Raw genomic sequence first — 133,835 nt, forward strand, 5'->3', positions numbered from 1 at the left:
GGGCAGCTCCCCCTTCCCAGGGCTCCTGGGGATTCCCAGGGGTTTCACGCTGCATTCCCTGAGTTGCACCCACTTTCTCAGCAGCCTAAACCAACCAAGCTCCTTTCGAGGTTAATGGGGCTGCTATTTCCATGAGCAGAGGATCAGGCCAAGGACAAGGGATGCTCTTTGCCCAGGAAGAGGCCACCAAGGCCTCATCTCCCATCCCTTCCCTCTGCATTGGCCTGATGAAGAGGCAGATGCTAAAGCCCCAGCAGGGCCCCTGCACCGTCCCCAGCCCTCCCAGGGAATCAGGCCACGTTACGGACTCCCGCGGCTGGGAGCATCTGATTATTTTTATGGAAATTTGCTCCAAGTTCAGAAGTGGATCAATGACAATTTCTCAAGCCTGTTCCATTTTGAGAACCAAAATTGACTTCTGGAGAAACTGCTTGATTTTCCAGCTTTTCCCCACCAGAAAAACAGACTATTACATAGAGCAAGAGCGTTATAATTCAACCTCAAATAGGTTCTGGGCCTATTAGAGCCAAGTATAAATCTCACATAGGTTTCAAGAAAAACAGAACAAGTCTCTGCTTTCCTCTCCCTTGCCACCCTTTTATGCCAGGGAGAGGTGGGAGAAAATCCATTTGCCAATATTTAATATGCCATGCCAATGTAAATGACAGCAGCGAGCACAGCACCGGGGCGGCCCAGGCCGTTCATCTGGAGCGATGGAGTCGAGCAGCTCTCCTTTCGGGGCAGCTCTAGCCTTACGGATTGCCTTGTGTCTGCCCGCCCCTCCCAGGCCTCGCTTCCCTTTTTTTAAATTTAAAAATGCTTCTCACCTACAGGTCCCATTTCCCCCCCACGTCATCTGCTGAGCTCCGAGCTGCACTTTGGCCACATTAGCAGCAATTCACGCACTTTTCACGCTAGCCACCCTGCCCTTTCCCCCCAGCACTTGCCACAGTTACATCAAAGCCCAGAAATACCAGGCTGGAAACGTGTTTATTGGGCAGGAACCAGACTCACCTTTCAGTGTATTTTGCGGTCTGGCAAAGGTCCTGCTGCCTGTTCTGTGCTCCGGGAAAAGCAGCACAACCTTCTCCATCTCTTTTCCAAGAATTTCAGACTTCCTGCTCTTCTTCGTCTCTCCTTTCCTCTTTGCCTTTCCCAGGAGCAGGATCTGCCTACAGAAGAATCGAGAGGAACTCTGTGTGTTTTGGGTATCGTCCTGTTTAACAGATACTTACGTGACCTTCACTTCTTCCATGCTCCATCTCAGAGCTCGGGCTGTCTTGGTAGAGGCCAAGTGACCACGGGGCCCTTGGAGGCAGAGGGCACTGCCCCTGCAGCCTGTCATTAAACACGTCAAAAATACCCTGGGAGCATTGGAGGTAACAGGATTCACGCAAATTTCTGGCTTCAGGTTAGCGCAGTCAGTGCTTCCTGCAAGGCCCCCATAAAGAGGCTTTTAATTTCACCCTAACAGGGAGGTTATTGTATGTTAAATAAATACTAATTGATTATTTAATATATATGCATTGAGGGTTAACTGCTATGTAATGAGCTCCTCTCCATTAGCGGAGCTGCTAAACGTCAATTAATATGGGTTTTATAATCAATTGATATTTAACACGCCCTAACTTCCCTATTTAGACTTAATGGGTCAGCATTTTCAAAGTGGCCAATGCCAATAATTTCTTATAAATATATATATATTTGTTAGAAGATTTACAGCAGGCTGGAAAGTTATGAACCCACTAAGAGCTCGGAGCTGGATGCGGCAGGGCTGCCCTCGCTGACGCAGGGCCGCACAGGGCAGGGCCCCTCATTCCCAAGGGATGCGGGAGAGGGCAGCGGCTCCTCTTAGCTTGTGTGGGAAGCAGGAAGAGGTAGATGTGTTCAGCACAACCACGTCCTCTGCTTGCTCAGGGCACTGAGCAGTATTGGGCACACGGCCGGGTTTGGGGCTGATGCCATCCTGGATAAGCTGATTTTGCCAGTTGCAAAAACAGGGTACGCGATGCCCCCTTGGAACCACTGCAAGATGAACACTGGGGACAAGATCTTCAAGGATGACCAGGGGTTTTTGACACGCAGTTTCCACTTATTCCAATAAGCATCATGTCTCTAGATCTCCCAACTTCATTTTTAAGTGTCTGAGACTATTCCCTCTGCCTCTCCTCCCCAAACACACACACATAAATCACATCCAAGCTGCCTTTGATGTACACAAGGGAGAGAACAAGGAACTTCTTAGTAAGGGGAATGATCACAGCACGTTTTCTACCATTATCTAACACTATTTCTTCTCCAATTTCCTTGCTGGCAGCTCTCAGACACTTTTCACGATGGGGCAGAGCTTAGCTCAGCTCGCCAAAAATTCAGGCAGGGGGAACACAGAGAAGCGGAGGCGCTTTCCCTACCCAGGGGTTTCCTGCCCTGGGCACATCTCCTGCATCCCGCTGGGTCCCTGCACGACCTCGCAGGCTGCTCCAGGAGCCGAGCGCTCCCACCAAGCACCGCTGCATCCCGAGCCGCTAAAAACACCTCAATTAATAGAAATCCCAGCCTGGGCAAGGTCCTCATCTCCCACGCTTGCTTAGGAGGCTTTGAAGAATGCATAGGGGTGTTTTAAGCAATAAGAGACAACGTGCAGAATAGACAAACACCATGGAAATTCCTTCTCCTCCTGCACTCGAGCAGCACCGACACACTGGAGCTTAAAGCATCCTTGCAGCTTCGGGGCAGCATTACAGTGCAGATAATAGAGACGGAGAAAGAACAAAGAGGAGCGCGTGGCCAGACCACGGGCTCCGGTCTGCAGGCTGATTTATGTCATCTGAGGATCTGGCCCGGTTGGATCCAATTTTAACATCCTTGACAAATTCACTTTAACGGCAAACTGTCAAACGGGAACCTTTCCTCCTCCCCTCGCCCGTCCGTCTCGGGAGCCGTTCCCGGTGACAACGCTCTTCTCAAACAGTAATTGCCAGTATCATCCTATTAGCACTTAGTCTTCAGGCCTGAGGATTTCATTCCTTGTGATTTTCCTGTTGTCCAAATTCACGTCTATTAGTTTAAACACATTCACGTGCATTTGTTGTGTGGGGCTGTCCGTCTGGGGAGGAAAACGGTACTTAAACCTGAAAGGGCCATTGTATTATATATTAAAATAATCTTAAGGAAGCAAGAGAGCTAATTACTGGCAACGTGGAGTTATGACTTGCAGTGGGAGGTGGCTCTAGGGTCTACAGCAAACAGTCTAATTTCTCCTTATAAACATTTTAGACGGATGATGATTCTAATGAACTTAATAGCATCACTATCCAAGGACAGCATCAACTCATTGCCACCCCGTCTTCTGCAGAAATAGCTTCTCTTTAAACAGCGTGCCCCTGCTTTGAACGGTAATGGTTTTTAAAAGTGTCTTAGCACACAAAGGCAAAATCTTTTTTGAAACAGGGTGGAATTGGTTGGTGATTATCACTGAAAAGCTGGCAGCCACCAGCTAACCTTCTAACAATGAAATATGGGAATTTACCTTCATGCTTCAATGCTTGCTATTCAGCTGTCTACCAGGGTCTAAATCAATGATTCTACACCCTCCACTCAAGGTTTCTCTTTCAAATGCTGCAGATATGACCTTAAGTTCATCATCTAAACAATGCAGTTCACGTTTAATTTCATTAATCTAAGATCTTCCATAAAATTGCAATATGGCACCATACCTTTCAAGTACCTTCATTAAAATCCATGTTATTTCTAAATCCTATGAATATCTATGAGGTCATATGGTGTTTTATTAAAATGGATTTTTGAAAGGCTCAGCTCTTTTATCACCAATTGTCATAAGGTAGTTTACAATAAAAATTAAATATATATATATATGTATATATATCTCCTATCACTTAGCTGTCCCATCTCTGCAAGTTTCCACCTTTCCTAACTTTAACAGTTTTTTTTTTTCCAATGATTTTACTTTTGGAGGGAAGAGAAAGAAACTTATTAAACCCTCCTTGTTCATGTATTTTTGCTATTTACTATAGCTAGTGCACTTACCCTTTTGACATGTATCATGCCATTCAGATGCAAAGAACACTATCTCCAATATTCGCCCCCACATATCTTTATGATACCCTATTCTCAAATTGCACATTGGATTTTTTTTTTTTTTTTGCTATTTTTGGATAACAAACCAACACAAGCTTACTTCTCCACTGCATCCCTGTCCCCAGCTCTTGTCTATACGAGGTACTACGTGGTATTGCAATAACTCCTTGGAAGGCCAAATAGAAGCAGAAGCACCATAACAGGAGATGCCAAGAGCACAAAAGGGAGATTCTGCCCCAAACAGGCAACACGCTCAGCACTCCCCATCCCCGCGTTCAGGCGCTACTTAAAGCAGATTTTTTTCTTTATTGCTGCACACAGACACAACTTACACAGTAGAATTCTTACATAACCCAAGCATGTGTGCATAACAATAGCAATAATGCAAAACAAACAGATTAATCACCTTCCTAATAAGCATGTGCACATCCTGGCCACTCCACCCAATCCTGCAGAAGCTCCAGGAGCCCAGGAAAACGGCACTTTATCAAGCCCAGCACAGGTGGGACACATTCCCCAGCCCACGATGGACCAGCTCTGCCTCCTTAGGAGCATTTGCTCCACCCCTGCCTATAACAAAAACCAAATGTGCATTTGCAGTGATTGCAACCCCACCGAAACCCCCTTGCACAAGAAGCCACAGCAAGTTCCTTACAAGAAGAGCGTTTCACGAATCACCACGTGAACCAGGAGCCTCCTGCAGTCACTGAACGGCTTCCCTGGGCACACGCAGGACGCCTGACCTTATCCTGTAATTAATTGCAAGCGATGCTGCAATGGAGCAGCCATTGCTCCCTCCTTAATTAAACTTGCCACTTAAAAGCAAGTTCAACACGCGCTCTATTGATCCTGGCTGAAAAAAATCCCCCCTTGTTTTAGTGCTAAACAACAGTAAATCCCCAGCCAAATCCCATGCAAACACTCAGGTATTTAAATTTTTCACCCCAGTAAAGAGGACCCCAGTGGTGTTATCTGTGCCAGAGGGACAATAACACAGGGGATGCTGGGCCAAAGTATTAAGCAGTGAAGTCCTGGGCAGGGGAGGGTGTCCCGTGGTGCTGGCCTTGTGTCCGGAGGAGTCCCTGCCATCGTGGTAGCACCTTGGCAATGCTCCGTGGTGAATCCTGGTGGATGATTCCAGCCTCCCTGTCCCGTCCGGCCGCTCCGCGCTCGCGGCGTTGCTCCGAGGAAGCAATTACAGCACGTGGAGCGCGGAGCTAAAGACAGGTCGCCCAAATGAACTGAGGGAAAAGCGCAGGAGGAAACAAGGAAACGTCTTCATCACTTCTCAGGCTTCAAATTGGAAAAACAGGGATCAATACGGCAGAACTTCATTTACTGGTGTGAAAGACGAGCCGCCCGCAGACAGGCAGGAGTCACTTACTGCAAAGCAAACAGGCCAATTAGGGGCCGCAGGAAGCCCCGCGCGGGGCCGGCCGGTCCCCCGGCCTCGGTGCCATGGGGTGCTCCAGGGCCAGCCCGCTAAATCCACCCCAAAAGCGCCCTGCGGAAGCAGCTGAGTCCTTTTTCCATCCTTATTCCGCATCCCCGGAATCTCCGGGATGGATGGGGAGCATCCCCAGCGCTCCCCATCCATGCCCTTCTCCAAGAGCCCATCCCGCGGCTTCACCACGTTTATGCCAGGGAGTTTTCCTGCATAAATAGCACCGGGGCGGCTGCTCTGGGTGCAAACGCCATCGACAGAGGCAGCGCGGGGGCCGCGCGCTGCCGACGGGCGTTTGCAGAAGCAACGAGACGTTATTAGAGCAAATCCGGCATGAGGGGAAAAATATGTTTGTTTTGCACTTAATAGCAGCTACCACCCGTATCCGAGACCAAATATTAGTGAGGCAGCACGTTAGCGTCTTCCCCTCGCCACTCCAAACTAGTCCTTGTGTTACTGCACCATAGGAACGATGTCCTGAGGGCTCCTGGAAATGCAGGGCAGACGTCAAGCCTAAATCTCAAATCTAACTTTGAATTTCTATTTGTCTTCAAAAAAAAAAAAAAAAAAATCTTGTGGCCACAATCTCGGGATGCATTCGCAGAAAAGTGCTATGCATTGCAATTTTTCTCTCTTTTTTTCCCCCCTCTCCTGAAACATTGGTTGTATTTTCTCCCTTTATTTATTGGAGTGCTAAATGGATTATTTCAGTAATAAATCAGGCCCTTTCATTACATTTTTTAAGGTGTTGTCACTGTTATGAAGTACAGCGTGCCATCAAAATTAAGCTCAGATTGCATTACCACCTATTTTATAGATACAGAATTACGTGATGGATTTTTTTTCCAGCAGTCTAAGCACTTTGTGTCTTCCCCTCAAAGAGGCTCCCCCGGTTCACAGAAACCTCCCCCTGGAAGTCAGGAAAAGGCGCTGAGCTCGTCTCACAAGTGTCTCTCTGTTATTTCTGTGTTTTAGGATGGAGGAAAGAGATTTTTGGGTGGCCCAAATTGGCTCTCCAAGAAATCCTCAGCAAATCTGCAGCTGATCCCGCTCACTCCCTGGGCTATAAATCAGGAGCAATTCCTCTGCAGTCAGGGCTGTTACCTTGCAGCAAAAATCGGCCAAAATGGGACCAGGATCCGGGAACCTTTGGGTTTTGCTGCCTTTGCACCAGGGGCTGCTGAGCGCGATGCTGATGTCGGGGTCATTTCCAGCAGCTTCAGCTGTCCGGATGGTTCCTTTTTTTTCCCTTCCGAAGGGCAAGAAGCACCATTTGAACTCAATTTCCAAACAAATCTCCACCTGTGTATTTAAATTCCTACTTGGGTGTTTTATTACACAGTAATCAAATGGGAGATATTTGATGAATTCTACGAATTTCACTCTTGGAGCTGCCGTGTGTGAGCTTGGGCCAGTGATGCCAGAGCTTTCCAATGCCAGAAGTTTCCAGAGCTCTTTATGGAAAATGGAGGAGTGCCGTGCCCATGTCCCGGCCTGTGAGCTCGTATGGAAGCAGATTCCGGAAATCTCCCGGGAACGGTGTGGAAGGCACCGACAAAGCCAGAAGGAAAACTTCTCACCTGCTGAATGCTCCACGCGGAAGGAACATTTTCCATATCCGCACCCCATGCCTTTCCTTTAAACTCACAGTAACCGCTCGGTCAGGCTTTTAGAAACTAAAATCCCAGCAGGAATTGATAGAAGGTGGCACAACCAGTGCCCAACTTCCCAAGACTTGGCCTTGCCGGCTCTCTTTTCCCAAAGGACACCGGGAGCAATCCGGAGACATCGGTGACATTGCCCGTCGCCGGACACGCGTCCCTCGAAACTTCTCTGCTCATCAAAGACATCGCCCGGGCTGCTCAAGGAGTTAAATGTATTAAGCAATTTACAATTAATATAGAACTCATTCCAGAGATATCTGCTAGAGAGTACAACAGGGCAATTAACCCACTAATACACTAGGCTATTACATCGCTATGTCTCTTATTTTAGCCTGAGGTGATTTGAAACGCATTGGATTAAAGGATATTACAGGAGATAGCATGAAAAATAGCTTAATGTAATGAGCCATCCCGTGATGTCTGCTATTAAAGATGATTTGCAGTTGAAAACTACAACATACAGTAGTTCAGCCATTTAGAAACATGAGTATATTTAACCCTTTTCTAGCCCGCACCCCTCAGATAAATCAGTGCAAGAGTTTCTCCCTCTGCTCCCCGCCACTTCCAGCGCCTTTATCTGAGGATTATCAAATGCACCTGATTAAAGCACAATGGTATCTCTGGGAGATTGGTGCCTCCGGTTGATAGAAAGCCAGAAATCTGCTAATAACTTTTAAAAATAGATCCCCGGGAGAGCAAACAGGCTGCGGTGGAGGGAGGCCGTTTGACTGGCGACGCGTCTGTGCAATGGGAATGTGGAGCAAATTCCCGCGCTCGCCCGAGGCCCCGCGTGGCCGTTTCGATGGGAGCGCCGGATCCGTCACCGCGCGGCCCTCGGAGCAGCCGTGCCGGAGACCCGGAGCTCCGATAGATCCGCGCCGGCTTGTCCTTGCAGGGAGCCGCAGGGAAAAGCCCGGGTAAAATCGAGGCGTTCCGCTGCTATTTCTGCATTCTTCCTCCCTCATTGACACGAGAGAAAATCGCTGCTTTTGTGCTCTCCGGAGCGCGGGTTTTTGCGTCCGAGCGGGTAACATCCGCAGGCCCCAGGCCTGGGCTCTTCCTAGCGAGCCAGATTCCCGCAGCAGGTGATTCTTCCCTGCAAAACGTGGGATTGTTTTTTTCCTTAATGTCCCGCGTGAAAAAGTTCCTTCCCTCGAGGAGCAGCCAGGGCTGCGCTCCTGGCGCTGCATCCGATGGGAAAGGCTGATTCCCGCGCGGGACATCCCGGCGCGGCACCCACGGGTGCTGCGGCAGCGGGTGGCGCTGGGAGGCCGCGCGCCCGGCCCCGCACTCTCATCCAAGGACCTGTCACTGTCACTTGGCCGCTGGCCAGTGCCACGAGCAATGAGGGGGTCCCGCGCGCCGGGGCAGCCTGTCACCTCCGCTTGCCATCCGCGGGCGCGAGGGATGCGGGAGAAGGGAGCGGATGACCAGGGCTCGCTGACCTTTTCTGCTTCAATTTCGCTCCTCTCCCCTCCCTGGGAAGGTGGCAATCACGCTACGCAGAACTGACAAACTCATCTCGGCGTCACGCCGTCACGCGCACAATAGCCGTGTCACTCGGCATCACCGCGAGGCGCCGGTGACGGGATCGCGGCCCCGCGATGGCTCCAACGGGGCGGGAGCCGCGGGTTCCCGCGAAGCTCCGTGCGCTCCGGACGCCGGGATGCTGCAGGGACGGCAGGACACGCGGCCGGGAGCAGGGCCCGGCTCCCGTGTCCCTCCTAGGGACCCAAAGCAGCCCCAAAGCGCCCAGAGCAGGAGGGCGGCGCAGACAGGAGCGAGGGGACGGTCCGGCCCGGCAGGACGCGACATTCCCCGCGGGAACAACCTGCTGCCGTCGCTCCCAACACTGGGACACCGAGGCACAGAGGGGAACGGAGCGCGCTTCCTGCGGAAAACTCCCTTCTGGAGACCAGGAGCGATATTAGATGGGAACAGCCAGAAAAGAGATTTTTGCACTCCTATAAATCATTATTACTGGAATGTCCCCGAGGGGAGGAGGAGAATGAATCAGCTCCACGCACATGCATGTGGTGCCAAACTTTCAGATGCAGAGAGAAAAGAAAAGAAAAGAAAAGAAAAGAAAAGAAAAGAAAAGAAAAGAAAAGAAAAGAAAAGAAAAGAAAAGAAAAGAAAAAGAAAAAGAAAAAGAAAAAGAAAAAGAAAAAGAAAAAGAAAAAGAAAAAGAAAAAGAAAAAGAAAAAGAAAAAGAAAAAGAAAAAGAAAAAGAAAAAGAAAAAGAAGAAAAAGAAAAAGAAAAATGGAAAGAAAAATGGAAAGAAAAATGGAAAGAAAAATGGAAAGAAATGGAAGAATGAATAGAAAGGAATGAATGAACTTTGGAGGCAAATTGTAATTCGCTTCACCTACATCATGAATTGAATATGCCAAAAATAAGAAAGAAAAAAGAAAAAAAAAAGGGAGGAAGGAAAGAAGGGAAAAATATTCCGCCCAGCATGCAGATTACCATTTGAAAAGATGCTGTTGCTCTGTTTTTGTCCCTGGGTGATGAAAATGAAATTGTCTGATGTGTGCGCCGTGTTAGATTTACCTTTGCAGGGTTCACCCACAATCAGTGGAGAGGGGTCATGCCACAATATGTCATCTCCCAGCTCCATCACACCAGCTCCAATTTATACGAGGAGGTTTTCTGCATTTCAAAGGAACCCCCTGCGCGTGGCTCTTGTTACTGATCTGTATCGCGGCGCAGCCCAGGGAAGATTAGTTCTGCTGCAAGGGCAACCAGCCTTATTTGTTTATGATTATATTCTCCTTAAAGACGCGCTATTCCCTTTTTTTTTACATGTCTAATTTAAAGTGTGTATTAAAGGGTTTGGGGAGGGAGAGGATGTAAAAGGTGAGAGAATTTTGGCTCTCTCCCATATGAAAACCTAATAGTCTGAGTCTCCCATGCATCCTGCTCATTAAAAAAAAAAAAACTCCATTTAAATGCAAATTTGCGTTTTAGCTGGGGACTCCCCCAAAAGCCCCTCTCCGAAGCACGGGGGAATTGGGATTCGGGAAGCTAAAATGGCTGACGGCAGCGGAGCGCCCGCGGACCCGGCCGCGCGGAGAGCTGAGCCCAAACCCGGAGCGGCTGGAAAACCGCCGGGGGCGGCGGGGGACACGGGGACGCGGAAGGAGCCGGAGCCCCACGCGCTGCCCGGGGACGGAGCCGCCGGGAGCCGCGCTCAGCCCGGCCCTCGCGCCGGCCACGTGCCGCGTCGCCCGCGCAGCAGCAGCACAAACTGCCCGTTTGCCTTTATTTCCCCCCAAAGCTGGTGCCAAACCCGCTCACACACCCCCGTTGGAGTCCCCAGAGTGTCCACGGGCACCCGGTTGCCGGCACCGTGCACCCCGGACCCGGGCTCCGCGCGGCCGCCGCCGCTCCGGCCCCTTCCCATCCCAGCCCACGGAGCCCCCAGCACCCCAGGTGGAAGCAACTAAATGAACCGGCCCGTTAAGAGCCCTGGGAAAACATTTTTGGAGATGACACTACAGGCTTGTTTCAAAATTGGATTTTGCCAAGAGGAAATGCAGTTTATTGTAAAACACGCTCTCTTTTAATTCAATTATACAATCCCGGGCTTCAGAAGAGGGGATGCGTAAATCGGACCCATTTAATTTCCAAGTGTATTCACCCATCGCCTGGGGCAAGTTGTTTTAAATGAGGCGACTACCCCGGGCCAGGTGTGTGCCAGGCTGACGGTCACCTGCAGACACCATGGAAAAGCCCATCCGCAGCATCCAAAGGCACCGGGCGCCAAGGGACACCCTGCTCCGGAGCAGCGGGTGCTCCGAGCTCGCTGACACCCGCTACAAACCCACACCGATGCCTCCTCTCTGCTTCCCTTCTCCTATGAATGTCTCTACGTATATATATATTTATATATGTAGCTAATGGCTTCAACAGGTGCTGCCACCTCCTGCTGCGCCCTCGAATCCAACTGAGGAGCTGCTGAGTCCCCTTGTGCCCAAGGGCTCCGGCACCGAGTCCCCGGTGTCCCCAGCCGAGCGCGGCCGGGTCCCCGGTGTGACGAAAACAGCCGCTCTCAGCCCCGTCTGGCAAATAACCATTACAAGGGGCTGCTTCGAAGCTTTGCAGTAGCAAATCTCAGCACTTAACTAGTAATGCAATAAGTCCTATCAAGAGCCCGCTGAAAGGTGGAATAAATTGCGCGGGGAACAATGTGGGTGATGGATGCGCGCGGCCGGCGCTCCATAAACCTGCGCAATGGCAGCAAAAAAATGCACGCAGTCAATACAATAAAATCAGCACAAATATGGGCTGTGTAAGCAAATAAATCTAACAATCCAAATATTTTACTACACGCTCACATGTGGGGCATTTTTTCCCCCCAAGAAATCTTGGGTTAAGAAAAAAATAAGGTGTGGGGGGGACTGTTTTGCATCCTGGTGCATTGTAAAGGCATCGGCGGCTGTCTGCACAAATTACCATTCATCTAGGCGTTGTTGTGGAAATTTTCAAGGGATTTGCAGTAATTATATGACAAAATGCTTGCAAATCTCACTCATTGCTGAATAGAAACACACGGGTCAAAGATTGAACACTCTCAGCTTGGTAATTTGTAAATGTCAATCAGGCTGGGGGCCGCGGGAGGCGCTGAAAGCAGAGCGATGCCGTAGCAACCAGAAAAAGGCTTTTCAGCACAGATTATAAAAGGCCTGGGATAGTTTTACTTTCCAGCTTTTTTTTTTGCTTGCTTTTTTTTAAAAAAAAAAAAAAAAAGAAATAAAAACCCCACACTGATCACCTTGCAGCAGGAGGAGGAGGAGGAAACGAGGGGAGCGGTAGGAGGAGGGAAGTAGAGAAAGGAAGGAAAAACAGTTTAAATAAAACTGGCGAGATTAAATTAACTGATACATACATTCGCCGAGGTAGATCGTTTGCTCTGTAATAAATATGGACTCCTATCTTCCCCTCGCCAAGACAGCAAGGAAAGCAAAATAAAATTAAAAGATATAACAATAAAAATTATAAATGCATTGCGGTCCCGCCGACCAGGAGCTCGTGCCGAAGGCAGCCGCGGAGTTTGTTAGCGCGTTATCCAGCCGGATCGGGAACGGGAGGAGGGAGCCCAGGGCAGGGGCTGGGGCGCTCGCGCTGGGACTCTTCCTGCAGCGCTGGGGGAAAACGGATTAATAAAGCAAGAAAAAAGAAAATCACATTTTTGTTTTAAAATGGTGAGTTGGGGGGGTTCTGGGTGGATTCCCTTTTGTTTTTTCCTAGTTTTTTGTTTGGTTTAAAAGCCACACTATGGATTTTGCCCGTTTTTTAGCACAGCAAGGCCATGACGGGAAGGCTGCAGGGAAGACGGGGCAGCTCGGATGCGCTCCCATGGCCACTTCCCTCCTCCGGACCCTGATGAATCTGAGCAAAATTACAAAGTACCATAAAGCCACAAGTACCATAAAAAAGTATAATAAAACTGAGAAAAGCTATTAAGTTATAAATACAACCAACGCTCGCGGCTGAACCAGCCGTAAAGTCAAGTCATGGAAACCCTCCTGGATGGCTGGACGTCTCGGAGCTCGCAGGTCGCGCGTCCCCTCGGGTCCCCTCGCTCGGCACCGTCGATCCCGCGTGTCCCCTTGTGCATCACGGAGGCCGGGGACGTCACCGCCACATCCCCGAAACCCACGTTCCGGCATCCCGCGTGCGGAGCCGGAGCCGCGGCCACGCTGGCATCGCGGCTTCGCTCCCACCGCCACCAAACACCTTCGCTTTATTCACTCCAAAAGTCCTGTCCGCTATGAATATTCATGGCAATAATTAAAAACGCCATTCCCGGCCCATTATGTTTACTGTCTGCCACATAAAAACAAGCACCCTAATGATGACGGGTAATGGGGGGATTTAGTGCTATTTTGCTTATAAAAGTTCAGCTTCCCCTTTAAGCCCAGCCAATTTACTGAAAATAAGTAACCGCCATAAAAACACCCGTTGGGCCCTAAGTCAGAGGAACGTGCCTCGATATATATTTGCCTTCCGTCCTTCCTGAATTCCTCTCTTCGTTTTTGGCTGCAGCATTAGCGAGAAATCGGGGCGCGATTTTCCCTCCCTGCAGCAGGTGAGCAAAGAGGGACCGGGAATGGGAAAACAGCTCCCAAACCCTCGGCGTGATCCAGGGGCACCGGGAGCCGCGTGCACCCGAGCCAGAAAGCCGCTCACAGCTCGCCCTGGGGCCTTAACGGGAAATAAAAAGTTATCTGCTCATGGAATTGTTACCATCGTTTAACAGGAATGGAGGGTCTCCTCCAGGCATAGCCAGAAGGCGCTGTTAATTTAAACAAATAAATATACATATATACCTCTCCATTGGCTTGCTGCTTGCGCCTTCCCAACTCCTTGCACGCGTGAAGGCAGAGGCTAAGCAGGCAACCAAACAATGAAAAAGAGCAGAAAATGTCCCTAAAATACACTCCAAAGGGCAGGGGTGCCTCAAAAGCAGCATTTCCAGGCCCTAAAGTGCATCCTGCAGCCAAAACCGCATCCTCCGCCAGGAAGGGAGGAGAGGAAAGGCCTCCGCGCGCTTCCCGCTCCCTGCTCCCATGGCATCCACGTGCCCCGGCACGAGGAGCCGGGAACCGCAGCCTTGTGCCCGGCCCAGGGCTGCACCCGGTGCAAGATGGAGCAGGAGAAAATCCCGCCCTATCCAAGGTGCTGCTGCGCGACTTGGCTAAGCGGCGTGGAGCGCGTTAATCGCGGCGCGGAGCGCGGTTAATTGGGGAGGCCGGCGGGAAGCGGCCTCTTCATTAACATGGGTTATTTCACGTGGCCGCAGGTAACGATCCCGGCAGGGTCAGCGGGACGCGGCAGCCGCGCGCGCGCGCCCGCCGGCGTTTCCATGGCGACCCGCTCCCGGCGGCCGCGCCGACAAGGCCCCACGGAGAAAAACAGGTCCCGGCGCTTCCCGGCATCCGGCGGCGCCGCCGGAGCTTCCCGGCGGGAGAGCCCGGTCCTTGACCGAGTCCTTCGCCCAGCAGCGTCTCCCCGTTCTGTTTGACAAGCCGCAGTGTCCACGGTGAATAGGGAAGAGCAGATTGAAAACCCTACCTGATTTCGGCGGTGTCACGGGTTGTGCCGTTCCCAGGGCGCTCACGGTGTTCCTGCCGATCCCGGATCCGAGTCTCCGGAGGTGCCAGCGCCCTGGCTAAGCCGTGGGCTCCACGCGGGGACGATTCCATACAAACACACCGGGAAACCCGTGGCCGACGTCCCGGGCACCCCTCGCCGCCAGGCCCACGTAACTGATTAACACCTCATCGAGATTAATCAAGCAAGGGAAGCCAAAGAGGGTCCCTAATTAGTTGCCGATGATAACTATATTTGTCATCCTCTCCCAATTAGCCTACTGTACGTTTTGGAGTTTAATTGCACCTTGTTCTTCATTTAAATGTCACCACGTACATATATTCGCCCCATTCTTCAGTAAATTTGAGAAAAATTTGACATTAAATATAGATTATCTTTAGATTTTCATAATTAACACAACTGAACTGCCTCTGGCCTAAATATTTCTCCTTACGCTGTAAATCTGCCCTGTCCCTGGGAGCTGTAGGTCTCCGTGTTGGGTTTCCCACAGATCCCAACAAGCATCATCCGGATCCGCGTGCCCGACCGCTCCAAATCCATCACGTCCCCATGGCGCTGCCAGAGCAGCCGCCAGCTGCAAACATCTGGCCAGGCGACACCAGCAGCGATTGCCACCGGTCTTGGAAAGGACGGAGGGACACGAGGGCAGCCAGGACGGTCCTACCTGGCCCTGCGGAGGAGGCTCCTCGTGCTGCTGCTCCCTGCCCGCATCACTCAGCGCAATCCCGAAATCCCCCGCGCTCCGGGTCCAACACGGGAAACGACGTCTGGTTCCCACCAGGGCAGACTGCGGCTGAATGAGAGGGAAAGGAAGGAGATGGGAAAAGCGGGAGGGAAAAAAATAATAATAAAAAAAAATCAAGGAGCAGTCAAAAAGTGTATTAGAAGCAAATTTGGAAAAAAAAAATCAATGGTGTGTAATTAGCTTTGATTTTTCCTGGTGGTTTGTTCGGCTGGGGGTGACGCGCGGGAGGAGCGGAGGACGGAAGCGCGGGGACGGGCTGGCGCGTTCGGCCAGGGAAGCTCGCGAGGGGACGGGGCTCGCGCGGCCCCGGCAGCTCTGGGATGGGATGATGCTGCTCCAGGCCGGCAGGATGGGATAGGATTCCCTTGGGATGGAGATGGGATTCCCTCGGGATGGGGATGTTCCTGGCACATCCCTGGGCATTGGCGCCCTGTGGCAGCCCTTCATATCTGCAGTGACACCACAGCGCGCGGGATGTGGCCACCTCCAAAAATACATGGTTGTCTTTTTATGGTTTTGGAGGGGGATTAGGGTTTCATTTGTCCTTGCCTCTATCAGAGCTGCTTGTGTCCCGGCCAGAGGATGAGCCCGGGGCCCTTCTCTGGACACACAGTCATTCCACATGCAAACCCAGTCAAATGTGAAACCCTGGGCAAGGCGGCTACGGAGCAGGCCCAGCCGCGTGCCCAGGAGAACGGCCCCTTTCCTGCCCCTCACCACCTTGCCAAGGGCCCTTTCTGCACAGAGATGTCTCAACGCAACAAGCAGCGTTTTCCAGAGAAAACCTGAGGACACAGGCAGGGTCCGTAGGGAAATGGAATGGGAACATCCATACATGTCTCACTGAAAGCTCTCTGTGAAAGCACCAGCATCCACGTACACCAGGCACTACCCACCCCTTCCTACCCACACGGCCTTGCCGGAGGCATTTTTCCCTTTCATTCCCCCAGGGAAAAGGAAAAACATCCGATTGCATTAAAAGATAGAGGACATTATTTCCATTCGTGCCCCCCAAATTATACCTGCCGCACTCGTGTCCCGCAGCAGCGGAGCGGCGGCAGGAGGCGGCTCCGCACCGGGACGCTCCAGGTGCCGCGTGCAGGACACGGGATGCGGGAGCTGGCGCTGCCCGTGGGCGCCGGGGGCAGAGCGGAGCGGATCTCCCGCCGTGGGACGGGATCAGCACTAATTAAATGCTCAGTTGTCACGAGGAGACAATGTTTATCCCCCTAAAAACACCAGAGAGGCGCCTAAGTCCACGTCCCATTCTGCATCCCTGCTCCATGGGCACCCATTCCCATTGAGAGCCTTCCCGTGCGCTCCCTATAGCGCAAGTGAGCAGAGCAGCAGGGACCAAACACGCTGGAAAAGCAGGTGAAACTTCAGGGTGGAAAGTTTGTGCCAGGGAAAGAGCCTGGGCTCGCAGCACTGCCCATTTCTATAACCAGCACTCAGAAATAAATCCCTTGCCCTTGCATTCCTCGGTGATGGATCCTAAATACCTACAATATTTCTGCTGGTAAACAATCTCCAGGACTCATTTCTTAGAGCAGCAGCAGATGGTCAAGAGCATTTCCTGAAATTGAATATTATAATGAATTTAGGATCAGAAAAATTTACATAATAATCTGTTTTAGATTCTGATAGTGAAGAAACCTACACAGAAACTGCTTCTTTTCAGCTATCTGAATTAAAGTATAAATCTTCAAGTACTTTAATTATAAACAAACTCTTCTCTATTCCAGACCCACGAAAGAAATTGAAAAATTAACTGCCCAGGAAAGCTCAAGGCCACATGTGAGGCCTAACTCATCTCCAAGCTCTCCTGTCGTGACCCGCCAGGGAGCAGGTGGCCAAAGGGGCCCTCGGATGGACCCGGAATCACTGACGCCACCAGGGACGGAGCGGGACCCTGCGCGTCCCCCGGGCTGGCAGCAGAGCTGCCGGGATGAGAAGGGCCTCGGACCAGCAAAGGGCAGAAATTGGGACACCCAAAATGTCCCTTCCGACCCAGAGCACAGGGAGAAGCCTCCAGCTCGTGGGATGCAAGGGAATCTTGCACACGGATAGTGCGGCAGCCCGGAGAGCCACGGGCGGCCCATGCTCCGCAGCCGCAGCAAAGCGCCGGGAGCGGGAGCAGACGGATGCGGGATCGGGATCCTCCTCCCGCAGAGCCTGCTCCTCCGGGACGCTCGGCGCCCTTCCTTGCAGAAAAGCAAATATTTAGCCTAGATAAAAGCCTCCCAGAGCCTGTTCCCCAGGTAATACTAGTAACTAAAATAATCACATTCACTTTGCTGGTTTAATTTTATATTTCCATTCCTACCTTATCTTTTTTCTGCAAGCATCATTAAACCACACCATAACAAAAATACATGAACTGTTATTCTTTCAAGAGAAGCCATAAACCACCTCAAAGCTTTTCAAGTTTATTCTTATCTCGTACATCTTCCCCTGGTTCTTCTTTTTTTTTTTTTTCCTTCATGCATTTCAGAAAGGCAGTTTTCCCTAATGTTAAGAATAGTTGCATTGAAAATGAGATGCTGCCTCTGAAAAACCCCTCTGGAGGATTAAGTAAGTAAAATATAGCCAGAAAATAAACTGGAACCTCATTAAAATAATTTTGCAAAAAGAAATTCTACCTTACAATAGGTTTTCAATATCACTTAGAAAATTCTTGGAGTCATATATACACGTTCTTAATTCAGGACCTTCCATTAAAAAAGACATTACAGAGGAACCGAAAGGCCGTTTAACACCCTTGTTTGTATAAAAATGCATATTAGGCACCGATGTAATCTGAAGCAGGAGCTGGGGATGGGGCTGGGACGAGCTCTGCCCTGCTGGAAGGTGCGAACGAGGCCGAGGCCAAGCCCAAAGGGGCCTGGGGGAGCGCAGAGGCTCCCCCCTCGCTCCAGCCCTGGCAACGCTCGCCCGCGCAGGGAAGGCCGCTCATTTGATCCTTTATTTGCTCCTGCGAGGAGAAACGGGCAGCGACGGCTCCCACAGGTAAACAGCCATCGCAGTTGTTCTGAGGATTTGTGCAAAAATATAAATTTTTGCATTTTGCTGCGGGAAAGGGCTCACGACAAAGCCCGCCGGAGGGCTGGGGGCTCCTGCAGCAACGTCCAGAACCCTCCGCTCCTCCTGCACCACCTCCTTCCCAGAGACACCCTCAAAGACACCTCGAGAGAGCCCTGCACCCCCTCGCGGTGCCCAACCTGCCGCTTCCCACGCGATGGGGACCGGGAGCAGCGCCCGCGAACGCCCGGGCCAGACCTGCGGATCCTGGGAACAGACCCGCAGATCCTGGGACCAAACCCGCGGATCCCGGGACCTGACCCGCGGATCCCGGGACCTGACCTGTGGATCCTGGGACCTGACCTGTGGATCCTGGGACCTGACCCGTGGATCCCGGGACCTGACCTGCGGATCCTGGGACCTGACCCGTGGATCCCGGGACCTGACCTGTGGATCCTGGGACCTGACCCGTGGATCCCGGGACCTGACCTGTGGATCCTGGGACCTGACCCGCGGATCCTCTCGCCAACCAGCTGAGCCATCGCTTACTAAGCGCCCAAGAAGCTCTGCTGATGTGGCAGCTCCTGAAACAGGCCAGCGAGAAAGAGAAGACAAAAAGAAAACTGGCAGGTTTAACTTTGCACCGTTACATTTTGAAAGCACGTCAAGCTATTGATTACAAGCAAGTCAATTATTTTGCCCATATTTAAAGGCCTGTGGCAGGCAGACAAGCCCGAGGTGGCTGCCATGAGGGAAGGTGGCACCGCAGCTGCCTCCCCTGGGCCTGGGTGAGTGAGGAACAGCCCCGACGTTGGCCAGGGAGCCACATCCCAGCGCTCCGGCAGGACCGCGCCAAGCCGAGCGGCTCCAGAGCAGGAGGTGCAGTTAGATTAAATGTTGGGCACCGGGATGTGTCGGGTCTGGTGCCACGAGCTCCCCCAGCCCTGGCCCCCTCGCCAGGGAGCTCAGACTCTTACGGAACGTCGGCAGGAACCGGAGGCGCCGATAAAGCATCTCACAGCTGAGGGGCATCCCCATGCCCCTGCGCGCTCACAGGAGCTTCACCTGCAAAAAAAGGAGCCCAGGTGTCATCACTATCCCCAGGGAAACACGAAAACGGCCTCAGCCTCCTCAAACCTCCCTCCTTTGCAACTAGGCCTCCAGCGACGTTACCAACCCCGCAGCCGGAGCCCAAGGGGATTAAAACATCTTCCCTGGTAGCAAAATAACCTCCTGCCCTCCCTGCAGAACCCCACGGTGCCACGGCCAGGCTGGGCCGGCGCCAGAGCCCCGCGGTGCCGCGCGCAGCACCGCGAGGACCGGCCGCCACCGCGGCCGCCGAGCAGGTTTTATGGAGAATAAATATCACACTCCAATTTCATGGTAACTTAAGAGGGTTTACTGGCAAATACCATGGCTTTTACATGGTTCTACCAATTACAGCGCAATTACATGTAACCTAGATCTGGAGGACATACGGTTGAGATAAAATATTCCTCTCTATGTTAAAAAGAAAAAGGCAGTTAATAGAAAATACTTTTTTTTTTTTTAATTAAAAACTCCTCCTATTAGAATCCACCATATTCCTGTGTGACATTATTAAAACTCAACATCAATATCAAACCCAAAGCAAAACTGCCATTTCATTAACACATCAGTTGTGGGACGATCAATAAAAATTTACTTTAAACCGCGCCATATGTCGCTTCCAACAAAGTTTTATTATTCAGATTCGCCAGTTCGTACCTCAACCCCCGTGCAATTAAATCCCATTTAGCGGCAGTGACCTTTGGATTTGAACTTGTCATTCCTGCAGCTGGTTTGGAGTTTAACGGCACTTTTAAACAAGGAAGGCGAGCGCGCGGCCGGGAGCTCCGGCGGGAAGCTCCGGCAAGGCGCAGAGCAGGGAAAAGCAGGAAAAAAAGGAAACAAAACAGAGGAGCGCAGGCACATCTTAACATGTTGTAGCATATTTGTAAACATCGTTAATCACGGATTAGCAGATGGTAATGTTAATTGCACCTGTGGAAGTTACAAGACCTCAAGGTTGATTACATTTACGGAGGCGGCTCGTCCCGGCGGCCGCGCGCTGGGCTCAACGCGGGGACGTTACCAAAACTGTGCAAAAACAGCAACTTTCCAAGAGGCGGCTCCGCTCCGGGGTTCGGCTCAACACCGCTCCCTGCCCCAAACCCGTGCGGCCGGCTCTCCAGAAACCTCCCCAGGAGCAACTATGGATTTTTATGGAGTGGGAAGTGTGGGGCTGTGCTGGTAATCTGAGCCCAGGCCTGACCCAGGACAGGAGCTGAGCTTCGATTTCAACCCATTCGCATGGAAGTTGCCTCTGGGAGACGAGGAGCTGGGCGATCGCCCTCACCTGAGGATAAGGAGAGGGGCACATGGTGCCTCTTCCCACTAACAAGGACAAATATTTTGTCACTGCGCTCAGAGACACTTTGATTATTGAGAAATCATTTTGGAAGGGCAATCGCTAAACTTTAAAATCAATTCGGTAAATACGCCTCTGAAGGGAATCCATGGCAAGCAGCAGGGAGGGCAGAATTGAATTCCAAATTACACACACACACTTTATTCATATCTAAATATCAAAGCAACCGTATGTACAAACAGAAGTAATCAGGAAGCATGTTTTGATCTTGCTGATGTACACAAAAAAAAAGACAATTAATGTCCGCCTTTATGATATAAAGCAGGGAGTTTTTTACAGTTACATTACAGGGACGATTATAGTCAAGCTTAAGGCTAAAAATAATGAAAGACTATAAAAACTACACTCCAACATTTAAAAATATCCAGGAAATTAACTGGAGGAGCAGGCAATGATCCAATTAATGGATGGCATTTATTAGGTGGGGGCAAGCGGCGCGGCAGCGAGCGCGGCTCCAAAGGTGCCAGCGCACAGAGGTCCCGCGGGAGCAGGACGGGGCTGGGGACAAGGGGGCAGGTGGCCGTGGGGACAGGCTGTGCCAGGAGCCACCAGCGGTGGCCGCAGAGGGATGCGGAGCAGGGCAGAGGATGTGGAGGGGCAGGATGTGCCCCAAGGGCGCACGCGGGACCGTCGGACCCGGCGCACGGAGCAGCTAATCCCAGACTCAGGGAAAGGCAGGGATGCTGCTCCGGCCCTCCCTCTCCCCCTGCACGGGTGCTTCCCGCCGAGATGGCCGTGGTGCTGCCAGATCCTCACCTTTCCCTGCCCTCGCTGAGGGGGGTTTGGATAGTCCGAGTGGTCCCTCACCTCCCTCCTTGCTGCCAGGAGGCCTTGCAGATTGCGCTTCCTCCCACCAGAGCCTCCTCTTGCTTGCGCAGACTGAAACGGGGAAACAAAACAAACACAAGAAGAGCAAAAGGGGGGTTTTGCAGGGGGAAGCTGCAGTTTTTATGAAGTCAGAAAAAATATATACATACCTGTAAGCCAAGGATAAAGGAATGGTCTTATTCTCATCCCTCCCGTTCCAAAGGAAGGACTCAGCCTCAAATCCTCTGAATGCTTCCTCCTGAAAATGAGCAAATCTAAACCTCGGGCACCCTCTGCTGGGGCCGGCACCGCTTCCCGAGCAGCTGCGGGAGGGATGTGCGCCCAGGCGGGATGCTCATCCCAGGCTCGATGCTCATCCCAGGCCTCCTTCCCCAGCCTCTTCCATTTCCGTGGTTACAGACGCCCCCGGGGCGCCAGGGCCCTGCTGGGCACACAAAGCCAGGAGGGAGGGCGGCTTTGGGGGTTTTTCTGCTTGTTTTTCCCCACGGCAGGGGCTGAGGGGCGGCTGTGCAGGGTCCTGCACCCCTTTCCTCCACGGGCCGCAGCCACCAGCGCTCGGCACCCTGGAAGAGCAAAACCAGATAGGAGCTGCCCATGCCGGAGCCATGCGGAAGCCAGGAGAGCGCTCCTCATGCTGCAGCTCCCGGAGGAGACCAGCATCCTCCATGGCTCCAGCATCACGGGGAGATTCCCGGGACGCCTCCCCAGCCACCCGTGCCAAGGAAGGGAAGCCCGGCCGCCAGCTGGTGCAGGGCCAGGTGTCACCCTGTCCAACACCGGGACGCAGGGAGGACACAGGGACACGCTGCAGCCCGCAAGTGACACATCCAAAAAACCTCCGCATCTGCAGACTGGTCTACAGACTTCATTTAGCTCAAAGGGAAGTCCTAATTAGTCACTCTGAGTGATTTACTTGTTCATTTGGAAGGGGAGGAAGGGGGAGGCTAAGCAGAATTGTTTGAAATTATCCCTAAAGGGCACTGTAAATTAAGTGTTAATGAGGAATCCTATGCAAAGGGCCACAGTAGCTAAATAAAATAATTAAGGTGCTAAGTGATAACATTCATTTGGTTCTCAATAATTTAGCCAGCCTGGTTTTCATCCAGGATGTTTGCAAGCGAAGCAGCCCTCACCCTCTGCTGAACCCCTCAAGCCATTAAGGGGGACGATGGTGCTGGGGCAGCTCAGCCTCCTGCAGAACCAGGCCCAGCTGGAAAGGAAACTTCTGGGAGGAGCAGAACCAGCTCCTCGCTCCCCTTCTCACCTGCAACGTCTCGTTTCACTAACCACGTGCTGGACTTGTGTATGACACAAGGAGGATTGAGTTCAAACAAAGCTTGACAGAGCTTTATTTCAACGGAGTCTCTTCCTCCCGGTGCCTGCTCTGCTGTGCTGGGCTGTGTCCGTCCGTGGGCAGGGCTGCACACCCGTTTTACAAGCAAACACAACACGGGGTGTTTCCAGACACCGACACGTAACAGCGGGACCGCCTGGCTGCAAGGAGATGCCGCTGAGAGTCCCACGTCCAGCAGCGGCTCCGCGAGGAAGCGGAGCCCCCGGCTCGGGGCGGCGGGAGGTGGGCACGGGGCACGGCTGCTTTCGGAGGCAGCGCCAAACACCCACTTCCAACCCCAAATCCCCTCTGCAGGGAGCCACACACACAGCCCTCGTGTGACAAATCCTGGGCGTGCAGCCGGCGCTGGGTATTTTGCTGCGGAGCCGGCTGGCTTTGGCTGTTGCTCTCCAAGCCTCGCTCCGTCCTCACAAGCCGCTCCGAGAGCCGTTCCCTACCGGCACAGTCCGAGTTCAGGTGGAGCAGCTCTCCAGCACGGTGCCCAGCTCGGGGGTCTCCCCGACAGCTTGCAGCATCGGAGGAGGCCCTGGGAGCTGAACTTCCCTGTCCTGAGGAGCTGCCTTGGTCAGGAGCTCCGGGCCGGACGGCTCGCACCGCCTGGCACGGCAACATCAGTCACTGCACTTCGGTCTCTGGCTGCAGATGGAGTGCAGGAGAATACCTGTAGGAAAGGTGGGGATTTTTTTACTGCAAGAAAATCACTCTGAGTACCTGGGTGTTTGATTTCTAAATACAGGAATTTGGACTGTGGAATATTTTCCGTTTTTACCGGTAGCAACAGAGACGTTCAGTGATTCAATCCCTGGGCAAAGGGCTCTTCCAGGTGGCACGATGAGCATCCGGTGGCACAAGCGCTGCGTCTCTAGGGACATTCCATCACCTTCATTACCTGCACGACAAGGACTCTGCTCAGGTCAGCTCGCAGCAGCTGTCACATCCCTTTCTCACCTTCCCCAACATGGTTCCTGCTAATGCCCAGTCACAGCTATGTCCTGCTCCTGCACAAGCTCACAAATAATCTCACCAGGTCCAGGGAATGAGAGTCAAGTCCAGCCAAAGAGCCCAGCACCTCACCTGCTTTCTCTTCCCAGCCCAACCCAACCTCCCTGCATCTGTTCTCCAGGTATCCAAAGTGCTTTTGAGGAATTCCCCGGTGTGTAGAGCGCAAAGCTCAAGCGTTAGGACACGCTGTGCAGGGAGCCCCAGTCCCAGGACATGGCTGCTCCACAGGGGGACGCAGACAAGAGGCTGGAGGCCCGCACTGGTCCAGCAAATCCCACATCCCTCTCGACAGTGGTGGATTCAGCCTTTTCCGCACACCGTACCACCAGCTGGGTGCGACTTGTGAATGCAGACAGTTTAACCAGAGGCTTCAATTGATTAGTTGTTAAACCATCCAACAGCCCTGATATGTTTGGGCTGATACACTGGTGAAACAGAGTTGAAATCTATCCCAGGTCATTAGTAGTTGTTTGACTCACACTGTCACAAAGGGAAATGGAAAAGGAGAGGCTTTAAACAACCCTATGCGCAGACATGTGAAATGCAGACGCCCACAGACCTCCCAACACGCTCGGCTCCCCGAAGATTTCTTCCACATTCATTATTTAGAGCTACAGAGACAGCTCCAGAGCTGCAGGAACGCCTGGCTCGTCTGAAGGATGTGTCCACCCTTAACAAAACAGCCTGCACATCCCGGGGCCGAACGGGCCCCTCTCAGCCCTGCCCCACAGCCTAAGCCCCGCTCGGTCCCACCAGGGCTGTGGGCACCAACGCTGTCACCAGGGCCTTGCTCGGCCCACCGGCATTTAGGGACTCACCTGCAGTGTAAGAGCACATGCACGTGCCCTAGGCACCTTCTGGGCCACTGCAGACTGGCTCCTCCACAAGGCAAACAAGGTCTTTGGTTGCCTGAGTCACCACGGATTTTTTTCTCTGATATCTCCTTACAACACTTTCTAGCAGGACTCAGTCCCCCACAGCGATGTATTTATCTGTCCAGACTGCCCCATCGCCACCATGTAAAGGACTGTTACTACTTACACTTCATAGACTGGGTGCTCAGGCCCACAAGGGGCTTTGCTGGCCCCATCTAGCTGGCAGGATGCATTTTGCACGAGCAGAAGAATGCTCTGGGCAATGCATTTTGCAGCACCTTCCCATGCGGAGACAGCGACATGGGCAACAGCCCCCACTGGCTGGGGTAAATGAACCTTCAAACACCCAAATTCCATCTCAACCTTTATTTCCTACCAGGAATTTCCTACCAGCAGCGCAGAACAGGCCAGGCTGAGTTATCCAAGGTCACAGTCCAAGCCAGGCCTCTCATAGACCTGCCGGCTTCTTCACTGCTACACTGGGGCTCTCCAGGGAGACTCCAAGAAAAAAGTCTTATCCTACTTTTTCCTGATTTTATATAGGAAAGTTTTACAACTTAGAGCAATATTTGTCTCCTGAGTCTCTCAAAACTGCTCCCTCGTGTGATTCTCCAACTGGGACAGAAGTGCTGCAGGAGTTCCTGGAGCAGCCCTCTTCTCTCCTTGGTAAGGGTCTTACGATTCCTAATAAAGGCAGCAATTTTGCTTCCAGCTTTTACAAAGCTTTTTATGGCTCTGGCTGCTTAAAATAATTAGGACCCATAAATCCAGGGCAGAGAGACCTGCAGAGTGACACGTGGGAGGGAGCGTTGGCTGAACTGCATAAAATCCTCGTTTGCACCAGCGAACAAAAATATTTTGTCTCTGACTTCAATCTCACAGTTCTGTCTCTCACTGACACTGCACCTGCAGGCTCCAACTCCATCTCCTCCCAGAAATCTCCCCAGACACTTGCACAGCAGTGCCTGAAAGCCTGAGTCCAGAGCTAGAATCTGCCCAAAATAAACAGCTCAGGAGGCTTCCTGACGCATTTTCATTAAACACCCGTGTAACAACTGCAGTTTTCAATATAGGATGTTGAAATCCAGGTAGAAACAGCAGCTCTGATGGTTTGGAAAAACATGCAAAATGAACATCTAAATAGAACTATCGATTCCATGAACAGCCTTAAAACCCCAGCTAAAGCCTGAACGCATAAGAAGAGCAAATTACCCCGGAACTCTTCTTGCGAGGACATCCGAGTGCTCCCAATCTGTTCCTCTTCACACAAAGCTCCCAGCCGTAAGGGCGGCCAGCCTGCCTGTCACCTCAGGCAATGGGGACACTGCAGACAACATTAAGCTGGACTGTGCAAATCACTCTCCTTGCCAAGCCAGTGAGAACGCCAGGAAGGTAAATTCAAGCCTGCAAATGCTTTACTTACAAGCCAATCTGTGCAATGCTAAGAAGCTTACAACCATCTTAATTTCTCTGTGCTTCTCTGTCTGCGGCTGCTTTCACACTACATATTCAGATCTCGGATGTTTCTTCAAACAACCCCAGCATCAGAAGACTATAATGTTCAATTTTCCTTCCAGTGAAGAGTTAGTGCTCAGCAGAGAGTTGAAATCATTACTGCTGCAAGGTCTGGGAGCTCTCTTCATGCATCTACCAATCAGCCTCCAATCTCCCCTGACGAAAGGATATTTGGACTTTTTCCTGGAGAAATCTCTCATAATTCAAGGTAACGACACCACTGCCACTTTCGCCCCCTTCCTTTCTCTTGGTGTTGTCATCTTTCTGGGATGCATTTCTTTGTGGTCCATCAGTAGCATTACCACCCTCCCTATTCCCTTTATAACACAGCTCCACACATCTTGTAGAGACGCCAGATTTGCTGCGCTGTCTTGTCAGTATTTCTAGGAGTTCAACAAACATTTTAATTAAGGGAATGTGTTCTGAGCCAAGAGAACGGCAGCACAGGGCAGGATTACAGCCCCTCCATGGCTGTATGACACTACTACAAAATGACACTACTTCCAAGTGTAAAAGCTCGAACCAGCTCACGTGCCAAGCGACACGGAGCTGGGGCTACGACGTGGCCACACGAGGCCACGAGTGCTGCTCAGTGCAATGCTTGCTCGAGCTATCCCGAGGCCATCACTCCCCTTCCCTGCACCTCCCGGGAGGCTGCACAACCTAAAACTCTGCCCGAAAGGCTCTGCACATCTCCCTGATGTGAAGACGGAGCAGGAGGCTCCGCAGGAATGGCGAGCTGAGGCTCTCACGAGCTCAGCGAGAGACACTTGTCACACCAAGAGCACACGGGGCTGGCAGGGAGGAGGCTAAAGCTGCCCTTGCTGGTGCCGTGGCAGTGCCAGCGGCTCCTGCAGCCTTTCTGTAACAAATCCCGGCCAGCGGCTGCTCCGGAGGCCGTCTCCGTGCCACAAGGCCCAGCTGTGCGTTCACACCCCTGCCCAAAACGTCTCCCCTCTCCTCACAGACCTGAGCACTCCTGTTTTTAAGAGGAATCAAAACAGAGCAAAGAGGTGGCGCAGGCTCACCCAGAGCAAGAGCCAGCGTTTATCTCCCTCATATCCCACACTCACCAATCCCAAAAATCCAGGTTCAGGGCTGCAGCATGTGGTAAAAGGCAGCGCAGCACATGATGCACAACAGTGCTCCAGGGCTGGACTGACCCTGTGCTGCCCCTGACAACAACCACCCAGGTGCTTTGCAGCTACTAAACTCCCTAGTTATCTACGTGAGCTGTTCTGCTCCTGCAATTCCATCTGGAAAGCTCCCGGATTGCCCAGTTTTTCTGCTTCCCTGCTTTCTTTGCAGCAGTTTTCTCTAGTGCTTCTGAGCTTTTCCTTTTCAGACACCCAAGCAGTACGGAGCAGACATGCAACCAGCTTTGGAGACAAACCACCACTCCGATCATTCACTCACCCACAGGCTTCCACCAAGCCCAAAGCTCTGCAAGATGAAATACCTATTACTAAAATAATGGGTTTACTCCACTGAAATTCCAAGCAATTAATGACAGGAACATCTTCTGTGGCCTCAGTGCTGCTGACTGTTCCCACGACTTCCCAACCTGCTGCAGTTTTAGCCTTGCAAAGAAACAGAAAGGGGGACAAATATTAAAAACAATCCTGACTTTTCGAGCTTATAAAAAGCACATGTATGTAAACACTTTTAGATCTTCAGTTAAGCTGACTAGCTTTTATGTCTGTTAATAAACATCCCCTGAACTTGAGGCCCCCAAATCCTCCCACCATCAGGACTCAAACCTTGCTTTAAGAAGAAAACAAATAAATACCTATAAGGTGATTTTACTTCTGATATCCATTCCAAGTCAGCAAGAAAATAAATAGCAATTGAAATGCCCCTTTTCTTTTTTTTTTTTTTTTTTTTTTTTTGCTAGTAGTAAAACAGTATCTGTTTTTTTCCTGTTTTTTTGCCAGGAACTCATGCAAGAAACTAACGTTACACGAGCACGAGGCTAATCCGCAGGGCAGCGCAGTGGAACCCTCCCACGCAGCCTCGGCCCGCAGCAACCCACAGTTACATCTGCAAACACAGGTGCTTATTTCCAAACCAGGACACCAACAAACAGCTCACACATAAAGCAGGTGACAGGACACTCTCTGCCCTCATCTAACAAAAGAAATGGCATTTCTCCTTCACCACAGTAATAAGAGCCTTAATTATTTGTCTTCGATGTCCATTTTGACAATAAAAAGAGCTGCTGCTTCTTGCCAGCTTCATTTCCTGTGAAATTGGCACTTTTTACATTACATTACATCAAATTTACACCAGCCAGGCAATGCCAAGGGTTAGGCCAGCGAATCTGGGTCCAATTAAATGAACTGCTGCAATGGCTCCAAATGTTAATAACTCAAGCTTTATGGTAACAAAGTGAATCTTCCAGCTGTTTCAATTAAATATCAATATATTTTATATGCATTTCATTTCATCATCACCCAGCGCTCGGGCTGCCACAGACCCAGCGCATGGCTGGACATGGGTTTTCCCATTTTTCCCGGGAGCCCAAGGCTCAGCTGAGGCCCCTGCTCCCCACGGCCATGCTCCAACACGTGCCCAGTCCCAGAGCCCTGTGTTGGGACACAGGGCGAGCGCCAGGCTGGGAACCAGGGTGCCAGGAAGGCTGTGGGGACCTCCAGGAGGGCAGCCACACACCAAGGGACACGTCCTGCCAACACACGGCCAATTCTCCGGGTTTGCTGCAGTTAAAGCATGTGCTTCCATTCGCATCCTCCCCTCTCCAGCAACATTCTGCAGCGGGCCCTTTCTCATGCACAGGGTGGGAAGATTCCCGGCTTTCCTCCCCTGCTCCGAAGGCTGCCGGACGCTGCCACGGCGTGCCAGGCGCCGGGACGCTGCCTCCGCTCCATTCCCCACGGACAGCAGGGAGACAGGCCCCATCCTGCGGCGCCCACAGAGGACAGGCACAGCCTTATCCTGCTCTCTCCGTGCTCCAGAGAGCGGCCTGGAACACGGAGCCCGTCCAGCCTGGTGTCAGAGCTGGTGCGACAGCACAGACAGCTGGTGGCAGGCAGGAGTGCACAGCAGAAACAGAAACACCGGGAATTCGGGAATCCTCTCCCTGCACCTCCTTCAACACAAACAGTTTTGAGATTTCCCACGCACACAACTGCGCTAAAACAGCACTGAAAAGCACACTTACAAATAGACAGTTTTACCTTCAAAAAGCCCTGGAAATTATCCGTGCTGTAGACGTCAAAGACTTCCATAGCTCCGGAGCTGGCTTTGCTCACTGTGGGAGTCAAGGGGCAGCTGCAAGGGAAAAAAGAAAGGGAAAAGTTCATGAGGATAGAAAGGGAACAGGGGAATTCTGGTGTTTGTATTTACTTGACTGTGTAACTCTTCTTTAAACTAGTCTGTAAATAGTCTTGCTCACTGTAGGGATCCACGTGCCTATGGGGAATGGGAGGACACCGGGATTAGCCCAGGGAACGGGCTGCAGCAGTTGTGTGCACATCGGGGCAGCCCAAGCATTAAAAAGTGTGGGAAAAAAAGGAAAAATAACCCGTTTTATGCCAAACGCACCCGCCTGCCCCTCCAGCCATGCGCGCAAGGCCTGGTGCCTCGGCAGGATGGAAGGCCGCGTCCCCCGGGCTCCGTGCGGGACGCGAGGCCCGGGCGGGCCCGATTCCCAGCGGGAAGCGCCGCGGGAGCGGTACCTGTTCCTGCGGCTGCTCACCACCCTGTCCACGCCGAGGAAGTACGCGGAGCGCAGCAGGGCGCCCAGGTTCATGGGGTCCTGGACGTGCTCCAGCGCCAGCCAGACCTGCGCGCGCCCGCCCGCCGCCGCCACCTCCTCCTCGGCGGCCTCGTCGAGGCGGCGGCTCCGCAGCGGGGTGGCCTCGAGGCAGACGCCCTGGTGGTGCTGCCCGCCGCACAGCGCGCCCAGGCTGCGCGCGGGCAGGCGGCGCACGGGGACGCCGCGGGCCGCCGCCTGCAGGCAGAGCTCGCGGGCGGCCGCGCGCGGGGCGCCGCTGCCGCGCTGCACGTAGAGGCCGAAGAAGGCGCGCCGGGCCTGGGCCAGCGCCATGGCGCACGGCGCCACCCCGAACAGGATCTCGGAGCCCCGCGCCCGCGGCGGCGGCGGCTCCTCCTGCCCCGGGGGGCGCCTCGGCCTCGCGGCGGAGCCGCCGCCCGCCGCTCGCCACAGCCCGCCCGCCGCGCGCCTCATGGCGGCCGCCTCGCTCCCCCCCACCGCCCCGCCGGCCCGCACCGCGGCGCCCCCTGGCGGCCGCGCGGGGGAACCGCTCCGGCTCCGCCATGGTCCCCACGGATGCCAAGGGGGTGTCCCCAAAACGGGAGGCCACCTCGGGGGCACCTCACACCGGGCAGGTAAAATTACCCCGCGAGGAGCTGCGTTAAGGAACGTGATGGCGTTCGGTACCTAAAGCACAGAGGTAAGGCACAAGCAGAGGAAAGAGCACGCTTTTAATGCTGCAGACGCCTTCTGCTTCCTCAGAGAATGCCCGAAATTCCAGGTCTAGCACTGACATTTATCAGCTGCTTCAGCTGCTGGGTACTCGGTCGCCAACCCCTCGTATTTCAGCGGCAGCAAAGCTGCCCTGAGGAACGCCCAGCTGCACGGGGACGACCTGGAAGCTGGCTGGGAAATTAAACACTTTGAACCAACACCAAGCCCCGGCTTGCTGCCAAGGCGAGCACAGGAGACCAGGGGAGCTCCATGGCCAGGTCCGTGCAGCAGCAGCGTCGCCTGCCTGCGCGGTTTGGCCAAGCCAGCCTTGCCCAGGGGGCTGCAATGAGCCCTGTGAACGTGGACAACAACCCACCTTATCTGCGACACCACCGGGTGCTGCTCTGCTCTGGGAAACAGCGAAGGTTTTTCCCTTGATAAACAAAAAACAACATATTTCTGTTTAAACTTGTTGCAAAAGGTTTAGCTGAAAACAGTAAGAAAGGGTTGTTAGGTTCCAATGCAAAAGTACTTTCAAGTCAAGAACTACAGCGTGTCTCTTTTTATTCCTTTATTTAACAGATAACAATTAGAAACGTATTGATAAATTACACAGTTTGCCCTCCTGTCTGGGCTCCGAGTCTGTTAATCCCGTGCGAGCCCCAGCATGGGCCGCGTGTTGCCGGAAAGCGGCCAGAGCAGGGAGCTACCTGACAGCAGGAATTATTCCCTAAAAAAAAAAAAAAAATCTCCATATTTGAGATGGAAAAAATACCTTGGGTACAATTTCAAGGACAACAGGTTATTTTATAGACTTGCAAAGGTTACAAGTTGTTGAGGGGAAACCTGGCAGGGCTGCACATAAGCCAGGTTGTATTTGCAGCGAGTGACCACCCTGCCGGGCCCCGGCTCAAGGCCCTACATCTTAAGCAATTTCTGGAAAGCCTCTTTCTACAGAGCAGGAAGATAAAACTGGGTCCCGCCTCAGCCGTGCATTTCAACATCTGCTTAACTTTGCACACAGTTACGCCACCAACTCCAGCATTCCACCTGTGCTTCCCAAGCCGTTGCTCATTCTTTTTTTCTGCTCAAAAATCCGTATTTTTCAACTCAATTTGGCCTTCAACACCTACTTCAGCCACCTTCTCCAGCACTTTCTTTTAAAGAGGCAGCGAGCACACACAGCACAGGGCGCCTGCTAAATTTCAGTGACAAGCTCCTGCAGAAGAAACCCTGGGGAAAAATGAAACGAAAAAAACACCAGGTGTTTTCACATCAAGCCTAGCTGAACCACACAGGGGTGCTATAAAAGCACATGCAAAGACAGCTGTGCTTGGCCTTCCCTAGCCAAATGCCTCCACACAGAGCACTGTGGTGGCACCGAGGGTGGCAACAAGGTTTTCCTCGTGGGATGTGATGGAGCTCGACGCCGTGGGTGAAATCCAGCCCTGCACAAAGCCACTGCCTCAGCATGGGGCAGCAGGGCCAGTGCATTAGTGGTAGCCTTAGCCACAGGGCAGGAATTTCACTCATGGTGAATTAAAAGGCCAAATCCAGAGACAAGGCTGCATGTATTTGCTGGTGAGAACTGGCTGACAGACAAGGAACAGACAGAAAACACCATGAACACGTATTTATAAAGAAAAAAAAATGGAGGGGCAAACTGGTTTTGTTTTGTCATTATCAAGGAATGTTTCACCAGCTTTCTCCTTGTATCCTTCTACAGATGCTCACCTTTGGCACCAGGAATTCTATGTATCACAAGATTTAATTAATAATAATACTTCATAACAACACTCAGCACTTACATAGCGCTTTTCATAGTCAAAGTGCTTTACAGACAGCCTGTGAGTCCTCACAACACCCCTGTGAGGTAGGTAAGTATTATTATCCCCATTTTACAGATGGGGAAACTGAGGCAGAGAGGTAAAGTGACTTGCCCAAGGCTATGTAGGGAGTTGAAACTCATGACATAGTGGCCTGATTGGGCTCTCCCTGACAGTGGTGTTCCACAGGTGGACTCCCATAAAGCTACCCCATAAGCAGAACGATCAAAACCAGGTTTCTCTGGCTCCCAGTCTTCCGCTCGGATCAACTGGCCGTACCTGCTCCACCTAAAACACCAGGCCCACCTTCAGAATCGCTACGGGAAATTCACAGCACAGCAGGAGCGAGTCTGCAATCTTAAGGCAAGGTGTACATTAAGAGCTCCCCAGCTCCGGATCGAGCGGGACTACCTGCCGATGCATCATCTGCCACGCTGTGGGAGTCCAAACACAGCAGCTCAAACAGTCTCAGCTGTGCCCGTATCAGCCACGGGGCTGATTCTCTTCTCTTTCGAGTCAGAGTAAATCCAGAGTAAATCAATGGGACAGCAACAGCGCAAGACTAGTGTCTGAACCAGACCTTTTACCTGCTGCTTTGCAGGCAAACGCCCCTACTGACATCCATTCATCCTGGACAGCTTCAGCATGGCTCATTCCACTCACTCACTTTCACTCCTTCTCTCTCTCTCCCTCTCTCTCTCTGAGTTTTTCTCTCAAATAAACAAACTTGCAGTATTTCCAACTCCTTAGTCACCAGCATCAGCATTCAAACAGCACCAAACATCTTTCTAAGACTGATCAATATTTTCAAAAAGTGTCAATGCATGCAAATATCAAACGTACAAAAACATCAAGAGTGCTGGGACATGATACCAAGGATAGAGGTGATTACAAGACAGCACATTGTATATTAAAAATATCAAATGACTCACTCATACTGTAACTATGCCACTTAGATGATCATTCTCTAACCTGCAGAAATACAGGTACTTACTCCTCCAACTATCTACCTATCTACTGATAAAGAAACAGAAATAGCAAGCACACACATTTATACCTCCTCAAACTTAGCAGGCACTATTCATGTGAATGGGAGAGTTTGGTGGGTGGGAGGGAGGGTGTTTACCTGCTTTAGGATATCGGGATATGAAAGAAGTAGAAAAATTCTGTGCATGATTACCAAATAAGCATCAAAGTGATGGCACTAGAGCCCCCAATTAGATGGATTCACGGATGACATCCACTGACAAACTCAAAACACACTGAAGCTGGCAAACAGCCTGTGTCACTTCACCTGTGTTCAACCACAGTGTCATCAAGTAAGATTAAACAAACCTCAAAAAAAAAAAGCAAAAAACAAAAGGAAGAATATACCAGCCTAGAGTCAACAATCTTCCATAAACCCACTTCCCTGCATTATTTTCAAATACATTTTACTCTTAAGCAATTTCAGAAAGGACTGGGTGAGAAAAGATACCCACTACTAAGTTTTTAACTGGCTCAGCACCAGCTCAGAGAGAGGGAGAGGAAAAATAATTCTTCAAACATGATCCTTGGTACTCGGTTAAACGTTGCTAGCCGCCAAAACCCTAAATTGTCAGAGGGTTCGAAGTGGAGTGGATACACAGCGCTGCTCACATTCCTCTTCGTTTGCTATGATATCTGCTCCGTGGGCCTCATCTGAATATCTCCAATCTGGAAGAGATGAACACATGATTTTACTGGAGCACTGAAGCACATTTTAAATGCTAAAGCAGTTCCTTACATGTTGCACCATTACAGTAGCAAGCTGCACACAAAGAGAGCTCCTGTGACTAAAAATGAGACCCTTAGACAGAGCCATTAGAAATGAAGGTAAGCGTGACTGTTTTACCTTTATCAGCAGGGGTAAAAGCATTTATATGTGCAGAGAAAAAAAAAAAAAAAGGAGCGCAAGATGGCACTGGTTGTAAGCTCTCGGGTTCAAGGCTTACTTTTGCCCTGGCTCACAGAGGGTCAAGCAGAACCATCGCTCGTGCGTTTCTTCATATTGGCACAGTGAGATTTTTCTTTTAAGGCAAGAAGCCAGCTACAGTCAGAGCCAGGACACCATCCAAAAGGGTAAAAGGTGCCCACGTCCCCTCTATTCCCACGACTGTGCAGAGTTCTCCTGGATGCGCAGAGCAGGGCAGCCCCAGCAGCTCCCAAAGCTGCTCTTAAGGGTTAACAGACGTGATCCCAGCTAACCCCCACCCTGGCCCTCAGCAAACCCGAGCGCTGCAGCCACCTCCTCCTGCAGTGTCCCCAGAGCCCCCCAGCTCACCTGCACGTGCGGTGGGGCACTGAGGACATAGATGACAGCATTGGCCATATCTTCAGCTTTGAGACACTGCAAAGATCGGATGGAAATCGTCTCAGTCAAAGGCCGCCTCAGGAAATATTAACCACAAGATCACTCCTTTCCTAACCATTAGTAACAAGCTTTGACAGTCTCACTGGGGCATTTCAAGAAAAGATGAAAGTGAGCAGGAAAAAATACAATACACTGAAAAATTAACAGAAGTGATGATGGGTGATATTATTCTGCATTTGCTGCTAATATTATTGTAAAGGCTTTGAGGTGCCTCCCAAAACTAAGATCCCCTAGTGCTAGTCAGTAGAAATAGAGAGATGGAGGTGGTAGCCCTTTTCCAGGGCCTGCAATATATATTAGACCAGACAAATGAAGGAAGACAGAGGCACAGTGGAAAGCAGCAAGGCTTGCCAAGCACATCAGGGAGGAGCAGGGAGCAAAACTCACGTCTCCTGTCCATTCACTAAACCCAACAGCCTCTCTGTGAAAGAGCCGTGTTGAGCAGGATGGGCTTCCCAGGAGCAGAGACTGAGGCACAGCTAGGAAGTGCTTTGGGCTATTTCTCAAACAAATAATTCAGAAGAGGACGTGCAGAAGAGCAGCCATTCGGCAGAGAACAGGGTCAGTGTGAGGATGGGGACAGAAACAGAGCTGTTTTGGTCCCAAACTGGCTAGGCAGGCTAGAAACTACCAGCACAGTCACTCAGTCAGGTGCACATTGCCATCCTTATCAAACAGTACCAGGGAAGCAGGGGAAACCCCACGCTGGCCACTTGCAAGGCAACACGCTCTCAGAATTCCTCTCAGCCACCCTCGTGTAGCTGTGACTGCCTGCTATGTCTTCTCTTCAATAAGGGAGAAGCCAGAGCCTGCAAAGTGTCAAAGCTGACTGATTTATTTACAGGAAGATCTAGATATAGAGAAACATAGAGAGAGTAGGAAACTGCTTCTGATTACAAATCTACATAGTGTGCAAATATCAGTGCAAAATCTGAGGTTTGAGCCTATGGGCCCAATTCTGCTGAGGTGCTGAGACTTTGCGAGGATGCTGACTATATTCTGGAAAGCACTTGGTGCTCTGCAGAACTGGCTCCTTGCATGATGAACCAGGAGAGCAAGTGTTGCACTGTGATCAGAGCCACTTCCCTTGGTTTCCATTTCCCCATGTCCTACCCGAATGCTCTCATAGGTGGCAGCAGCTCTCTCTGGGTCATTATCATGAAGTTTAAAAGCAAATCCTGTTTCCACCAGTCCTGGAGATATGCACTAGAAAAAAGCAGAGCACATCCTAATAGGATTTGTAATTCTCCTTCAGGAAAGCAATTTAAAAAAATAAATAAAGGAGGAAAGTTCTTGGCATTGCAAAAGCCAGCAGACCACCGCTTTTGCTACTGTTCCTTCCTCCCTGACATTTTGACAAAGGGAATAATTTAAGAGACCAGATTCTGCCTTAATGACTGCCATGAGGGTCTCCCTGGACAGTCCCCACTGAACTTTCCTCTTTGTGCTGCAAAGGGATGGATAGGCAGAAAAAAATGACAGAAAAGCTCACGCTATGACTTAACTGCTGGACATGTCACTTCTGAGATGCAAAGAGAGATCTGCAGGAGAGCAAACAGCCCCAGCTGGCTGCTCCCTGCTGCTGCCGTTGCTCCCCTCACTCCCCAACACGACTCCCACTTCGCACACCCCAAAAAGGTTCTGACACCGCCGGCTGCTGCTCCCTTGACCCTTTTCCACAAGAAAACCTGTGCCCGGTGGAGCAGGCCAGCTTTCTATGCCCCACGAAAGCAGCAGGGAGGAGTGAACCCCGCAGTACTCACGGTAGCTCGTATATGAGTCTTCGCTTCTCTGAGCTCTTGCCGCAGCCCCTCCGTGAGCGCTGTGACCGCGTACTTGGTGGCGCTGTAGAAATGCACCACCGACTGTGGCACGACACTGTGGCCGTTCATGCTGAGGAGGGAGAGCAGAAAGGAAAGTGCTGAGAGGAGGGAGGTAAGCAAAGCCCGAGGGAAGAACCAGCAAAACATGAAAAATGTTTAATTATTGCTGCTGTAGCAAACATAGAGAAAGGAAGAGAGGCTGAGACGAATGGCTGCGTGAGGAACTCCCCTCTCTCAAACCCCTCCGTGGGGATTGCTCTGCTGGGGCTGAGCTCCAGAGAGAGCAGGTTTATCTGCCAGGGAACCGACAAGGGGGAGGTGCAGCAGCTCCTCGTTGTATTTACAACAGCAGAGGAGAAAAACAAAAGAGTTTTGAAAATCTGAACCATCACAAACCTTGAAAAAATCCTCTCTGGACACATAAGCCACTCGGAAAGGTCAAAGCTCCCATGAGAACTCCCCTCGGGGCAGGCGGCCCGCACGGCTGACCCCACGTACCTGTTAATGTTAATGATGTGCCCGTCGTCGATGTTTCTCTCTTTCATGGACTGATAGGCCTCTCGGGTGCAGATGCTTACAGCCATCACGTTGACCTGAGGGAAGAGGAGAGGGGAGACTCAGTCGCCGTCGGCGTGCGGAAGGTGCAGGTCCGGATCCCACACATGGTGCTGGTTCGCCCAGCTGGGGCAGCTGCCCCATGTCCCCCTGGACGTCCCGGCCCTCTGGCCACGCTCACGACACAGCCAGACACGGGAGAGGTGACCCGTTCTCGGCAGCGAGGAGCCGAGTGCGTCCGCGCCGGCAGAGGGAAGCGCACGGACATGCTCTGTGCTGGCCGGGCCTTCTCCGTGCACGGGAACGAGGGCACGGGAGCCACCGAGCTCCGAGTGCAAGAGCCACGGCCCCTGCCTCCAACACGGATTTGACCATTGTGCAGGTAAGCACGAGGTAGGGGAGAACAAGGCTGCTCTGCCACGGCCAGCACGGGCTCCAGCGCCCTCCCGGCTCCCGCTCTTTGCGGCGGCTCTGGGTTCAGTCCAGCTCTGCCGTGTCCCCCCCGCAGCACTGCGGCTTTGCTGGCCATAAAAGAGAGTCAAAGTCTCCAGGAAGACGAGGTGCAGAAGTTCCCCTGGCGAGCGCACGGCAGCACTCAGCCCCGACAGGCTGTGCGAGATGGGTGGTTTGCAAGCCATCTTGGCAGCAGGGGTAACTGCCCAGGCTGAGGATATTTTGTTTTTTAAAAGGTGGCTAAATGGTAGAAATTATTTGCTGAGGTCCTCTAGAAAGGATGCAGCAGCTGCAAGGTAGGACACACTGGCAGGTCTTAACTAATGGTCGCTCCTTTTGTTAACAATATCAGCAGGCCAGATGAGACTACAAACACTGCTGTGGTCTAAATAACCGTCAAGAACTACATTTCTTATGAACCAGAATTCAGCTGCAAGTAGATATGGAAGGAGCACTGGGAACAAGAGTATATGGACAGCAAATACAAGGATACGGGAGAGGGCTGCCAATCACATCTGAGACACAAATGAGAAGGAAAGGACACAGAACTGCAGTGGAGGAACATTTGTTTGGAGAATGGATTTCCCAGCAACCGGGTCAAGGAAAGTGGGAGTAACCAGCTCAGTGCCGTGTGCCAGCCATGCAAGGAGCGAGTTCCTTTCCGACACGGATCGCAGCCGCTGTTAGCTCCGAGAGCAGCCAGGAACTCTCCTGCTTGGCTCCCTGCTCCACAAGTGCTGGAACTTGGTTGACCCTCCATCCTTTTGACAAATACCATGGATAGCCGCGTGAGCAAGCCCAGAGCCTGCACAGTAAAGTCAGCCCGGCACAACGAACCCCCCAGCTGGAATCCCATCCAGCTGGGATCAGCTCTCAGTCTTTTCCCGACAGCACCTGCAGGATTTGGGGACCCTGATTGCATTTCAAAACACGACTTAGGCTACGCAAGAGCCGAAAAACACGCCTGAAATATGAACAAGTCTTCAGGTGATAGCACGTCTAGAAACAATCCAAAGGTCATTCTTACAAATCTCCAAGATGTTTTTTAGTGCTTGCTTCTATTTTGAGAACAAAAGGTTCAAAGGTCCCTTAGCAAAGATGGCCAACACATCCACGTGCTGTGTTTGCAAAGCATGTTGCACAACACAGGTCTGCGACTGCATATGGGTGCAGTAGGAATAAATTTACTCAAAAAGGGGACTTTTTTATTTGCCAGCTTGGGAAAACAAAGGAACCTTTCCTTTGAAGGCGTTTCTCTTCCCCAAACCAGACTTTCCTAAGGCATCACAAGGAGTATCCTAATTTACAAGAATGCATTAGAAGCCAAGTTACAAAAAAAACATTTATTCTTCTTGCTTTTAGACGTCATATGTGCAAAAAGCCTCACTGGCTAAAGACTAACAGGGAGAAGACTCGAAGCCAGTTACTCTACCAGCTGGAGAGGATGGGTGCCAGCCCTCTGCACGTGGAACGGAGCAAAGGGAGAGTCCAGCTGGAATTCCCGGCTGTAAAGGTCAGGAGGTAAAACATGAAGGAGCTGCTCCCACCCCAGAGCCCATGTGTGCACGGCACCCCGCGCCGGCCGGAGGACTTTGCTCCAGCCACACGCGGAGCACGGCCTCGCGCGCGGGCGGACACAAACCAGGACACGGATGTGTGGGCTGGTGGCCCTGTGCTTGGCACGCTCAGAAAGCCACAGAGAGGCGAGTCTGAAGCTGAGCCTGCAGCAGCGCGGGGAGAAAAACTGCCTACGGATTCCCCCTTGGGAATAAAAACGCCAGATGATAAGGATAAAAAAGAAGAAGTGCTTTAATAAGTAAGTGTTAACACTACTTTGACTGGAAGATGTACAGCAAGAGGTTTCGTGGAATGGGTATACTGAGAGGGAAGTCTGGAAGATGACAGACATCCTCAAGCCTCATAAAAAATGAATGAAACAAAAATCAATTTACCAAAAATAATAAAAAACCCCTTTAATTTAGGGCCCTAAATGCCTTCTAAATCAATAGCTCAATGGCTGTTTAGAAGTTTCCCTGTCTTGCAGCCTGGCAGCACACGGAGACAGCCCAGCTGCATCCCACAGCAAGCGGTGCAGCTCCATGACAGCCCATGCAAGGAGCCTTCCCTGTCCCTGCTCAGCTGTGCCAGAGCCAGCAGCGACCTCCCCTGCCTCAGCACGAGGAGGACACGGTGCTGGGGAGCGTTTTCCAGGGCCTGGCATGCCAAGGCCAGCGGAGCTGTCAGGGCAGATCCCGCACACGGCGCCGGTGGGCAACACCACGCTGGGTTTTCCATAAAGCTTCCATGGCAACCGAGCTCGGAGAGACGCCTGGGTGCAGTGACCCAGGCTGGACAACCCCCAAGAGCCCAGGGCTGGGCAGAGCAGGACCCGGCTGCAGCCACAGCAGCCAGCAAAGCCACCCAAACGCTAACAAGTCCTTAAGGAGCCCAGATAAAGTGGCTCTCACCATGGCCTCAGTGCACTTGTGCCTCCCTGCTTTGCTTTATGCAGCCTCTGGAATGATTCCGGATAGACCCCAACTGGCTGTGAGATCCAGGCTGACCCCATCACTCCGAGCAGCCCCAGGGTGGGAATGCTGCTTGTAAACACCAGGATCCAGCCACATGCTCCTGGTGTGGCCTAAGAAACTGTCGCATCCACAGGCAGCTCTAACCAGATTATGGGCAGAAAATGAAGCAGTAAAAACAAAAGCATTACAGCTTCCAAAGCGAAAAAGAAATTTTACAGCCAACTGCTGTAATTCCTTAACAGGATTAGATACAAAAGCCAGTGCTTGGCACTGAATTTCCCATTTTATTTAATAAAAAATGAGTCTCTTTTCCTTTTAGAAAGTCAGTGAATGAAATGATCACACCACTGAAAGTGATGCACATTTTCATACCCTAAGGTTACGGCATTTGGCTCAGCAGTGCTGAGCAGTGCAGCAGGAAGCCAATGGGCAGGCTCTCCCTGATGCTGGAAATGTTCGGAGGAAAAAAAAAAAAAAAAAGATAAAAATTGTGAAAAACATTTCCAATTGCCACAGGGAGCCGTAATTCCGGGGTCCCAAACGCGTGGCCGCGGCGGCGAGCGGAGCAGCGCTACTCACGTCTATCATGGTCCGCCAGCCCTCCGTGCTCCCCGAGAGCAGCGGCTCCGGGCGCGCCAGCCCCGCGTTGTTGATGCACACGTCGACCCCCTGGTGAAGGGTCTTGATGGCGGAGAACATGGACAGGATCTCCTCTTCGTTGGAGAGGTCGCACTTGTACGGGATGAGGGTGCCGGCGTAGCCAGCGCTCTGGCATTCGGCGGCCAATTTCTGGGGAAGAGATAGACAAGGACCATGAGCACCACGAGCATCCCCTCGTTACCCCTGCACATGCACGTACAGTGCATATATGTACGAGTGACTGCTTCAGAGTTTAAGTTATTAAACTTAAGGACATGCTCCGTGTTTGTCCACTGCCCCAAGCACTACAGGTCGGGGCAAGCAGGTGTTGGCAAAACGCTAATAACACCCACAGTGGCCACAAGCTGGAGGAGGTCAGTGGTGGCCGACGCAGGCGGGGAGTCTCCCACGCCGCCGCGCGGGTAAAGGACACGGCAATCCCCTGCTTTGCACCCCTCATTACCAACAATTATTCCAAGCAGCCGGGCTTTTCACGCAGCTAAGTGATACAAAGGAAACGCAGGGCCGAGAGCGGCTGTCGGCCGAGCGCGTTACCGAAGCAGCGGCCGCCGCACGCGCTCTCCAGAGGCTGCCCCTTCCCGTGACGCTAATGAGAGCCAGCGTCTCGCCCCCGAGTGTCACATCGGCGACAGTGACAGCTTCCAGTGCGGAGCGGGAGCCACGTGATGTCTGGTTCCTGCAGCGATGGACTCGGGCTACAGATGTCCACCCAGTCACTCCAGTGCCACCGCCTGCAGCCGCCTCACCAGTGTGACATCTCAGGGGGTGCAGGGAAACGTCCCGCCGCGGAGCTCTCCGGGCGCTCACGCTGCTCCGCGTGCCCAAGGTGACTGCGTTCGCAAAAGGAGGAGCTGGGCCCACGCAGGGGACCTCGGCAAGGACCTGGAACGCGGCCGGTGCGGGAGGGGAGCCGGCTCCTGCTGCGAGCCACACGTGTCACCTCCCCGGCTGGCCCGGCCCTCCTGGCGGCCGTGCCACCGAGCCCCTGCAGAGCCAGCCCTGCGTTTCGGAGGGGGCCAGGCTGACCCAGCGCCTCTGTCTGCACCCCCACGCTGCCCAGGACGTGCCTCGCTCCAGTGGAAGCGGGAATGACAAAGCCTGGAGATCCCTGTCCCCTCCGCTCAGCTGTCACAGAGGCAGAGGCTGTCACTTGTCCCCGCAAAGACCCGGCGCTCGTGACCTTGCAGCGCTCGCCAGCCAGGCGGATACTCAAGCTCTGGAACAAACATGCTGCTTCTCACGCCAGCCCTCGCCGCGGGCAGGGAGGCTGGCAACCTGCGTGGATGCCTCCAAGCACAAAGCGGGGAGAAATCCCACCCGAACAGGTGAATTGACTCCCGCCTAACCCACAAATGGGCTGCTCGCGGGGGGCTCTCGTGGTGGCAGGTTTCTCAAACACACGTTTGCACAGCACAGCCCTTGCCCTCCTCCCTGGGAGGAGCACAGACACAGGCCAGGATCTCCAGCTCTCTTATTTTAATTGCTCTGGGACAAACGGCTCTGCTAGGTCAGTGATTTCCAACCTTTCTCAATATCTGAAAGCACCACAGAGGGGTTGCAAGTCCCCAAACGGAGCCTTTCAGCTTTTCCGATTTGCCCGTCACGGCTCTCGGCTGCGGCCCCGAGGTCTGCAGGGCTCCTGCGGATCACAGGCTGAAACCAGCCTGAGTCTGAGGGTCCGATCCAGGAAAAATACACCCCTTCCAAAAGGTCGGAATAAACGCTTGAGCAAACAGCTTGGGAAAAACAGGCAAGAGCAGCACTTACAAGACGAAAAGCAGCATGCAGGGCTGCTGCAAGGTGTCAAACTGCCCTGTGGATGAGGCCTTCCTTGTTTCTACAAGGCTATAAAGGAGAGGAAAAAAAAGAGATCCCAGACCAAGGAAACCAAAACCTGGCGTGCAGGTAGCAGCATTAGAGCTCTCTCCATCCTGCCGTCCCAAGACGTCCTGACGTCCACAAAGGCATTCGGCCCATTCAGGCCTGTTCAGCCCTAACGCAAAAGCGATAAAATCGGCGATCCTCGCTCCTGGTTTGCCAGGGCAAGGGAAGAGCGGGCTCCTAGCCTGCTCCTGGGGCAGGACTGGTGTCCAACCGTCACAGGCCACAGCCAGTGATCCAGATGAAGGAGCTTGTGGTGGAGCTGCCCGTCCCATCCTCCCAGGGCCCCCCGTTATCTCACAGCTTAGATACCCCAAGAGAAAGCCCCTGCTCATGACTGGCCAATCTGCCCACAAACATCTCCCCAGATCCCTCCTTTCCCATCTCGTTGCTCGCTGCCTCAAACAGGAATCAACGCGGGTCCTTTCATTTCCAGGCTCTGCTTGTGTTAACAAATTCCCTTTGAAAACGAGGTGCCGAGCACCGCTGACAGCCACGCTGAGCCCAACGTGCTTCCCACGTCCCTAGAAGAGAGAGGCATCACAGGCTCTTCAAAGGGATGTCAACTGCGGGCAAGTTTGCAAGAGAAGCCTTACATAAAGCAACTCTACAATATACTCGCAGTATTTTTCCACAGCATCAATCAAATCACCTGATTAACGCTCATTCCGTTTTAAGCATGCCACACACGAGCTGGGGGGGATGGAAAGCAAAGCTGTTTTTCCAGGCTTCACAGGCAACCTGGGAGTGACCCAATACACAACACGGAGAGCCCGAGACACGAGCTCGGCGGCTGCACCCACCGCGTTCGCGGGGACGCGCCGTCCGGTGCCTGCTGCACTTGTGCATGCAGGAACGTCAGAAACACAGAAACATAAAGAAAAAATACGATACCTCACACTGAAATATAAATATGCAATATAAATATTTAACCCTCATTACATGGGTGCAAGCCCTTGCGTTTTCATGCTGGTGCAGGAGCATCAGCACAGCGCTGTGCAAGTCCTGCCACCCCAGCAGGGGTGACAAAGCAGCTTTCCCAAAGGGCAATCCCAAACTAGCAGTGTGATTTGGTGACCATCCTACACACACGGGCTGCAACACCGCTTCTTCCAGGGACGTCGCTGCGATTTATCTCTATTTACAGCAGTGTCAAATGAATGAATGAACAAGACGACGGCAAAACCCAAACGCCTACGTGTAAGAGAAACAAAGGAGAAAACCTGGTCACGCTGCTCACTGTATACTACTTAGTTGCCTGTTTTTTAAAGGTGTTACAAGGACGTCTCACATTAACAGGGTGTTTTGCTCATGCTAAGGATAAGCCAGTTCTCCTGAGAAAGAGTTAATGCTCTTTCTGCACAAGATGCTTGCAAAGGGCACAGCTCCATGCATCTCAATCCAACCATGTTAAAAGGCTTTACAAAACTAAGGGCACCCCTCAAGGGATAGAATAAGAGAATCACACAGGGCATTATTTGGCAAACTATCCTATTTAGTTCAGACACGTCTAGTTCAAAGAGATTAAAGCCAGAAGAAACTATTAGGTAATTTTTAGTCTGAGCTCACGTTCATCACAGGTACCCGCATCCTCCCGCTTCACCTTGTGCTCGAGTACATGGCTGCCTTGAGAAGCCAGGTGGAAAGAAACTCAGGCCACCCCAATTATTTTAGGTAGCTGAAGGAAAAGGAGGAGGAAAAAAGAGTTTTCTTGGCGCCATGACCAAGGTTTGGGCCAACAGCTACCCTCGCACTGGTCCCAATGCACCATCCAAGTTCCCATATTGTTTTCCCAAGCCAGAATAATTTTGAAGGGGTTAAATCAAAACCTGCTGGAAGGACAGAGCCAGTCGCCCCTCTCTGCCCACCAAGCACCATCTCATGTCCACGGGTCAATCATTAAGCCAACCTGCTTGAGCAACCACGTCTTCCAAGCGCTGTTAGGTGTCCTCCTTGGCCGCTGAAGAGTCACGCTGCTTTTGTTTTTTTTTTCTCCCCAGGCCCTCTCTGCTGTCTGTACTTTTCAGCAGTTAAACATTCAAACCATCTTTTTCTAGTTCACTTAACTTTAGATTTCTGGTTTCACACATGCAAGTCAAATCATTCCATTTATACTGCCCTGAACGTCTCCGCTACCTCAAGGCACTCAGACAATCGCTCCTTACGTCAAGGCATTTTTTTCCTCCCTTTTCTTTTCCAGGCTTGCTCAGATCTCGTCGCACCCGGCTGCAGTGGGGGAGGAGGAAACGCGCAGCTCCCGTTGTGACAGCTCCTTGCAGCAATATTCCTTGCTTATTCTGAGGTGCAACTACCCCAAAATGAGCTGCCTAGGGACCTGCCCGCTCCTCAGCCCCAAATGCATGATGCAGATTTGCGCACAGGGAGCATGGAGATGTTTTCTCTCCTGGAGAGGCTCCAACACCCCTATTGGGACTGAAGGAATATAGGGAAATGACCCATGCTCCCGGTGCAACCTCTCCGCTTCCCCTGCGCTCAGGGAGTGGGTTTTCCTAATTAAATCCAACTCTGTTTAATCTCACGGCAGGCAGCAGGGAAAGTCTGGGATCCCTAGCAGTATCTTGGCTTGCTCTGTGTGGAAACCACTGCTGCAGCCCCCTGAATAACCCAGGCAGGAGCTGCGCAGCTCAGACTGGTGCATAGAGGGGCAATGGGAAAGTATAAAGAATAGGAAAATAGGGATGCCACAGACCAGCAGCCTGCGTAAGGTTTCCATAACAAAATGTGCACGGGGCTATTCTCCCAGGAAAGCGCTAGAAATAGCATCTTTTGAGGAAAGGGCTCTACCAGGACCGGATCATAAGATCCACCTTTTCCCCTTCCACCACTCCATGGCGCAGGCCTTTTTTTTGCCCCCCTTTCAAGTTTGCAGACACAGAGCTGGATGTTTTCCCACACTCACCTCCCCCAGTGTCACTCACGCTGCAGCAAACGTTTCTGCTGGGAGGGCAGGGAAGGAGCTGCAGCCCTCGCACATTTATCTCCATCTCATCAGCTCCTGTTCTGCGCCCTTATAATCCTAAATGAATCCTCTTCTGAAAAGAAAGATTAGCACACACTTGTAAAGGAGCAGGCCTTCACTCACAAGCTCCTAATATTCCCCAGTAGCAAAATTCAGATGACAGGCCCTGAATTTCAACACGCTGCAGATTTATGACCCAGGGACAAGCAAGACGAGGGCGTCAGCACACGGTGCAGGGCTCGTTCGGCGCGAGCCACAGCATGCACTGCGCTCCCAGCTGCTGAGCAGCAAATGCAGCTGCAGGTGCTGCATGCAGCAATTAAACCTCTGTCCAAGCACCACTGTGACACCAGCCAGCCCAGGGCCCGGCCAGCAGCCCCAGCAGAGCCCGAGCCGCGTCCGCGCGGCAGAGAGGAGAGTCTGGCGGAGGGAGCAGAACTGAGCTCCTCCGCTCGTGCGTGGAGCACTCACCTGCTCTGCCCCGTGCTATGCGAGGAGAGAGAGGCGGAACAACCCGCCACAACTCCAAAACCTGAGAAAAGATTCAGTTATGGCTTATTTTTAGCAGTATTGCAACAAATAGAGCCTGTACGTAGAAGCCCAGCCCAGCACAAGCACCGTTCTCCCGTGGATCCCGCGCTCGGGGCCGGGCTGTGATGGAAGATGCTCTGTTCATGCAAAGCAGATCCAAGGGGAAGGAGGGCCAGTGAAACCTGATTCAAAGCCAGCCCCTCCTCGCCCTGCAGCATCATTAGCCACAAGGATGAGGAAGATCAGGAGCACAGCGAAGCATTTGTTCCTGCTCACGGGAGCAATTACAGGAGCTCTTCCATATTTATCAAGGAAGGATCTGGTCAGGGACAAGTGGCAATAAAAGTACCTCGGAGGCCTTGAGTGCCCAGTGTCGCAAAGCCAAGGACTTTGCCAAACAGAAAACAAACCTTGCAGAGGCCAAGGACATTCCGAAGGTCATTTGTTTAAAAGTAGACTGGGTTTCAGGAATAACCTGCCTGGATTTGCCTCTGTTGCCTTAAAGAAAGAAATACATGCATTAAAAAAGGGGAGCTGCCCCCCAGCCGCTCTGCAGACGTGTCTTGGGAGAGGCTGCAATGGGCATCCTGCCCGAGAGCCCCCGCAAACCCCTTCTTGAACACAGGCAGACCCTGCTGCTACGGGGTCCCGCAATAGCCACGAGTTTCTGCTGAGGTGGGAAATCCTGCAGGGAGATTCGAGCAGGACCAAGAGAATAACCGCACCGCCACGTTCTGGATGTGATTTGCACGCGACGCAGGTAACTTCCACCTTGAATCAGCCGAGAGCCTGTGGCTGCAAACCACAGCGACCCGAGCACAGCAGCCGCGGCTCCGGGAGCTCCCGCTCCGGACAGGGCACAGCTCCGGACACGGAGCCGGGAGCCAGGCCGCAGCGAGGGACACGGAGCAGCTGGACACGGCTCCCCATCCCGCGCAGCCGGAATGCTGCAGCGCTCAGCAGCAAAGAACCAAATGGCTGTTGGGGATGCTCAGCTCTCGGGAGGAAGGCCCCGTTATTCCTTCCCACTCCCACACGGATGCAGCTTTGCTTAAAAAAGGCACTAACCTCTTCAGAGGTTGCACTGCTAGAATCTGCAATCGATAGCCCAGCTTATCAAAGGCTATTTCTGAAGCAAGATCTAACCTTCACAATGCAGTCCCTGGTTATAAATGTTACCTTTGATCAATAACTGTCACAAATGCATTAGAATGAATCGGTTAAACCTTGTAATTTAAGCCATATTTTATTGCTTCCTGCACAACTCTCCCCCCTTCTCTCCTTAATATGGAAAATATATTTTAAGAGCACAACATCTATTTTTGAGGCTCTCCATTGGCCATTGCTCCCAGAGGCCTCGCTTCCCTGCACTCGCATGAGCAGCCTCGTGTTGTCCCCTTTTCCCAGGACAGGAGCGCTAAGGAGCAGGGCTTGGACTTGGGCATCACCCACTAAAACCCGTGGCTGGTGACAGAGCGGCCGGGAGCTGCTTTGCGGGACACTTGCTGGTCTTGCAAACATCCCGGTGCCTGCACTGTGAGAAGGCAGCCGCGACATCCAGATTCCTGGAAAACGTCAGGAAGGAATTACCTAGGAGCCTGCTTGGGAAGGCAGCAAAGCAGAGCTCTGCGTCGTGCCCGCGGGCGGAGGCACCGCAGCTCAGCGCGCTTCCAGCCAGGTTGGTAAATCGCAGCAGATCCCGTTGGGAGCCACAAATCCCTGCGACGCAGAGGTGACCGTCCAGCAGGGACCGGCTTCCACCGGCGCCGGCTCCTGCCCAACGCGAAAGAAAGGGAAAAACAACTCCCGGGTCATTCATTAAATCACTTAAGCTCGCTCCTGACTTTAAACACATGTAAATATCTGACGAGCAGAAAACACGCTGCAAGCCCATATGTCGGAAAGTATGTGACAGCTGATAACACCTCTCGGCTTCTCTTTGAAAAACGGCTTTCAAGCCAAATTATCTAGTGGCATACAAAGTAAAAGACAGCCATTTTACTTATATTTTAGCTCTCTCAGACTAATTATATAAAAAAGTCACTGTCGAACAACCCACACAAACAGCCTTCACTCACAAAAGTGGTGAAAGGAGCCGGGAACAAAAGGCTGTTGTAGGGAACAGGCTCCACGGAGCAGGGCTTGTGAATGAGGGCTGCAGGTGGGCCCACGCCGCACTTGAAAAGGTCACAACTCCTATTGTCACAAAGGGGAAGGACTTGCTGCCAACTCGGGCTTCTTACCATGCCCTGCACGTAACACGTGACAAAAAACACAAATTCCAAACTGATTTTGAAACAATAGGAAACACTATTCCATGGAACTCAACTGGGGTCCCGATTCCACCGATGTTCATGCTGCTTTTTGGCAGAGCCACTGGAGGAAAAAACATACAGACTTTTGCAGGTCTGACTTCATTCTAACATGTTTTTACTTCAAAGTCATATAAAGAGCATTGGACTCATTGACACAAGTTTGGTATCTACAGCACAATTTGGCAATTCCTTTGTAATCTCGCTTCAAGCCCTTATCTGATTTTCTGAAAGATTAAGAGATCTTCATGTAGTATTTACAGCCCCAGTTAAACTCCACACCAGACAACACACTCTGGGTCACCAGTTTACAGGAGGTCATAAAAACCAGAGCGTGCTTCGAGGTAGTTTCCCTCAGAGTGCATGGCTCCAGAGCAAAACATTAATGAAAATACATGCTTTATGCCAGGGAATGAGCACAGCATTCCTGTTTCATCTACGTTCTTTCCTCGTCAAGACGGCTTGACGTGTATTTTGGGTGCAAATCACTGTACATCCTTATTCACGGTGGAACATTGCTAATATTTAATACAGCAGGATGCGGCGCAGCAGCCAGCGCTGCGATGCCCTCCCTTTACGCGCACATCCCTGCAGCTCCCTGTTTCCCGCTCCGATTCCCCAGCGCGGCGCCAGGGAACCTTCCCGCATCTTTCCTGCTCTCCGGCATCCCCAAAGGGCCTCACGGGAGGCAGGAGGCTTCCCACGGCCCCGCGAGGCAGGGCCTGCCTGGCCCACAAAGCCAGCCCTGCTCCTCCAGGCGGCTTCTTACAGCCACGTTCAAAGTCCCAAGTCCCAGCACGAGCTCAATAACCTCAAACATGAATTATCTTTTTTTTTTTTTTCCACCAGATCCTGCAGGAGAGGTGCTGTAAACAGCCCTGCTCCAAGGACACGGGGGCACTTGGGGAGAAACCCCATCTGTGCCAAGGATGGTGGCTGCTCCGATATGCCGGGCCCCTTCCTGGAGCAGCCCTCAAGCTCCCCCACTTTCCCTTCCCTGAACAAGCAGCATCTCTGGGATTTTCCTCCTCATTCAGGAGGGATCTTGCACAGCAAACCAGAACAGAGACAGTACAAAATACGGCCCAAGCAAACGGCTGAACCTCCAACTTGGTTTGATGCTTAGAAAGCACAGAAAAAGGAACCAACCGGGAGCAGACGTGAGCTGCACTGGTTAACAGAAGTTTTTGAGGCACTATAGTAACAAAAGGCTTAGAAAATATGGAATAGTCCACCCTGCTCAGGATATTTATGTACAGCAGCAACCCAGATAAATCACCTGTACAAACCTTGCATTCTGTACAAATGCAATCAAAAAGGCAAAACATTCAAAAAGAGTTTACTGTCTCTTAAATCTAGATTGTATTCCTGCAAGAAAAACTTCAGAAAGGGAGGTTTTCAAAAACCATCTGTGGCAGAGGGGAAATAAAAGTTCCGCTGATTTTTATTACCAAGTTTCTTTAGGATTTCTTAAAATTTTCATTTAACAAACAGCTTGTAACGTGCAACAAGCCGGGGAAAAAAAATAATCAAACCGTATTGCAGGAGGAGCATAAAGACCAGTTAAACCACACGAACTGCCAAACTGTCCCGCTCGTCCTGTGACAGCGGATACAGCTGCTGGGAAACAAGGACATCCCTTACCTGATGCTGCCAGGCTGCAACACGCTCGTTCAGCTGGAGGAAAGGAAGTACCTTAAGGCTCTCACTGGCACATGGGAAAACCCTGGAAGCACTCGGCCCTTCTCCAAAAGCCACAGCTGTCAAAGGGTCGGGAAACCCATAATTAGAAGTAAGCCCCAAAGGACAGATAAGAAAGTTACCCTGGTGCTTCCTCAGTGCTGCTGGTGGCTTCTTTCTGACTCATTGTGAAGGAGGAAAAAAGTTTTGTTTCTCCGAAGGTTGTTCCCCCCGCACCGGTTCTTTGGGATACAAAACAAGAAAAGTCTTGTTTTTTGGGGGCGGATTTCTTCTCAGTGTGATCCATTGCACACAGTGAATCCGTTCCCCCTTCACGATGGGAATGAAAGCGCTGGCTGCTCATAAAACCCTCCTTCAGCCCAGCTGTCCAGCAGGCACCGCACAGCAAGACAATACGGTTTTAAACTGCCTACAACCATTTTCCTCCCTCAGATCCTCAGCTTTCCCACTCTTATGAGCTCATCCAGCTCCATGTTCGCCAAGACCCAAGTTTCTCATGTGATGCAAATAAGTAAAAGGAGAAAAAAAAAAAAAGAAAAGAAACTTTCAACACCACCTTATGCTCCATAAAGTTGCAATAATAATTTCAAGAAGAAAAGCCTGATGAGATGTGAGGTGCCGCGCTGCAAGGCTTTGGTTCCTGGTGCTGCACCCAGACACGAAAGCCTCGGCTCGCTCTTGGGAAGGGCGGATGAGTTTTGGTTCACACAGCTCGGAGCAAAGCGAAGGCATCCAGGCACGAGCCCGGATTGCTCCGATGTCTTTATTTCCAAGCCAACGTTGTGAGGCTTTTGGCTTAGCTCTTCAGAGGCTTGATACAGGGGTAAAAACCCCCGCTAAGGACCAGCATCACCCTTCAGCATCGCTGTTTAAACGCGATTTTGGCTCCGCAGAGCATCGTGTCCCCGAGCGCGCGGAGCCTCCGGACACGCAGCACCCACGAGCGCAGCCCGGCAGCTGTTTCCACGCTCAGCAACGATTCAGGACTGAATAAAAACACCAGAACTAGCGCTGCTGCTCCGGCAACTTGTGAACAACGCGGTGCCTGGGGTGACGGGGAACGCGGTGGCTCAGGGGGCAGCCGCCAGCTTCCCGAGCCCTTTATTTTATTTATTTTTTGCTATGGATGAACATAAACGCGCGCAGGAGGCGGCGGCGCGGGGCGCCCCACGCGCGGCGGGACCCGCGGGGCGCGAGCGAGGCCCCGACACGGCCCGTGGCGGCGGGAAGGGGGCGGGCGGCGCCGTTACCTCAGGGAGCCGCTGAGGCGGCGACACGAGGCCTTCCCCCCCAACCACCCACCCGCCACGCGAGACGCGGCCGCGGTACCTCGATCTTGTCGACGCTGCGCGCGCAGCCCACGACCTTCATGCCGTGCTGCACGAGCGCCCGCGCCACGGCCGCGCCGATGCCCACGGAGGCGCCCGTGACCAGCGCCACGCGCCCGGCCCAGCGCTCCATGGCCGCGGCCCGGCCCCGCCGCCGCCGCGCACAATGCGCCGCCCGGCCCCCGGCCACGCCCCCGCGCGGCGCGGGACACGCCCCCTCGCGGGGAGGCCACGCCTCCCTCGCGGGGCCACGCCCACGCGCGGGGGAGGCCACGCCCCCGGCGCCTGGCATGTGTTGAGGTGTCCGGTCTCAGCGCGGTCCTTCACGGCTCCGCTGCTCTCCAGGGCTCCGTGATCCCACTGCACCTAAAGCAATGGGAGGGGAATGCGCGACATCCCGACGGCTCCCGCGGCTGGAAAAGAGCCGAACCAACGCTCATACCCACCCCGCAGCCCTCTGAACAAGCCTTTCCCCCGTGTTCAGCAACACGGAGGGGGTCAGTTCAGCACTCGGACCCCTATCGTTTAAGAATAACTCCAAATTCATGTAAAAAGAATCGCTAGAGCCTCCCCCCCATTCAAGAGGAAGAGCTTTCTCTTTTAAAAACAAGCTTTTTTTAAAACAGCAAATGTCTGCAAGTAGCTGAAGCTTTCTGCTTGAAGATGGACAACAGAATACGCGGTGCTTCAAAGGAAGCGTAAGATTCAACTTCCCTTTGTGAATTACACAATAAAAAACAGGACTAGCTTTCTATTATTCTGAAACAAATTCATTCTCACACTTCATTTTAAGAACACTGCAAGCACACAGCAGCCTTACCTTGCGTTGAAAGCAGAGGGCGAAGTCAAGAAGCAAAGCTGCGTGTCTCCATCAATCAGAAAAACTAAGGAAGAGAACTTGGAAACGAGGAATCATATTCTATAATTCTGCTTATGCTTCAGATTCATCTAGCAAGAAACAAAATCTTCTTGTAGGGGCAGTTGCCACTAAAATCTAAACGTTAGCACACACATCAAAAAATGCATCTATATCTTTTTATAATTTTCTTGCATGACTTGTAAATGACCGAAATGATCAGCAAAACACATTAACTGATGTAATACTTAAATAATATCTTTTAAGAGTATTACCAGTTAACTCCAAAATATTATGAAGCTAGAACTGACCACAGCATACTATCCCCATTTGATTTTTAAGACAACTATAAAAAAGAGCTAGGAGGTGCAGAGCATCATCTCCCTTAAATATGAAAATTATTCACAAGTAGGACGACATTAGTATCTCAATCCCAATTTGCAAACATCATTTTTAAATTCCAACGTTTTGTGAATTGCACTCACACAGCAAACAGGCTCCATCTCAGACTGAAGCAGTATATAGCACCTTACAGCCACCAGCTGCAGAAAGCACAGCTGCCCCAGAAGTTGGATTACCTGGCCTGAATCTGGGCACTTGCTGAGCACAACCCTCTCACCATCTCCAGGCTGTTTAGTATCAGTTACCAGATTTTTCTTTATGTCCCACATGCTGCATTTTTACCACCTGTCAGATCATCGTGTTACAAACATACCACGCCAGAAGGTACCATGCCCTTAAGAACACAGTATGGCTGAAAGCAGGTTTGTGCAACAGCACCCGTGCTCCATCCTCAAAGCTGAATTCATTTCTCTGCTAAGCAAACTGCAAAGACAGTTGAAAACCATCTGGGGTTTTTTTGTTGTTGTTTTTCTCTTTAGACTGACTCTGTGTCTGTGCTGTTGCGGGTGGGAGGACAAGGAGAACTAGTGCAGTACTATCTTAACTAACCGGCATCAGTAACTACCTTCACAAAAAACTAAACTAAGCCCCGCAAGACACTACAGGCTCCGTGCCAACAAGCTCAGTATCACCACACGCTAACCATGCTGACCTTTAGCAGAGCAGCAATGGCAAAACACACACAGCAAGTCCACAGAGCACAGCACGGCCTGGGGACCCCGGCAGCACCGTGCCAGGCTACGACCCAAGACGCTGCCAGCACGGAACCACGCGGAGCCAAGCACAGCGCCAGCCAGGCTGGCCACAACGCCGTGCTAACATGGCCAGGTCCGTAACAACCCGGCTTGTTTGCAATAGTTTGAATATCTCTACACTGTGTGACAGTGCAGAATCATACAGTCGAGTTAAATGGTTTTCATGAGTGCCACAGAAGTAACAGGACTTACCCCACGAAAATTTGCTCAGATTACAACTACCTCCACGAAGCTACACAGACTGAAAGGACGGCTGCCCATCTGCACCAAAGAGCAAGAATTCAAACTGCTGGAAGTGAGCGTTTAAAGCAGAAACATGTACGCCAACTTTTACTATGCATATTAATAAATATTCTTTATTTAAATTTTGCACATTGCGCTTTAACATATTACATCCAAAACATTTTGCCAATGGATGTCTACTTTGTAAAATCTTATATTCAGCTCATTGTCATTCTGTACAGAATTATAGGTACAACATTACTTTGCCACTAGTTTGCTTTTTGTAAGTCTCACAGTAAGAGAAACATTTAATGAAAAGAGATGGCTTAAATTATAAGAGAGGCTTGCACAGCTACTCAACTAAAGATACAAGCCTGGAGAAAGAACAAAATTAATGAAATCACCTCCACCAGCCTCCCCCCCAAAAAAAACAAAGAAAAAAAAAATCACATTAATTTAAGATAAAATTTTGCCATAAGTCACTAAATTAAGTTTTAGAAAGAGAAGGCGCAGTAGTCATCTTGAGAATTTCATTGAAAGACAGAGCTATTTTATTGTATTTAGTTCGCTCCAGCCGTTGTCAACCAACCGTTACAAATGGGCCTCTTGTGATCATTTAAGCGGCAGTATTTATTAAATTTCTCCTTCAGATGCTGTCGGTATTGTTCTCTATTGCTGTAAAAAGACTTGTTGTTTGCCATAAAGGACTGTATTTCATCTTGTGAGATAAAGATTTCCTCATCAGAAGTGCATTCAGATTCATCCTACAAATGAAAACAAGCACGTAAGAACTCGAGCCCTCCTATACCACACACCCGTCCTTCGATTTTACATTGTCCACAGCTGTTCGGAACAAAGCCCTAACCTTCGTATCACAACGACACGAGGAGTCTTCACTTGTTAATCCAGTCACTCGAATCATAGTGTTCTGCTATTTGTTGAATAAGACGCAGCCTAGAGTCATAACCTGTAGCAAAGTTACCTTCGGCCTTAGCTAGTTTCCTTTGGGAGAGGAGAGTTTGTACTGGATGTTCACGTGCGGTACGTAAAAGCAAGGAGAAGGGGGAGAATGGAAGAAAACTGTCTGAGGAGTCTGTGCTGGGAAGTAACGTTCGAGACGTGAAGGCAACAACAATGCAACTTCTTTCCAAGACGTAATACAATCGTCAATAATGAATATTGATAATACAAGTTCTCTAAGTTGCAGCAATAGACAATTCCCCCTTCCTTGCAAAGCAACAGAATTCTACACCTTACAAAGAAAGTGCACAAGCAAACAAACTAAATGCCAGGAGAGTAAGCTATGGGCCTCCGGCTCAGTTATGTTACTTGCTGTCAGAGTTCTTCATTGACATTGAGTTATAAACCTCCACCCCAATGATTTCAAGCTACAACTTAAAATTCACAATAAGTGGTTACTTACAAGGAGTTCCACTAAGCTCTTGGCACCTTTTCCAGTATCAGGAACAAGTGACGTTTCTGTAGGTTCAGCAAACTGTGACACATTTTTCATATGCTCGAACCAAGGCAATTGCTGCCCACTTTTTTCTGAGCTACAGCAGCTTTCAGCATGTGTGTCTTTGGTCTTGTCACGATGAAACTCTGTGTGCATATTTCCTGAGGTCTCTCTGTTACCTGGATCTGCAATACAGCTTCCAAGTTTCTGAATCTAGAAGTGAAAACGTTTGTAGTGAACTACTAACCACGTTAAAAAAATGAAAGATTTCAAATTTCAGATAGAGGTGGGAGGGAAAAATAAAGGAAAAGAGTGCAAGAATATTTCCTAAATGAAGAATTGGGAGGAAGGCGGGGGGAGAAGAACAGCATGTTAATTCACAATAAATTATTCTAGGAAGGACTTCAGTTACAAAAATTTGGGTGGAGACAACATGGATTTCTATGACATCTCATTTACTAAATTTGTCACCATCCAAATTGGAGATATGTTAGTTGCATACATTACAGAGTAGTTATAAAATAAGTATTCTGATGTAAGCTGAGATCCTTACATGTTCATTCTCACACTTCAAAGTTTTACTTTTCTTTTTCTTCTTTTTGTTTTTGCCTTTTGTGTTATTCTCTTCCGAATTGGCCCAACACTCCACGCAGCTATCTCCATCCTCCTCTTTGTCATCACAGCGATGGACACATGAATCATCTCCTGCAAGAGACAGGGAAATTCATTCTCTGATATGCTTTTTGTTTTGTATACTAGAACAACATTAAGCTCTTGCCAAACTTACCGTTTTCATCATGGTTACAAATGCCTTCGGTGCAGGCCACGTCTGATCCCTCTCGAGACCCTGTTTCACTGCCCTCCATACTAGATGAATAGCCACAGTCACTACCATTACAGTGTGGAGACAAACCTGAGATGAAGTGAAAAATTACTGTCAACTCTAGCAGCTTTTACACACTCTTCATTAATATGTGTGCCAGCAGGTGTTTCTTAAAATGTTTATTTTCTTACATTTTAGACCTCTAATTTTTTTAGAAGATTTTCTGAACAGCACTGCCTGATAAGTGATGGTTTTAAAATGCAAAATTATGAAATTTGACATACCTTTCTTTATTTTAGGTGAGCCTAATAGGGTACCACTACTAGGACAGGTGCAAGAAGTGCTTTCATTAGTAACAATTACTTCTACACAATTGTTGGCTTCTTCTGCGCTACCACAGGCTTTGCAACTGTTTTCCATGAAATCTGAACTTTCCTTAGAAAAAACAAACACACAAAAAATAAATGCAGGTAACGAAAGTAGCTCAGCCAGCACCTTTCAAAAGAATAATCTTTCCACAAAGCAAAACAGCTGGTAGTGATTGATAATAGACACTCTTATGATTCTTTAGAAGTACAAGACAACTCAAAGCCCCTACTTTCCACACAACAATATGATCTGCAGTTAACAGAATTTTAGTTTGGCCAAGATGTACAATAATAATTACATTTATTGATCAGTCTGTGTTGAATCAACAGAAGAAAAAGCATCCCCAAAAGAAGTTAATGGTAGTTGTCTTCGATTAGCATTTGAATTTCCATATTAGAGTCATCTTTGAGAAATGACAATTTAAAAGACATTCTAACCTGCTTTACCTAGATTCATGATTAAATTTATAATTAAAAAGAGACCAAAAAGTTCCAAGCAAACACTTTACAAAAAGACTTCACTAATCTGAAGTTAGTATATTTTTCAGTAGTGACCAAAATCAGTTCCCAGAAACAAAATACAGTAAAAACCTCTTCAGCATTCTAGAATTCAGCACAGAGCTGAGAAATAAGGCACCAAATTAAAAGTCTAGTTATCTAACACCTGTTAGCAGAAACCAACAGCTATCAATGTTTACCTTTGCTTGATTGATTTCCTTCTCTTCTGTTGTCTGCAAAGGAGCAGGGATCTCACACACGCACTTATTTTTCCGCCTGTTCTTTCGTTTTTGGCGCTTCTTCTCTTGCTTAAGCTCTCGCACCCTTTCTTCTTCTGAAAACTCTTCACAGAGTTGTTCCAATCGACTAATACCCTGCACTTTTTCCACAGCCATCTGTTTATGAGATTTTAGATCTATTTATAGACATTAATCATAACTCAAGCTTTTACATTTATAAAGAAAAAGGAGGAGGAAAATAACTGGCAACTATTTATGTTAAAGTCACAACAACACAATTATCAGCACCAGAAAAAAATTGCCCATTCAGATTTAGTCACTCAATTTAGACTGCTGAAAGAGATCATGTATGCAGGAACATTTATTTAATTTAGGGCCCACATTCACAACTTTCCGTTAAAAGCAATGGACTTTTGCGGATCTGTAGATATAGCAAAATCATAGTAGGTACCTAAATTTATATTAATGAATAGCAATATGCTTAGAACAGGTATAGATATGCACCAAGACAAACATGATTATGTGCCACAGCACACCTAGTCCAATGTTACTTCCATAGTAACAGAAAAAGAGAAATACTTAAGAATTAAAATTCCACTATGAATTTTCCAAAATTGGTTTTGCATTTCCTCCCCAATTATGAATATAACAAGCAAAAATACAAAGGTGAAGACACATCTACTGGTATTTGTGTAAAGCAATTTTTTTGAATATATTGAAGAAATTGCTCAGTTCTGTCTAAAGTTCCAGAGTTTAGAGAATCACTGGAAAGCTTTGAAACCAGCCACAGAGCACAGTCAATGTGAGATGAAGCAGTGATGACTGATTCAAAAGTACCACCTCACTTTTACTAATTACTCAAACTGTTGAGCTGTTTAACCTGCTGTAACCAGAGCTGCTTTTAAAAGCTAAAAGTAGCAGGAACCTCACTGTGAATGAAAAAATACAGAAAATCCAGCACATTGCTTTTTGCTCCTACACACACTACAAACAAGCGCCCATCTTCAACATCTGGGACAGTTCACTGATGAACACAACTCGGTTTTAATATACATTAATATTACACAGCTGCTGCCTACAGTTATCAGGCATAAAATGGAAGACCTGGAAAGCTCCTTCCCACCATGTGTTAGCAGAAAATGAATAGTGTAAATGCACACAGTCATTAGAGCACTTCAGGTGCACGTTAGATTTTTTTACCTCAAAGCTTTTGCGTAAAGCATCGACGCCGAGGTAAAAAAGCATCTGCCACGTTTGTTCCTCAGCCCGCAACTTCTGCCAGATTCGGTGCAATCTTTCATAAAGATGAATGCCCAGACAGGTCAAAACTTCTTCCTGGGCTATGTCTATTGTCTTGGCATGCCTTTCTCTTCTTCTAAAGAAAAAGTCAATCCAAAGCACAGATACTGTTAAAATAGCTGGAAGTCTACCAAAAGATCAAAGCAGTTTAATGAAGTATTTCTGAAATGTACAGCTGAAGATGTGTTTGCATGAATGGCTTTTTTAAAATCAATTTCTGTTGTGCTGCATGCAGATGCAAAATAGAAAAGACCATGTCAAAATAAATAATAAATAAATCACTACTTGAGCGCTGAATAAATCCAGTACTTTCCTGACATACTCATCTGTGCAAGGCCCTGTAAAGCTGCACTGCTCCTTCCACCCTGCAGCCTCCAAAAGTGTTATACTACCAGCCTCTGCTTACTGTTAACAGAAGGGATCTACGGAGTTTTAACACCAAAGCGAAGCAGCCATTCAATTACTAGAATGTTCATTTATTTTATAGCAAAAGTTTCAGCTTCCTGGACACTTGTGTCAGTGTCGGTTAAAGTTTATCAACATGCACCTAAGCTCATACATACTCACCTTGCAACAAAGTATTTCAGTACTAATTTGTATCTATCATCTGTTAAGGAAAATAATTACAAAATGTTTTTCCCTCCTAATCACGACTGCGTTCTAGTTGTAAATTATTAAGCTCCGAATGGTATTTTTCATTAGAGATGTTAGAGTTTAACATTTAAGATGTTAGAATAAGTTCAGAAACCAATATAATATACAAGTGGTTACAAAATTAAGTTGAACACTTGGCATTCAGTACAACTTTCACCCAAGGCTCTCTTTCTATTTCGCATATTTGAACACTTCAGTGGAAAAGCAGGTAGCTCTAGTGAGCGAACAAATGAACTAGAAGACATTCAGCAATATCTTTCAGTCTCACCTTGAGAGTTAAATACACTTTAAAGTTAAAAGCACATACAAAACCTTCACTCCTTTGAAGCACTATCTTGCAAGTATACTTCGGCATAAATATTTACATTCAGAAGTTTAGTACACAGCAGAGGCAAAAAATCACTTTTGCAAAATACATTCAACAATAAAATAAAGAAGCAAAGCGCTAGATAGCCCACTCTAGCAAATTACATACTCATACCCTCCTGCGAACTCTGGCTCGGCCCGGCCCAGCAGGTGTGCAATGAAATCTGTTTCGCAGCAGACGTGTATGTGACGCTCGTGGGGACAGCAGCGCAGGCCCTCATAAAGCGCAGCGCAGTAGCCCTTTTCTTTGCTGCAGTCTAGCTCGCCAATAAGAATATTGTAGGCTCGAAGTACTTTATTTTTGCAGTCAGTGCAAAACCTGTATGAAAGCAGAACGTAACACAACTGAATTCTTATTCAAGCAGGAATTTAGAACAGCCTGTTCTGAGTTACAACATACTGGGCTATGCAATAGTACATGCTGTATTTAAACCAGGTTTACCACTGCTTATGTTACTTCAAAAGGTAAAATAGTAACACTATGGGAGTAAGACATGTAAGTTTATTATATAACTACCTAGCATATACTGTAAGTCTGGATATGAATTTTCACATTCCAAGGCATAAATCGGATAATGGTTAATATGAAGACATTTATGGATGGGTATGTAATTCCACATTTGTTCAAAAAACGGAAATTTAGCAGTGAAAGGCATTTTAGGACAAGCCAGCACAATATTCCTCAAGTAGCACATTGAGTTACTTTACAGCAATTAAAATATACTTAAGTCAGTGACAAACAACAACAACAAAAAATGTTTCATTTGTTGCCTGCTGTGCAAGATTCTTGTTTCCACTACTAAAAATCTCTTTAAATATATTTTGAATTATTAGACTATTACACAGGCAGCCAAACAAGGTTTACTAATAACACAATGTATTCAGCTTAAACATGTGATATAGCTCAGATAACTAATAAAAGGATAGTATAGCTATGAAGTCAATTGTAACTAAAATGCAACCAGATTAAGCTCATTCTCTTTTAAAATAGTAGCCATCTTCAAGAAGCCACAAAGTTTCCAGCTATATTATTCTAAAAATGCGAGGCAGATGAGCTGCTCACATTTCAGCTCTCAGCTTGAAAAGCTTGCTCTTCGTCTCATCTCTGGATAGGGCTTTTTCCTTCCCTATTTTGTCCTGTCACATGACAATATAAAGTGAAATACATTTTGATGTTTGATAGACTTAGGATAACAGGCTAATTTCTGTGCTGGAAGGAAATAAAACAGCAGTATTACTGCAGGTTAGAGCCAGGAATTCTGCCAACAGCATGTTTAATGCCACAGAAGATTAAAGTCTCCACACTTTGTTTCCAAAGCGTTATTTCCACACCACCACCCACGCACCCATCTGTGCCCCCACAGCCTATATCAAAACCTTGAGACTGCTGGAAATCAAAACTTTTTCATCAGTATGATAACTGCCATACACACGCAACAATAATGTAGTGGCCTATTTTTTTCCTGCAAGAGAGAAGTAACAGCACTTGCACTTAAACTCCTGTTTTAAAAGTCATTTACAAGCCACACCAAGCCTAAAAATCTCCTCCTGCTTCCGTTTACCTCATATCATTCCAAAATTGCATATATTCCCCAAAAGCCTAGAAAACTGTCCCAAACAGAATGGGTTACTTCTAGAAGTAAAAGCTCAATTACTATCACAAAAGGAAAAAGTTCTGTGCACAGAAAACATCAACATTCTGCATTACTAAGAACGTACAAATGTAATATTAATTTTGCACCAAAAGGAATCCAAAATTCGCTCTCACACACACAGTCCTAAAGGCCTCAGTTAAAATTATTTTTTAAAAATAGAGCTACCTAAATTTTGAATTATTGCTATCTCTTGATAGTGTACATACCACTAACAGAAAGAATAGTAAAAAAAGAAAAACAAACAAAAAAAACCCCACACATGTTCATGAGCCTGCTCATGCTGAAATTGCTGCTAAAATACTGATCATTGTCAGGAGATAGTTTTAAAGTTATAAGTAAAACTCTTGTTTTATATATTTTTCATCACATTTTAAAAGAAATACATATCCAACTGTAATACATCAATTTTAGAATTTAATTCTAACAAAAAAGCGTGCAGTTTACACATTTTGATTCTCAAGAACACGTAGCATGTATTACACTAAATGAAGGTCTCTTGATTTTCTTAACATACCTGTGTTTTCGTAGATATGTTTCTAATGTTTCTAAAAGACAACTAGAATCAATTAAAACTACTTCATCCCTGCATTCTTGGGACATGAGTTCCCACACATCCATCCAACAGCCCCTGCAAGAAATAAAATAAATCATAAGTAACAAATAGGGGACATAATCCTTTTAGAAGGGAAAAAGAGGCAAAATAAAGCATCTTTCATTTACCTGACTGCTCCCTGGAAAGGTCCATAGTGGAAAGTGATCCTACACTTGCTGTCCTTCCTGCTGTCTTCACTACTTTTCTTATCTGCATTTAATTTCTCTGTACTGAGTGTGCTACTGCTCCCTTCACTGTAGCACAGTATTAAAAAGAAATTTTAAACCTATACTATAGGTTACCAAGTCTACTATGAGCTAGTTATTTTTCCTAAACAAATGCTATCAAAACGCTTCAAAAATCCTCAATTTACCCTGAATAGTGTATTGGCTAAGTCTGAGCTTCCAGAAAAGGAAGGGGCAGCTGAGATGCAAGGTTTTTTGTCCACATTCTCAGACCCAGAACCACCATGACTTTAAAACAAATATCGCTAAAAGGCATTTTTTCAGAATATTACCTTAAGCATAAATGTATAAGAACTTTAACATTTTTGGCAAATTGCATTTCAAATGGCAATTTGGGAAAGTCATACTTCCACATCTCTATCACCACAGAGAAATCATTTAAAAACCTATACTTAGCATCCAAAATTGTTAGGACGCTTTACCCTAAAGCTATGTACATTTACCGTACTTGAAGTACTCTTATGCAGCAAAATATAAGCTTTTAAAAAGCAAGTCATGCTTACTTACAGGTTTGACTACACTTGACATTTGATCAGAAAAATCATTTCTGCTTAAGCTCATGCATAGGTAAAATAGAGTAGAAAAAAAAACAGGGGAGGAAACACTCCTATTTAATAATTAGTACCTCAAGAGTATGTATTTATACTATTATCTCAGTTAATTGCTGGATTTGTATTTGCATGTTTGTTTCTGAGAAGTTAAAAGCCCCTTAGCCCCAAATGAAACAGAGCAGTGACAAATAACGAATGCCAAGCAACTCTCAAGTGGTATTAGCTGGTATTTGTAGTTAGAGAACTTGCATAATTAAACGCACAAATACAACTCAAAGCCTTTTTGTTGTTGTTTTTTTAATAAAGTAACTAACAAAGGCACAATTTGCCGGAAGACATTTCTTGCAATGGAGATAAACAGAAGCTTTAAACTGATAAACTTATTTTGTAACATCATCCTCTTTGACATCTCCCAGTCTAGGCTGTTAGCACATTTGCTTCCACTCCAGGCAGCAGATTGACTTGGAGAGTTATCAGTACTGATACACCCTGATCACTTCAGTCACATAATAAATGAATATTGACTGAGCAAGCGGAGTACAAGCCACATCTCTTAAGTAAACTACACTGATTGTCCACACACCATGTTATTAGGCAAAGCCCAAAGCTTTACTTCTAATACATTAAAACATTGTTCTTCCACACATTACTATTAACCTGTCACTGTTCAAATACTAAGGTGATTTATTCCAGTATAAAGTGAGCAAATAAAAGCAACATTATCTATTCTTTCAGTCTCATATTTATTTTGCTAGGCCAAAATAGTACATATAGATTCCAGGATATACATTTTAAAATAGAAACAATTAAGATTATCATAAACAAAATGAAGAGATTTAACACTTTCATAAAACTTCAAATGTGCTTTTTCCTTTTTCCTCCTTTATATACATCTATAGATTGTTTATTTAATATAAGCTTTAAACCAATTATAAGAAACATCTGTAAATAGGATATAATCACTATCCACTACTACCCTCAAGGAGGGCAAGTAAAATAAAGTGTCAAGTTCCACGTGTCTAAATCAGTCTCAGGGGAATCAGCCTAAATCCAAAGAAACTAAAGTGCACATAGAAAAAACTCATGCCCTGCAACTAGAAACCCTGATCAGTCTCTGACAGTCTGCCTGCTTAACCAGAAACAGAACACGACTGACTAGAAAAATGTCAATACACAACAACTAACCACAGTGGTCCAATCATTGGTCAACACCTCGTTAAGAAGACGAAGAAGATGCAAGCCAGGCAGCTTACGCTGCCCAAAATTCCTGGGCACTCCTGTTCCTCTCCCTCACAAAACTTTTGAAATCTACCACAGTGCAAATGGTTTGGACACTTCTACTCTAGCAAGCAAACTGCATGCATAAAAATTGATCTCTGTGCTTAAAAGGAAATGAGTATCTGTAGTTCCATTCCTTAAATATTTTAGTTTGGATGCTGCACAATAAACTTACCCCAAAGGTTTTGGTTTGTGTGTGTCCAGGGAGTGCAGCTGACACCTCTTGTTCTTCTTGCTTTTGGGAATTGCATCAATCATATCATTCAGTTTGGACCTACAGAAAAACGCCCAAATGCATAACTTTAGCATTATGAAAACATAATTATCCAGAGAAAATGTAAAGGTATCAATTCAGCTCATCCGTCAGAGAAGAGTACCTTAATGAACACTAAACCTAAAAATTCTCTCCATATTCTCAATTACTTTTACTGTTTACTCATTATGACCCACAAACTTGTAGTAGTCCAGGAAAGTGTATTAAGAATGTTTCCAAGCAAACCCTAGAAAATAACATACCCTACAACCTAAAAAAACTACTACATCATTTTACTTGATGAATAATAAAACTGGAACAATGACAACTAGGGAATTACTAGGAGTACATTATGTGTTCCAAGTTACACCTGCCTTGGCTTCCAAACCTCTGTCCCCAGTTCTGCACTAACCTCTTCCCATTGGCCTGCTAAGTGGAGCAAGAAGCAGCAGGAGCTGAAGCCAGCTGGAAGGCACAAGCACCCCGTGGTGAGCAGTCGCTGCCTGCTCTGTTGACAGCCGAAAAACAAATGACACTGAGGCTACATATTGTGCTAGCCAAACGCAGAGGGTTTCCCCTCCCTCAGTGTTACTGTTCTGCTCAAGCGCAGAACGTACATTTCCTACGTACATTTTCTACTCAGAGTAGTGGGGTAAAGAAGCCTTTCTCTTTCAGAGATCATGCAAAACTGCAGCACTCTTTGGAGACTAATGGTTAAGTGTTTAATGCCACCATCTTTCAGCTGCAATCAGAGCACTGCAACTGATGATACAAAAGATGAGGTCCTTGGGGTTTGTTTTTTTTTTCCTCCAGGTTAGACAGATTACAACAACTAGATTAACCTGGCTGTGTAAAACAAGTATGAGCTATCAGATGAAAACCTGCAACGATTCAGTGTCTCTAACAAGGAAGCTAAAGAAGAGCAACATACGCGGAAGCTGGTTCTTCTTTTCCCCAGATGATAAGAATGATCTGAACAGTTTTAAGATAGCTCTGGGTTTAACTTACCCATGCACATAGAATAGCGTATAAAGCTTCTTTGCATCAGTCATACAGCTTCGAGTTACAGAAAGAACCCCCTTTGGCCCTACTGTTAGGGGCTCAAGTGCTGGATTTCCAGATTCAACAAGCTGAGAAAACAGCCGTTCCACGCTGCGACGGCATCCGACACACGGGACCAGCTGCGAAAGCGCACTCAGAACTTCGCGTGATGTCACCATCATGGCAATATTTAGATCCTGTTGTTTAAGCATACTATGCCGCTAAAAAGAGAGGAAGAAATGAAATAATTATTTTGGAGATCTTGAACTGTTCACAGATTTCTCTACTTTTAACTGCACTCTTTTAAAACATACTTTAGAGGGAAACTCCGTGCAGTGCTCAGAGAGGCAAGCCGATCTCTTACCACATATCACTTACAATACTTAATGTATAAATAAAAGCACGCCCAAATAGCATCACAGGAACAATTCTCCTTCAAATCTTAGGGTCTATCCTCAACTATTTTTCCCCTCTTGTTCTCTCGTTATACACTCAAATCATCAGATATTGCTTCTAGAGGAACAGCATACATCCCCATCTTTATCATCAGAGAGCCCTCTGCTCCACCTGAGCTCTCACACATAACTCCAGAAGCTTTTGTTCTCTATGCAGATTCATTTTATCTTGGGCATATAGGTAGGAATTTCCTGAATTCTTAAGCACTACCTAGTAATTTGCATATATAGAAACCTTTTTTAAAATAAACCTATTCAGATGAAAGCATGTTTGGCAATACTTCTCCTGGAAGACTACAGGTCATTTCACATCACAAATCTAATACCTGAAAAAACATGGACATTACTATTCAGCATTAAGCATTTTATTTTAATGAGTAACATCCAATGCATGCTAAAAATGAAACATTAAAGAGAACACCATCTAATATTTCTTACACCAATAGACACCTTCAAGAGCCTCTCCTGCTTCCTCTGTCAAATGCATCCATATACATACACACACAGGCAAGCAAATATTTTCTATTTCTTCTTCTAACTGCTGAATTACAGACTTGGACTTCAACAACATTGAACTTCCAGTAGCAGAGCTGCACCAAGGAGAGAGTCCCTTCTCCACACCTGCACTCAATATCAGCACCTTCCACATCCACAGCTCCATCTACAACAACAGTGTTGTCAGTGTACTAACTGTGAACATGATTTTTCCCTGGTTATACAAAATACAGCTTTGCCAACACATTTTATCTATACAGGGAACATTTTGCCACAATTGTATTTTCTGCATTATTGTCATGCATACCAATCAAACACTCCTAACGTAGAATTATTTATTACAATTGCTGGAGAAAGAAATAAGAAAACATCACACAACACAGCAAAATAATTCATCCTGTGGAAAGCATAAAGGCAAACTGAAAAACATTTCCACTTCATCTTATTTCTATCATATTATAACAAGTAAAATTATTATTAGATAACATTTAGAGTTTTCACTCTTAAAAAAAGGCACATTAAATAATTTGTCAAGGGTATTTACTCTTCAGGAATCCTTCCCTTTTCAGTAATTACAGTGCTAGTCACAGCAGCAGTAAAAACGAGCTATTCTCACAAGACAGCTATGCTTTATATGCTCCACATGCCTGACTGCTGCAGTCAAGACCACACTGAAGTACAAGCTGCGTATCATCAAACTGGCCAGTTCTTTTGGATATCAAGCAGCACAACCTTTTTTATTTGTAACAGGTTTAACAGTGTTAAGAGTTATTTGCCAGAGTGTTAGCAGAAAAGTTTCCATTATTAAAGTTTCACACGACCACAAAACTGTCTTTCCCTATTCAGCTAGAAACTATTTATAAACTAGCCTGTTACTTCTACCTCAGTAGAAGTCCTAAGAATTTGATCTTTAAGCAACACGCACTTCAATAAGCAATTCAAAAGTATTTTGAACAAACTAAAATATATTTAGAAGCTGGAATTTCCATTAAGTATAAACGGGCAGTGACCCTGAAGATGCATTTTTTAATGAGTTTCTAATTCAAATCAGAGGCTCAGCAATCGCTTCCTGTAGAGGCAGCAACACACAAAAGCTGCAACACACAGAAAATGAATGCACCCAGCGCACTCTGATACCAATATTTAATTGTAATATAGGTGATAACGCATCTCTCAAGTAATTCATTACTATGTATAGTGACAAGCTCCTGGAAAAATGAAAGTGCAAACCTAAGGAAAGTAAGATCTGATACACAAACTTTTTTAAAAACAGACTGATGGATTTACCTGAATAAATTGCTTTAATTGTGCACCGTTATTCTGATGTCCATCAAGGTTTAACACGTTATCAGGAAATTCCATCACCATCTACGTGAGAAAGAGGAAAAAAATAAGCTTTCAGAGAGCCAACCGCAGAGCCATTAGTTTATTTTACTTTCTGGAAAGTGCACTGAGGATGGAAGAAGACAGAAAGGATGTTAAAATTCTCATTCTTTTCACATCTCAATAGTTAAAGCTTGGAAAAGGATAAAAAATAGCAGTTAAGATAGTGAATTTTTTTACCAATTTAACTAAATGCTTCACTAATATAAAGCCGAGGCAGTCTATAAACAACAATCCTTAATAAAGAAGCTTGTTTTATGAGGGAGCAAAAGTTACTAAATGGAACATCAGTACTACACTATTTACATAACTTGAAACCATGCCTTAATTAAAAAAATAAAAATAAATTACTGTATTTCAACACACTGAAATCCAGATTAATCCAAAAGCCTAACTAAATATGTAAAGCTATGAAGAAACAGTCACCACACTCTAATGACTTTGAGTCTACTCTTTCAAAGTGCTAATTTAAAACCATATTAATTCAAGATACTCCAAGGTATACTTTGTTTTGTATGAACAGCTGCGATTCTCAGGTGGCTCAAACTAAAATGTTAAGCCTACAGACAATGTGATTCCTAGTAGAGTAATTAATAATATTTCTTTTCCCTTACCACGCAGAAAAGGGGCAATTTCTTGAAAAAAAAATCAGTAAATTACATTTTCAGCCCAAAACATAACACAGAAGGAGAGGGGAGGAAAAAAAAAAAAAAAAACAATTAGGAGGAATGAAGACTGACTTGATTTGTCCAAATTGAGAAATACAAAATATATCAAGATGCATACATTAAGTTCATTTTAAAAACTGAAAGATCAAATAACTTGGAAATTAGACCAACTCTAATAGCAGTCAACAACAAAATAAAGTTGTGTGGTGAATTCTTTACCAGTCAATTAAAGGGAGGTGGAGGCAAGGTAAAGAAAGAACTCCCTGCTGTCTTCACAATTGCTGACATTATCTCCAGAGAACTGATACATTTAGCTTCGCAGGCACTCAGCATTGCTCCAAAATAAACATCTATTCTCTAAGGCCAGAGAGCAAGGCAGTTTATGATCCAACACGTGCAAGAACTGCAACAGTAGTGTAGCTTTCTGGTCTCTGTGCAGAACAGCGCTGCAGTTGCTGCTAATTCTGACCTCTCCCATATTCCTTTCTTTTCCTTCTCTTTCCGTGCCCCTGGCCCCCACACACTTACCAGCAACACTAGTTTTTGCTACAGAATTACAGGTTTCCTGCACTGCTAATCTGATGTTCCTGGGGGAAGAGCTATGTGCAAGCAAGGGCAGCACAGGCTAAACGCAGAGAAGAGATTATTATTATTCTTTTTCTCCCTTCATCTCCTGCTATCAGACCACACCCCTAGGTGTTTTGTACCACAGAGTGAAATTATCAAAGACCAAATTAATTCATGCATTGGGTTGATGGGATTTTATTAACCAGTTAAACATCAACCACCATCATGCCCTGAACTGAGGAAAAAATCCCCACAATACCACATCAAATGCAATACCTTCTAGAGATCATAAAGGCTGCTTAAAAAAAAAAAAGGTTAAATATTCAACCTTCCTTTAATTTCTAGTTGAGAGATAAGAAACAAAAAAGTGTTAGAGAGTGAACAGATTTAGCACAGCAATACCACATTGCAACTAAGCAGTTTCTACAAAGCAATGTTAAAAGTCTAAGAGCATTATAAAGCATGCATTTACTAATTTGCCATCGTTGATTCACTACTTCTAGATGCAAGGCATAGATTAGGGCTCCCAACTGAATAACAGAAATCAAATTGTCATAACGGGTTTAGATTCTGAGAGTCTTAAAAGTGGTCAACACAACAAATGACACAATTTTTAAACAAATCTAAAGATATAATATTATGTTTCAAAAACAACTACATCTCTTATAATAGTTCTTATTAGGAATTTAAATAGTAAATTATAGAGTTTGTTTAGACTCCAAGACAAAGAAGCTAAGAAGTTCATTCACCTGTTTCCACAGCTTTACTAAATAAAAGCTGTCACATCACCTAGAAACTCAAGTGTTTTTTAACAACAGAAAAGAATGAAAAAAATGGATGCAGGACAACATTTCTTTATGGTGAGGATGACTTGCACTTACATAAATGCCTTTCATCCAGCTGGATACAAAAGTGGTTTACAGCTATAGGAACTTCTTCAATCACGACTATGGCTTTTGTCTGGTGTAAAAAGTAAAATGATAAGGATAACATCGTGCAACTGCAGAAAGCTTGGGGCAGGAAATTAAATTCCTGGACTATAATCGCAAATATAATTTTAGGTCAGCAGAAGTCATCTCTCTCTTGCCCGTTATAGTCAAATCTTTGCACTCTCTCTTAAGCTTTTTAAGCACAAAAAAAAAAAAAAAAAAAAAAAAAAAACAAACAACAAAAAAAAAACAACCAATGACACCAGTAGGAAGACTACAGTAAATATTCCAGTTGAAACACCTATAGTGAATCATTTGTATTAGGGAGTGGAGGGGGGGGGGGGGGGGGGGAATTTAAACTATATGGGAAATGGAGAGAGGAAGTAATGTGCAAGCAGCAGACCAGACCCAGAACCTCACACTGTTCCTAATGGCAGGTTCCCAGCCAAGCAGCCACTGCAGGGAGCGAGGTATCACTTGGGACAGCTCCCAGGGAGCCTGTGCTGAGCACACACGCACGCGTAACCAGGATGACAGGCCACACAAAACGAGCAAAAAACAGTGGAGAGGAATCTCCTGCATGCACTCATTTACAACGATGAAAACAGAAACATAGCAGGGAATTTCTTTTCAAGCGTAGGAAAAACAAGAGAGATTTAGACAGATAAGTCTAAACAGCAGGGCAGTAGGAGTGGGAGAAGGTAGAGACTGCCTGAAGATACTGTTTTTTTTTTTGTTTGTTTGTTTGATTGTTTTTGAAAAATGGGAGAAATTACACTACAAAGTGGCTGACGATGCATTTCTTATCAATTCTCCCATTTTAAAAGGTGAGAACAGGAATTTGCAGTGGATACATTTTATACCATTTAAGTAACATAACAGTTACTATCACAAGATACATCATGAGAAATAAGGGGATCCCAAAGGAATAATTAAGAGACCCAATTACAATATTATTTTCAACCCTGTTAAAAAACAGAGCAAACACTAAGGTAGGTAGGGGAAAAGTTTCCTCCGTTTGCTCCCTATTTGTTTACTAGGCCATTTCTGAACCTCCCTTTAAACAAGCGATAGAGAACACATGAGACTATTGAACCTCCAAATTACATTTATTTTATTTTAGTCCTGCTCAATGTTCTCCAGTGAGCAAAATCCCAACAGTTTCCAATTCACAAACGACACTGAAACTCCCCTAGATTTGTTGCTGAAAACACAGAAGCAGGTAGTGCTGGCTCCAAAATACATGTTTTAGGCCAAAGCCACGAAGTACATGGTGAGGCCTTCCCTGCCTATTTAGAAACGGGATTAACTAGCCATGAAGTTGGGCTTTAACGTTACTAAATCCTCGTCCATTAGATGGAAAAAAAATGGCTTGGCCTCATATTTAGGATTGATTTAGCCTTGAAAATAATTATAAGCAGACGGCGACGCAGCAGTAACTTTCTCCCCACGTTGTTCTTAGCGGTGGAAAGGGAAAATAATCAGATTAAATGGGAAAGGCGGGTTAGGCCGCGGTAGCGCGGGGCCGGGAGGCCTGCGCGGCGCGGCGGCCTGGCGCGGCGGTCGCTGCGGGGCGCGGGCCGCACTCACCGTGAGGGTGTCGTCGATGTAGAGCGGGATCTGCCGCCGCTCGAAGGGGAACTCCTCCTCGCCGTCCCTGCACACGGCCACGAGCCGCGCCATCGCCGCCGCTTCCTGCGCGCTCCTGCCAACGGCCGCGGCGTAAAGAGCGGCGCCGCCTCCCCGCCGCACTTTCAGCAGCGGCGGAGCGAGCCTGCTTTACGCCAGCGCCCGATTCGACACGCCGCCCCCCCGCCCCTCGCCGCCACCGCCTCCCGCCGCGGGTCCCGGGAGCTCCTCGCCGCTTCGCGGGCGGCCGCGCGGGATGCGACGTGACGCGGAAGCCCCGCAGGGACCGCCGAGGAGGAGGAGGCGGCGGCGGCGGCCCTGGCCGTGCGCACCGGGTAAAGTCCGGCGGCCGCCGCCTCCCCGCCGCTCCCGGGGCCGTTGCCGAGGCGGCGCTTCCGCCCCGGGCGCCGCCTCCGCCGTGAGGCGATGGAGGGCGCCGGAGGCGGCGCGGACCCCGCCCGGGAGCCGCAGCGACCCGCGGGACGAGGATGGGCGCCGCCGGGCCCGGGCCTCCCCCACCGCCGCCGCCTGCAGAAGGAGGCGGCGGCACCGCGGCCCGTCCAGCCGCTCTGCCCTGCCCTGCCCTGCCCGGGCCACCGGCGGGGAGCGGAGCGCAGCAGAGCGGCGCGCTGCCCTCCCCGGTCCCCCCCCGCCGCGGCCTTTACCGGCTGCTCGGCGGCGCGGGCGCGCTGCGAGGCGGGCGGACACGGCGGGCGCCGCCACGGAGCCGCCTCCTGCCCGGCCCCGAGCCGCCCCCCGGGCCCTCCCCGCCGGCGCCCGCCGCGGGCCCGCCCACCTCTCGCGAGACGCCGCCGCCTGCCCCCCCCCCCCCCCCCCCGGCGCCGCCCGTTACCTCCCGCGGCGGCGGCGGCGGCGCCAGCGGGTCACGAACGGCCGCGCGGCCGCCGCGCTCCTCCCGCGAGGGACAGTGCCGGGGCGGGGCCTGGAACGGGGGGTCCGTTCCAATGCACCCCAAGCGCCGCCACCGCCGAGCTCGGCTCTAGCCGGTGCCACCGGGCAGCGCCTGCGGCGGCCCCGCTCGCCCCTGCGGAAGCCCTTTCCGCGGCTATGTGCTGACCCGCACCATGCTACTTATACAGAGAGTTTTCTCCTCGAACAAGCTTTGGAAACGCTGGCTGAGGGCGCAGGGGGCCCTCGGGGTCCCTCCAACCTGCAGCAGAAACACGATCCCCCTGATTTTGTGTTCCTACACCTGGCATGCGTGCACAGCGATCCCCCGGACAACCTGCCATCCCCTGCGCCCAGCTCTTTCCCTGGAAAAAATACCTGTTCTTCAGGGCACAGAGGCATGGAAATACGATGCTTGCTCAAATAACGCTTGGCTTTTTGAAAAGACGTCACTGGAGTGGAAGGGAAGGCACACTGCTCTTGGAACCAATCTCAAAAATAACTTCGGGAGGAAACCAGTAGTGTTTAACAAATAACAGGCTTAAGGATAAACATCATCAGCTCTGCCCTCCCACATTTTTTTTTCTGTCCTGCAGCCCTACAAAAATACCATAATCATTTGGTGGAGCAAAGACAAAGCAACATTTTTGTTTTCCCCATGCTAAGCTTTACTATTCAAGTCAATAGCATGTTATAAACCTGCATTTTAGTCTTATTAATTGAAATATATATCTTTTACTAACCATGTAACATCTAAATCAAATATTTAGATTTCCTTCATATTTATATATAGATCTCTGTAAGTTTGTTCATCTAAACAAACCCAAAAGTGAAATGCAATTTAACTTTCTTGCTCCTACCAACCGTTAACGGCCATTAACGTGTATGTGGATAAAGTGTTTACAGCAGTATTGCACTGTTAACTCCTCCAGCATCTTCCCAACCTCATGCAGTGCCGTTTTCTCGTACCAATCCTGTGATCAAAGCGTGCTCGCTTGCATTTCTTGGTTCTTTCAGAAGCATGGTTAAATATCCACAACTATTCACAGGCCAAACATTCGGGATTAGCAGCTATGCCAGTTGCTGCGGGGCAGAATTTGCCACGTTTGTTATTGACAATAAGTAATGAGAATTAATCATCTCATTAATGCAGCGATGAAAGCCTTGCCTCATGAGGCTTAAAAGTGGGAGGCTGCCCCACCATGCGGTGTGCTGCCACGCCGACTGTGGCACTGGTGAGATGAGCCAGGCATTGTCACTGGTGTCCCCTGTGCCGCACAGCCCTGCACGTTTGTTGAGCTCTGCTGTTACAGCTGCTCTAACCAACGAGAGCGGCAGCCGGGAAGGGTGTCTGCAGAGTGCTGCTGTGCGGAGCGAGCCGGCTCTGCGCAGACACAGCACACTTCCCACGGAATTTTTGCTTCACAAAATGGAGTTGGCGTCTAGATAGCTTGCTGCTTGTCCAGACACAACTCAGCTTTGTCACACCCAATTAATGCCTTAATTTTGAATCATATTGATAGACTTGTGCTTGCAGGCAGAACTCGTTGCCGGTCTTGTGCTTCAAATACTTCGAAAATTAATATCCATGAGTAGTTTTGCATAAATGAGCAGTGCCATTCAATTCATTATTAAGGAGGCCCTTCTTCCCTAGGCAAGGCCCATGTTTTATATAAATGAACCAGTTAAATATACCAGAGAAAACTCTGGTATAAACTGTGACAATCATCTTGTAATTACATTTGTCCCCAGGATAATACAGGCTGCTTTTCTTTAATTCTGAAGAATGTATCACTATAACTCGGAAGTAAACAAGTGTGAGATCAGCACAGCCTGAGTACATAATCCTGACTTCACCTTTTCATTGGCTAAACCCAGAGAGAACTTCATGTATTTAGGGATATTCCACAGCATGTCTGCCTTAAGGAATCTGATTCAAAGCCTCAGTTTCCACAAGTTTTTAAGATAACGTTTGATAGACAAGGAAATTTTAACTTCTGGCCCACGTGCACTGACACCAGATATTTACCATCAATGACCACTTGTATTATACTTCCTAAGTATTTAGATATTCCATTTCTGAATTCCTCACAATCTTTAATATATTTCTCAACAACTTAATGAGATCAGAAAGAACTGCTACATGCACCATGCAGTTAGGAAAGTGAACAGAAAGGACCGAACACCCTGCGCTTGCAGGAAGACTATGATAGATGGAGAAACTGCTCTTGTCAGCACTGCGCTAGTACCCCAGACCCATTGCTCCTGATTCTTTCTACTTGCATGATGTTTGTTTGCTAATAAAATTAATACAGAATGTTCCAACTTGGAGACATCTCAGCTGTCAAAACACGATTCTAAATAAACTACTATTCAAAACAATTTTATAGAGCAGTAGGTGGGCCTGAGTGCTTTTAAAGTAGAGCTGAAGCCCACATCTTACAGCATTCCTAAAGATGAACTGTCACAACAAGTTGGGATGTAAGTTGGGAGTGCTGGTTATTTTATATCTTTGTATTTTCTTATAAAAGGCTGTGCAACTCTTATTACCTGCACCACAAATTCCAGCAAATGCTTTATGAATTCATCCGCAGTTGAGTTTTATCCTTCAGAGCATCATTCTTTATCGAGGGTCTTCATTTATATTCACCACTGAGGATGAAAATAAAATTTAGCTTTAATTCACAGGCTAATTTAGATTTCAGTGTATGATTAACATTCCACATACTCCCATCAAAGGCAAGCACATGCATAAATCTTTGCAGGACCAGGGCCAAAACATTCTTAAGTAAGTATCCACTTATTCAATACATTTTATATAAAAATTATTCTTATGTATTATCTATGTGAGGGCCTTATGTAGGTAAATCTTGACACAGCTAAGCCTCTCTCTATCTAATTACTCATTTTCTTACTTTTCATCTCGCTACTACTCTATATACTGTTACCTAATCACACCAGCACTTGCATATGAATATATCTCTCGAACCCACAAAGAATTCACTAGTCATAATGTTATTCGTCTGCATAACTGTTTATAGGAGCAGTATGAGTATTCAGCAAACGATCTCAAAAACTGTATTTTTAGAAACAGTGCCTTGCCTCCAACAGGTAACAACAGGTAATAATTTTCTAAAACATATATCCCCTAATGCTAAATCATAATTATACTGTTATAGATTACTGCATCTATGCAGCCATACATACAGAAAAATATACTCATTTTTCCATTAAAACACCATCATTCAAAAGCAGCAAAGAAAGTTTAACTGGTCCAGTTAAGTGAAATCACCAAAATTTTAATACTATATTTTTTGCATGCAACAAATACATAATTAAGCAGTTAAAAAACATATACAAGTGTAGCACACCTAATGCAAATGAAGTCTTGCTGTGAATTGTATCTACCATTATGTTTACAACGCCAGTCATAACATTTGCTAGCAAGAAAAACAGGAGCTGATTTTTATCAATAGCAGTGATCAGGCAAATGTGCAGCAGCTTGCTTTCCCCCTTGGCAGGCACAGTCTCCATGTCATGCTTTTTACTGGAATGGGCAGGCTGTAAAACATTCCAGGAACAGGGCACACTGGCCCCCCTCACCAGAAGCTTTGTAAAGACCAGCATGAGATCGATTGCTACAAAACAGATGCAGAAAGTCAGACAGTGAGCAAGTACCCATAGGCAGTAAGGCAGATTAGCCATCCGGCGAGACACGGGGTCTATGTGTGCTTGTGACAAATGAAGAAATAAAAAGAGCACAAGAACCACCAGGATTAGGGAACGCAGTGCTTCAATCCACTCTTTGACAGAGTTTCTGCGCTTCAGCAGATAGAGTCCAGCTTGCACACTAGCCATGTATATGGCGAGGTATCCAAAGAGTGACAACAGTCCTTCCCGGTTGGCGTTTAAAAACCCAACCCTAGTATCTTTGCCATTGCTCCCATGCAAGATAAACGTCTTCAGAGAGGTAATATTAAGAATAAGCTGATAAAATACAGCAAGATTCATAGCAACGATCCAAGATTTACTTTTTGGAAATATGGTCAAAATTAGAGATGCTGCAAGTCTCACAAATGCTAAGGTAAAAAAGAAATTCCAGTGCACTCCATACTCTGAAATATGTTCATGATACTCTATAGATTTAACACTAACCAGTCGTCCCACACCAAGAAAAATTAATGGCCAAATGGAAAAAAACTGTCTGGTCAGAAAGGAAAATTTTGGTTGTGTTGCACATGATTTTTGTCTAACTTCAGGACACACAAGCGCATTACAAAAAATAAAGGCTCCTACCCCAAAATCCATAACTCCTGTTCCATAGGTCTCGGTTTTGGCATATCGTCTTGGATATTGTGGGAAATCCACTGCTAATATACTGATTGATGTCAACACATTGACATAAACACGGAACAGAGTTATTGATGGAATGTATTCTGGATCTAAGTATGTCTTCTGGAAGTCATTTACAATTTGCCTAAAAGACACCCCACCGTCATGTTTTCTTTGGCTGCATATTTTAGAAAATATTCCTGCACAGATGGCTGCAATGATGGGAGGCACACAAAAGATGACCGGAGCCAAGACTGTGCAGGAGAACAGGAGAGGAGATATCAGCACAACAAAATCTAGCAGCAAATTGTATTTCCTTAAACTTAACGGTTTCCCATAGTGCAGATAATATAAGATCAACAGAAGTCCTCTGCAAAGCAGACATAATGGAGCTACAGAAAAGCCTAATGAAATTTCCAGCAAAGTAGTTCCATTTAAGTTACTGACAAAGGCTTCTTTCAGCTGTTTTTGTGCCATTCTTGTTTCTTCCTATAAAAATGGAAACATGAACCAGTTAGTTTTGTGAAACAGGGCTCATAGAACTCATTTTTAAACTCTCATCTGGCATCTCGGTACATTACCAAATGTTAGGCACACAAACGCAACCAAAAAATCCTTCTTATGGGTTCATTAAGGCATATATTCATTTAAAAGCTAACGTAAGCAACTGATTAATTTCAAGAATGTAGAACAGCTGTAGGTGCAGGCCATCACGCTCACACTTAACTGGCATATAAAGTTAATCAGAAGGACGAGCCCTTGCAAGGCTGGGCTGTCCTAGCCCGATTTCTGCTCCATTTCGCGGTGGGAAACCGGGCAGCGCCAGAGGAGCGGGCGCGGCGGCGGCGCCAGGCCGCGGCACGGGCCCGCCCGGCCCCGCGCGCAGGTTACCGGCTCCCCTGCCCGCTTTGCGGCCTCCTCGCCGCGGCGCCGCGCGCTCCCACCTCCGTCCCGCCGCCGGCGGCCCCGCGGCGCGGCCGCTCGCGCGGGTCCCTCGCGGCGCCGCCTCATCCCCCTCACGGGCCCGCGCGGCCGCAGGCAAACAGCGGCCGCGCTTCCCCGCCGCACTTTCGCCATCCGCGGCGGGCAGGGCGGGATAGCGCGTATGGGGAGCAGCCTGCTTATCCGCGGTGGCCGATTCGCTGCCGGTCGTGGCTCCTCCTCCGCCATGGCGGGCGCGCCCTGAGGGGAGGCCGCCGCCATCGCCCGCCCCGCCGCCTTCCCGCTCCTACCGGCGACACCGCCGGGGCTCGGCTGACCCGCGGGAGGCCTGCGGGCACCCGCAGCCACCACGGCGGCTGCTGGGCGGCGAGGGCCGGTTCCACTCGCCCCACAGCCGCTGCCCTGTCAGGTGAGTCATGGCGGGTCTTGGCTCCACAACTTCGGGCTGCAGAGCGGTAAATCTGGAGTTATTTTGCCCTAAACGCCCTTTGTTTTATTTAAGGGCACTTGAGCCCGCCTCGAAGGAGACGCCACAGTGTCAGTGCTCAGCCAGCCCCGCTCTGCAGCGCTCCTGTCGCAGGGATCGTGCCCAGCCCTGTGCTGCTCCAGGGAATCGCCAAGATGCCGAAGCAGGTAAGGAAGCAAACCGGGATCTGTGCGCGCTGATTAAACTGAAGGAATTCCTGGCTGGTTTCCATGCAGTCGAGCTCAAGGGAACTGCCAATGCGTTAGTCAGCCCTGCTCCGTAAGCTCGTCGATGACAAACCGGAGCTGTTGGCTGCTTGGTTTTGAGCTGTGTTACTAAAACAAGGTAGCGATTGTTGTTATGCCATTGGCTTTAATCAGTGCTGCTAACGCATCTAGCACATGTTCTTAAGGATATTCTTTTTCCCCCAGCAAAATTAATGGATAGGTGAACTGTACAGTACTACTTTAGGGGTGATTGTACTTTCAAATATTGCTTTTGTTGTGGGTAAATAATCAACATGTCAATGGATGTTGAACAAAAATGCGTTCAGGCCGGAAAAAGGAAGCCCTTTGTCAAGTCTTGTGGTGTTAGCAGCACAGTGGAACTCTGCTGGTGTATGTAAAACAGTAAATTTGCAAAAACTGATCTTGTCTGTGGAGTGCTTTATGGTTGTGCATGCTTCTCTGAAAGCAGCAAGCTTCTTAATGTTCATTCTGAATAGAGTAGCAGAAATCACCTTGATGGCATCACTTAATTGTGTTGCTAAGCATTTTTCTTTGCTATGTAAAACTTCGCATTACTGGAAATGAGCTCTCTGCAGGATGCAAAGCTCCTAAATAAGTTTACCTCATGTAATGGGAATGCTGCTAACTGAACTGAGCCCTTTACCTGTATAAACAAGGTGATACTGTTCATTGACTTGGTTAATTTGTAAAGAATTTGTGATTCTAAATACTAATGAGTAGGGTTACTCTGAAGGAGTTTCTGTCAAGGAGAAGGGGATCAGAAAATGAATATCCAGAATACAAAAATCAGGACTGGCATATTTTTTCCCCTTCATTTTCGCTTCGCCCGCCTCCGAAATGACAAACAGGACCTGAAATCTCTGCTAGCCAAACTTTCCATTACATACAACAACTGTGTCCTTCCAACTAATATTGTCAAGGACACGGGAGCCCGGAGGCTAGACTTAAATGCATAAAGACATTCGGAGAGGACAAATCTTCACCTAATGTAAGCTAGGCATTGTAATGCTACCCTTTTCTTTCCTTGGCTGACCTATGTACAATTCACTCTTAGAGCCATCAATATATGCTCCTAAAGTGAAGGCCTCTCCAAAGAAGAATGTACTTGCCTTAGCCTTTGCAGCCAGTCCTTCCTGCTTCCCCCTGCTCACAGCAGCGTTTGTACTAAAGGGATAACATGCAGAGGCTTAGAAATCTTACGGTTAAGAACACCATATAAGTGTGTCTGTGCAGCATGACTGTAAAATTGTAAGCACCAGGGAGTGTGATCCTAAGGACATATTCTTCCCAAGAGCCCTTTCTTACAGTCAGAATTGCCAGGGATGAATTCAGCTTATAAATGATGCTGTTAGCCTGCCATCTCTCATGGGCCAGATAATTCCTTTCTAAATACAGGACTCACTGTGGGAAGCAATTGAGGCGGGGGGAGGGTTTTCATTGCCTTCAAATTGAGAGGAAGAATAGCTCAATATACTAAGTTATGATTCCTGCTGAGACTGAACTGCTGTTATTCAGAAGAGGAAGAAGAGCTGTGAACTACAGCTGACAAGATGAAAGTCCAACTGTACCCAGCTTTTGATTGATGTTAATCTGTCTTGTCCCTTCTAGGTAAACGGCCAAAAAGATGACTCCGTCATGCATGGTGACCTCAGTGGCTCTTTTGAAGAAGAAGTTAGAGCCCTTTTCAGTGATGAAGAAAAACTACATCTTTTTGATGACCTAACAAAAGTTAATCCGGTGACAACTACAACAGGTAAGCCTACAGCAGCACAGGCATCTCACAAGGTGTCCCTTTCCCCAGTGGCCATCAATGTATGGTAGTTGCTGTTCTCATCACATTTATACTATCCTGAACACAGTAATTAAAGACTCAAAGCCCATTAAAGTCCTTAGAAATTTGTGCTTGATTGATTCTTTTTATCACTTTTAGCACTTTTATTGTAGATTTAACTGTACTTATCTCTCAGAAAGCTCTGCATGCAGAACCCATGTTTGTATTATTAGTCCAGACAACCAGGGGGTGGCTAAGAGTCAGTGTTACTGAAAGGCTCACGTGTGACCTTGTAATTACAGTTCAATTTTATATGAACATATCTTATTTCTAGATGTCTCAGCCTGCTCAGAAAATGAGGCTCTGACTTGGATCAAAATATGTCCATGAAATTGGTCTTGAAATGTGAATTTCTCACTTTACTTTTTAAAGATGGTTTTGGTAAAACAAGCAGATCCTACTTATGGGGAATTCTTGCCTTTGTCTTTTCTGCAAAAGAACAGATTTACTTTCTAGAACTGACCACGTAAAACCTTTTAGAAGCACAAGATTCATCGAATTAAATTATTAACAAATGCCTCTTTTTAAAGCAATCCATTAAAGATGCTTTAATCTGTTTTTGAGACATATATCACTTATTTGCTCAGCTTCTCATTCTCTATTAAACCTAATAGGTAGCATATCTGGAGTTTTTTGTTTTTGTGAGAAATGAGATGTGTATTTTTCGAAATTTGCTAACAAAGTTTATGTTTCAGTTTTGAAATGTCTTCAAGCAAGATATGCAGTAAACTCATTTTATACAAATGCTGGCTGCAGCCTTGTGGCTTTAAATCCATTTCAGTCCATCTCCTGCCTCTATTCACCTGAACTTATGAGAGAGTATCACGTCGCACCTCGCCCTCAGGTAATCCTTGGTATATGAAATAGCTGTCCATCTGCAGAACTCGGGGAAGGTCAAGTTCTTCTTCAAAAAGAAAATCCTAAAGAATAAAACCCATTTCTAGTGAAATAACAGTACTACTAAAGAAGCAGTATTCAGATAGATGTGGGAGGACCTTTGCTCTCCATTGCTGTTGAACTGTGTCATTACTGGTCTCTTAAATATCTTCTGTCTTACTGCCAGGATTTAAAACCTCACATATTTGCAGTGGCTGAGCAAACCTACAGAAATGTCCAAAGCCAGCTAGACCTCGTAAACCAGTCTATAATTGTTAGTGGAGAAAGTGGTGCTGGGAAGGTAAGGAGATTTTATTTTTCTGTTTATTTTTCCTGACATTGCTTTTATGTTTTGAGATTTAGTGGTGCGAAGTATTTCAGTGAGCTAGAAAAAAAAATCCCTGACAGAGCATATAATCAGTGTACTATAGCAAGGCTCTATTGAAACATGTGCAAAGCACTAAGTGTCTTTTGCAATCAAATAGATTATACTTAGTATAACAACTCTCTAGGCCACATCTGGAACATCTACGAAGGCAAGATGCAAATCATTCAACAGATACTGTAGCTGAATGAGTCTCTGCTCCTCAGTCTCAGTCTGTTAAGGAGCAAGTGTGAGTCTCAGCAAATGCTACGTAAAACACCCACAAGAGATGGGGGAATTCAAGTCCAATCTGAGGCCCTTTTGTAATGATCCTATTCAGCAAAATACTTAAGGATATTTTTATGCCTGAGAACAGAATGATTTGCTGAGTGTTAATGGTGCAAAGTCCATTTATATTCAATTCATCTTAAGATACTAACTGTTACTTCTAGCTGGGCTTCCAGATGGTTACATCTGGATAAAGATGTCATTCAGTAAAGTACTCATATTCCAATGGCATTTAAATGTTGCACATAAGCATATGCATAAAAAATTTCTGCTAAACTGGCGCTGTAAACCTGATACAATTACTCTCTTTAGCATCACTGCCAGCTGCATACTGTGTTTTTCTTGGAAGCCAGCACTCTCTTACACACTAATATAACTAATAACGTGGTAAAAACAAATTGCCTATTGTCGAGTCCCTCTCTTGCAGACCTGGACATCTCGCTGCCTTATGAAATTTTATGCTACCGTTGCTGCTTCAGTTACTTCCCCCAAAGACAATGAAACTGTGGAAAGGATAGAGAAGAGAGTTTTGGATTCCAACCCTGTCATGGAAGCATTTGGTATATGTGGCTCTTTAACAGCAAAGAGAAGTAATCGCCACTGTAGGAATTTACTTTGTTAATGCATAAGTCTAAGCTGTCTCTTGTTCCTCTCCTTAAAAGACAAACTCTTCAAATACTGGAGCAATATACAAATCATCCTTAATGTCTGTATATCCTACATGGAAGAGTAAAATCACTCTGATCATGCTGTATCTGTCACTGGTAATTTCACAGGAAATGCATGTACCCTGCGGAATAGCAACAGTAGTCGTTTTGGAAAATATATCCAGCTTCAGTTAGACAGGTAATAACAACTGCGTAGTATGCTTATCTGTTTGTTTTCTTTAAATCTTTAAAAAACTATTTCTAAAATCTGCCATAGAATATTTTGTGCATGAAGTATCTTTAAAACAGACTGGCTTGCTGGCAGGCATTCATTACTTCCAGTTATATTACTGCCTTTTTTTTTCCTACCAGCACTTAGCCTGATATCTAAAATCAGATTTTCTGAGAAAATATTGATCTTCTTTTTCTTTAGATTCCACCATCTGAGTAGTGCTTCCATTCAGACATTCCTCTTGGAGAAGACCAGAGTTGCCTATCAGGCACCCAGTGAAAGAAACTTCCATATTTTTTACCAGGTTTGTGTCAGTTTTTCTATACATTTCTGACAAACAGTGCAAATGAAATTACCTAATTTAGCAGAGTTGCGCCTTCCAGTATTTAACAGTTCTCCTGTTTATTTACGTTCTGCCATGCTTTCAAATCAAGTCGTGCTCACAGCGTGCTATTTTTCATCCTCTGTGAGATATAAATGCCAGAGGCAGAATTCAGACGTTACCTTGTTTTCTTCCTGTCTCCAGATCACAAAAGGTGCCACTGAAGAAGAGAGGTTGGAGTGGAAACTTCCCAAAGGAGCTCACTACCACTGGCTGCCAAATTCTGAGAAAGACTTAGATGGTAAAAATTAGGCTCACAGATTGTCCACTAATAACGGCTGTAACTTCAGAGGGGAGGCAGGCAGAAATGTGTGTTCCACATTAAATCCCATTACTCAGTTTGGTTGGCCAACTGACACCTGGTGTTGCCACAGCAGACATTTTGCAGAGCATGAATCTAATTCTGTAGAAGTTTCATTTTGTGCTATTAAGAGTTTTCACCTGACTTAAAATAGCAGTTGTTGGCCTAAAGCATTTGCATCTCCCTGTGGCTGTGCTCAGAAGCTGTCTCAACTTTGGCTGTGCTTCAGCTATCTGCTGCTTAAACTCTGAAACCCTAAGAGTCAGCAGTTAGTGACTTGTACTCTGGAATTTACCAGAAAACCATCTGGTTACCTCAGTCTCTTTCGATAATTCTAGGTAAACCAGATGTGGCGTGGTGTTCTGCATGCCGGTGATTTTGTGCATGGCTTTTTTTTTAAATAACACCTGTTTGGCTTTTCAGAGGACTGCTTCGAGGTGACCAGAGATGCAATGTTTCACTTGGGCATTGATCACTCCACGCAGAACAATATTTTCAAGGTCAGGTACAACGCAGCACAAGCACCATGAGGCTGCTGGTGATGTTTGGGATATCTTTTAATGTGGGATTTCTGCATCACTAAATCCATATAAGTATATAGAACGTGGGTCATTTGATATCAAACACAGCAATGCTCATTTGAGGACCTGCAGCTACACATTAGATTGCTAACCAAATACTAGTTTTTAACTAAGTCAGCAGCTGTGAACTGTTATGCAGGATTAGGAATTAACCTAGAAGCTTGAAATCCGCTTCTGTGTTCCCTGTAGGAGTTTTTTTTTTTTTTTTTTTTTTCCCACTTGTCCTGTCCATGTAAAAAGGGGAAACCTAAAAGGACGGACTTGACGGCAATCTCCGTTCTAGAAAACTCACTGATTTTGTGTATTCCAGGTATTGTCAGGCCTTCTCCATCTTGGGAACATTCAGTTCTCTAATTCACTGGATGAATCTCAGCCTTGTGAAGTACAAGACAAAGCCAAAGGTGAGGCACCGAGTATGCCAAGATCCAGTGTTATCTCAGTGCAAATTGCCCAAAAGGAAAGATTTACTACACACTTCTACTTGATAGGAGATTATCAGGGTCACAGGCAGAGCAAAATTTGTGTGTTTTTGTTGAATACTTCATGGTTTCTGCATATTACACAAACTTCAGGCTCTTCTGCTCTGCGAGGGAATACCTTTTCATTACAGATCAAGGAAACTCCTGTGTTAGACAGTTCAAAGTGGATTATCAGTGGAGCTGTTACTCTTGATTGTAACCTTACACTGACATTACAAGACGTCCAGAAATATGACCTGGAGTGGAGAACAGGGCTTTTAAAATAAAGGCTCAGAAGTTTTCCTGCTAAATACTGAAATTCCACTTAATCATAGCAAGTCTGTTATATTGTAGCATAGAAGTCAGTGTTGTTTTGTACATCTTTAGGAGGTATGTAGCTCTAATTTTCCTTCAGAGCTAAACCACTGGTCTAACAAATAACTATTACAGTAATGAGTACTATTATATATGCTCTGAACTCATGTTATCCAATATTCAAACAGTTTTGAGTAAAGCTCATGTTAACAAGATCTTAAAATGCTTTATTAGCAAATATTTATTTTTCTTATGAAGCGATTACATTCCTTTACTGTCCCACAAATACCCTTTTTTTTTTCTGGTCATCACTGTTTTGTGTTCTCAGTGTGTGTATGTTTGTCAGTGTGCCAAATTCTAGACTTTTTTGATACTGTTGATCCATTTTAAGTACAGAACCCACAATCATCAGGGTACCATACAAAAAAGAGACTGTTCTTGCAAACTTTTTTCCCAAGTTTGGGTAAAATATCCACTACCCCACATTTAAGTTGGTTACTTCGTGGAGGTCACTTTTTTGGGGGTATTATCTCTAGATCTCCCAAAACTGTAAAGAGGCTGCATTTATTTGACACTTTCAGATAATCTTGCCGCTTTTTTTTCTGCCTTAAGAATTTGTGAAGAGTACTGGAGATCTACTGAAGATACCCATGGAGGAGCTTCTAGAGGCATTAAGAATTCGAACAATAACTGCTGGAAAACAACAGCAAGTCTTCAAGAAGCCTTGCTCCAGAGCTGAGTGTGAGACTAGGAGGGACTGCCTGGCCAAAGTGGTCTATGCTAAGTAAGAACTGCTGTGCTAATCTGTATAACTTTTGTGAGGTAATGGCAAAGCCAGGGGAATTTTCTTTTCCTGGCGTTTGCTCGGCCCAGTAATAGTCTAAGTGCCTGCTCTTTTCTCCATACGCCCTTGATTCAGTCACGGATACTAGCGTAGCTGCAGTATGTGGGAGAGCTGTGGAGAGCCGTTTCACGTCAGCCAGCTCTGTTTCTTCCATTAAACACTGGTAAAAGCAGTAGTAAAGAAGCACTACTGTGATCACTCTAAGTGAGGACTTTTTCAACTAATCCAATTGTTTTTGTCCACAGATTGTTTGAATGGCTTGTTCTGGTCATAAATGAAAGCATCTATGCAGGTCCGTCGGTGTGGACCAACTTCATAGGTATGGTTATTCATCCCTGGTCTGAGAAAACCTAAGTCCTTCAAGCTACCCCTAGCCTGAAGTGCATTATCTTCTCTTATTTCTCCTAGGTTTGCTGGATGTTTATGGTTTTGAATCTTTCCCTGAAAACAACTTGGAACAACTTTGTATTAATTATGCCAATGAGAAACTACAGCAACACTTTGTAGCACACTATCTGAAGGCACAACAGGTAATATTCCACTAAGATCAAATGTTAAACATCTAATTTTAAAACAGAGTCTTTTGTCTCATTATTTATATGCTTCTGGTCAGATATTAGCCCTCACTCAAGCAATGAATGCCACAAAAAATAGTGGGATATGAGTAAAAATTGCTTGTTTGAAGAATAGAGTTTAGGGGGGCAGGTGGTAAGGCAGTTAACTTCTACGGTACTAGAAATCTTCCCCGTTATAGAACTACTGACTCTGTGACCTGCTGAATTGTTTGGATTACCTCAAAGAGTCAAACACATAAAAACTAAACGAGGCATATTTGAGGCAAGTACAGCCTAAACCGTGATTCTCGTGGAAGCTGCCTTGTAACCCGTATATAAATAGAAGGCATTACCTTGTGAAGGCCTTCTGCCACCAGAGAACAGCTGTGTAAGCCTGGTTGCTGTGCCAGTACCTTTGAAGACAGAAACATACTCCACATTAGCTTTTATTCCTGCATGAGGAGGTAAGAGACACGTTTCATAGGGCAGAAAGTACTTTGCACAATGCTAAATATGTTGCAGTAACTTGCCTAGTTGGTTACATGCTCCTAATTGCAGTTTTCTGAATAGTCCTTTTTGCTGTATGTATCTGTATCAGCAGAAGTGCTCTGAAAGCTACAAAATCCCTGTCAGGCCTGGACTGCCAGTCTGATAGAGGTAGTTGAGTCCTGTATTACATTATGCATGTGTTACCATAATGCTCTTTCCAGTTAATGGCAATCTGAGATAACTCTTTTCTTTATGGCACTCTGCCTCCCAGCATAGTTGTATGAATTTATTCAGGAGATAAGTACCACTTTGGCCATAATTTATTCTTTCATATGCCCAACCTTCCTTCTGACCGTCCTCCTAAGTACACTGAGGTTAGTGGTCAGTGAGGATGGAAACCAAGTTCAAACACACAGTTACTTTCTTTGAAACTGATTCATGACCTCTGTTTACAGTATCCCTCCCAATTACTGCCTGCCCTCTAACTTCTCTTTATTTGGGTATGTGCCAAACCACTTAAATGCCATTAGTAGCTGTACTGAGCAAGCTTTTGGCAGGAGACTTTAACTAACTAGAGCTTGTACCTGCTTAAACACTCCTGACAGTTTGTTCTGTAATTCAGCATAAATATTGTGTAAATTATTTCAGTCAATATCTTTCTTTCATCCATTTTTTTTTGGATCAGACTTTGTTGTCAACAGCACTCAGTTACTAAGGCTTGGTACATAACAGTTTAGGGCTATGCCTTAATCTAAGAAACAAATCCTGTGTGTTCCTTGCCCCTCAAGGGAAACCCAGTGCAACCAGAGGAGGCTCAGCATGGCTGCAGAGTGTTTATTCTGTAAAGCAGAGTCTGTGAGTTTCCTAAGTACTTAAATTGTTCCAGAAGGATCTGGTAGTACTTCTCTAAAGGCTGCTTGGGGCAGAGTGTCCTCATTGAGTATGAGCTGAGTTTCGGATGAGTAGGCTGAATCCTGGGATTAACCTGCTGAACAGTAACTGTGTCTACGGGCAGAAAAGGCAGAGAGTTATTTGAGCTACAGTGCCCTCTGCCGCCCCATGTCCGGTTTTTCTCTTGCTTCAGGAGGAATATGCAGCTGAAGGTCTAGAATGGTCTTTCATAAACTACCAGGACAACCAGAACTGCCTTGATCTGATAGAGGGCAGTCCTCTAAGCATCTTTTCTTTGCTGAATGAGGTAAGTGTGGATCTAAACTCTTAATGCTTCTAACTTAGTCACCTCTTTCTTTCCCAGGGCACCAAAGAAAACATTAGCATTAAACTAGCACAAAATTGCCAACTAATAAAACTTACGCAGAGCTTATTTTTCATAACAGCAAATTGATTAAAAGAAATAGCTTTCTCATAGAATTTGAAAGGCTGCATATCAAAAGCAATTAGAAAAGTAGAATGGCTATGATTTTAAGTAAAAATGTTTCATATGTTAATTATTAAAGGCAGCTGTTTATGGCAAATAGCAAATGCTGCATGTTTTCCCTTGTTTGTTGTGCAGGAGTGTCGTCTGAACAGATCCTCTAATACTGACTTGTTTCAAACTCGGATTGAAAAAGCCTTGTCTAATAACCAATGTTTAAGTCGAAACAAGTTTAGTAAGAAGCCTAATTTTATTATTTCACATTATGCTGGCAAAGTCTGCTATCAGCTGGCAACAATGGTGGAGAAAAATAAGGTAGGTATTCTTTAGAATGTGTTGATTTTTAAAAAAATATCCCCATTGGGCACAACGTGATAATAATAAATGTGATCGTCCGCAAGTAAGAGGATCCCTTTTCAGTTCTGACCTTACCAGTAGTTACGGCAAATGGTTTTCTGATGATGCAATGAAATATAATCTCCTAATTAAAAAGAAAACTTTCTGATATCTGCTGCAGACTATCAGAGGTAAAGATTCCACAGACTTCTAACTCATTTAAATTGTGGAATGAGAAAAATGTCAGTAGCAGTCGTACATTTAACTGGACTTGGTCAATGTTTGGCCAAAGCCTGTTTTCTCTTCAGATTTGAATCTGCAGCTGCAGTTAAGTCAAAACTGACATCAGAAGTAATGTCTGAAATAATTGTTATTTAATCCATGCATGGAGTATTTATTAACCTTCAAAGGTCACAGTTTTCTGCCTAAGTCCATATACTAATGAGTCATGCTTTTGTTTGTAGGACCCTGTTCCACCAGAGGTGGTCCATGTTTTGCAGAACTCACAGGACCCTTTGCTTCAAAAATTATTTCCTGTGATAGAAAGGAACCAAAATAACATCACTACCCAGAACAGGGCAGCTGTTGTTACAGTGGTGTCAAAGTTCAAGGTGTGTCCTATGCTTTCTCCTGCTGTCTTCCTAACTGGGTGAGAAAACAGTTTAGGGGACTAAACTCTTTAACAAACAACCAAGATCAGGATAAATGTTACTAAATGAGACAGCTATAAAACTGAAATAACTCTGGACTCCTTTGATTCTCTAGGACTAACATTTTAATCCACTCAGTTTCTTACTATTTCCTCTATTAGTTGGGCATATGGCTCTGTTAGGCTTCTTACTGCCTGTTGCTCATGGTGTCATCTTAAAAAAAGCTTCCATAGAAGGGAAATTCACTATAGCCATCCCTAAAAAAACAGCTAATATGGAGTCTGTAAAATCATCCTTGCAAAAAGACCACAGATCTATCTGCAGAGAAGGAATCACTAATTACATCATATTTGTTTTCTACAGGGATCCCTTGAACATCTGATGCAAATCTTGAACAGCACTACACCTCATTATATCAGATGCATTAAGCCTAATGCTGACTGCAAGGCAATGACTTTCAAAGGAGAAGAGGTAACTCTCCAAAAGACTTTCCTCACTGGGAGACTTTCTGTACATATTATGTAGGGGGTTGCATTTGGTCTTGTGTATGATCTTGATTCACAGAGTTCTTTTCAAGACAGTGTTTGCCTAAATCACCTCAATTTATGTCTCAGGTTCTCAGCCAGCTTCAGGCATGTGGGATAGTAGAAGCCATCTCCATCAGTGCAGCTGGCTTCCCTATTAGGTAAGTCCAAATTTCTACAGCAGTGACTTACATAATTAAACTCTATGGTAATTACTGTGGTATTAACTATTCGGAATCAATACCAAGTCTTTTTGCTATATATTCAGACCGTAAAATTTCACCAAGACCAAGATTCTTGCAGAGTCTTTGCTATAGGCAAAATTAACTGCCTGTTATTAGGCAATAACTGATTTTCTTTAGCACATTTATAGTTTCTTGCATGCTGGTGACTACTTTGGCATTAGTCTGTTTGCATTCCATATGCTGTATTTTTAAAGCCACTTTGCAATCTTCCCTCAAAGGATAAGTTATTTACTACATGGTAAATAAATGGTACTTGCCTAGAATTAACTGTACTTTTGGCTATCAGGGTCTCCTTCCAAAGTTTCCTCGAGCGCTATGAAATACTGAGAAAGTTACGTGGGTCCAATAAAAACAGTATATGGGATAAAAACAGCCATCATACTGCCAAGAGAAAAGGTATGTTTCTTTTCATAGTCCCTCTGCTATAAAGTAAAATATATCACTGCACCAACTTGATATCATATAGATAGATGCAATTACTGAATTCAGCAATACAGAAACCATTAATCTCAAGATTAAGGTATTTTTATAAGCTGTCACCAACTTCAGTTCCTCAGTTGCCTAGTGCTTAGAGTAGGCTCCTTTAACAGTGAAAGTCTGCCAGTCTCATTGCACTGTTTTTCTGTTCATGGTGGGTAAAACAATTACAGTTATAGTGGTGTTTGGGGTCCACCCCCCCTTTAGGGACCAATTTAATTTAGAGTTGGTTTCTAAGTAAACTTGAAAAGCACTTACCTTTTTTGTTTGCTTATGTTTCTTCTCCTTTCTTTTTCCTTTCACCTTGTTTTCTTGCCAAACACACTGACCTAGCTTACTCGGATTCTCCTGCTATTCTTCTGCTTCTTTAACCTGTTGCAAACTTCTGTATGAGATTCTTTTTCCAAAGCAAGAGATGGATTAAAAGATGTAATGCAGTCTACAAGGTAACATCTTTGGCATGAACACCTGAAAGGAGGAACTTGATTGTTTACATTTAATACTGAGAGTTAATGCAACTTCCCTTGCCTTCCCTAAATTAATCCCATCTTCACCTAATAGGTTTGTTGAGTAACCTGGAAGTATGGGAAATGACTACCAGCCTATTTCAGATATGTAAAATGGCAGGAAATCTCTTCACCTTGAGGCACTCTTACTTGCTCACTACTTTGAATCAGGAGAGTGGGATGATATAAGAAAGCACAGACTGGAAGATTAGTTTCCCACCATCTTTCTCCCTCCTTAGCTGAAACACCCATCAGCTGGGCATTTCACCCACCCATTAGCTGAAACCTGTCACTCTTTATGATAAGTCACTAGTCCTTTCTTTCAAGTAGTAAGCTGCAAATATACAAAACAGTTGCCTATGCATGGGGATAAGCTTTTGGTTCCCAGTATCAGCCCCATGAACAGTGTTACAGTCACCAGTTGTTTTTGTGTAAGCAAGAATTGTTTATAATTGTTTTCAGTACCTTAAAACACTCTCATCTCCTTAGAACTCCTTGTAGCAGAAAAGCAAACAGTATCAAGGATGGAGAGATACAAAGCTCAGCAAGTTCCTGTACTGGGCATGCAGAATATTCATGCAGCAATGCCTTGAACACCACAATCTCTTTGAAGGACAGGTCTGAATTGTGTCTACTTCTATTTCCAAGTAGGTTTATGTGCCTAACCTGCTTGTCTCTTAACACACACACAAATGTGCATACTATATCCCAGAAGTGGTTTTAATAACTTCTGGTTGCTATAGTAAGCTCCCGCTTGATACATATCTCCGATTCCTTTAGCTGCTTCTGGCACTCTGTGAAAGCTTTGGAACTGTAGCTGCATTCCTTCCTTTTCTATTCTTGTATTTTACAGTATACTAAAGCTATGAGTCTAATTCCTTTACGTTTTCGTTTTTGTTCTTTATTCCCAATAGCTTTGAGTTTGGGGTATTTGATTAGACTTCCTTAGGACTGAGCAGCTCACATGTATTCTTAATTGCCCTACTGTTGCTTTCTAATGTTCCCATGTAGGACACTTAACAATGCAAGAACAGTTGAGCCCTCCGTTTGTCTGTATCAGCCACCACCTCCTCCCCTGCCCATAGGTATATGCTCCCTAAACGGCCAAGAAGTCTCCACACTAGGACAGTTATTGGGAACTAATTTCTAAGTTCTGCAATATCTTCTCTTCAATGCCTCATTTGCAGGTGAGACTCCAGAGATGCGTGAGGACAAACCATTATGTTCTGTCATTTATGACATTCTTCAGAAAGTGGTTATGGACCAAACTACTAGTAAGCCTACAGGGAACGGATCAGAAAACTCTTCAGTGTACTGTGGCAAAACTAAAGTATTTATGACTAACTCTGTGGTAAGAATGGCATTTCCTTGCTAAGACTTCTGAAGCATACTTGTGTAACGGGGAGTTTGGGCACAGATGATTATGCTTTCGTTTTAATTTTAGATGTTGGCTAATAAACATTGAAGCAGTGCTCTCACTTCTAAAACAGTAGTCTTTAAACTTCAATACATATGCACTAATGGTTGCTACTTATATGGCTTTTTGATAAACACCAAATTATGGTAAAAGATGAACATAACTGTATCCCAAAGTATTAACTGCAGGCTTGTATCCCCAATGCAGCTAGAGCAACTTGAAGCTAGAAGAGTACATGTGTTAAATGAGAAAGCATTTTGCATTCAGTGTTGCTGGAGAAGATTTAAACAGAAGAAGTTAGCGAAGGAGAGATGGTCTGCAACTGTCATCCAAGCAGGTAATTTGCTAGGGTGCAGCTAAGCATGATGCAACAAGGAACATTACTAGTTACACTAGCTGTTTAAAATGGCAGCAGAGAATTTAAGTCAGACACAGAGAAAGTTTAAGTGCCATCCCTTACATTATGTGTGACAGCTTCCGAAATTCTTTGTACTTACATTTCCTTTGATTAAATTTTCAGCTATTCGTTCCTGGTTAGCCAAGAATCGCTTCCAAAGGATGCGCAGGGCTGCTAATGTTATAAAGCATGGCTGGAGGAGATGGAAAGTAAGTACATTGATAAGGAAAAGCACTGAATTGAGCAAGTTGGCCTTTTTAGGGAGGTGGGATAGAATCTACCTCTGTCAAGTAACCATACAGAAATGTTAAGAGTCCGGTCTACAGAAAACTCTTCTCAAGTTGAAGAGCAGAAGACTGACTCCAGGCTTGTATAGCTGCTGCTGCAGGGTAGCAGTGTAACAGCTGTAGAGTGAACTCACTTCTTTTTATATTGATCAAATGGGCAAATGTTCCAAATATTGTCTTATCCTTTAAGGTATCCTATTCTGTAGGCTCAAACTTAATTTTGCGGTTTTAACTTGTATTCAAGCTTATTGATTGGTCTGCATGTCTTCATCAGACAAAAATGGCTGCATTAGCAGCAGAAGAGCTGGATGATGCCTTTTTCCCTGGAGCTGGGGTGACCTCGGCCAAATCACTGTGCCCTTTGGAAACAACCTGGCCTCTCAGTGCAATAATTACGTTCTGGCCCCTGGGCCTCGTCCTGTCTGCTGCGCCTGTTACCATTGCGGGGCTGAGGAGAGAGCTCTCCCTGCTGACCTGCTTGAAAGTGCTTCAGGAGAGCAACAGCTGCAAGGCAGAAAACAGCTTCTTTGGTTGTGGCATCACTTCCATTAGAGCTCTCCCACAGGTAACCACTTGCTACTCACTGTCCTGGAAGGCTTCCCCTATCCCGATCCATGTCCAAAGGCTGCCTCTACATTGGAGCACTACTGAGCATGAAGGGCAACATCTAGCTCAAAGCTGACAGAACACTAACTGAGCTCTCTCTCTCTTTCTTCTAGGGCTCTGTTAAGTTTCACTGCAAGAAGTCTCCCCTGCATTACGCAAATGTCAGTCCCCATACGGATGCGTATTCCATCTCTGGATTTAACCAAATTTTATTGGACAGAAAAAAACTCCTTCCCACATAAGCTTTGGCCATCTTCATGTACTGTACTCTTCAGGGAAGGACTGCCTGCAAGCTGCTGCTTTCAAATACTTTAATCAACGTCCATATCTGCTGCTACCTCAGAGCTTTTTATAGTCATGCATCCTATGTATCATAACATATCCTTAAAATTTAAAACAAGCTAGTGGGGGGCATTCCTCTTCTCACATATATGCGCATATTAGAGGAAATGTCAGCACTATGAGAACACTTGACATAAAAGAGATCAAATACTTTGAACAACGTATACTTGAAAAGAACCTTTTAGCACTACATGGAGAAGCAAGAGGCTGGTAATAAGATAGCAAAAATGAACGCACTTGTTTTCTGCAAGATTCTCATCAGGAGCTACGAACAACTGTTCTGACTGAATACACTCGTGTTTGATAATATTCTAATGCCTTCACAGTGACTGAGAAGGTGACTAGCAGTCAAATATAACACTTCAGGCAGATGTCTCAGGTAAAAGTGAAATTGTACTCTGAGTTTTTTTTTTTTTTTTTTAATCTATGGGACCAAAATCTATCTACTCTCACAACTGCCACGGATTTCTAGAACTAGCTAGTCACTAACATCAAATCTGCCAACACCCTAAGGTTCTCTGTTCTCATCAGAGGAGCTTTAAACAGATCCATGTGAGCAACAAAAGGAAACTCAAAGAGATTTAGTTCATCTGTGTACACAACTTTTAATTAAAACCATTAAATATCTTGAAAATGCATCTGACCCCAGCATGACTTAGTTAACAAGAACATTTAAGATTTGTTTGTGGATTAAGATAAATGAGAACATACTTAACTGTTTTTATTAGAAGGAGCATTTCCTATGGTTGACAGGATTTTTGTACCAACAGAAATCAAGTCCACAGGATATAGAGTTTAATCCGTAGCATTCAGAAATCTCTCCAACACTGTCCTTGACTGCCTGTGTCACTGACTACCAGCAGTAAAATGAAATTTAGAGAACAGAGATCCATGAGCAAGATGTGACCAAAGCTAGAGGAAATATAGGATGATGTACCCCAGAGGCTCGTGGTGCTGCAGGATCTCTTCTGTCAGAGGAAAAAGCTTCAGGGAAAGAAAAATGTTCCCCAAGTAGCTCACTCAGGAAGAATGTTCTCCTTCTCTGGGGGTTCCACAATTCTCAAACAGCAGTCTGCAAACTCAACGAATAACGGCTCCTGCATGTACTTTTTCATGAGAGCGCTTTTTTCTTCTGCTTTATCTATTGTTAGCAGTAGCTGCTGGAGGTGCGGGTTCAGGAGCAAGCCTCTCAGCTCTTCCGATTCCCCTGAAAAACAGACAAACACTGCTAGCCTGCGATGTTACAAACATAGTCCAAACCCAAACACTCTTGTTTTACCAAAAAATCAAACCTGGTTATCCGACAGCCATACAGCCTTGCAAGGGGCTGTGCACTCCGAACACTGGGACTAACGGGAATTCCTGCTCCCCAGCCTGCTTGATGCCCCCCAGGAAACGCCGCGTTGCGGGAGCTTACCCAGGAGCTCAAGCTTCTGCAGCGGCACTCGGTCCTGCTCGTCGTCCTCCGTCAGGATGTCGGCCACCGACCAGGCGCTGCCCGGGGCGCGCGGCGCCGCCTGCCCCGCGGGCCGCTCCGCCGCCTCCCGCTGCCGGCCGCGCGGCGGCGCGCAGCGCTCTGCGGAACGAGGCGGCGTCAGCGGCGCGGCGGCCCCTCCGCCTCCATTCCCGCCCCCGGCCACTTACCCCTGTGCGTCCTGCAGCAGGGCACGGAGCAGCTGCGGAGCCGGGAGAGGAGCCGTTAGAACCGTTAGATCGCGCGACCGTTATGCCCCTCAGAGCTAGGCCGCAGCCCGCCCCGCCGCCCTCCCGGCCGCCCCGATGCCGCCCTCCCGCCCGTCCCGCCGCCCCGGTAGCCGCCCCGGTGCCCGGGCTCACTATGGCGCGGCGCAGCGCGGACAGCGGTACTTGGCCGCGGCGCCCGCCGCGCCGCACTCGCCGCACGGCCGCGCCGCCCGCATGGCGCCCGCCAGGCGCGCCCAGCCGAGCGCCCAGCGCCCCACCCCGCCAGGCAGCGCTAATCCACCGCCGAGCCGCCGCAGCGAGCGGCCCTCGCGCGGGCGCCATGTTGGGCGCTCGGGCCGCCCGCGTGGCCGCGACGCCGGCGGCCGCGACAAACAGTGGAAATGAACCGCGAAAAGACATTTTACCAAGTAACGCACTTACTGACCAAGCAGTGCTGCCGTGGGAAGCGGCTGCACGTTACATACGCATTTTTCCATACTACCCCCACGGACCGGCACCTGCGGGCTTTGCCTCAGTCGCCACTGCTGCGTCACCCTGACAGAGCCCATCTCAGGGGAAGCTTCACCATGTCAAGTGGCAGAAAGACAAAGTAAGGAACCCACAGCTCTTATATACATTTACCAGCTGAAGAAAGGGTGAGGGGGAAGGCAATAACACATTAATGTGGCTCAGCTGTGACCACTCAGGCCCTCTCCGGCCAAACCCGCGACCTCGTTACCTTCACCTGGCCTTGACACAGAGCAAGGGAGAAGGCCCAAGCTTTGTTTGTGACCTGATCAGTTAAAGCCTATTTCCTCTTTAAAGATTTATGGATGGATTCTAACTGTTATCTTCTTTTTCACATTCCAATCACTGCCAGAGATAGTGATATGTTAAATGGCCTGGTTGTTTCATACCATCCTGCCAAAGTCAATATGGGTAAGAATAGAAATGGACATCATAACCCTTCCAAGGATAACCCTTATCATCTGCCCTTTGGTAACTTCTGCTTTAATCTCCTATTTTTAAGGTTATGTTGAGATGTAATAGGAGACATATGTTTGGTTATAAGATGATCATTTCCTGAGGTTAGTGGTGCTTGAGTTAACAATTATAGGAATAGTGATAAAAAAAGAAATGGGATAGATTTATTGTATGTGTTACACTATCAATTTAAAAAATAACTATGTATCGTGTAGTATCACCCATTTTCTTAAATGAAGAGTCTGAATTTTAATTCAGAATAAAAAAGATCCCAGATTCCTCCAATGTAAAATAGCACAAAAGATAGTTTTTTTTTATGGTAATACATGTAAAACATCAATCATCTGATTTGTGAATGTAATGGAGCTTACCAGTCTGTTAGATTAACAGGTGAATCCACTTCTCATACAAAATGTCTTGTCATATCTCAAGAACAGATTAATGGGATTTTGTTTTTACTTCACGGAAGTCTTTTGAAATGCTAAAACAAAGACAACCAAACAATTATACTGGAAATAATCTCTGAAAAGTCCATCATGTATTTCAAGGGCTGATGTTGCTTGGATTGTACAGAATATATTGCTACATTAATGCAATACTATTGAACAAATATTGAGCATACCTTACGACAAGAAAGACAAGCTACATCAAAACTTCAAATCAAAACCTATACATTTCTAACTGTGCAAGTGCACAAATAAGAATTTTAAGCATCCCTTTGTTATTAAAAATAAACATCCATTTTTTACCAGGATGTAACGTTAAAAAAAGAAATATAGGATACTGCAAAACACAAATGAGATTTTCTTTTAAACTTACAATTCAAATTTCAAAAGCCACAGACTCAACTGTGCTTCTGTTTATGAGCAAAAATATGAAAAGGGGAGTCACAGATATTTCACACAAACACATAATCCCACTACATACTGCAGTTAAAATTGCAACAGTAAAGCAGCGTTGAATACCTCATTATTATGGAAGTTGATCAAACATTCCAACACCTACGATTTGAATGCTTGTAAATAAAAAACTAAAACATAATTTCCCCATACTACTGACAATTTTCTTGCAATTTAACAAAAGGCATCTTCAAGAACTTCAAAAAATACCAGAAAAAAAGAGGATTTTTATCTTAGTAGCAGAGCATATTTCAAAATACAAACTAAACATCACTAAGGGATTTATTTTTATCTCCTACTTCAATTTAAAGGATAGATAAACCAGGCCCATTAGGTGAGTTAATGAAAAAAGAGCCACTGTGCTCAAGGGTGACATTTAACAAAATGTAGCCAACATTCAAAGACCAGAAGAGCCATCGGTGCAGGGCGGAAAGGAGCCTTGTGCCCAGCTCGTGCCAGGCTGCCTTACCCGGCTGTTGAGCCCCGGCGCGTCCCCGGTGCGGAGCTGCGTCCTGCCAGGAGCCGAGCCCCACGGGAACGGGCCCTGCAGCCAGCGGGGCAAGGGACAGGGACATTATTTCAGGATCTCCGTGAGGATGTTGCCTAAGTAATGCCTTCCGCAGCCCGCACGCAACGGCTGCGGCTGCTAGATGCTCTTCACAGTGCAGGCGTGCATGCGGTTGCCGGAAGGGCACTTCAGAACCTTGAGTTTGGCCCTCAGTTCTTTCATCTTCAGCATGTATATTACGGGGTTTCCCAAACAGTTGATGGTTACCAACATAGCCGTGCAATTCCGAAAGATGTAGGTGCTTGGGTAGAGTTCAAGGGGGCACTGGTGGTTAGTTGCATCGAACAGGACTCCTGCAAAGAAAGGAGCGTAGGAGATCAATGCCAGGAGCCAAATGGAAACGCTAGTTCTGGCGACTTGGATCTCAGCTGATTTGTAGGTGCCGGTAGCTTGTCCACATGCCTTCATTTTGAACTTTCTTTTGCTCAGGATGATAATGATGCTGAGGTAGGTGAACAGAGGCACAATAAAGGCCACCACACAATTAGGAATGGTGGTGAAGATGAGGTAGTCAACACAAAGGGGACTGTAGAGGACGGAGAGACGATTTTCCCTATGCAAGCAGTTCCACCCTATCAATGGCAAGCAGCCGAAAAAGAAGGCAAGGGTCCAGTTAATTAAAACAGCAGCTAACGAATGCTTTCTAGAAACCCTGAATCTTGTTCTGATGCTTTCGGCTACAGCCAGGTAGCGTTCAATTCCAATGCTTACCAAGTTATAAATAGTAGATAAAATAGATATAGTATAAAAGGCATAAGGTGCAAGCATATCCTTGGATCCAAAGATTGTACTGTCAGGGTTGGTGATGAAGAGCAATGAAATCCAGAAGCCAGAAGAGCTGGTGAAGAGATCAGAAAAAGCCAAATTGCAGAAGAGTACAAGGATAGGCTTGTGCAGATCCTTGGTAGCCATTATGGTGAAGATGACAGTGCAGTTGGAGATCATGGATATTATGTTAATAGTCAGCTGAGGGATGCCCAGTGCAAGTACTAATTGTGGACTCCAGATTTTAGTATGGTTGACAGAGCAGTTTGGGTACCCGTTCATGGTGAAAAATCCTATTTCAGAGCATTAACAAAATCTGCCTTACACATCCCGTATTCCATAGGAGACCATACTACACCCCCATTACCGCCACCTTGTTCTCCAGTTGAAAAATGAATGGCTTCTATTGCCACATCATCATCACCATAACAGCGGATTAAACTTTAACCACTTATTTTTAAATATTTGGGTTACCAACTCAGAGCTCAGCCAATTACTCTTAGGTTGCTTGGATAAACAGAAGTGGAAAATATACTTAATGCTGTGCAATTGATCTGCCTAAAGCAACCTTTATCAAGAGCAAAGTTTTGCCAGCCCTTGTGAAGCAGGATGACTGCATCAGTAGTTAGTTATAAAGACTGTGATGATATTTTAAAAAAGAATGAATGTAAATTCATCAGTAGTTTACAAGTACATTAAATAGAAATAAATAGAAGAGATTAATGAGTGAGAAAATGGAGACCAAGAATTTCTGGGGGAAGGGCAAGGCTGATGAAACCAAGGAAGAAAAGCACTTTTGTAGCCTGGACCCCAGTTTAGTGGATGATTTTGATTCTGAATTGAAAGATAACAGTTCTGCTCTAATATCACAATATCTTTTCTTCCCATGTCCCTTTAAAGATAAATAACTTGAAAACTGCGTTTAAAGTACTGGAGCCTATTTAAAAAAATGCCCTTTGTACATTTAGTGTCTATCAGCAGAGGGCACTGCTGTAACAAACAATAATACATCCAAAGACACCATATACAGCCATATACGGTGGGGAAAATAAGATTCTTAAAAGAACTGTAACATCTCCAGCATTACATCAGGATAGAAGTACAAACAGCAGTAGTCTTAAGGAGCTGCTTTTGATTTGTGATGCTCTATCCAATCCCACATTTTATCCTAAAGCCCATAGACAGACCTCTCCAAGGTGCTCTCATGGCTACCCAACATCTACAACTAAGACCCTCCTTTTTGCAAGTTTTTATATAGAAAAATATCTAGGTAATGACATGTTACTTACAAAATGATACCCAGCTGAATCTGTGACGCATCATATCAAATGCATTTTTACTGTTACCGTAACAAAAGATTTATTGTTTTCCAGTGATATTTTATTACAGGGATATTGCGACAGTAGCTCAGCTAGGTATATGAACTTGATGCTGTATTTGGTACATGCAGTGCTGATATCTCATGATTACTCATGATTACAGCAAGAATTCCAGCTCTGAAAAGCTGTAAATCTGTGAACTATATGATAGCACTGTCAGAATTTATATTATATGAAATTTGTGATAAAATGATAGAGTTAAAAGAAACTTTTTAGTTTTGTTCTTTTTTCCTTTTTTTTTTCTCTCCTCCCTCCTATTAAAATTAAGGTTTATGAAAGTACTAGTGGGTTGAAATGTGACCGGGAATATGCAACTGTTATGTGCTAGAAATAATTCATACAAGTAATAGATATTTCAAATGGCCACAAAAAAAGGAAGCGCACAAAGATATTTATATAGTGATAAGTACTAGCAACTTGATTGATTTATTCATATCCCATAAACTATTATTCTTGGAATTATGACCAATAAAATACTCTGTACTTCACACAGGCTCATCAGTCACAAGCTTGCTGGGAGGTTCCTGCTGAAAAAGGACTCTGCTATTTTTGTCACCTTCTTGCAGCACCACACCTCGTGTTAGGTACAGCGTTTCAGCAGGTAACACACAACACAAACATCATCTGCCAAGAGCAGCACAGGACTGAGCCACATGCTCCCCTCACCTCTTCCAAGTATGTTTTCTTTGGTTCTGTGAACCAAAGTGGAGGCTGAGGATGTGATGAGCAGTAGGTCATTCACTAAATGTAAGATTTCTAAGAGTGCTCTAGTTCCTTAGAAAATTCAATCGATGAACTTGGGCTTAAAAGTGCTCTAGATATTCCTCAAAAATGCTACTTGGAATTTTTCTATTTTGAAACTTTGATATTGAAGAATACACATGAGATCAGAACTTAATTAAAACAATATCAAGTAATAAAAAATAGTTCTTTATAAAAGCTTTGTAATCTTAATTCCCTAATTGCACAAATGTTAGCAAAGTGTCCCGAGGTTGATGAAGATGCTAATATAATTGTGGAACCTGCTTTCGTATGCCTCAGATTCATACTATCTAACTCTCTGAAAGAAAGTTTTGAGGTCTAAAAAATAGAGATGAAAAGTGGTTTGAAACCAAGTCAGCAATGTAGGAGATAGACAGCTGCTACTTCGCCACATCTTTTCATGTAGCAATCTTGACAAAAAGTAATTTCTTGTATCATTACATAAATCTGGGAACCTTTCTTATACTTATGCTCACAACATACCAATGAGGAAAGTGTGCGTTATCTACATGTTACAAATGGGAAAAGAGCAATCAAAAGATTTGCCTAAGATCCCTAAGAAGTCTGGTACAGAAGGGAACTGAATCTAATCTCTTGTATCTCAGGCTAACACTTTAAGCACTGGCTGTACTTTGCTGCTGGGAAGTCTTTGATTAATGTTTATCATGATTTCATCCTCTACCATCCTTTTTTATTGTTTTTATATTTCTTTATCTGACTGTTCTAATTGCTGTGGTTTGGTATTTGTCTTAAGTGAGAGACAGCAAACTGTGTAAACAATTTCTTAGCAATGAAGTATTTTTCTCATCTATACCTACTTCTATGATAGAATCTCGGAGTTTAGAATTAATACTCACTCCCCAAGTTACCCCTACAGAGAAGAAAATAGTCTGACTTTGTTGAGCGGTCCAAGAAATGGTACGAGAAGATTTCAGGCTGAATTTCTCATGACTGCCATTTAAAGTGGCTGTTCTTAAGAATTTAACTTCACACAATTCTGCTTGTGTTTTCAGAAATGCTGCATACCTGCAGCTCCCAGAATTCATCAAGAATCACAAGTGTTCAGCAGCTCTCACAATAACAAGCCCCAGCTCTGACACGCCAAGGTTGATTTCAAAACAGGAAATTAAGTGCAGGAGCTGAGGCTCTTCCTTCTGTGCAGTAACCCTTGGTCAGCATACACTTTTACCTGAGCATGATGCAATAGCAGTTCTTTATGCCCTCTTTGCTGAAAATACATCAAAAATATCAGCTTATTTCTGAAACAACAGGGGAAACGGGTGCGTCTGTATAGAGATGATGATAATTCTGTGCCACAACTGAGCCTTGAAGCTGTGTATGCTCTCTCTACATGCTGGAAAAAAAGAGTACTGGAAGAGTAACTGATTTTACTCTTCAAGCAGGATCCATCAGGAAAAAAAACAGGGATTTGCATCAGATTCCTGCTTCCATACTTGAAGCGCAAGACCTTGTTTACTGTGAAATGGAAGAGTTGGGCTTTTCTTCAGCTGTCCCTGCACTCTGTCTAAAAGTGCACCTTACCAAGCTGCAGACAACATATAATATGACTCAGAAAAAATGACAAGTGACACGCAGGTTTGCTAAGTATTGAGGAAGATTAATGTTTGCTTGCCATGACCTACAACATGGCCTTGAGACAAGGATATCTATTTGTCCAGTCTTTCGGCCAGTATCGTGAGGCCTGCAAACAGGAACATTCAGGAAAGGGAGTAATACAAATAAGGAGTCTATTTATCCAATTTATGTTTTAATTAATGTGGATTAAAGTCTTCCTCTTTGGAGAGGAAGACTGAAATGGGATGTATGATCTTCTTCCAAGAATTTTTCTAAGTTGTTTTCAAAACAGTAAGCTCTCTGCTCTTCCTCCCCCCACACTCTCTGAGGAATATTTGCACTACAGGTTTGTAGTTGTCTGATGTCCTCACCATGCTGTCATTGCTCTCACCAGCACCATAAAGGCAAGACAATCATCAGGCTATTGATATTCCCACCCATTCTTCACTGTCCTGCAGCTGTGGACACAACTGACATTATACCAGAAAAATAAAAAAAATAAATAAACTAACCCTGAGTTTAAGGATCTGCAGTAGACTCTCCACATAATGTTGTTATACAGCCTCTCCAACTCAGATCCTGAGATGTATTTGACTTCAAAACACAAAGGCCCTTCCAAAAGAATATCCCTAGATGTAAAGATGTCACTGAGAGTTGGTACCTAGGCACCTATCAGGTAACTTTATTTAGATAAAAAATGGCCATCGCATGTCTGTCTTACCTGTTTGGATTACAGGTGTCGTAGGCAAAAGAAACGTGTCTGGCATGCTGCACTAGGGCAAGCAGAGGCTATTAGCTTGTTCGCATGACTACAATGCAAATTACCATCATATTAATAATGACAGGCTGGGAGGCATACAAAAAGAACAAAAAGAAAAGAAAGAATAATGAATTTCAAGGCCAGAATCTCTAACCCTCAGGTATTTTAATTCTAAACAAAGAGTTTCTAGGAGGCTTTTAGCTTTCAGAGAACAAAATACAAGTAGACGGAGAAAATTTTGAAGAGCTTTGACTGACCTACGCTGAAGCCCATGCCCTGAAAAGGAGAAAAACTCCAAACCCAAGAACACATCTCACACCACCCTTGAAGCTGACACCACCTGACACCAACACGTGCACTCCACAAGTCTCCCTACGTGCTCAGCATACACCTTGTGGAGATAGCTCCACAGAGACTGCCAAACCAGGAAGTTCAAAAATGCAACAAAATCCCTTATTGTTTTTGTCCCTGCAGCAACTATTCAGCTTCACACCATGTGCTAGGTAAATTATTGTCTTTTCAAATTTTAAGCTACCTAATTCAGGATGGAAAATCACTAACCAACAAATCATCCTTGTGGGAATGTTATTTATAGCCATCCTTTTTATGAATAAAAGGCCTCGTCATAAGTCAGCTGTCAGATTTCCCATTGTTATTGCTAGTCCTGATCCCGCGTGTCCCTGCTCCAGGCAGCCAAGTGGCTCTGGAGTGGCAGAGCTTGCAGGATGCCTCAGTTTGCCTTGGCACCTAAGGGCATCCTGCAGTCCTCCTTGTGCCCAAACCATCATGAGGGCTGCAGCCTCGGCAGAGAGGCGCTGGACGGAGGAGAGCAAAGTGCACTCTCAGTTTTCTTCCTCAGATGGATCAAAATCCAGCACCAAATAAAAAAACAGAAAATGTATGCATAGCCAAGACCATAGCGCAAGATATAGCAATGCTGCATTGCTGCACACACCTTTGTTTGTGGAGCATAAAGCCTGATTGTCACCAAATCAGGCACAAGGAGTTAAAGTGCTCAGACAGGAAAGTGAAGGGAATGGAAAAAAAAAATCTCTATCTTATTCTACAGTATCAGAATCAGGGAAGGTAAAAAAGAGGATTATGAAAAAAAAAGTATACTCTCAGTTAATTCACTAAATGCAGAGTCATGTCTGAGTGCAGTGTCCGGAATGCCACTCAGACTTTTCCTGTCACTGCATATCGCAATTTTTGGTCTCACAAATGTTCTCCAAGTCTGAGTAGCAGTTTGGGGTGTATGTGTAGTGCGTATGTGTGTTTAAACAAAACACCAACCTTAATGCACACATTCACAATTAATCTGAAATCCATGTGGACTGTCCGAGAAAATGCTACCAGTAAATAAAAATGTAGCATTTTAGTAAAAGGTTAACATGTGCCCAGCTTGTAAAGTATCAGTTATTCACTGCAGACCTTGTTCAGTGCTAGAAAACCTTACTGCTTTTGGCATTTGTTTTTGGGAAATTAATAAATTCAGGCAAATCAGGAGTAGGGTACATCTGGAGAAATTACAAAGGGGAGGAGTTCACCTTCCTGGCTATGGCTTTCAGGTCTGGCCAGGGCTACTTACTCCAGTATAAAGCTCAGAGCAGAAATATGATCACATGCTAAGGAGCCTAATCAATTCGGGTTTCAACACTGAGCCTATTTAAAATAGATAATGGAATTGCTGTTCCTTGTCCTGCTCTCTCTGCACATTCCCAAGATTGAGGCACTAGGTAAGTTCTTGCCTGTTCTTCCTAACCGCATATAACAAGGTTGCTCTTATTTATGATTATTGAGTGCCAGTGCAAACCACTGCAATCTCTCAATTCTTTTATACAATAAATGGAGAATATGTTTTACTTTATCTTATGTCCTTTTTAGAAATTTATCAAATGTAGCCTTCTTTCATGAATGCATGAGAGTTGTTTTTGGTTTTCTCTACCTTTAGGGATTCTAGTTTCTATTCTCTTCCAGGAAAGATTACTGAGGTTTTCTTGATCTCTGTGATTATATATATATATAAATTCAAAAAGCATGCAAAACAATTCTTTGTCTATGAAGTTCTTATAACTTGAAATAGGTTTTATTTTTCTGCTTGTATTGCTTTGCCCTTCATGATATAGGATGAAATTCCTATGCTTGCCAGCTGAGAAAGAACAATGTGTCTTTTACTGCATTAGCTCAGCAGACCCATCTATTTTTGCATTCTATACATAAGTGCACTATGCACTTACGATGGCTAGGTTAAATGGCCATCTATAATTAGTATTGAAAAATGCAAAAGGTTTTTTTATGCTTCTATCAGATCAGAAATACTATAACATTGAATAAATACCTTTTTCTATGTAAATACCAGCAGGCAGTCTCAAAATTAAAAATAAACACTGCAGTCCTTAGGTAGTAATGAAGGGTCTATTGTTTGTACTAAAATAGAATAGACTGCATTAAGGGAAAAAAAGGAGATACAACATTATCTGATGTATCAGAGAGAAGCACTGCACCAAGAGCCTATTAAAGGGACAAGGTTTTAAAGCAGTTTCATTTGCCAAACCTAAAGTAAGAGAGGTCTAAGGTGCCCACAAAGTGCCTTAAGGAGCATGGGGAAAATGGAGGTGTTTCCCACGTCTTATTTCTCTGCTCTTAATTAGTTCTCCATATCCACGAGTCAGTAACTTGCCTTTTCCAGATCCCTACCTTACAGTTTAAATGCTTTTCGACCTTTTTGGTCTCTGTTTCACAGATATTCTGCCTCCTAAGGCTTCTGGGGGGTAGTATTGGAACACAGAAACACTTTTTATTTCTGCTTCTTCCCTGAGTGCAGGTGCAAAACAACTTTTGTTAAGTTAGAGCCTAGATGTTTCAAGAACCTTTTTTGTTTTATGTTTTGTCTGGGAGGTATTTACAGAAAGAAAAGGAAATTTTCCTTGCACTTCCCCTGTATCTTACGGCTTCTTAGAACTTGTTTGATATCTACTAATCAGCTTATTTAAGATAGCTGCACTAGGGCTGATTTTGTACTCAAGTCTATCAAGCTGCTTTCAACATTGACCTGCCTTAATATATCTCTTTAAAAAATAGCCCTTGCGGTACTTAATGAAGGAAACAAACTGTATTCCACAGATGGGGAAAGTGAGGCACACGGGTGCAACAACCCATTCATAGGCCAGCCAGCTTGATACAGCCACGAAGAGAAGCTGTTTGTCTTGAATCCTTGTCCACCATTTCATCCACTCCCCTTCAGGGTTTCCATGCAGCATATTCCAGTGGTAGCAGCAGGGGTGGGCCTGGCAAGGTGTGCTTGGCTCTTCTAGAGGTCCGCAGCCCTCAGGCACAGCTGCCGGACATGCTGAAGCAAGGCAAAATGTTCTGCAGTGGGGTTACAACAAGCACCAAGTATTTCTGAAAAATAATTATCTTTTAAGGGGAATGAAAGAAACCCTGCTATGTTTTACCCTTTTTCTTTGTCACAGACCAGAACTCAACCATTCCCCTGTAAGTCCATGCTCTGGTGCCCCAAAAGACTGATACATAAAATTCATGATTCCTTTTGCTTTCTGTATTTCTACCTATGTACTTTCAGCTTTCACAAGCAAAATTTACATAACCATGTTGGTACTGACATTGTCAGCATTAATTCTCGAGTCTCATGTTTCCTCAGGGTCATTAAAATACAGAGTATACGTGCTATCTTTATGAACAGGATAAAAAGGGATTCCAGAGGAAAAGGGGGTAGAAGCAGTAACTTCAACTTCTGTTTCCAGCTCTAGTTGCAAGGTGTGCGTACGTGCTTACAGTAGGTTTCCAACTCCATTTTAAAGTTGACGAAAACAGAATGATGTTACTAAGGTCCGCGTTGGGATGAAAAGTTGCATCGTTACGTGCTTGGAGAGCAAGAACTGCATGGTCACATCTAGAATCCGCAGTAAAGCAGTAACCCAGAGCTGCTTTAGGAGAGAGAAAGTTTGAACTATCCCCTCTCCACCCACCTAATCCAGCACATGATTTAATACAGCTGATAAGATATCGCTGGCATTATCTCAAGGTAGTTCACTGTCACAGTGCAGATAGACTTTTGATCTGAGATTGTGATACTTTGCTTAGGGCTTCTTCCCTCTCTTCCTGGTAATCATTCAGGCTGGCAAATAGTTTTAAAGACTTGAGCCAGCCTATGATCATCCATATATATCTGTTTGGCTTACACTGGAGGCTGCTCATGGATGAGAGAGAAGGATGGATGGACACAGAGTGCCTGACCAGGATGCCTGAGGCTGCAGTTTCTCTCACCACCGGCCACATTCACTCCTTTCATTATGTGTGTGATAATGCAATGAAGGCACAAACATGTAACGTTGTAAAAAATTCATTATCTCCTTTCTCCCAGAGCAAAGGGTATCCTAAGAGTTGGAATATCCCCTATGTGCTGCATAGGGACACAAGTTACGCACTGTGACACTTAAACCTGGACCCATAGCTAATCATAGCTCTTAGAAACGCGGAGGCAGAAAAACATTTTCAGAGAAAGGCGCTGCTGTGAAACACATTCATTTCGGATGTCCAAATACCCAGCACAAACTCTTGGGTGCCGAAGGCGCTGGGAGGACCAGCTCCTCAGGCAGCTGGCTGCGTGTGCCGGCTTTCCTCCCTGTGCAGGAGATGTTTGTTGGTCAGGGGCACAGCGTATCTAACACCCTGTTCCTAGGTTCTCCTTTACACTGCGTGAGATCAGACATAAAAGACGGGAAAGGGGAGGGTAAAGCATTTTTGGCCAATTTCATTCTAAAAGATACCCCCAAAAAAGGACTTCTTAGAGGGTTTTTTTTTTGTGTGTTTTGACGTTGCCTCAAACAAAGCAAAGCAAATTCCTGCACAGAACAAGTCACCTTTATCCTGGATGCCCATTTCTTGTTCAAAGCCGCTTCCTCCTTTGATACAGCAGATTTATCATGACAGTAATGACAGAGGTTACAACAGTATCACAGCTCACAGCTGAAAACATTCTCCTCACTGACACAAAGGAAGAGGTCTGCAAATGTTTATAGAGCAAATGCAGAACCCTCCCAGCCTCTTTCAATCTGGTTTTCCTTTAGCTCTTACTGCATTACAGGCTCTGAGCTCCCCATACACACAGCTGACGTACACATTTGCAAACTGCAAACGCGGTGCTTGGCTCAGATGTTCCTTGCAACATTTCACTATGGTAGCAAACTTTATCTTCAAGGACAGTTCTCGCTAATGGACTGCAACGCACATCCATGCAGATGCAATGCACTGTGAAAAAGAGGATTTCCCACTAAAAGACAATAGGAGACAATATGTGTGTTTTTCTGTGGTTAGGTACAACTAAACATTTGGAACATGGGATTTTAGCTAAAGAGCAACAGAGGATATTCTTACTGTCTCAATACTTTGGACTATTGGTGGTATTAAAATCACTCACACTTAAAGAGATGTAAACACATTTAATAAAACCAGCTCATACTCAACATATGAAATTCAGAGATTTCCAGACATGCAGAAGAACAAACACTGCTTTAGAGGTGGGCACATGCAAAGGCCAACTCTCAAACAGCCTGACCCTGCCTAGCTGCCCTAAGGGGCTTCCAAATTGCTGTTTGGGAGCCCCAAGTAGGGCAGTAAGTGAGGAACAAATAGGACAAAGCAGATTTCAGAGCTTCTGTGGAGTTCAGGCAATCTGAGCATGGTCCAAAGAGCTGAAGGGTCTTTTCCGAGATCACACAATAGCACATTGGCGACCTGCTAGGACGCTGGCTTCAAGCCAGAGCACTGTCCTCCGCCGAGCCCCGTCACTGGACAGAAGAGGGAGTTCTCAGCTGAAGGAATTTTTCCCTCAAGTTTCCAAGCTGGACTTGATAGCTAAAACAATTGAAAACATTTACAATAAAATGAAAACAATATGTAATTGTATTGTTTTGTTGCTATTCTGGTGCCAAGAAACAACTTTGGTCAGGAAACGAGTTGTAAGTTTGACAAGGAAGAAACAGAGATAAGTGGTAGGCCTGCTTACTTGCCAAAAGAGACTCCCTAAATTTAACTGTCCTGAACTTTGTGAAGGAAGAGGAGCCTTCGACTCAGTTCACACTAATCTAAATTAAAACACTGAAGTCAAAGAAGTGATACATTATCTTATGCATCGTGGCTTAAGTCAGGAATCCATGATACAATGCAAGAGTCAGATGTAGTTGATAAGATGGTAATTTTAAGTCCAGATGCCCTCGTATATATATACGCTGAGTTATATTACTTCCAAGGGTGACGATGATGGGAGTATCTTTATTTAATGCCAAAAAGGCAAGGAACTTCTTGCTGTGTATTACTAATACTGCCTGGAGCAAAGCGTGTGTGCTCATGGCTTAGCTCACATGTGCCAGCTAGCTAGTAAAAACCTTGGGAATGGGCTATGAAACCCTCCAGGACACTCATATTGCAACAATAGCTTGAGCGCTTCAACTGTGGAAGAAAGAACAACAAAACTGCTGCATTTTTCTGGGCAGAAACAGTGGAGAACGCAACAGCCTGGAAAAGCAAGCGCTGGATAGAAATTGCAGGTGGGCCTTTGCAATCCATGAGAGCTATGCTCTGTCACAGGGTGGCTTTTCCATCTTCATATAATTTATATAGAGAGCTATAGCCTTCCCTCTCACCTCCAAAAGGGCAGCAACAGCAGTTAGAAAATTATTTAGGCTAAAGTAAGGCAATACATAAAGTAAGCAGAGTTGAGCAGAAGTCAAGGCAGCAACTCTGAGAGCAGAGAGGAGAGCACCAGAGCCCCACTGGAAGAGCGGGAGTACAGACCCCTCCACCTCCTCACCCACACGTTGCCTGCACAAGGAAGCAGGGCGGCATTGGGAATGTGTCGTGCTGGAGGAGATGATCCAGAGTCTGTTCTTGAGCAACCATTGTACCCTAAACAACGAGAAAGAGGCAGAGCTGAGGCTGGAGCAAAGAGGAGCAGGGTCTCAGGGACAGCAGAGAGGATCTGGTAGTGCCATGAAGGGAGCTTGCATGGAAACAGTGGAAAAGTAAAGGGCAGAGTGTCACGAGATGGGACAAAGTAAGGATGGAAGAAGCAAGGACAGGAATTACAGATTATGGAGGAACCATTTGAATGCCGTAAACACCAGGGAGGGAAAGGGATTGTTTAGGGTGGTTCAGTGGTATTTCTAGGAGTGATGGGACGCAGATAAGCAAGTGGAAAATGTAAGCTATCAAACAGGAAACATTTCCTGACAGTGAAGTCTAATAGACTGTGTAAAAAAGTCTCCTAAGGGAAGTGGCAGGAGCCACTGAGACAATTAAAACAAGACTAGACAACATACCCCAGAGTATAATCATGCCTCAGAACACGGACAACCAACTGGATAAGACAAGTATCAGTTGTGTCTTTGTGACTTGGTTCAGGAGTTAAGGCTGGCTGGGGGAAGGGAAGGGACCATTTCAAGTGAAATGTCTGTATACGCAGGGAGGAATCACACTGAAGTCTAATATTATTCTTGTGCATATTCTGCTGGCAAGTGACGCAGGGTTTGGTTTTCTTGAGCAGTACCTACATAAAACATCCTGTTCTCTAAAATTACATTATCAAGAAAAAAAAAAAAAGTTATTCACAGTAATCACTAATTCATTGTTTGCTCAACCATTCTGCAATGTTTAATTAGCTCATTGTTCAAGGTTTAGCAGCTTTAAGGACATTTCTTCAGAACTGCGCTGAGTTTATATCCTGTCCTGCACTGACACTATCCAACTTCCTAAACCACAAGTGTGAAAACTGCTTGATAGAAAGCCACTGGTTCCTTATTGGTTTGTAAACATAAGACGTTTTGCAAAAAGCCTGCAGTGATTAGATGCTGATCACTGGGCTTAAGTTGCATTCAACAAGAGCAGAGCAGAATTCTTATAAGTCCTGGATATAAAGCAACAGCACCCAGTAAAGGGCTGGATTTTTTTTTCCCTTTTCTCTCCAGCATTTGGATGCATAGGCTGAAAGTTTTTACTGTTCTCATTCATTCACCTGCTAAGATGGACAAATTGGTGTGAAACCCACAAGCTGATTTGCTGGAGCCTAGCAGGCATCTGTGAACTGGTGATGAGATGTGGTCACTTGGTTTGAAAGGGGTTGGTCCAGGACTCGGCCGTGAGAGGCTCCATAACCTGCTTCCCCCTTCCCGCGCTGCTCCGCACGCCGGCACGGGCTGCGGCGAGAGGGCAGGTCGGTGCTGTTTGTCTTCCCGCAGCACTGCCCGTGCGCTGCGTCCATTGCCTTGGTGCTTTGCTCACGGACTAAAAGCCTGGTGAGCAAATACACCTGCTGCACTTACCCTTAATTATGACTCACATGGACTGTGAAATTCGATTTGCACTTTAGGAACACATCGATGCTGAGCCACGATCACACCCCCGCTGTCCAAGGCAGTGCACAAACCCGGAGCAGCAGAGCTTGTTCAAGGATGTCTCTATAGGCAGAACAGCCTTCCTCTGTGCCCATCTCGCACCCGGCAGCTCGAGTCCAACCATCGCAGGCAACAGCCTCCTCCACGCGAGCCGTGTCCAACAAGCAGCTGTGCCTGCAGAGCAGCAGCTCTTCTCCAGGAGGTTCACGCCACTATCGCTTGCAAAGGAAGCTCCCTCCAGCTCACAGCAAGTTTTAAGGCATATGCTGACAACTAAACTACAACAGATGCCAAAAATACTTCTTTACAAATTCACTCATGCAAGCACCGACACATTTTAAAGCTAATCAAACACTGTGGAGATCAACTTACTGAGTATTTGCTAAGCATTTATTGATTAACGTGCTGATAAGGGCACTCGGTGCCATGCTGCACTCGGTGCTGCTGTTGGGTTGCTGCAGAGCAGAGAGGACAAACCACTCATCACTGCGAGAGGTCCAGCACCACTGAGTGCGTGCGGTCCCGAACGAAACACAACCACCACTTCTGGCAAAAGCAGGTTCTAAAACCAAGTTTTGTATAAGTTTAGCAGGGCGTCAAAATTCTTTTTCTCAAGCCAATTTTTGAGTGACTTAATGCAAAATATTAATGAAGCAACAATGTAGAAATCACTTCAGTTTTTACAAGCATGTACAATATGCTCTTGATTCACTTTTCTTCAAAATATAACAAGCTTTGGTGAAATAGAGAGTGGGTTAACTTTATTTATAGTCTCCAGCATAAATTAAAATTTGTTGAGGGACTGAGATGAACTAAAACACACTTTTGCAGAAATATTCATTACCCCAAGTTGACCCCTCCCCACTGTTACTTTAGTAAGCCCCCCTATACATCAAGGTTCTACTCAGGAATTTTTGTAAATGCTTCATAGAGGGTATTGCGGTGATATCGAGATGAAGATTAGGTGTTAAAAACAGTTATGAACCTCTCAACAGAAGTGTTACAAAAGATCACAAATTACAGTAATAAGTAATCTAATGACATGTCTCTAAAAATTGATTAACCATTTATTAAAATGCCTAAACATAGACAAACAAAATTATAATATTGATCATGATCATATTTTCAATGTTACTATGACCAGAGGCTTTGTATTCTTATTGATTGCTAGTTAAATAAGCAAAAGGGGCTATTCCTTGTTAAACTCCATTTAAATATTATCACTGTCATAAAACTATCCTTGAAATATGCTGCTGTAAGCAAAATAGTCCTTGTTTTCCATCATGGATAAACACCTCATTAAATGGAGCAAGCTCGCTTCCTCTGAATTTCACCCTTCCTCTGACACTGAAAAAGCAGGATTAAGACATCGTAATGAAAAACTCTCCACCTCTCTGTGGAGTCTCACCTGAATTAGAATGCGAATTACTCATGTCTTACAGAAAACAAAAATTTATCATTTCTTAAAACTCCTTATTGCACCATATAATCTGTAATGGTTCCTGAAACCAGATGAGATAAGGCTTTTTGCATAAGTGAATTTCTAAATAAATTAAATCATGGCAAGTGCAAAACTCATATAAGGAAATAACCTTTAACATATTCAGAGTGTAGAACTCTTACCTCAAGAAGTTATTGAGACCAAAGGTTCAAAAATAAATTATTTAGAATTGCAACACATCCCTTCCCCAAATTGTAATATATCATGCTACCACGGTTTTGGGCAGCAATATTAACAGGTATAAACCATTTCATTAAGAACTAGGGGGAGCTCTAAAGAGAAGGCAGAGTTGCCTACTACAGGGAAAAAACGATAGGAATGTTGCATGCTCTGCACTGCTAGAAAAATCTTCAGTGACAAGCTCTTTTTACAGCTGAAGAACTCACTCCTTATCAGCCACCGTCGCTTACATATTAATTTGTGCATTTTCTTTCATCTAATTTCATATGTCTGATCTGTTACGTTTCTTTCTTTCTTTGCATGTGGAGGCCACTGGTGCTATCAGTCACAGAAGTACGAACTGCCAAACTGTGAAGGTACTGTTGAACAATTTATCTCTTTGATTGCTTCAGTGTTCGGAATCTCCTGTTTTCCAGAGGGTTTTGTAAAAATAATGCAACAAATTCACACATCTTAGTTTTCAACGCTGCATGACCATGATATATATAAACACAACTGAGAAATATGACGCCTGAAGAAGCTATTCATTTAATTTCAATCAAGACTGATAGTACAAATGTAAAAATATTTTAGAATATGCTCTGAATGTAATTACCTCAGCCATCTCTTTAAATTCTAATCAACAGAGTTATGAAAAATGCTTATATTTTACCTACAACTGCATCTGTGTTTTACTTCCCCAGAAGCAGCAGCTTGGCCCATTGCCTTGCTCCTCCCGATGTCCAGCCTTGCCAGCTTTGAAACCCACTTGGGTTTGCTGGATTCGAGCTTTTCTCTGCCAGCACCACCTTTCTTTTTTTGCTGCAGTTGATGATCAGTCAGTCTTGGCACCAGTTCACTTTCTATTTTACAGCTATTTCCGTGTGCATCTTTTCCTACTAAACTAGAAGGTTCTCGCAACACTATTTTTAAAACAAAACAAAAACATGACATGCCAAGAAATTTCCTTTACTTAATTCCACCATACGAAGACCTTTCTTTCAAAGATGTCTCCAATTTCTAGAGCAAGAACATATTGACAAAGTGCTTAGGCTTTATAAAGGATTCGTAGGCTACAGTAAAAACATATTTTTCTCCTCTGAATAGAACCTCGAAGATGGTATTTAATAAACGCCACCTGCAAAGAAAGCAAACAGTCACCTATCAATATTGTCACCAAATATGTCATTTATGATGACAGCCTGAAGCCTCTGAATTTTGAAGGATACGATGTCAAGGGGTCTTCCAAATGGACCATAGAAAATAATGGACATACAGGTAGGTCCAGTCAAAAGTGTCACTATATGTGGAAAGCAGCGAGTTTCTTGTATCCCAGCCCCATTCCTTGAGCTTGGCAGCAGGAATCGCAGCGAGCTCTGATGAACAGGAGAGCTCTGTGCCCCACAGCAGCCATGGGCTGGTGTGACCGCAAGTGTGGGGCTCGGGGTGGTACCTGGGCCCAGCGTGTCCGGCCTGCCGGGCGCTCCCATGCCCTTCCTCACTGAGCTTGCACTCCCTTCCCAAGGCCCAGAAAGGAGCAGTAACGATGCCTCAGTGATGCTATGCTAAATTACTTTAAAAGCTTAGCTGTATTTTTTCTTAATAACTATTTTTAAAAAATTAACTATTGGTATTGTAAAAATATTACTGGTTGCTGTGACTGCCAGATCCGTAAAACTGGCAGTTGTAAGCATCAAATATTTTCCTAAATTAAAATGGAAAGATAACTAGGTAGACAAGTAGATAGATTTTTACAGCTGGAAAGACTATGACAATTCTAGTTTAAAACTTCTATGTTATGTACATATTTTGATTTTTCACTAATATACAGGTTAATGACTTTCTAATTATGGAAAGATACTCTAGAAGCTCCATTTTACAGTTTCTGCTCAAAGAAATAACTTTTTCTATGAAAATTAATATTTATGAAGATTGGTCGGATCTCTCATCTTCCCCAGACATATGAAAGGATTAGCTTTTTTGTCTGCACTTTTTAAAATGTCTTTCTTCTGAAGACAACCAATTCCTGTGGTACAACGAGAACAACGTTGGAACAGTTACAGTTATATTACAGCAGCAATTAGAAGCTTTCTGGAGATCAGAATATCATTGTATTAGGTGATGTGCAGACAGTAAAGGTCAATGTCCCAAAGGTCTTACAATCTAAAGGCATAAAGCCAACAAATATATACTACTAATCCATTTTTCAGATTAAAAAAAAAGCATAAAGAAGTAATTAAATGCCTCACACAAGCTCCACATTCATCTGGAATTTGGAACTAAAAATGAAACCTCTAGGGCTTCAATCCAGGGTTAAAAGAAATCTTTTGTTGGAAAAAAAAAAAAGTGCGCTTAATGTAGAGAACTTAATTATTCTTTTTTAAAAATATATCCAAAATCCCTCAAACACAGGAAATGAATAAAAGTTATAACTAGAAAAAAAAATCTTCTTTAGGAATGTTCTGTTTTGCTATTAACAATTGATCAAGCATCACATTATATAGATATAATAACTTAATCCTTTAGTCTTAAGTAGCAGCACTACTCTAAATTAAAACAATCAGATTCACAGTTTGAACTAAATAATAGTGCCTTTAAAACCTGTGCAAAATAAATAACTATTACAGTACACTCAGTAGGAGATAAAAATGATGCTTGAAACCAAATAACCTGTGATCAAGTTTACTTTCAAGACGGTATTCATGTGCTTTAGTAGTGTGTGGTCCCCCAGAGGAAAGATTTGGGAATACTGGCTCTTCCTCCTGGTGCAGCAGCCCTGGCTGCAGAGGTTGTAAAGGCAATAAATGCTCCTGCCACTCTCAGCAGTCAAGGAAAGACTGCCTATCAACCTGTTCTTTTTCAGACTGCCTATCAACTTGTTCTTTTTTTTTTTCAAAATGTAGCTGAGGAAGCTAGGAAAGATAAATGAAGGGGTATCATAAAAGCCTATTTAAAACTCTTCCGCACACAGAACAAGTCATACAATACTCTGCCCTTTTCCACCATTTTACAGAAGGAAATAAATACTCTCAAATGCACTTTAGCACTCCAGCCTAGGTCAAGCCAGCAAGACCGTGAGTCACTCGAGCTCCCCGAGTATATTGAGGGTGCAAACAGGAACTGCTGGACACTCCCAGCACCCTGCCCTAGGCAAAGAGTGGACATTGCTGCAAAGTGGGCCAGCAGATTTCTCATCTCAAATTAATCTCAACCAGCATTTTGGGAGAGTTCAGCTTCTGCAGTGCTGGAACACTTGGCATGGAAAAATGAGCCACAACTTTGGAATAAATTTGATCATGCATCTCTCTAACCCCCAGTATTATTAATATGCAATTTATGCATATTTATTTACCTATTTGTTTTTTTCCAGTTAAACTAGCATTTAGCACAACCCCCACAATTGGAGGTGGAGGTCTGAAAGGAAAATACAAGGCCGTGGAACTTCATTTTCACTGGGGAGTAAAAGACATCAACTACTACCTGCCTGGGTCAGAACACAGCATAGATGGGGAAAAAACAGCTATGGAGGTAGGTGGATGTGAGGAACAGGCAGCAGCTAGTGACTCTGGCTTTTTGTGATGCTACTGCATGAAACTGCAGGCGTGGAAACAAGGAACTGGATGCACTGATTACTGATTAGATCACATGGAAAAAAAAATGAGTTTTGCACAACAAAGGTACAGGAGATGCAACAAATCTGGATTTGTTTAGGCTTTTGGGTGGAGAAATATTTCAAAGTCTACACGCTCTGATTACCCTCTCACGTACTGCTAATTCAAACACATCTGGGACTGCAACCATAAAGTGAGGATACAACTGGGGAAAAAAAAAAGAACAATCTCTTTGAGGCGAGGCGAGGCAAGGCAAGTCACCAGTGCTGGGGCACATGGGTTGGTGACCTTGGTGACCATCCTTCTTTCCAAACCATGAAGTAAAAAGCTGCCACATTGCAGAGGCCAAACAGTGAGAATAGCAGCAATACAGAGAGCACTTCAGTTTTACTCACATGGTGGGCAGATGCACAGAATGAGGCTGCTCGTGATGAACGTTCAAATTATAGCCCATTTCTTGGACACAGTTCTTGTCTCAGATCATGCTCAGTGCTTTTTTCCCTGAACTGAGAGGAAAAAAAACAACAACAAAAAAAACACCAAACAGCCCTGGTTCCACCCCAGCATAGACACAGAGCAGCAGTCAGACTGTATTTATACCAACTAACTACAGAAAAGGAACAAATAATTGACCTTGAACTGTTGTATTACAGATTCATATTGTCCACATAAAAGAAGAGCTTTCAGATATAACAGAAGCAAAGAAAAATGAGAATGGTATAGCTGTGTTGGCCTTCTTTGTAGAGGTAGGTAGCCACATTTTTATTTGCTCTCTCAAACCTACATCTTCTAGCAATATGGCTCAGGATTAGACTGTGTCTGTGTTAAAATGGTCCAAGAGTTAAATATCCCTGATTTCTACAGCTGTGCAGTCCCAGCAGATAGTTACTTAATACTTTTCTGTAGTCTCCTTTCTGTTTTCTATTATCTTTGTTTTATTCACTATTAAAGTAACCAGCTTTTGGGAAATGCATGTTTTGGAATCAAAATATTTCCATTTCAGGTTGGAGATGAAAATAAAAATTATGCAACTCTAATAAATGAATTAGACAATGTTAAATACAAAGGTAAGACATCTGGATTGCTCAAAGAGGTACATATATTTATTTTGAGCACATATGCTGCAAGATAGTTGAATTTTAGTTAAGATTACTTGAGACTCAGGGCCCAAGGATAGAGATTAGTTCAAATACTCAGAACATCGCAGGCAGGAGAAAACCTATTTTTCCAAATTTGCCAGTAAAGAAAGTCCTAAGCATCAAAATGAGAATTTCTGCTTCTGCAAGAGGAAACAAAGTGAGAATTAAAAAAAAAGGCAGATTTTTAATAAAAGATATGTGCGTAATTTGTGCTCTTTGGGCTCCTCAAACTGGCAGTCAGTGATTTCTCAGGCGATGCACCAAGGCTGCCGCAGCCAGGGAAGCCAGCCTGGGGCTGAGCCTTTGGGAAGCCTGTAGCAGCAGCTGCATGTGAAGACAAGAATGAACAATCCTGCTCACTGCGCCTCTTAGAAACTGTATTTCTGCACTGTTTGCCCAGGGAACGTAGGACAGATGGATCCTTTGCCACTGTTCTCTCTTCTCCCAAACGAAGAAGACCTGGCAAAATACTACCGGTACACAGGGTCCCTCACCACCCCAGACTGCCACGAGGGTGTCATCTGGACAGTGTTTGAGAAGCCGGTGGCGCTCAGCCTTGCACAGGTACCTTGCGGAGGGGTGTCCTGAAAGGCCAACTTAGGCTCTTTTTGCTCCTCTTTTTGCCTCTTCACTCCCATGATTTAATACAGAGTCCTTTGCTTCCCCACTGCTCTGTTGCTTTCAGCCTAGTCACAAGAACCTTCAAACTGACACTGCTCAGACAAACTTACACTTTCCAGCGTGCCCCTGACTCCAGTCTAAGCCTTTATCTAGTCACAAGGGCCAGTTTTGACAACAGCGCTTTATGGTCTTATTATATCTTCTCTCAAAATACAGCAGGAACAGAAAGGTGAAAAGAAAGCCAAACCAAATCACAGGTCAATGCATAGTTCAGTGTTTCATCCATCCACAGCACTTTTGCTACAGCCATCTGCTCAATCCCAAATACCACTGCTTTTCTACTTAAAAAAAGAACACTTAAGAACACTTAAAATCCTAGTAGAACAAAATACTTAAAAATTGAAAGTTGGGTCTGTCAGCTTTAGGCAACTCATTTTGGTCCTGCAAAGGTGACCACGGTGCTGAGTCATGACCACCTATAAAATACAGAGGGTTCCACAGAGAGAACAAGGAATGAAGAATTGAGATGTCCTGGAGTGAGGTCTTGGTAATATCACCCTCTAGCACAGTCTGGGCGAGATCCAGCATCTGTGCTTTTGTTCCTTATTTGCAGCATACTTCCACAGAGCAGTGCTCAGCTATGTACCATTGATCATGACAGAGTGCACAAGGCAGTGAACTGCTGCCTGCTAGGGCCAGCTTCTTGCTGCAAGAAGTCAGAAATCTGGAGCTGGGAAAGAGAAGAGGCAACATAATCCTAAACCCCTGGCTTTGTGTCACTGCGATGTGACACGCACGGTGAGGATTCACTGCATTACGACTGCTGGGCTAGCCAGGTCTGTAAGCAGGACAAAGACCCGTGACTCACACAGAAAGGAAGTCTAAACGACTTCTGAGGCTAAAGGAAGGCATCTGTCGTCGACCTTGGGCAGTATCTCCATCACAAAGTTTCCTGCAACGTTTAACACACAACAATGCCACAGAGCAAGGCCTGGCAGATTAAAAATATCACAATTCCTAATGTTTCACGGAAAAAGAATGTAACACTGTTTTTTAAATGTCTGCAGGTTTCTCAGTTCTCAGTGCTTCACTTTGGTGGCAATAACTCAACATACATGGTTGAAAATTTCCGGCCTGCTCAGCCTCTGAATGACCGAAGCATTTACTGGTCTGGTGCCAGCCTCCCGCAGCCTTCTGCTCAGGTTTTAGTGTTGCTCTCAGTCCTGACATATATCCTGAGCTCTCTCCTGCGATGAAGACTTCTCACCTCATCCAAGGTTCTGTGGGTTTTGGGTTTTTTTTGTTGTTGTTGTTGTTGTTGTTTATTTTTTAAGCAGTTTTTGTTTATTTTGGTTGTTTTTGTATCAACTATTGTCTGTAACTGCCAATTCATGAATTACATCTGATTGCAGAATTTAACCTTTTTCTCCTCCAGACACTAACCATTTTTTAAAAGACTTCTGCTGTTGCTATTTATGTAAAATAAAAGCCACTGCACTAAATTAATAGAATTATAAGAAACTATAAGATAAATGTATGAAAATTTTAATTAAAATAAAGAAAAACATTAAGATGGATTATCTGAAATCCCGTAGTTTTAACACAACCTTGAAAGAATGCGTAAGCAGCTAAGTGGAGGACCTTTAAGAGGAATTTGTTTGTTGCAAGTTTACACTCAGCGCTGCAGATCAGGAACACCGACTGTCTGGAATAATTCACATTGCTCCCACATTCCCCTGCATGAAGGTACAACACAGAGCACACAAATGCTCACCCAGAAACCAGCAACGCTGGGTCTGTCTGTCTAGTGAAGGATACCTGACAAATTTCATCTGTACTCATGCAGCTTTCTCCCTTCTTCCTTCAATACAAGTCAATTTGTAGATAAGGTATTGGATCCCTTAGGCAATCTATTAATTCTGAATTTCAGGTCAGTAGGTTTCACTACTGAGACTATTTATTCAGCCTCGTAGTAGGGCTTTCTTCTCCAGGATGCCCACAGCTGATAAGATGTGCTAGGGAGAAAAAGGGAAGCTCAACTCCGTGAACTAATTGCACATCTGTGAAAATTCCCTCTCTTTGGAGGATTGTCTTTGAAGCCTGAGGCTTTGATGATCCTATATAATTTTAATTTGCATAATAAAATGGGAGAGCTCAAGAAACGGCTCTTACCAGTATTGTGTCTTGGAAGCTTTTTCAGTTTAGAAATATGTGAACGTTTCCATCTGTTCTCTTTTTCTAAATACTATCATGCCTGTAAAACATTAAGATCTGTATTTTTCCAAGAAGATTGCAATTTGAACTGATATCTTCACACCTTATCCAATTACTTTCAGGAAAGCTCAATATAGTGAGAAAAAATGGGATTTCCATGTAGTGTTCCAGTTCTCCCTCTGAAGACAACCATAGCTGGCTGTTTCCTTCGGCTAATGCCACATAACTTGCTGCTGCTTCACAAAGTATTTTAGATTTTGGCCGTGGCAAAAAAATAGAATTTTTTCCCAACAAAATTATACTTTTTTTGTATATAACATTTGCAGAGATCTGCAGAGATTGCAGAGTTTTGCCCTACATGACAACTACAAGGGCATTTTCAGGAGAATGAAACAAGCATTACTAAACACAGCTCACTAAAGGAGAAAAAGCAGGATGAAAATTTGTGTTCATATATAACAATCAATAATATAAGCTTAAAAACGTGGGAAAGCAAATTCACCATTTACATTTAGAGGAATAGTTAAAATTTTAACTGTACTTTTGGATAGTAAAAAAAACTTTTGAAAAGCAGGCATAAATTAAAGCTGAACAAGACCTATTATATTTTCATTGCCTTGAGTTTTCATTTCTCTCATCTTCCTGAAGATGATCCTCACAACAAGCATTAAGAAAACTGCCGTTTTTCCCCCACTTTCTTCGCGGAGTCTCCCATGGGGTTTGCTTTTCCTCAGGGCAGAGGGAGGCCCTGTGGAGCTGCGCTGCGTTCAGACACGACCGATACCAACAGGCCTCAGGATCTCCTGCTTCGTGTGGGTCTCCGCAGTGTGATCTGTGCACAGAACTGCTCCAAACGCAGCGCTCGTTCTTACTGGGGAGCTTTATCTCCTGCTGTTCAGCTGGCCAGGACAGTTCCCTCCTCAGCCCTCCCTGTGCACCCCTACACCATCGATTTCCATTACCTGGTTTCATACTTCCCGCACCTCTCTTAATATCCCATGGGCAGAGGAAATACTGAGAAATTAAGGAGACTTTGCTTTCGGGTTTTTTTTACAAGACGTTATAAGCGGATGTATTCCAACAGGCCCCCATTTTACTGCCCTTCCAAGATTTATGAGCAACACCATAAAGGGCACAGCCGCATGCAGGAGTCCCACAAAACCGGGAGCTCCCGCTGCCGAGCGCCTGCGGATGCTGCTGCCGGGACGGCCCCGGAGCCAGGGCCCGACGTCGGGGAGCGCCAGCACCAGAGCCAGCCTCGGCACCTGCCTCTCCTTCCAGAAATTAGTTACTATTATTTCCTTGAAAAATTGAAAAATACCACTAAGAGAGGAGGAAAAAAAGAGAGACAAAAATGCTTAAAATAGGGTCAGTATAGTTCTCTCCAAGCACTCTGAATATATCTCTGCAAGAATAAGCTCTAAATAGACAAATATGACTAATTTTCCCTGAGTGAATCTGAATTTTATGCCAGGTTTATGAAGAAAAGTGAAACACAGGGCTTCCTAAACAAAAACAAAAGTTACTAATAGCAATTCTTTCTCCAAAGAGTTAAAAAGAACAACTATAGATGCCTGCAGCAGTTCTTTGCAGTAGTAGGACATAAAAATACTGTAGAATTTTGCTTGAAAGACCATTTCTACAGAATTACCACCAAAGAAAATATTTGCTAAGCTCTCCCAGGCTGTAGTAGTGCTGAAATTCATCCTCATTTCTTCTGGGCTCCTGTACCTCCAAAATCATTCTTTTGACTGAATCTCATAATTATTTATTTTACTCAGTAATGAAGGAACAACCAGTTCCCTTCCCAGGATCATTCTGCCTCTGAAATAGGAAGGAGAACAGTAATAACAATACAATTCTATTTAATTTAAAAGATTAAATAGCTGATAAGGTGATTCAATGTTTACAGTGTCATTCACAATAAAAAAGGAGCTCTAATCTGTGACTTCTGTGATGCGAAAAGATATTACTCATCCTGTGCTCTAAGAAAAATGTAACCCCAGTGTCTTCAGCTTGGGGTATGCAGAGAATGAGGCGTAATCAGCGTGCAGCACCGCTCTGAGCAGTGGGCAGATTCAGCATTTATTTACGGAGAGCAAACTCAGCAAAGGGTTGTTTTTCCATTTTCTTCCCCTCCTTCTCCCTCTGCACACTTCTGTGTTTGGGCCACGTAGCTGCAGTCTATGAGATTCCTATTTCACAGGAATTAGGGCGCTGTCACTCTATTCGTTCCCATTTTTATAGGCCCCTTGGAGCGAGGACGTTCCAGACATTAGGACGAGCTCACGGCCACTCTTTGTGTAGCTCGGGACAGCAGAGAGACGCAGAGCACATGAGGCTTTGGAGGCTAAAGCCGACCTGGGAGTTCCGGGATTCCCAGCTGGAGTTGGCAGGATGCGCAGCAGGGAGCGACGGCCCCGGAGCTGGGATGATCCCGCTCCATCTGAAGCTCTTGCCCAGGGTATTCTGCATCTCTGCAGACAGCCAGGCCTTCTGGTGCCGAACGTGCCAATTACAGCAGTAGGATCTGGGCAGTAAATCAACAGAAATTTACAGCAAAAGCCCTTCAAATAAAAAAAAGGGAAAAAAAAAAAAAAGGGATCCATAAAAGACAGGAAGGCTTAAATTGGAACACCTGGTTTTCCTTTGCGAGGATAGTTATGAAAAAAGTAATTTGCTCTTCTACAGTTCGCTTCAGGCAAAGGTTTCCAAGAATTGCATCTCTGGAACACGGAGCGGGAGGCTCCTCACCGGGAAGCTCCGGCAGCCGCTGCCCGGCTCCCAGGTGAGCGGCCACGCTGCGGGAAAGGGCTGCGGAAGGAAGGGAGGCAGCTAAAAACCCTGCAATAACGGGATTTTCCCACTAAAGAGCAACTGTCACAGAATTTTGCTAATACATTTCACATATGTTGGAAGCAGAGCTGAACACTGCATAGCTTACGTGCCTAAAAGCTGGAACACAATAGAAAACCGAACAGCACTGGAAGCTGTAATTCACTGGAAAAGTGCATTTTGGGGTCAAAAAAAAAATAGTAGTAGTTGGCAAGCAGGGGCTTTATTGCACTGAGCTGAGCTCCAAAGCCGGAGCTGTGCCAGCAGTGCAAAGCACCCGGCAAAGCTCCCGGCTGCTACGGCACGACTCGGAGCGGCGGGAGCGCGTCCTGCGCGGCAGCGGCTCCGCCACGGAGCAGCACAGGGATCCCGGGAAAACACGGCCCTCGCTGCAGGGCGCAGCGGGAAAGCTGATGGGATCAGACCCCATCCGAGGGCCAGAGCTTGGAGACGGGAAGCAGCACATCTGCCATAGCAAACCAGGCCCAGCTGAGCTCCTACTGCGATTACCTGGAAATCTGCAGGACGCTCATGGATATACACACACGGAGACACTTTGTGCAGCAGGTTTTTGGCCAAGCATTCGTTCGGGAAGCAGAGGGAGACATGGAAAGGCAGGCATTACTCACAGGAAACATTCTCCACAAGGAATTTTCACAAATTGTCAGCCCTGTCCTGCGCTCACCTCCTCCCTGCTGAGGAACTCGAGCTCAAAACGCACTTTCTTGAGAACTCAACTCTTTTTCCACGGCTGCTTGGAGAAAATGGAAAAACTTGCTTTCTTTTTCTTTCTGCCCGGATGCAGGCTGCACAAGGAAGACAGTATTTGCCAAGCAAATAGCAGGCAGTTTTACTGTTGAGCAGATGTCATATAACGGATCTATATAAAATATACTTCCATTTACCCATAATCAAAAAACGGCAGTCCCAAATTTCCAAAAACGGATACAAAGAAACTTAACTAATCTCACTAAGGTGTCATAAATATATTAGCACCAGTCCTAGCCTAAACCGTCTCCGATACAGAAGTGGGGAGGAGCACTTCCTACCCTCACACTTTGCACAGGAGACACCGCTGCACTTGAGAACACACCACGTTTACACAGGGAAGGTTCCTTACCTTGGGCATACAGCGATTGCTTTCTAAAAGAGACATTTAAAACTGCATTTCACAGGGGCCTTAGGGGAACGTCACGAGTAGAGAAGGAGCCGCTGTGCAAACTTAGTGCAGCACGAGTGGAGCTGGGGACAGCGCTCCAGGCGGGAACGCGGCTCCGTGCGGGAAGGGGAGCTGCGGCCGCGGGAACGGGGCTCCCATCCTGCGCGCCAGGCACCATCCACCCGGGAAGGGCTCCTGCTTTATCTCGGCTGCGTTTCCCTGTCTCCGGAGCAATTCCACGTGGGAGTGACTCACTGCTTTGCCATTTACGAGCCAGCGGGAGCACTGGGCTCCTTGCTGCCTTCCCGGCAGCTCTGCACCGGCCTCGCTCCTGCAAAGGCAGCCGGGAGGAGAAGGAAACTCCCCAAAAAGGGTTTTCCCTGGTTATGCCCTCCAACCCCCTCCTGAAAACCAGTACATCTCACCCCAGCCAGCGGCCTGGAAGGGAACATATGTTTAAACTCTGTAATGGAAACTGCATTTCCTAACACCAAACCCCACACCTCGATTTTGTGTGGCTTTTAGCATTATAAATAAACCCGTATATACCATAAAACTTGATTATAATTAGTCACACAAGTAAAATTACAAATGTAATTAACCACAGCAATTAATTGAAATGCCTTTGGGAAATGATTTCTTGCAGTTGAACGCAGTTTGCATTTAAAGTTATAATATGAAAGGTATAAGATTTTTCAGATGTCATAATAAATTCATGTTGTTTTATTTATCTTTTACCTCTAATACCTCCTGTGAGGATGGAGACTTCCAGCACTCAAACACAGTTATGGTAACAACAACAACAAAGCTGACACTATGTTCTTTGTTTCCTTGTAATCCACCTCCCGCTAGCTAAACTTTTCCACTCCATTTCTTTTTATTTTATTAGGAAAACCCCACCAAAATATATTGGTTTCCATCTACTGAAATTACCTTCATCATGACAATACCCAAACCCTTCCCACATTGCTAAGACCTCGTTGTTCCCAGCACGTAGGAGAAATATCTTGATTGATCAGCTTGCAGATACGCGTGGGTACGAGGAGCTCAGGAGGAAGAAAGAAGGTGGAAGTCTCTTACCTTTTGCTTATTGTGCTGATGTTAAGATTAAGTCCTAAATAAATCACAGGCATTTTCTACCCAGAGTGTTATAGCTTTGAAAACCTAGAATCATTCAGATATTTTACACATAAAACTCTTACACAAAAAATCTTTCTCACATTCAGCAAAACACTGTGTTTTATGGTCTAGAACACAACACTCACTGCTGAATCTGTGAATAATCCCAAGGGAAAAAAACATCCTAGGGCAAAGTTGCTGCTTAGAAGAGCAGGATGAACACCTGAAGTCAGCTACTTCCCTCTGGATCAATCCTATTTAGCTGAAATGGAGCACAGCTGATTCCTGCTCTGGCTGCCATGCAGCACCACCATCAAACACATACGAGCAAAAAAGGAGGGTTCACCATTAATTTCCACACCTCTGAAGAACCAGCGATGCAACTAAACACACCTGGGACGGGGGTACGAGAGCAGCCCCGGTACAAGGAGCGCACCCTTTGCTGAAGACCACGAAGCAGTTTGTGAGCACAGAAATGGCCCAGGAGCCACAGACCTCGGCAGAGTTGGAGCAATTTGCATGGCAGAGAATGTGCTCTGTTAAAAAGGGCTGCAAAAAGGGCCTCGTGTCACTCATACGAAAAGACTGGAATGGGTTTCTATTGTCCTGACTGTTAATATTGCAGTGCCAGAGCATAAAGGGAAGTTAGTGTTTGTGATCCTGCAGATAGGACTGCACGTGTTACATAACAAAGCTGATTTACTTTAAAATCACCTATTAAAACTGATAAAAATGTGTAAACATTCAGGTTACATGGAAATACATTTTAAAAGTCAACATAATTTCTACTGCCTCAATGGGATTATTTTCAGTGTGTAACTGAGAAGAGTTGGTAGGAGAATAGGTCATTTGCAGCCCAGGGTTTACCAATGCCTTGCACAAAGCTCATTAAAAGGAAAAAAAAATACACTTGACAGCTTTTCAGCAAGTATCAAGTGACTTTAGGACCAGATTCAGTCCCAGATATAGATGTCAGTTTGGTGAAACCTAGTGGCTTGTTTTAGTAACACTACACAATGTGCATGGGAGGTTGTGAACAGGACTGTGTAGCAGGAGCAAAGGGACAAACAGCTTTGCCAGTCAAAATGCACTTTAAAAAGAGCAAAAGCACCCACAGTAAGCGATATAATACAGAATTAACTCTTCCAGTAGCCTTTTCCTCTCTTTGACTAACATATACATATGCAAATCCTAACTTCTCCAGCAGACAGAGCTGCCTGGGGCTTGTGTCTCTTTTGGCTGGACTAAACAGGGGCTATATATGTATATATATATATTCATAAAAAGAGAGTAGAAGTTCACATTGCAGGTTTTGTTGTAAAAGCTACTTGCAACAGATCCCATAGAAATAAGTCTAACCTACTTCTCCATTGAGAAACTCAGGAAGAGCAGCAGTTTGGAGTTCCTTGAAAATCCTGGAGCCTCTTCCCTAGCTGATGGAGCAGAGCAGCTATCCCAGGCGAACCCGGCTTCCCGCTCAAGCGCCTTCCCTGGAGTGGTCTTTGAGTTAAACAAAATAGAGAAAGAGTAGAAAATGATACCCACGATAGACAAATCCAACAGAACAGCAGCACACAACAAGGTATTTATGCAAAAAAAAAAGAATATATATATATATATGTATATATATTTGAATGCCTTTTGGTAGCTTAGTAACTCTGGGTGGCATTTTTGCAGTGAGCAATCTGCAGTTTACTACAGATAAAAATCCAACTCCTTTCCCCCCCGCCTTCTCCCTGTCTCTCTCCCTCCCTCTTTTTTCCCCTTTTTATTTAAATCAGAAAGCAAAGAAAAAGAAGTTTTGTTCAGCAGACTGGAGTGATCTGAAAAATCAGAGCTCAGGTTGCGCACGTGTCAGCTTTTCCATTGCCGGTCCTGTTTCCTCCTGCATTTGTTTTTAAAAGGTCATTAAGCAAGAGACAAAAGGTGAGGTGCAAGTTACAGATTTACGAGCTGCCCGGCCAGGGCAGAAAGCGGCTCCAAAGGAGCTGCCTCCTTCCCATGGAGACATCAAAGCCCAGCAGTAAAGGAAGCAAGGCCAAAAGCTAAGTGAAATATGGTACTGAGGGATAGTCACAGCTGTGTTCTAGCCTTTAGCTTCCTTTAATGAATTCTTAATATATTTTATTTATTTGAACTTTAGCCTTCTTGACACTAAACCTGTCTTTTCTCATGTTAAACTGTCTGTCACTTGTATGAAAGAGGGGGCAACTTTAGATTATAGCGAGATTTTTTTATCCCATTTAAAACAAAATGGGTTAAACAACCAGCCCAGCTTTTTATTCCTAAAGATTTTGTGTCGAGTATTAATAATTTTTCTGGTCTTTCTTAACTGCTACCACATTACACTGCTGCTGCTTTGCCTCTTCTGTCTTGCTGAGCTGCCAAATCTCTGGATTAAGCTAAAAGCAAATTTCAATGACTTCTCTAGTGGAGTCACTATTTGGAAATGTTGTGTACTCCAAAGGTAACAGGACTGCCGCTCATAGTTCACTCCATCATTTAAAGAAATCCAGTTCAGGAGAAAGTTTACACCCCCCATGCGACACCCTTGTCCACATCTCGGACGGCTCCTCTGAGGCCTCCTTATCAAAAAGCTTCCACTAAAATTCTCTTTGTTACTGTTAAATACTGGGGCTGCCTGTGCTCAAAGAGGTTGCGGGCTCAAAGACTTATTCCCTTGGTAATGTCTTTTAAACAGGAACATTTTTATAATGGAAACTGGAGACAACATGGCAGGAGCACACGGCAGGCAACACTCCCAACCCCGCGCGCTGGACGGGACCGTGGACACGAGCGGGCGCCAAGGGCCAAACCTTCCCCTGCAAAATCCCTTCCTGCTCCTTGATGCAACGTGAGTGGTTTTGAGTTATGAGTCCCTAGCAAAGTTTCTGTTTTTGTTTTGTTTTTTCCTTAACATTGAAAGAAAGTAATTGTCTAGCAACAATAACAGAAAAATCATCTCCCTGTTTTGTTTGCTGGTAGGACTCAATACCAAAGAGCTCCTCCAGGATGTGGATGAAGTACTGAAACGTGATTTAGATTAATGCAAGAATATCCCAACATCACAGCTTGAAAGTTCAGATCCCAGGAAGACCTGCCTTTGGGAGCTTGGAAAATACTCCAAACCACAGAAAAATTCCGGTATGAGGCCTCACGAGATGCCTGCAGGGCCAGCCACAAGGTCACAGGATTTTATGAGGGGAGTGGGAGTAGGACCGAGGATAAATATGGGAATATACAGATGAAAGGTTAATTAGGCCAAGGATGAAAACAATAGTCTGATTGCTTGAGCAATAAAGGATTTTCTGAGGCTAACCATTATGGGAATATCCAGGAAAGGTTAATAAGGATCACCTGGTGGAGGTAAAGAGCTGAGGGGATAGGGAGGGCTCCTGTTGAAGATCAGGGAATGCCCTTCTCAGGTCACGGGGTTGCTGGCGCTCCAGGATGGGCAGGAAGGTGGTTGGGATACCCTGGACCCGGCCTTTGGAAAGAGCCTCTGGGCTGTTCCTCCTCCTCCGTAATCCCACCGGGAATCATCGGGAGCAGCGCCGAGCGCGGGCAGCCGAGCGGCTCCGAGGAGGGATCCGTCCCGCAGTGCCAGAGCTGTGTACGCACCCTGTTCCTTGCATTGTCTCGTTACTCCAAACAGAATCCTCCCCATTGATTTGTAAAGCTTTCTGAATTTGCCACCGGGGGTGTTGGATCCTGTTTCTGGCTCTGGAGCAGCAGTTTTCCTTTGTTGCTACCCAGCTCTTAGCGTGCGCTCTCCCGTTTTCCTGGAGCTCCTCATGGGGAGGCCAAAGTTTATTTATAACACATATAAATATTTTTTTGATCGAAATGCTGCATTAAGTGAGGGGACAGTTTTAAATCTGGAAGCCATCTCAGCCATTGTACACTAAACATAAACAGGATTTAGAAGAACACAGTCCTCTCTGTGTCATCTCTGAGCAAGCTTCAAACAGGTGGCAGTACCTGTGTCCCTGCGCCCAGCACGGAGCTACTGAGACACCTGCCCAACCGCCCCTCCAACGCGGGGCTGTTTCCTCAAATAGATAAACTCAAAACACTTTGCTCAAATTGTTCTTATGGTTTCTGACACAGTCAGCACATAATCCACCACCCTTCCACTTTGTTTCTTGCTAATGTAGTTCACTGCTTCTACCTCATTTTGATCAAAAAACCTCAGAGGGATTGCAGAAAGATAATATAAATGGCAAGATATTCTGAAGAAATAGAAAGTTATAGCCAAGTCACTCAGAAGATGGATTTGCAGACAAGATCTGCAAGAAAATCTGCTTTACATAGTTCTTGCGTGGCAGCATGCTTGCAAACCAAAAAGTATTTCAGAAAACCAAGTATCCTATTTTTTGTAATCAATCCTATCTGCACGTATTAGAGCATGCCTGAATTAAATGCCTCGGTTTTGAGCAGAAGGCTGCAGTAGGCAACTTCTTGAGGTTTCTTCCAACCTGAGTTATTTTATGATTGAATAATTCTATACAAGGTAATAGATCAAGCTACTATTTCACTTCTATTAAGTCTATGTGACACCTTGTTGTCCACGGGAAGACTGATGGTCCCCCAGTCCAAGTGAAGGATCGAGGCTGCTGAAGGGATTGAAATCTGCCTTGGTGGCCCGGGAGCTCCCCTGGGCTCCGGGCTTGCTGGAAAGGAGAAAAGAGGATTATTGTAGCAGCACGTTGCACAGAATTAAACAAGTGACCAAAACAAGGCCTGAGGTCATAATGTTCAGATAAATTATTTTTAAAAAAACAGTGTCACAAATAAACTCTGTGAACTGTTTCACTTGTACTTTGCACCCCACAAAAACTGTAACAGTGAAAAAAATTGTTCTCTCACATTTTCAATACCCATGAGCCTTAAGAGGGGAAATTCAAGATGGAGCAACTGCATCATATTCTCTGATTTCAATTAAATTTCCAATCCTGCAAATGGAGCAGTGACTCGAGTGTCCCCAAGTGAATTCCTGCACGGGCCCGGCCGTTCCGCAACGCGACGCTGACGCATGGGAATCCTCGGCTGCGTCTCCCCATGAGCATCTTCAGGGGCCACAAAACAAGAACAATAGTTCATTTCCAGCTGCACACAGTCACCCTCCATTTGGAGGCATTCAGAAAGCAAACAATGCCAGGTGATAATGTGACAGCTTGCTGGGGACTTGGCTCCAGCTGCCAGAACAACCACATCTACTTCCTTTTTTGGGGAAAAAAAAAGTGATTATAGTTCTAGTAAGTGTCATAGAGTCAATCACAGCTCGGAGGAAGTGTCTCAACACGATGTACAATCAAGAAAATACGTGAGCAAGTGCTCATGGAAGGAGGAGCCGCAGCAGGAATACGCTGGAATGCCAAGACCGAACGCCAGTTCCCTAAGGATCCACGTTTCAAAGACGCTGCTTCCAAGAGCAAACCCTTCCTGCTCCTAAGGCATCATTTCATCCACCTTGGAAACGGGCTGGTTTCTCAGCATGGACGTCACAACTGCTGTTACCAGCCACAAAGGAGCCAATAAAACACAAACCTGCTTCCTGGAAGGAGAGCAGAGCCCTGAACGAGCCCTAGGATACACCCTACCAAAGTTCTACTTCCCAATTGCAATTTTTCTGCAAATTCTCATGCCCAAGCAAAAACAAGTTCAATTTTGACCTCCTATTCCTGTACCTCTGTCTCAGTTGTTACTCCCCCATCGGCTGAGCAAAAGATAAATATTTTTGCCTTTGACTTCCTACCAAAGCAACCTGTTGAAACAGTGATGGCTGAGCAAATGGCAAACATATTTCTTAAGATTTGTTAAAAAAATAAAAAATAAAAAAGTCACCCTCTGTATTTATGACATCCACAATACAGGAAACAATTACAATATCTGAAATGAGATGTACTTGTAACATTCAGATGGACCGGATGCCCTCCTCTATTCTGACCCAAATTATTCTTTGGTTTTGGACTGAACAGGTTACAGAACAGAATGAGAGGAAACTCTGACCTCTTGTACTACCGACGGGTGACTCTTCCTTTAGGTACAGGAATGAACTTCCTCTGCTGGCGACCGGAGCAGCTCAATTCTCTACTTAGCAAGCCAATAACTGCAGAAGTGTCTACGCAAAAGCAGTAAGGATGTGTTAGTTCTCCACCTATTATGAATATTATGAATTAGATTTATTTTCACCGGTATCTTTTGCTCCCTCATGCCTTTTGTATGAATTGTATCGTGAAGGCTGTTTCCACCTGATGAAAACAGATAAAACCACTTGATTTAAAATGTCTAAGTTGATAACTTAATAACAAAATAACAAAACAGTGCTTAAGCACAAAATTTCTAAGCGTTATTTACTTCATATTATATTATAATATGAAAAATTTAATTTTGGAAATCATTCCTCTGGGCAAGGCAAAACCCTGCATTAATAAACAAAATGCAGAATGTGCCTGTTGCAGATAAGTGTTGTTTATTATCTCTTTGAATAGGTTCAAAGTAAGGTTTTCCTTAGAGAGAGAAAAAAAAAAAAAAAAAGGCAGGTTTGGGCTCCCAAACCTTCTTCAGCTCCGCGGAGGCGGCAGCCAAGGCTGCCATCCTGTGGCCGCAGCAGCCGATTCACAGGTTCAGCATTCAGTCCATAACGTGATCCTTCTCCAAACCTTATCTCAAACCTTCAAATAATAAAATAAAATCATGCAGAGATTTCTATGTCCATCACTCCTGGAATATCTTTAAGCAAATTTTCCTTACTTTGTTAAATTAGCAAAAAAAGCCTAAAAAAGGGCAAAAATACTAAAATGGGTGTTTGACTTTTCTGTGTGTTCTAACAACTTGTAGAAGGAATCACAGGGGAAGGCAGCTGGGAAAGCCACTCTGCTTTAAAGCCCTGGCCTCAGTTTGCATCTCCCACAAGAGAGCCACAGCAAAACAAAAGAACCACCGAACTGGTGCAGGTAAAACTGCTCTGCAGAAGTATCTGCAAGAAGGAAACATCTCCCTCTGTTCACCTCATATACGGGCACACCACTTAAACAGGATGCAGTGGAATAATTCTAAAACCAAACAGAACATACTCCAATGGAAAACACAAGAAACCTGAAATCCGAGGCCCTCCGTGAGCTCCTCCCCGGACACCTGCGCAGGCTGCAGAGACCTGCCACGCTGCCTCGCTGCTTCTTCAATCTTTTGGATCTAAAATAGATTTACCGTTAATGAAAACAGCAAAGAAAATTCTAAGCAGAAAAACAGCTATTAAAAATTAGCTGACAAAAAAATGACACTTCATGTGCATCCACGGTATTTAATTTGTTTGAATAATATAGTTACAGATAAACAGGTTCACTCCATATACAATTACCAATATTTTTTTTATACAGCTCATATTCCAGTACATCAACACTATTTTATTTACAAGGTATTTATGTACATAACATCTTTCTAAAGTCAGTGCATTGTCAATAAGTTTTATACAATAATTTACAAAGTGAATGTAGTTAATAGTTAACTTAATAAATTTACTACTAATTCAAGAATTAATTTAATTAAAAAAATTAATTACAACCAATATAACAAACACAGAAGATCAAATAACATTAGTAGATTGTGCTACCTGCTTAAATAAAACATTTTAAAAGTAAATCATTTGAAAAATCTTGCACTTTTCATGGAGTTTGCGTAGGGAAGGATAGAGAAATGGGACCGAAAATGCTTCTAACCTAGAAATTTACAGTTCATGTTTGCTTTTCTTCAGACTTAGAGCACTTGAAAGATAAAAGAACATATTGGGTAGGGAGCAACACTGGACAGATCAGACAATACTGATTTGGGAACCGCTCTGTGGCTTCGAGCACCAGCTCCGATGGCCACGAGGCCTCTGCCCGGGCACAGGCAGCAGGAGCGGCCCATGCAATTCCCTGACCAGATAAAACCCAGATCTTTCTGGAAATTTATACACTTGCAGGTGGGCTTGGCATTGCTGTAAAGCACATGGAAAGGAAGCCAAACATCAACTTCAGAGATCAACATTTTAAGCCATAAATTTTGTTAGTGAAGATACAAATTCTAAAGAATTTGGAAGATGTCTTGATAAAATTAGTAAAAGCTTCTAAGACTCAGCTGAAGAACAAAAGGTTGAAAGAGCGAATCATTTATCTTGATTCAGATATGCCAAAAATTTAACACTGAAATTTAAAGAAATGCCTACTCAAAAATAAACATCTTTTCGCTCAGTTTCTGCAGAGACTCAGTCAT

General features: G+C 45.7%; 8 protein-coding genes and 1 long non-coding RNA gene across 10 annotated transcripts; 2 read left to right on the forward strand and 7 right to left on the reverse strand.

Moving 5' to 3' along the window:
- Positions 1 to 23,261: 23,261 nt before the first annotated feature.
- Positions 23,262 to 30,322, reverse strand: MRM1 (mitochondrial rRNA methyltransferase 1). The gene is made up of 5 exons (XM_088535586.1): positions 29,811 to 30,322; positions 29,310 to 29,403; positions 27,575 to 27,695; positions 23,493 to 23,612; positions 23,262 to 23,384 (listed from the first exon to the last, which is right to left on the reverse strand). The coding sequence occupies exons 1-5, from the start codon at positions 30,320 to 30,322 to the stop codon at positions 23,335 to 23,337; spliced, it is 897 nt and encodes a 298-aa protein (XP_088391712.1). The 3' UTR covers positions 23,262 to 23,334.
- A 2,534-nt stretch (positions 30,323 to 32,856) lies between these two features.
- DHRS11 (dehydrogenase/reductase 11) lies at positions 32,857 to 51,678 on the reverse strand. The gene is made up of 7 exons (XM_088535840.1): positions 51,537 to 51,678; positions 40,722 to 40,931; positions 37,102 to 37,196; positions 36,544 to 36,673; positions 35,894 to 35,986; positions 34,691 to 34,756; positions 32,857 to 34,083 (listed from the first exon to the last, which is right to left on the reverse strand). The coding sequence occupies exons 1-7, from the start codon at positions 51,666 to 51,668 to the stop codon at positions 34,042 to 34,044; spliced, it is 768 nt and encodes a 255-aa protein (XP_088391966.1). The 5' UTR covers positions 51,669 to 51,678; the 3' UTR covers positions 32,857 to 34,041.
- Positions 51,679 to 53,876: 2,198 nt separating this feature from the next.
- On the reverse strand, positions 53,877 to 71,978 carry GGNBP2 (gametogenetin binding protein 2). 2 transcript variants are annotated; one of them, XM_088535830.1, is made up of 14 exons: positions 71,880 to 71,978; positions 71,176 to 71,290; positions 67,326 to 67,406; positions 65,056 to 65,309; positions 63,970 to 64,068; positions 61,643 to 61,756; positions 59,589 to 59,792; positions 58,355 to 58,529; positions 57,116 to 57,310; positions 56,334 to 56,484; positions 56,014 to 56,139; positions 55,780 to 55,931; positions 55,194 to 55,439; positions 53,877 to 54,534 (listed from the first exon to the last, which is right to left on the reverse strand). In XM_088535830.1, exons 2-14 carry the CDS (start codon positions 71,266 to 71,268, stop codon positions 54,331 to 54,333), a joined length of 2,094 nt encoding a protein of 697 aa, XP_088391956.1. In that variant the 5' UTR covers positions 71,269 to 71,290; positions 71,880 to 71,978; the 3' UTR covers positions 53,877 to 54,330. The 2 variants fall into 2 exon arrangements, with proteins under 2 accessions (XP_088391956.1, XP_088391947.1); XM_088535821.1 differs by having other exon boundaries at positions 59,583 to 59,792.
- A 3,428-nt stretch (positions 71,979 to 75,406) lies between these two features.
- PIGW (phosphatidylinositol glycan anchor biosynthesis class W) lies at positions 75,407 to 77,498 on the reverse strand. The gene is made up of 2 exons (XM_088535849.1): positions 77,400 to 77,498; positions 75,407 to 76,944 (listed from the first exon to the last, which is right to left on the reverse strand). Exon 2 carries the CDS (start codon positions 76,930 to 76,932, stop codon positions 75,412 to 75,414), a length of 1,521 nt encoding a protein of 506 aa, XP_088391975.1. The 5' UTR covers positions 76,933 to 76,944; positions 77,400 to 77,498; the 3' UTR covers positions 75,407 to 75,411.
- Positions 77,499 to 77,970: 472 nt separating this feature from the next.
- MYO19 (myosin XIX) lies at positions 77,971 to 93,512 on the forward strand. The gene is made up of 24 exons (XM_010218808.2): positions 77,971 to 78,030; positions 79,720 to 79,864; positions 80,638 to 80,786; positions 81,006 to 81,119; positions 81,898 to 82,030; positions 82,247 to 82,316; positions 82,551 to 82,653; positions 82,876 to 82,972; positions 83,456 to 83,532; positions 83,924 to 84,014; positions 84,999 to 85,170; positions 85,476 to 85,549; positions 85,639 to 85,760; positions 87,358 to 87,471; positions 87,787 to 87,963; positions 88,449 to 88,595; positions 88,998 to 89,105; positions 89,249 to 89,319; positions 89,690 to 89,799; positions 91,574 to 91,737; positions 92,011 to 92,140; positions 92,324 to 92,409; positions 92,762 to 93,052; positions 93,207 to 93,512. The coding sequence occupies exons 1-24, from the start codon at positions 78,019 to 78,021 to the stop codon at positions 93,333 to 93,335; spliced, it is 2,886 nt and encodes a 961-aa protein (XP_010217110.2). The 5' UTR covers positions 77,971 to 78,018; the 3' UTR covers positions 93,336 to 93,512.
- LOC148595965 (uncharacterized) lies at positions 82,873 to 86,193 on the reverse strand. The gene is made up of 2 exons (XR_015913972.1): positions 86,138 to 86,193; positions 82,873 to 82,954 (listed from the first exon to the last, which is right to left on the reverse strand). It is a non-coding gene; the product is annotated as an uncharacterized LOC148595965 (long non-coding RNA).
- A 908-nt stretch (positions 93,513 to 94,420) lies between the features above and the next one.
- On the reverse strand, positions 94,421 to 95,358 carry ZNHIT3 (zinc finger HIT-type containing 3). Its single transcript, XM_088535535.1, has 4 exons — positions 95,272 to 95,358; positions 95,080 to 95,111; positions 94,853 to 95,011; positions 94,421 to 94,642 (listed from the first exon to the last, which is right to left on the reverse strand). The coding sequence occupies exons 1-4, from the start codon at positions 95,352 to 95,354 to the stop codon at positions 94,452 to 94,454; spliced, it is 465 nt and encodes a 154-aa protein (XP_088391661.1). The 5' UTR covers positions 95,355 to 95,358; the 3' UTR covers positions 94,421 to 94,451.
- Positions 95,359 to 97,647: 2,289 nt separating this feature from the next.
- On the reverse strand, positions 97,648 to 98,749 carry LOC104571692 (lysophosphatidic acid receptor 1-B). The gene has a single exon (XM_010218811.2). The coding sequence runs from the start codon at positions 98,614 to 98,616 to the stop codon at positions 97,648 to 97,650; it is 969 nt and encodes a 322-aa protein (XP_010217113.2). The 5' UTR covers positions 98,617 to 98,749.
- Positions 98,750 to 104,299: 5,550 nt separating this feature from the next.
- On the forward strand, positions 104,300 to 119,528 carry CA4 (carbonic anhydrase 4). The gene is made up of 8 exons (XM_088536111.1): positions 104,300 to 104,546; positions 113,211 to 113,258; positions 113,989 to 114,159; positions 116,252 to 116,409; positions 117,146 to 117,238; positions 117,496 to 117,559; positions 118,032 to 118,195; positions 119,320 to 119,528. The coding sequence occupies exons 1-8, from the start codon at positions 104,489 to 104,491 to the stop codon at positions 119,506 to 119,508; spliced, it is 945 nt and encodes a 314-aa protein (XP_088392237.1). The 5' UTR covers positions 104,300 to 104,488; the 3' UTR covers positions 119,509 to 119,528.
- The last annotated feature ends 14,307 nt before the right edge of the window (positions 119,529 to 133,835 follow it).

The sequence above is a fragment of the Tinamus guttatus genome, unplaced genomic scaffold (assembly GCF_059628265.1).
Source record: "Tinamus guttatus ecotype Peru unplaced genomic scaffold, ASM5962826v1 Tinamus_guttatus_pri_ptg000043l, whole genome shotgun sequence".
Taxonomy (NCBI): Eukaryota; Metazoa; Chordata; class Aves; order Tinamiformes; family Tinamidae; genus Tinamus; species Tinamus guttatus.

Coding starts and splice junctions, on each gene's coding strand:
- GGNBP2 (XM_088535821.1), bottom strand. CDS start 71,268: ATGGCGCGGCTCGTGGCCGTGTGCAGGGACGGCGAGGAGGAGTTCCCC. Junction 59,793..61,642: donor ACATATCTACGAAAACACAG/GTATGTTAAGAA, acceptor GCTTTCATACAG/GTTTTGCACTGACTGCAAAA. Junction 56,140..56,333: donor CTCACCTAAAATAAAGAAAG/GTATGTCAAATT, acceptor ACTTCATCTCAG/GTTTGTCTCCACACTGTAAT.
- ZNHIT3 (XM_088535535.1), bottom strand. CDS start 95,354: ATGCGGGCGGCGCGGCCGTGCGGCGAGTGCGGCGCGGCGGGCGCCGCG. Junction 95,112..95,271: donor CCGCGCTGCGCCGCGCCATA/GTGAGCCCGGGC, acceptor CCGGCTCCGCAG/CTGCTCCGTGCCCTGCTGCA. Junction 94,643..94,852: donor GCAGAAGCTTGAGCTCCTGG/GTAAGCTCCCGC, acceptor TCTGTTTTTCAG/GGGAATCGGAAGAGCTGAGA.
- MYO19 (XM_010218808.2), top strand. Junction 92,410..92,761: donor ATGGCTGGAGGAGATGGAAA/GTAAGTACATTG, acceptor TGTCTTCATCAG/ACAAAAATGGCTGCATTAGC. Junction 93,053..93,206: donor CCATTAGAGCTCTCCCACAG/GTAACCACTTGC, acceptor TCTTTCTTCTAG/GGCTCTGTTAAGTTTCACTG.
- CA4 (XM_088536111.1), top strand. CDS start 104,489: ATGGAATTGCTGTTCCTTGTCCTGCTCTCTCTGCACATTCCCAAGATT. Junction 104,547..113,210: donor TCCCAAGATTGAGGCACTAG/GTAAGTTCTTGC, acceptor TTGCATGTGGAG/GCCACTGGTGCTATCAGTCA. Junction 118,196..119,319: donor TGGCGCTCAGCCTTGCACAG/GTACCTTGCGGA, acceptor AAATGTCTGCAG/GTTTCTCAGTTCTCAGTGCT.
- LOC104571692 (XM_010218811.2), bottom strand. CDS start 98,616: ATGAACGGGTACCCAAACTGCTCTGTCAACCATACTAAAATCTGGAGT.
- MRM1 (XM_088535586.1), bottom strand. CDS start 30,322: ATGAGGCGCGCGGCGGGCGGGCTGTGGCGAGCGGCGGGCGGCGGCTCC. Junction 29,404..29,810: donor GTGAGCAGCCGCAGGAACAG/GTACCGCTCCCG, acceptor TTTCCCTTGCAG/CTGCCCCTTGACTCCCACAG. Junction 23,613..27,574: donor ACCCATTATTTTAGTAATAG/GTATTTCATCTT, acceptor CTTGTCGTGCAG/GTAATGAAGGTGATGGAATG.
- PIGW (XM_088535849.1), bottom strand. CDS start 76,932: ATGGCACAAAAACAGCTGAAAGAAGCCTTTGTCAGTAACTTAAATGGA.
- DHRS11 (XM_088535840.1), bottom strand. CDS start 51,668: ATGGAGCGCTGGGCCGGGCGCGTGGCGCTGGTCACGGGCGCCTCCGTG. Junction 40,932..51,536: donor GCAGCGTCGACAAGATCGAG/GTACCGCGGCCG, acceptor TCTCTTCCCCAG/AAATTGGCCGCCGAATGCCA. Junction 34,084..34,690: donor GTGCCCCACCGCACGTGCAG/GTGAGCTGGGGG, acceptor CATCTCTTCCAG/ATTGGAGATATTCAGATGAG.